At 42.1% G+C, this 144,179-nt stretch overlaps 3 protein-coding genes across 10 annotated transcripts in view; all 3 read right to left on the bottom strand.

Annotated features, from left to right (window-relative positions):
* Nucleotides 1-9,325, bottom strand: part of LOC110494716 (plakophilin-1) — a 12,070-nt gene extending 2,745 nt beyond the window's left edge. The window contains exons 1-9 of the mRNA XM_021570015.2: nucleotides 8,803-9,325; nucleotides 7,391-7,488; nucleotides 5,917-6,422; nucleotides 3,050-3,191; nucleotides 2,757-2,964; nucleotides 1,478-1,643; nucleotides 983-1,100; nucleotides 539-718; nucleotides 170-340 (exon numbers count right to left, since the gene is read on the bottom strand). Of these exons, the coding sequence (XP_021425690.1) occupies nucleotides 170-340; nucleotides 539-718; nucleotides 983-1,100; nucleotides 1,478-1,643; nucleotides 2,757-2,964; nucleotides 3,050-3,191; nucleotides 5,917-6,422; nucleotides 7,391-7,488; nucleotides 8,803-8,995 (1,782 nt within the window). The 5' untranslated portion in view covers nucleotides 8,996-9,325. The remainder of the gene's footprint in view (nucleotides 1-169; nucleotides 341-538; nucleotides 719-982; nucleotides 1,101-1,477; nucleotides 1,644-2,756; nucleotides 2,965-3,049; nucleotides 3,192-5,916; nucleotides 6,423-7,390; nucleotides 7,489-8,802) is intronic.
* Nucleotides 9,326-47,360: 38,035 nt separating this feature from the next.
* On the bottom strand, nucleotides 47,361-123,418 carry LOC110494715 (transcriptional enhancer factor TEF-5). Of its 7 annotated transcripts, none has more exons than XM_021570009.2 (15): nucleotides 123,242-123,417; nucleotides 122,786-122,930; nucleotides 84,118-84,367; nucleotides 66,499-66,563; nucleotides 63,689-63,751; nucleotides 56,558-56,569; nucleotides 54,496-54,624; nucleotides 54,226-54,269; nucleotides 54,011-54,067; nucleotides 53,196-53,260; nucleotides 52,696-52,832; nucleotides 52,343-52,516; nucleotides 50,386-50,529; nucleotides 50,075-50,227; nucleotides 47,361-49,839 (listed from the first exon to the last, which is right to left on the bottom strand). In XM_021570009.2, exons 3-15 carry the CDS (start codon nucleotides 84,239-84,241, stop codon nucleotides 49,726-49,728), a joined length of 1,281 nt encoding a protein of 426 aa, XP_021425684.2. In that variant the 5' UTR covers nucleotides 84,242-84,367; nucleotides 122,786-122,930; nucleotides 123,242-123,417; the 3' UTR covers nucleotides 47,361-49,725. The 7 variants fall into 7 exon arrangements, with proteins under 7 accessions (XP_021425684.2, XP_021425685.2, XP_021425686.2 ...); XM_021570010.2 differs by lacking the exon at nucleotides 63,689-63,751 and adding an exon at nucleotides 63,482-63,544; XM_021570011.2 differs by lacking the exon at nucleotides 56,558-56,569 and having other exon boundaries at nucleotides 123,242-123,418.
* A 1,355-nt stretch (nucleotides 123,419-124,773) lies between these two features.
* LOC110494713 (tubby-related protein 1) lies at nucleotides 124,774-136,708 on the bottom strand. Of its 2 annotated transcripts, none has more exons than XM_021570008.2 (13): nucleotides 135,893-136,708; nucleotides 131,842-131,965; nucleotides 131,440-131,571; nucleotides 131,201-131,332; nucleotides 130,822-130,935; nucleotides 130,405-130,566; nucleotides 130,217-130,296; nucleotides 129,535-129,702; nucleotides 129,267-129,379; nucleotides 129,004-129,112; nucleotides 127,501-127,599; nucleotides 126,272-126,443; nucleotides 124,774-126,065 (listed from the first exon to the last, which is right to left on the bottom strand). In XM_021570008.2, the coding sequence occupies exons 1-13, from the start codon at nucleotides 135,905-135,907 to the stop codon at nucleotides 125,932-125,934; spliced, it is 1,554 nt and encodes a 517-aa protein (XP_021425683.1). In that variant the 5' UTR covers nucleotides 135,908-136,708; the 3' UTR covers nucleotides 124,774-125,931. The 2 variants fall into 2 exon arrangements, with proteins under 2 accessions (XP_021425683.1, XP_021425682.1); XM_021570007.2 differs by having other exon boundaries at nucleotides 124,775-126,065; nucleotides 130,405-130,569; nucleotides 135,893-136,706.
* Between the last annotated feature and the right edge of the window lie 7,471 nt (nucleotides 136,709-144,179).

Below are 144,179 nucleotides of genomic sequence, written 5' to 3'. Positions count from 1 at the left end.
ACACAGAGATGAGGGTCTTATAACGGGGTCTATGAAGCGTTTCTAAAAAGTTTTTGGGAGGACCATGATTTGAATCGTTGTTTTTCTACACACATTTGGTGCATTTAAAATCATTTTTGTGTGAAAATAATTAATTAAATAAAGAGTAAAAATGCTGTGTCGTTCGTACAATGCCTTGGTTAGCGGTGAGGTTCTGCAGGGCTCCACAGCAGGCCTCCAGGGTGTCTTCTCTCTGGCTGGACCTCAGCAGAGACAGGTAACTCTGCATAGTCTTGGAGTGGAAGAGCCAGCCCGCTCCTTTAGGATGCTGTTCCTCCATCACGGGGTAGTCAAAGTGATTCTACAGGAGTGAACGTTAATCATCAGATTTTTTTAGGTGTTCAGATCTATGATGGAAGTTGATGTACACAACATTTGTGTGTTTTAAAACATTCAATACTGTGCAGTACACGATGATGTCATTGTGTATCTATGTACAGTTTCCACCCAACTCTCTCCTCTCTCCCTTGATGTCATTAGACCCATATGCCTGTCTCACCTCCTGCTCCTGGACCTTGCTGCTCTGTTGGCTGAAACAGCCGATGGGGCCGGTCTCAGCTGAGGCGTTGGCCCGGCTGATGGTCCCGGCCAGGGCAGTGATCCGGCTGAACAGGGCCGGGGCCTCACTCTCCAGCTGGAAGCTCAGGTTGTGCAGGACACAGACACAGTTCTCCACAGACTGGCACAAACAGAGGCAAAATAACTGGTTTGGTTAGTTTGCATTAATCTGTACCTACCATACACATATCCATAGTGTTATTCTTCAAACATCAAGTTAAAAAGTAGGTATCAAGTAAACGTAAGCAATGGAGAAAATGTATCCCATGATATTTTCACATGCAGGTAGAACTTATATTATTTGGAATTCTGAAGAATGGCATTCCATAAATGCATCATCACTTGTTTCAACGTTATTTTAAGATATTTAATGTTGCACGCCCACCTTGTCATCTGGCCTCTCTGATGCTACACACTCCTGGACGTAACTGCCCAGAGAGTCGATGAGGCCTCGACAGTTACGCATGGCCTGCCTGTTGCTTTGCGTCGCACAGCTCAGATTTCTGTTGGAAAAGTAGTATTGTCATGCATCAGGTAAAGGCAGGTCAGCATTGTGTAGTCTGACAGTGGAGACATGACAGACTAGAACAAAACCGTACTTTATCGTCCATTTGTGCCATTCACCCAATCCTCTGAGACAGCACCGACAAGTTGTTGGCTGGGAGCAGTCTAGAGTAGGCTACTGGTTCAGTCAGTGCAGTGCCCCTGGAGCAATTTTGGTTAAGTACCTTGCTCAAAGGCGCAACAGCAGTAGATAGTAGATACTCCTCCACTTGCCAGTTCATAAGTTTGTCTTTGTAACCTCTGGGCTAACTGATAGTATACAGTAGATCTGTGCAGTGTGCACCCCTGGTCTACAGTATTGATCGATGTGTCTCACCGTAGACATGCTGTAGCATGGTAGAAGACCTCTGGGTCCAGGTTCTTGTTGGTCTCATCTACTCCTCCTGTGTAAGGTACTACCACAGTCTCAGTCAGAACAGGCAGAGCGCTACGCACAAGCTCTGGCTTCAGACTGTCTGCAGACGACAGGTTCCAAAGGAGACCTGGAGAGACAGGACAAAGTTCAGAACTTCTGAGTTCAGTGGCAGTAGAAACAGCAGTTGTTCAAATATCTGATTACCTCTAATGCTACTACTGTGACATGATCATGGATCTTAGCCAGCTCAACTCAAACACAAAAATTCAACAAAAGCAATACTAGTTAGCCACACAGTGCACTTTGATCAAACTGTCATGACACGGGCATGGCATGTACTTTTTAATGCATAATTAGGAGAGAGAACAAAAACAGGCAATCCCTGTGAGTCTCCAGGACCAGGGTTGACAGGCAATGTGAGGTGTTTCAGTGCAATCTACTACATCTCTGTAATTGTCACTGTACAGCATAGACACTGTAGCTACGTCCTGTTGCTAGTCAAGAAACCAGGGTAAATATTTGATAGCATTAGAGCCAATTTATAGAGCACGGCTTCAGGAAGACAGAACAATAGAGAGCAGGATGCTCTATCCTCCAGAACAGACTACTGTGAGACATCTCACATATCAAGTTTCTCTGGTACAACAGCACACCATAGATCATTTGTGCGACTGACAGCAAGAACTGATTAGGATTAAGGTGACAGGGTTTAGTGAGTGTTTCCCTGTGCTTTATGGCATCAATGCACTTAAAGCAGAAATTAGCAGTTGAAACAATAACAAAGCATACTTCCCACCCCTGTTTCGGTAAAAAGCAGAGGGATGGGCTGGGAAATTACGACCAAAATAATAGACATAATAGAGCTATGGATACAAGGACTGTTTTAACTATGTTTTGAGGCTATATAGTGATTGTTTTACTTTGTTCACAAACACTGGAGTAAAACAAGCATGCATTTTTGGTTATGATAAGGTACGACAGTTGAACTAAGGTCATGACGCATCTATAAGTTATATTCTTCATGAATCAAAGGTATATCATTCATTTAGATGTCCAAAAATGGATGCAGAAAATGCAGATTGCCCCTTCAATTTAAATATGCACATTTTGGCATCAGAAAGCAACACAAGCGTGTTTCATAACCGCTTGCATTTACACACTGGTGCATATGTCTGCCAACTGTCTATGATGTCACTAGACAGAGAAGTGTTGAGTATAGAAAGAGAACAGTCGTCTGTACCTGTGAGTTGTTTCTGTGTCTCGGTAGAGTCTGTGTCTCGGAGCAGGGCCAGGGACTCAGTGATGCCCCCACAGCGCTGGACCTCCTCCTTGTTGCCCGCATCTTTAAAGGCAAGGTTCCGCAGGGCGGCCGAGGCTGTCTGTTGGACCTGGGGACTGGGACTCCTCAGCAAGTTCACCAGAGGAGGGATTCCTTTGAGCCGCAACACCTGAGAGACAGGTAAAGCTGTTAGACGTTCTAACAGGACAGTGTTGTTGAGTCCGGGTCCTGGAGACCCACGTCTGTGTCCTCACCTCCTGCTTGGCCTTGTCCTCTGAGTAGGTAGAGTGTTGGATGAATGAGGCGCCATAGTGCTGGTAGTTCACATCTCCACTGGACAGGTACTGCACCGCCTCCGCCATGGTAATATCAGCAAGCTGGCCATAATCATTCATCCTGTTGGGAAACCCCATATAGGTACACTACATGACCAAAAGTATGTGGACACCTGCTCGAACATCTCATTCCAAAATCATGGGCATTAATATGGAGTTGGTCCCCCCTTACTGCTATAACAGCCTCCACTCTTCCGGGAGGGCTTTCCACTAGATGTTAGAACATTGCTGCAGAGATTGGCTTCCAATCCAACGGACACATCTGGGTTTAGCGGATGCCAGGAGAACGCAACCTGCATTAGTGAGGATCAGACACTGACGTTGGGCAGTTAGGCCTGGCTCGCGGTCAACCTTCTAATTCAACCCAAAGATGTTAGATGGGATTGAGGTCAGGGCTCTGTGCAGGCCAGTCAAGTTATTCCACACCGATCGACAAACCATTTCTGTATGGCCCTCACCTTGTGCACAGGGTTATTGTCATGCTTAAACAGGAACGGGCCTTTCCCAAACGGTTGCCACAAAGTTGGTAGTACAGAATCATCTAGAATGTCAATGTATGCTGTAGCGTTACAATTTCCCTTCACTGGAACTAACGGGCCTCTCCCGAACCATGAAAAACAGCCCCAGACCATGATTCCTCCTCCACCAAACTTGACAGTTGGCACTAACCATTGGGGCAGGTAGAGTTCTCCTGTCATCCGCCAAACCCAGATTAATCCGTTGAACTGCCAGATGGTGAAGCGTGATTCACCCCTCCAGAGAATGCGTTTCCACTTCTCCAGTCAAATGGCAGTGAGCTTTACACAACTCCAGCCGATGCCTGGCATTGCACATGGGATCTTAGGTTTGTGTATGGCTGCTCGGCCATGGAAACCCATTTCATGATGTTCCTGATGGACAGTTCTTGTGCTGACGTTTCTTCCAGAAGCAGTTTGGAACTTGGTAGCGAGTTTTGCAATTTCTACGTGCTACACACTTTAGCTACCGGCGGTCCTGTTCTGTGAACTTGTGTGGCCTACCACTTCGCGACTGAGCCGTAGTTGCTCCTAGACATTTCCACTTCAAAAGAACAGCTCTTACAGTTGAATGGGGCAGCTCTAGCAGGGCAGAAATTTGATGAACTGACTTGTTGGAAAGGTGACATTGAAAGTCAATGAGCTCATTCTACTGCCAATGTTTGTCTATGGAGATTGCATGGCTGTGTGCTTGCTTTTATACACCTGTCAGCAAAGGGTGTGGCTGAAATAGCCAAATTCACTCACTTGAAGGGGTGTCCAGATACGTTTGTCTATACGGTGCATTCAGAAAGTATTTAGACCACTTTCTCCACATTTTGTTACGTTACAGCCTTATCCTAAAAAGTATTTAAAAAATTGTTTTCCTCAACCAATCTACACAGAATACCCCACAATGAAAAAGCGAAACGAGGTTATTAGATTAAAAAAATTAAAAAATGTATATAAAAAAAAATATATATATTTTATTTACATAATTATTCATACCCTTTGCTATGACACTTGAAATAGAGCTCAGGTGCATCCTGTTTCCATTAATCATCCTTGAGATGTTTCTACAACTTGATTGGAGTCCACCTGTGGTAAATTCAATTGATTGGATATATTTTGGAAAGGCACACACCTGTCTATATAAAAGGTCCCTTAGCTGACAGTGCATGTCAGAGCAAAAACCAAGCCATGAGGTTGAAGAAACTGTCCATAGAGCTCCGAGGCAGGATTGTGTCGAGTCACAGACCCGGGAAAGGGTAACAAAACAGTTCTGTAGCATTGAAGGTCCCCAAGAACACAGTGGCCTCCATCATTCTTAAATGAAAGAAGTTTGCAACCACCAAGACACATCCTAAAGCTGTACGCCAGTCCAAACTGAGCAATCGGGGGAGAAGGATCTTGGTCAGGGAGGTAACCAAGAACCCGATGGTCAGTCTGACAGAGCTCCAGAGTTCCTCTGTGGAGATGGTTGTCCTTCTGGAAGATTCTCCCATCTCTGCAGCATTCCACCAATCAGGCATTTATGGTAAACTGGCCAGATGGAAGCCACTCCTCAGTAAAAGGCACATGACAGCCCACTTGGAGTTTTCTAAAGGGATGTTTTTCAGGGACTGAGAGACTAGTCAGGATTGAGGGAAAGATCTATGGAGCAAAGTACAGAGAGATCCATGATGAAAACCTGCTCCAGAGCACTGAGGATCTCAGACTGCGGCGAAGATTCACCTTCCAACAGGACAACGACCCTAAGCACACAGCCAAGACAACGCAGGAGTGGCTTCGGTGACAAGTCTCTGAATGTCCTTGAGTGGTCTAGACAGAACCCGGACTTGAACCCGATCAAACATCACTGGAGAGACCTGAAAATAACTGTGCAGCGTCACTCCCCATCCAACCTGACAAAGCTTGAGCGGATCTGCAGGGAAGAATGGGAGAAACTCCCCAAATACAGGTGTGCCAAGCTTGTAGCATCATACCCAAGAAGACTCAAGGTTGTAATCGCTGCCAAAGGTGAATCAACAAATGTGATATTTCTAAAAACCTGTTATTGCTTTGTCATTATGGGGTCTTGTTTGTAGATTGATGAGGGGGAAAAAACAATTTAATGCATTTTAGAATAAGGCTGTAGCGTAACAAAATGTGGAAAAAGTCAAGGGGTCTGAATACTTTCTGATTGCACTGTATAGTGTTTCAACAGCTGTTCAGAAACATTTGAAAATCAACTCATCATCAAACCCCAAAGCAGCATTTACACAATATCTCACATTCACTCATTCCACTCACCCTGCTTCAATCTTGCTCTTGACCACTGATATCTTGGGCTCGGCCATGGAGGGGTTCGATGGTGCCCTCTCAATACGAGTTTGGCTGCTGGTAATCTGGCCGCTGCTTTTCGTCTGACGGGTGCCAATCAACTGGCTGTGCCTTTTCTGCACATCGTTGCTGTTGACAATGACCTGAGAGGGGCCATTGCCATTGGAGATGAACTGGCTGTTACCCCTCTCAGTAAGGAAGAAGCTGGATCTGTTGGATTGGAGCTGTCGGGCGGGGGCTGAGGACTGAAACTGCTGTAGGGCTGAAGCCGGGGCCTGGGCAGGGCGCTGTGTGGTGGTGGGGAAGGGGAAGGGGTCCGCATCAGGCACACTGCGGCTGCTGTTGCGCTGACCCCTGGCTATGGGGGGACTGAGAGGTAATCGTCTCTCCCACTGGCTGGAGCTGCTCATGTTTCTCTGAACAGTAGATCCCTTGGAGGACAGTACCATTCGCTTGGTGCTCTGCTCATGGCTAAGCTGCAGAATAAAGTCATTTTAGTAAATGCTAGCAGACACTTTGGAATCAGGAACACTTTCACCAGCACCTGGCAGCAAGTAGCGTAGCTGTTAAGAGCGTTGGACCAGTAACCGAAAGGTCACTGGTTTGAATCCACCTCCCTGAGGTGAAAAATAAATAAATCCATTGATGTGCCCTTGAGCAAGGCACTTAACCCTAATTGCTATGGGCATGAGTGTCTGCTAAATGATTACAGTGTAAATGTAGCACTTACAACTTCATTTGAAAATCATAATATACACAAGGTGGCCCACTGTGAGTGAAGATAAATATAATGTACTGCATATAATCAATCTATTGTTATTGATAACTATTGATTTGTCTAATTGGCAGAGGGCAGTGGGAAACCAGAAACTCCAAAGCTGGTTGGAAACTTGGCTTGGACCAGAGTTCAGTTCAGAGTACTCATAATGCCTCATCTATGTGAAAGTACATGATTAAGACAGAGGTGTGTGTTACAACAATGAGTCAGATGCCACTATGAGAGGATGACTCTCTCTGGAGTTGTGCTGGAGGGAGAGCTGCTTGGAAAGAGCAATATTCCCCATTCTTCTGGTGACTGGGCAGAAACTCACATGTTGACTCCCAGTCCTGTGGTTAGTCAGTCATCTGTAACACCTGCTTCTACCTGACTACACTCATGACATAATGTTCACATAAATCTAGTAGCTGGTCACAGTGGATACAGTTCTGGGTTCCGAGATTAGTCTCAGACAGACTACCCCATCACGATGGCATTGCTTTCATATTAAAAGCCATCACTCATTAGGAAATCATTTTATGAGATGAATACTGATGCTCACTATAGTATCCAAACTGTATACTGTTAAATACAACTGATAAACCTAGCACAGTTATCAAATCATGGGGCAATGTATTCTATCTTCGTATGTATGTGATGTGAAAATTAAAAAGAAAAGCTTCATACCGTTCTTGAGAGGCCATTTGTACCATTCGAGAAGACAATTCCATTGGGACTGGTAGGTGACTTAATGGAGTCAGTGAATACGCTGACGTACATAGGACCTGTGGAGAGAAACATGGGAGATCCTAAATGACTCTTAAAAGCTGTGTAAATATGAGTTATCACAGTAAAATATTGGGTGTAACACTCTTAATTAATTTGTTTTTTTTTACGTGACTGAATAGACGCCAAGAAGCAAGTCTCCAAGCCGTAATGATTCATGTTAATGCATGTGAAAACTTAAATTGTCTGTGTGAACTGTTAACCCGCCGTTCAGGGGCGGGTTCTACTAAGCTAACAAATGGAATTGTTTTAAGATAGTCTCATTTAGCTATTTGATTTTTAGGACACATTTAGGTATATATATATATATATACAGTATGTTTGTATTTTTTATTTAATCTTTATTTAACCAGGCAAGTCAGTTAAGAACAAATTATTATTTACAATGACGGCCTACCCCGGCCAAACCTAGACTACACTGGGCCAATTGTGCCTCGCCCTATAAGACTCCCAATCACAGCCAGATGTGATGTTCCAGTCCCTGGATTCAAACCAGGGACTGCAGTGACGCCTCTTGCACTGAGATGCAGTGCCTTAGACTGCTGTCATCAAGGCAAAGGGTGGTTACTTTGAAGAATCTAAAATCTAAAATCTATTTAGATTTGTTAAACACTTTTTTGGTGATTCCATGTGTGTTATTTCATAGTTTTGATGTCTTCACTATTACTCTACAATGTAGAAAATAGTTTAAAAAAATAAGAAAAACCCTTGAATGAGTAGGTGTGTCCAAACTTGTGACTGGTACTGTACATTTTTTTTAAATATAATATTTAATTTGGCCTTTACTACTATATCGCATAGAAACGCAGTAAATAGCACATTAATAAATAGCAAAACAAGAGAGTCAAAATGTTTTATCATAAGGAGGTTTTGAAGTGTCTGTCCTATATCTAGGAGTTATAAGAAAGCTCAATAAATATTTTTTCATTTGTATGAGTCCCGTTACACTAGTGTGACACTCCCCTTTCCATAGTGGGATCATATTTCGATGGCCTAACTGTTCTGATGCTAGAGACATTTTCGCGAGAAGACAGATTTTCGGGATGTGACAGCATAGACTGTCCTTTAGCCTATGTTTACTATATTAAAATGACACATGTTGCACTTTGTTTACTTAACAGAGTTAACAACAGTGGAGTTAATGATATCTAATGTATGGGGGTTATTAATTTACTCATTAATAAATCATTAACAACAATGCAAATCTAATGGGGGTAAGTCAGAACATTAAACCATAACCTGATTAGGCTTTAGGTCAAATAAAATAGCATACAAATAACGTAATACGTTTTTATTCTAATAATGATGCTTACTCGTTGGCGACTTCGTTGGCGACGATAAAGATCCATTTTTACTGTACTTCGACTTGCCCCTCTTAATGGTTTGCACCTGATCCAAGACACGCTGCTGTTTGGACCTAAGTTTGTTATCGGACGGCAAAGCAAGAGATGTCTCCTCCACATTCCCAATGGATATGGCCGATTTCAACGGGTCCATTGTCATCATGAAGGTCTGTTTGAAGTTGTAAATCCAAAGTGTTATGGTTCGTAGCCTACTATACCTTGCTCCATACAGGTGGCGTTTGTACAGGCAATCTAATATATGAAATGCGCACGATTGCCCAGCCCTCAACAATGAACCACGCCCATTATAAGTAATATGTGTCTGGTGTGTCTGATATGAATGTTCATATTACTAGTAATGATTGGTCTTCCTGTGCAGCTACTGTCCAGTGATTCTTTAGAAGACTATAAAATGTAAATGACTCAAACCCGTATGAAGTCAGTGCTCAGACCCATCATTGCCTGCTCTGACAGGTAGCCTACTTCTCCTCAGACATTCCAGCTGAGCTCATGTCACGTAGCCACTGAGGGAGCTGCGGAATCCTTTCAAAACCTCTTTGGGATTGTCTACCTCTCCGGCACATGCTTTTTGACCCAGTGGCCGCATGGGTGTAATTATATTCATATTTTTAAGAATTTCATAATTAATAAACATTTCAAAAAAGCTGCGAGTCAAACGGTTTTGTTATATTTCAGTCTTCTGTGATGTATATAAAGTGTAATATTGGGATGCAAACTCAAAATGTAATGCATTTCAACTCTACATCTGACATTGTACAGATGTCTTATTTTTTAAGCCCATAACCATGTGTGTGAGGAGTATATTTTTGTTCCGGTCAATAATCACTCAGTGTGAACTTGATTTAGCTACTGCAGTAAAATTGACCTCTGATGATCATTGACCTATTGTTTTGTATTTTCTTGTGTGCAAATATTTTTTATATATTTTACCCTACAGCACTGTTTCAAATGTTTAAAAAAAATACAGCTTGAATGACCCTACAGTTGTAGGCCTATAACAATAAAATAATAAAATGTTGAGATTAAAATCACTGTATTGGTGAATTGCATACAAGGTCCAACTGAAGTGTAACTTCCACTTTTAACCCAACCCCCCCGAAAGACATACAATACAGTGTCTTCAAAAGTATTCACATCCCTTGACATTTTCCCCATGTTGTTGTGTCACAGCCTGATTTTAAAATGGATAACATGTTGTTGTGTCACAGCCTGATTTTAAAATGGATAACATGTTGTTGTGTCACAGCCTGATTTTAAAATGGATAACATGTTGTTGTGTCACAGCCTGATTTTAAAATGGATAACATGTTGTTGTGTCACAGCCTGATTTTAAAATGGATAACCTGTTGTTGTGTCACAGCCTGATTTTAAAATGGATAACATGTTGTTGTGTCACAGCCTGATTTTAAAATGGATAACATGTTGTTGTGTCACAGCCTGATTTTAAAATGGATAACATGTTGATTTTGTGTCACAGCCTGATTTTAAAATGGATAACATTTTGTTGTGTCACAGCCTGATTTTAAAATGGATAACATGTTGTTGTGTCACAGCCTGATTTTAAAATGGATAACATGTTGATTTTGTGTCACAGCCTGATTTTAAAATGGATAACATTTTGTTGTGTCACAGCCTGATTTTAAAATGGATAACATGTTGATTTTGTGTCACTGGCCTACACACAATACCCCATGATGTCAAGGTGGAATTATGTTTTTAGAAATGTTTACAAATTAATAAAACATTTAAATCTGAAATGTCTTGAGTCAATAAGTATTCAACCCTTTTGTTATGGGAAGCCTAAATAAGTTCAGGAGTAAAGATGTGCTTAACAAGTCACATAAGTAGTTGCATGGATTCACTGTGTGCAATAATAGTGTTTAATGTGATTTTGGAATGACTACCTCATCTCTGTACCCACATACACATACAATTATCTGTAAGGTCCCTCAGTCGAGCAGTCAATTTCATACACAGATTCAACCACAAAGACCAGGGATGTTTTCCAATGCCTCGCAAAGGGCACCTATTGGTAGATGGGTAAAAAATAAAAAGGCATTGAATATCCCTTTGAGCATGAAGTTATTTATTGCACTTTAATGGTGTATGAATACACCCAGACTAGGCCCTGGGATCTGTTGTTGTGATAATAACAATATGCTCAATAATAACATTTGATAAATACAATTGCTGAATTCACCATGGTGATCACTACATTCATCATAATACCAACATCCATGACTAACTGTGATTTCCACACCAGACCAGAGGCTAGACAGTTGAGTCACCATGGCAGGTAGCCAAGTGGTTAGAGCGTTGGGCCAGTAATTGAAAGGTTGATGGATTGAATCCCTGAGCTGACAAGTTAAAGAAATCTGTCATTTTGCCCCTGAACAAGGCAGTTAACCCACTGTTCCCCGGTAGGCCGTCATTGTAAATAAGAATTTGTTCTTAACTGACTTGCCTAGTTCTTCATTTTGAAGAATAATAGCCGTAAGAATAGCCTGGGAAAATACCAAGACCGTTTAATTAAATTGTCAGATTTGATGGTGTTAACCCGGCCGCTCATCATCATTGTAAAAAATGCACTGGTGTAGACAGAAACAACAAGCACCACACCCATGGGTATTGGCATAGCTTGGCACCACAGTCAAAGTTACAGCTTTTGGTGGCGTCCAACCTACACTTGGCAATCGGAACCAAGCATTCATTTCCCATTTTGGTGAACCCTTAGATGGAATTAGGTGTTGATGTTCAGGCATGTTTAAAGATTCGTTAGAGCAGAGTTTTACTTTTGTATTGAAGTCACAGAACTTCTGTCATTCATCATGCTTTCGATACAGACTAACAGTTTGTAGTTTACAAAAGTCAGCATATTTCATATTTGAAATATGGATCACCTTACATTCCCAATTTGTTTAGATTTGAATGTGATTGCAATCCACAGATGGTCAGTATCTGTTGGCTACTGTACATGTGCAGCATTGCTCTCTAGTGGTGAACAAGTGACACATGTCGAAATGGAGAGATCTTCATACTGCATGATCAATCAATCATTCACATTTATTCAGGGAGCAGATGTCACAAAAGTGCAATACAGAAAACCCAGCCTAAAACCCCAAACAGCAAACAATGCAAATGCATCACTCTGAATTTACATTTAGGTCACAGTCTTGAAGGAGTTCCCACATATGCTGAGCACTTGTTGGCTGCTTTTCCTTCACTCTGCATTCCAAATCATCCCAAACCATCTCAATTGGGTTAAGGTCAGGTGATTGTGGAGGCCAGGTCATCTGATGCAGCACTCCATCACTCTCCTTCTTGATCAAATAGCCCTTACACACCCTTGAAGTGTGTCAAATCAAATCAAATTTTATTTGTCACATACACATGGTTAGCAGATGTTAATGCGAGTGTAGCGAAATGCTTGTGCTTCTAGTTCCGACAATGCAGTAATAACCAATGAGTAATCTAGCTAACAATTCCAAAACTACTACCTTATACACATAAGTGTAAAGGGATAAAGAATATGTACATAAAGATATATGAATGAGTGATGGTACAGAGCGGCATAGGCAAGATGCAGTAGATGGTATCGAGTACAGTATATACATATGAGATGAGTATGTAAACAAAGTGGCATAGTTTAAAGTGGCTAGTGATACATGTATTACATGAAGATGCAGTAGATGATATAGAGTACAGTGTATACATATACATATGAGATGAGTAATGTAGGGTATGTAAACATTATATTAAGTAGCATTGTTTAAGGTGGCTAGTGATATATTTTTACATCAATTCCCATCAATTCCCATTATTAAAGTGGCTGGAGTTGAGTCAGTGTGTTGGCAGCAGCCACTCAATGTTAGTGGTGGCTGTTTAACAGGCTGATGGCCTTGAGATAGAAGCTGTTTTTCAGTCTCTCGGTCCCAGCTTTGATGCACCTGTACTGACCTTGCCTTCTGGACGATAGCGGGGTGAACAGGTAGTGGCTCGGGTGGTTGTTGTCCTTGATGATCTTTATGGCCTGTGACATCGGGTGGTGTAGGTGTCCTGGAGGGCAGGTAGTTTGCCCCTGGTGATGCGTTGTGCAGACCTCACTACCCTCTGGAGAGCCTTGCGGTTGTGGGCGGAGCAGTTGCCGTACCAGGCGGTGACAGGATGCTCTCGATTGTGCATCTGCAGAAGTTTGTGAGTGCTTTTGGTGACAAGGCGAATTTCTTCAGCCTCCTGCCTTCGTCACGATGCTGTCTGTGTGGTTGGACCAATTCAGTTTGTCTGTGATGTGTACACCGAGAAACTTAAAACTTACTACCCTCTCCACTACTGTTCCATCGATGTGGATAGGGGGGTGTTCCCTCTGCTGTTTCCTGAAGTCCACAATCATCTCCTTAGTTTTGTTGACGTTGAGTGTGGGGTTATTTTCCTGACACCACACTCCGAGGGCCCTCACCTCCTCCCTGTAGGCCGCCTCGTCGTTGTTGGTAATCAAGCCTACCACTGTTGTGTCGTCCGCAAACTTGATGATTGAGTTGGAGGCGTGCGTGGCCACTCAGTCGTGGGTGAACAGGGAGTACAGGAGAGGGCTCAGAACGCACCCTTGTGGGGCCCCAGTGTTGAGGATCAGCGGGGTGGAGATGTTGTTACCTACCCTCACCACCTGGGGGCGGCCCGTCAGGAAGTCCAGTACCCAGTTGCACAGGGCGGGGTCGAGACCCAGGGTCTCGAGCTTGATGACGAGTTTGGAGGGTACTATGGTGTTAAATGCTGAGCTGTAGTCGATGAACAGCATTCTCACATAGGTATTCCTCTTGTCCAGATGGGTTAGGGCAGTGTGCAGTGTGGTTGAGATTGCATCGTCTGTGGACCTATTTGGGCGGTAAGCAAATTGGAGTGGGTCTAGGGTGTCAGGTAGGGTGGAGGTGATATGGTCCTTGACTAGTCTCTCAAAGCACTTCATGATGATGGAAGTGAGTGCTACGGTGCGGTAGTCGTTTAGCTCAGTTACCTTAGCTTTCTTGGGAACAGGGACAATGGTGGCCCTCTTGAAGCATGTGGGAACATCAGACTGGGATAGGGATTAATTGAATATGTCCGTAAACACACCAGCCAGCTGGTCCGCGCATGCTCTGAGGGCGCGGCTGGGGATGCCATCTGGGCCTGAAGCCTTGCGAGGGTTAACAGGTTTTACTCACCTCGGCTGCAGTGAAGGAGAGTCCGCATATTTTGGTTGCGGGCGTGTCAGTGGCACTGTATTGTCCTCAAAGCGGGCAAAAAAGTTATTTAGTCTGCCTGGGAGCAAGGCATCCTGGTCCGTGACTGGGCTGGTTTTCTTTTTGTAATCCGTGATTGACTGTAGACCCTGCCACATACCTCTTGTGTCTGAGCCGTTGAATTGCGATTCTACTTTGTCTCTATACTGATGCTTAGCTTGTTTGATTGCCTTGCTGAGGGAATAGCTACACTGTTTGTATTCGGTCATGTTTCCGGTCACCTTGCCCTGATTAAAAGCAGTGGTTCTTGCTTTCAGTTTCACGTGAATGCTGCCATCAATCCACGGTTTCTGGTTTGGGAATGTTTTAGGGTCATTGTCCTGTTGAAAAACAAAATGGTAGTCCTACTAAGCGCAAACCAGATGGGATGGCGTATCGCTGCAGAATCCTGTGGTAGACATGCTGGTTAAGTGTGCTTTGAATTCTAAATAAATCACAGACCGTGTCCCCATCAAATCACCCCCACAGCATCACACCTCATCCTCCATGTTTCACGGTGGGAATTACACATGCAGAGATCATCCTTTCACCTACTCCGCGTCTCAAAAATACGCAAACAAAAATGTCACATTTGGACTCAGACTAAAGTGTTAGACTATTATGTGTATGTAAATAACTCACGTCGGAGAGTTTGGTCAAATCCAAGCATAATCGTTTACATTCATAATGCACCTGTTTATATATCCTAGATAGGTGCCCCACTAGCACCATCTCTGGATTGGCATTATGCCGATTATCTTAATCATCTTCCTTTTCATATATAATTAATTTGTACACCTCATGCCATTTTAATACCACAGTGAAAATTCTTATTTACATTATCAACAGGTTTAAGATAAAAAATGAATTGTCCATCTCTTAAGGGAAATGGTCTTATGTCATCCCTTGAGATCAACATCCGACGAGCTTCTCCTTCACGTCTCTATGGATTAAAATGATTTTTTTTTACAGTGTGTCACACTGGTAGCATATTTAGCACATCTGGGATGTTGGGGACCTCTGGGAGCCTCAAGGCCTCTCCTGGCACCTCTGGGAGCCTCAGGGCCTCTCCTGGCACCTCTGGGATGTTGGTCACCTCTGGGAGACTCAGGGCCTCTCCTGGCACCTCTGGGATGTTGGGCACCTCTGGGAGCCTCAGGGCCTCTCCTTCCTCTTCCACAGCCTCCTGAAATTGTGGAGGCACGGTCTACAGAGATAACATGCCCTGGTGGGGTCTACCCCGTCTATGTTCTCCTGAACTGGGCGTATGTCCTTCGATACTTTCGGCCCTTTACTTCCACTTCGGGGGCGGCAGGGTAGCCTAGTGGTTAGAGCGTTGGCCTAATAACCGAAAGGTTGCAAGTTCAAATCCCTGAGCTGATAAGGTACAAATCTTTCGTTCTGCCCCTGAACAGGCAGTTCAGGCCGTGTTCCTAGGCCGTCATTGAAAAATTTTATTTTATTTTATTTTACCTTTATTTAACCAGGCAAGTCAGTTAAGAACAAATTCTTATTTTCAATGACGGCCTGGGAACAGTGGGTTAACTGCCTGTTCAGGGGCAGAACGACAGATTTGTACCTTGTCAGCTCGGGGGTTTGAACTCGCAACCTTCCGGTTACTAGTCCAACGCTCTAACCACTAGCCTGCCGCCCAAGAATTTGTTCTTAACTGACTTGCCTAGTTAAATAAAGGTTTCAAAAAATGACCTTGAGCTGATATGCCCTATGCATGTGCCAAGACTCCATGTGGAGTTTTTGCTATTTTCATCCCTGGTGTGAGGTGACAGGAGCACTGACAGCCTGGCCTTGTTTTATTACAAGCAGATTTTTTGCATGCTGGTCAAAGTAATGTTTTGACTTGTCCTGACGTGCACGCTTGTGTACCTGAACATCCCTAATGACCTTTAGTGCGAGGAGCTTGGGAGCTGTTGGCAACAGAGAATGGGTGCGTCTTGACATTAAGCTATGTACAGGACTGCTGCCGAAACCCTCTGTGGGAGAATTTATCCACGCCAAAATGGCTTGCCACACATCTGTGCCTTCCTTCATAGCCTGTGATGAGAGTCTTTGCTATTTTCACTGCTGACTCCGCCTTATCATTACTCTGACTGTGGTAGGGTGAGGAGGTCACATGATGGAACTCCCAGGCTTTTGCAAACAAAGCAAAGTCTTGACTCGTGAAATGTGGCCCATTATTCGTAACTCCACCACTGTCAGGTATGCCATATCTGCTAAATTGCTGCGTACAACAGTCGATGATGTAATCGGCAGTTGTGTCAATCACTTTCTCCACCTCCCAAAAATCTGAATTGGAGTCCACTTCAATCAGAAAAGGAACGCTCTTGACTGTGAACAGATCCATTCCCACTTTAGACCAAGGATGTGTTGGTACGTCATGTGGGAGCAGCGTTTCCTTTTGCTGCTTTCGTAGATTTGCATTACATATGTTGCACACAGCCACAAAATGTTTGATTTATTGGGTCATGTTGGGACAGAATACTGAGTCAGTAGCTTTCCTGAGACTGACTTTGGCCCCTGAGTGCCCTGCATGGATATGAGAGAGAACTTTTGTAGACGACCTCTTCCTGCATTGTGAGTTCGTCTCTGTATGTTCAGTAGTCCCTTACCAGGATGGGTGTACTCTTTCTTGTGTCCGGCCAGCCTCTCAGGATGAAAGACTGACGTCTTAAGTCTTGTCCTCTGCTGAATGAGCTTTAATAGTATCCCGTGTCTGCGGGGTGTCTGCGGGGAGATGTTTTGATCAGTAACATGGTTCATATCTTCAAACTCAGCCTGTAGAGCATGTACAGTCTCATTTGACCGATATTGCGGCTGAATAATTGTTGGTAGTGCTGCTGTAGACAAGAAATCTGTAATGTGAAGCTCTACTTTCTTGTATACGACCTGTAGTTGATAACGCTGAAGCTTTAGCGTCATCCCTTGAAGTCGCTTCGGGGCAGACAGAATCGTTTTTTTTTAATATAACCTCAAGTGGCTTGTGATCAGTGTGCACTGTGATAAAGTCCCTACCATGGAGGTATTGATCAAAACGGTCACAGACGAACACCATGGCACTTTAGGCATATCCTTGATCCATGAGTGTCAATGCCCTTGAAGCAAATGCAATGGGCTGCACCTTCTGCAGGAACACTGCCCCTAGGCCTTTGTCACTTGCATCACATTGTAGGGTTACTTCCTCAGAGAGGTCAAAGTTCCTCAGTATTGGTTTGGTTGTTTACCAATTTCTTGATTTTCTCCAATGCATCATCATGTTGAGGAAGCCATGCCCACAGCACATCTTTATTGGTCAGCCGACGCAATGGCTCATGTCGGGGTAGGTTCCTTGTCAATCATTGGCTTATTGGTGAAATCAGCAGTCAGACAATATCTTCTTTACGTAAATCAATCAAACCTTTATTAATGCAATTGTAGACAGAAGTTGACAATGGAAACACAGCATGAATGTTTCAGAGTAAGGTCTGCAACCAACCAAAGGGTGCAGGTGATTATATACCTGTGATCACTTCCCTGATGGTGAGATCATCTACGTCAGTGTATTTGTGCAGCAATAAGCTGAGGCTACCTTATGAGGTAACCTAGTACAGTAGCTTCTCTGAATTCATTAGCATTGTCCACTGTCACACAAGATCAAAATGTCAAAACCAGACAGTGTTTACTTCTCAGCTCTTTACCTAGTTCTGGTCTGACTCATACCTAGCCTGCAGGCACGTTCTTGCAACAGCTAGAGCATAACCACAAAGACTAATATAGATGGCTTGTGCAACATATAGTGGCAGAGTTTTAGACACACAGTATATATCTTTAAGGCCTGCAGCAAAACCTATGAATCTTAAGGTTCCCTTAATCAATAATGGGGAAGGGTTTTGGGACCCTACCCCCCTACACTCACATACGTCAGACGTCAGACAGGTAGGGTAAGAATGTGGCTATGTAATTTACAAAACCAAGCAGTCGCTGCACTGCTTTTGCATTTTTAGGTCGCTGCATTTGCTGTACTCCACCTTCTTGGAGTCTGCCTTCAGGCCTTCAGGTGTCAAAAGATGTCCCATGTACGTGTATGTAATACTTGTGAGCCTGAGCTTAACTTTGTCTTTATTCAGCTTTATATTCATCTCCCTTTCTCTTTGTAAGAGCTGAGTCAGGTTGTGGTCATGGTCCTGCACTGCTTCTTCCATTGTAGCACCGTATACCAGAATGTCATCAGCTATGATGCTTATTCCTGTCAGTCTCTGAAGTGCCTCATGTTGCCTTCGCTGATATTCCTCTGCAACTGGTTTCACTCCAAAGGTAACCTTGTCCACCGGTTTCTACCATTACGTGTCCAAAATGTGGTGAGGTAACTACTCTCTTCATCCAAACGTACCTGCCAGTACCCATTTTTTGCATCCATAACCGAAAAGATTTTAACTTTCTCCAAGCTTGGCAATACCTCTTCAATGGTAGGAATGTGGTAATGTGCCCTACATAAGGCTTTGTTTAGGGCACTTGGATCGAGGCAGACTCTTATTTTGCCAGACTTTTCCACCACAACTATGTTGCTTATCCACTTAGTAGGTTTGGTGACCTTCGTAATGACAACCTGTTCCTCCTTTGAATCAACCTTTAGTATATTTTCCTTGAGTGGAATGGGAATTCTGCAAGGAAACTGTTGAACTGGCCTAACAGACTCATCCCCCACCAGGTGAAGCTCACCTAGCAGAGCACTCATCCCTTCCATCCTCAAACTGTTTCAGTATTGCCTCGGAGGTGTTCAAGTCTGGTGGGATCTTTGGTTTTTCTTTAGTGCTGACATGATGAACAGCATGTTGGTGGTTGAGCCGTAGCAACTTAAACTTTTCACACGTTTCTGCTGAAAGGAGAGGCTTTTGCAAAGTTTTCACCACTTGGAACTTTAGCACATAAGTTTCCCAATCATGATTGGCTTGTAGTCCACACTCCCCTACTGGTGTAATACCCGAGCCATCGTACAGCCTTCGCCTTGCTCCATCCTGTACGATGGCTTTGCATCTCCATTCTGCATTACTTGCATAAAGTCTCTGTTGCTGAGTATATTAACAGTTGAGCCACTGTCTAGCTGGCGTATGATAGTGCTGCTTGGATCATAATCACAGTTACCACATGTCAGTGGGGCAAGCTATAAGTTTGTAAAGCATTTATCTTTGCCACTTCTGTCATGTATAGCATGCCCGCTTCTTCATCATCATTATGATCACTGTATGTATCCTGTTCTAGCATGATTGACAGGCTTACTTTGTCTTTGTCTAAACACTTTAACAAAATTGTTATTTTGGGTATTTGACTCTTGTGTGTGTTGATCCACAGTACATGCACCCATCTTTAGTATTTTTCCGCCTTGCATCACTGTCAGATTAATTATATTTCCATTTTCTATCGACATGGTCTCTGTATTTGTTCTGAGTGGCATAATTGACAGATTCTGCCTGTTCAGGGACAGTGTTCATCTTTTTTAATTGGATCTGCGTCTGTTTGATTTCTCTGCATATATCTGTGGCTTTAGTTAGCATAAATTGTGGTTCGCGCAGCATTCTTACTCTGTTATCTTTACAGCCAATCACAAGTCTGTCTCTGACCATTTCATCTCTCATTTACTTGAAATCACATGAATCAGACAGTTGACGCAGCCTCACAACATATTGACCAGACATCTCTGCTTGCATTTGTTCACATGTTAAAACTGAATCTTTCATAAATAACGTTAGGAGTGGGTTCAAAATGTCTTTGTAAAACGTCAAGGATTTTCTAGGTGACGCTGAAGCATATGGCACTCTCTTTCAATATCACTGAACAGTGTTGCCAATCACATATGCAGGTCTTTTTAATCTAAGCCTGTAGCGATTTCATAATTCTCCCTCTGATGACAGAAACAACCAGCCTTGATACAAATCGCCTTTCATGTCCATGAAGTTCAAGCATAATCCTTTAATCGGGTATTACATGTTACAAGACGCAACATCTTAATCAGACACTCATAACGCACCTGTTTATATATCCTAGATAGGTTCCCCACTAGCGTCATCTCTGGATTGGCATTATGCCCATTATCAGATTTCCGGTCTAATGTCTAATTTCCGGTCTAACGGTCTAATGTCCATTGCTCGTGTTTCTTGGCCCAAGCAAGTCTCTTATTATTATTGGTGTCCTTTAGTAGTCGTTTGATTGTAGCAATTCGACCATGAAGGCCTGATTCAAGCAGTCTCCTCTGAACAGTTGATGTCGAGATGTGTCTGTTACTTGAACTCTGTGAAGCATTTATTTGGGCTGCAATTTCTGAGGCTGGTAACTGTAATGAGCTTATCCTCTGCAGCAGAGGTAACTCTGGATCTTCCTTTCCTTTAGCAGTTCTCATGAGAGCCAGTTTCGTCATCGCGCTTGATAGTTTTTGTAACTGCACTTGAAGTTCGTGACATTTTCCGTATTGAATGAACTTCAAGTCTTAAAATAATGATGAACTGTTATTTCTCTTCGCTGTTCTTGCCATAATATGGGCATGGTCTTTTACCAAATAGGGCTATCGTCTTTATACCACCCCTACTTTGTCACAACAAAACTGATAGACTCAAACCCATTATGAAGGAAAGAAATTCCACATATACATTTTTATGAAGGTACTCCTGTAATCCAGGTGACTAACTCCACATTTTCCATTTGTTTTATCTTCATTGTACACACCTGGTTTCCATTCCCATAATTATATGTTCCTTATTTAACCCTCTGTATCCCCTGTGGTTTTGTGCGTGTTTGTTCATTGTAAGTTGGTCTCATTTGTGAGCTTGGTTATTTTCCTTCTTGGAATATATATTTTTTTTAGTAAAGTTACGTTTATTACTCATCTCTGTGTCCTGCGCCTGACTCCGCCTTACCTGCTGCACTTAGACGCCTTACAATCTCATAAAGCTGGTTGAGAGTTTTCCAAGTGTGCAAAGCTGTCATCAAGGCAAAGGGTGGCTACTTTGAAGAATCTCAAATATAAAATATTTGGATTTGTTTAACACTTTTTTGGCTATTACATGATTCCATATGTGCTATTTCATAGTTTTTTTTGTCTTCAATATTCTACAATGTAGAAAATAGTCAAAATAAAGAAAAACCCTTGAATGAGTAGGTGTGTCTGTGATGAACACGATGAGAACAGAGAGCTGTTTCAAGCCCAAGGCGCAGCAGATGTTTATTTGTAAAGGACCACATGAGGCAGGTAGCTGGGTTCAGGGGCAGGCAGAAGGTCATACACAGGAAGAGGCAGGTAGCTGGGTTCAGGGGCAGGCAGAAGGTCATACACAGGAAGAGGCAGGTAGCTGGGTTCAGGGGCAGGCAGAAGGTCATACACAGGAAGAGGCAGGTAGCTGGGTTCAGGGGCAGGCAGAAGGTCATACACAGGAAGAGGCAGGTAGCTGGGTTCAGGGGCAGGCAGAAGGTCATACACAGGAAGAGGCAGGTAGCTGGGTTCAGGGGCAGGCAGAAGGTCATACACAGGAAGAGGCAGGTAGCTGGGTTCAGGGGCAGGCAGAAGGTCATACACAGGAAGAGGCAGGTAGCTGGGTCTAGGGGCAGGCAGAAGGTCATACACAGGAAGAGGCAGGTAGCTGGGTCTAGGGGCAGGCAGAAGGTCATACACAGGAAGAGGCAGGTAGCTGGGTCTAGGGGCAGGCAGAAGGTCATACACAGGAAGAGGCAGGTAGCTGGGTCTAGGGGCAGGCAGAAGGTCATACACAGGAAGAGGCAGGTAGCTGGGTCTAGGGGCAGGCAGAAGGTCATACACAGGAAGAGGCAGGTAGCTGGGTCTAGGGGCAGGCAGAAGGTCATACACAGGAAGAGGCAGGTAGCTGGGTCTAGGGGCAGGCAGAAGGTCATACACAGGAAGAGGCAGGTAGCTGGGTCCAGGGGCAGGCAGAAGGTCATATACAGGGAGTCCAAAAAGGCAGCATTACCGGCAGGGAAAAGGCTAGTAACGTCTCCCGGGAGATCAGGCAATAGGTTGATAACAGGAAATCCAATAGGCTAAAGTACAGGCAGGGAATAGGCAAAATGCCTCGTTAGTGAGGCAGCCAAAAACTATCATACACGGGAGGATAAAATTAAAGTAAAAACAGAGCTCCAACTAGAAGTGTGTCACAAAACAAACAATACCGCACAATGATGGGGTGCAAAGAACTGAACTAAATAGTGTGTGATAATAACATACAGGTGTGTGAACAGGTGATCAGAATTCAAGTGATTGGGAGTTTGAGAGTGTGAGTTGGAAGTAGACGTCACAGTGTTCAAACTTTTGACTGGTACTGTATATATAAACATATATCACAGTCTTTTTCCATCATTAATGTAGGAATGTAATATACAAAAATATATATACAGTGCCTTGCGAAAGTATTCGGCCCCCTTGAGTTAATACTTTGTAGCGCCACCTTTTACTGCGATTACAGCTGTAAGTCGCTTGGGGTATGTCTCTATCAGTTTTGCACATCGAGAGACTGACATTTTTTCCCATTCCTCCTTGCAAAACAGCTCGAGCTCAGTGAGGTTGGATGGAGAGCATTTGTGAACAGCAGTTTTCAGTTCTTTCCACAGATTCTCGATTGGATTCAGGTCTGGACTTTGACTTGGCCATTCTAACACCTGGATATGTTTATTTTTGAACCATTCCATTGTAGATTTTGCTTTATGATTTGGATCATTGTCTTGTTGGAAGACAAATCTCCGTCCCAGTCTCAGGTCTTTTGCAGACTCCATCAGGTTTTTTTCCAGAATGGTCCTGTATTTGGCTCCATCCATCTTCCCATCAATTTTAACCATCTTCCCTGTCCCTGCTGAAGAAAAGCAGGCCCAAACCATGATGCTGCCACCACCATGTTTGACAGTGGGGATGGTGTGTTCAGCTGTGTTCGCGTTTACGCCAAACATAACGTTTTGCATTGTTGCCAAAAAGTTCAATTTTGGTTTCATCTGACCAGAGCACCTTCTTCCACATGTTTGGTGTGTCTCCCAGGTGGCTTGTGGCAAACTTTAGACTGATTGTTGTCCTATGGATAGAGTCTCCCACCTCAGCTGTAGATCTCAAAAAGTTTGAAATATCCAATAAATGTCGTTCAACTTCATGATTGTGTCCCACTTGTTGTTGATTCTTCACAAAAAAATACAGTTTTATATCTTTATGTTTGAAGCCTGAAATGTGGCAAAAGGTCGCAAAGTTCAAGGGGGCCGAATACTTTCGCAAGGCACTGTATATATTTTTCCATCATTCGTTGCACTAAACTGAACCCCTGACAAAAGCATGACAGGGTTACAGTTCTGTTCTTTTTAAAATTGCATATTATATTTGCATATGCGGCAATGGTTGCACTGGTCTTCATTTTACAGTACATTCAATTACAAGGTAGATACAATAAAAGTGTTATCTTCTTAATGAAGTGCAAGTACCCAAACAACTTGATCTTATCAGAAATGGTGAATCTTTATATAAGTGTGCATTGATTGGTTACCATAAAATGTGTTAATTTCATAAATGATGATTAGAGCAAGTGACTTGATAAATCAATGGTTTCTAAACACTGTATAAAACAAGCAAATGCATCCAAATCTCTCCCTTTGGGACAGTGCACCAGTCAGCGATCTGATCATCTCCTCCAACACGTCTACGTAATAAAAGCCTTCTGTACAGGTTAAGAGGGGAACTGTGCATCTTCCCCAGTTGTTTTGTCCATTTTAAACTGGCCATGTCACAGGATCTCTTGTCCTGCAGGGCACACTAATGCTGAATTACTCACCCTTACGCCATGCCCATACTGGACGGGCGTGTGCATACATTTATTTTGTCCCCCTACACCAAACTTGATCACGACACGCAGGTTAAAATATCAAAACAAACTGAACCAATTACATTAATTTGGGGACAGGACGAAAAGCATGAAACATTTATGGTAATTTAGCTAGTTAGCTTGCACTTGCTAGCTAATTTGTCATATTTAGCTAGCTTGCTGTTGCTAGCTAATTTGTCCTGGGATATAAACATTGAGTTGTTATTTTACCTGAAATGCACAAGGTCCTCTACTCCGACAAACAATCCACACACAGAACGGTCAACCGAATCGTTTCTAGTCATCTCTCCTCCTTCCAGGCTTTTTCTTCTTTGGACTTGATGTGGCAATTGGCATCTAACTTTCATAGTACTACCACGACGACGACCGACCGACCTCAGTTCTTTCAATCACCCATGTGGGTATAACCAAGGAGGAGATGGCACGTGGGTATCTGCTTCTATAAACCAATGAGGAGATGGTAGAGGCGGGACTTGCACCACGTTCAGCGTCAACAAATAGAACTGACTTCCATTTTAGCACTTGGCAAGGCAGACGCTCGTTGGCGAGCATGAGCAGTGTGGGTGTAATGATTGAATAACGTGCGTGTACATTTATTTTGCAACGCGAGCGGTGTTGTCAGCATGTTGACCACACTGCTCGTAGAAGGAAACCTGGAAGAAGGGCTGGTCGGCTCCCAGGACCAGCCAGTGGACAGCAGCGATGGCCAGCTCCATCAGCAGCAGGGCCAGACCCATCATCCCAGTACGGGTTTTCAAGTAGCGCATTCTCTCAGCACAGTGCAGGCCCACCTTCACCTCAGCATGGTCCTCTGTCACTATGTCCACTAGCTCAGCTTACGTGAGGGAAGGAAACTGGAATGGTGTGTTGTCCATAGAGAATTTTAGAAAGTAGTGTGGTGAATATCAATTATCTTGAAGCTGTTAGAATCAAAATGACAATATTAAAAAAAAAAAAAATTCTATATTAAATCGTTATGGACCACATCTGGATTTACAATGAGTACCTGCAGCAAATTCCTGCTCTCCCCTGTGTCGTCCCTCCAGCCTGCAGTGTCTTCGTCAGGGTCTGCAGCTGCAGCTCAGTGCCTCGTGGTCAGAAGAAGGGAGGGGATGGTCAGGGACAGAACCCTTGGTGGTGGAAAGAGACTTCCACTGGATAGACATGCAACTTGACCCCTGGGGATGATACAGCACATATTCTAGTGTATAAGTTTACTATCAACACAATGATCAATGTCTATTTTATTTTGTAAAAAGTAGGCACATTTATTGTTCAGTACACAGGCGTATGTCAAATATGAAAGTTCACATTTAAAAAAAAAAGCTGTATATCCAACTATTTGTCCCACTCTGTCACCTTGTAGAGGGTGTAGTCTATTTGGATGTCATTTCTTAAAGGGACAGAGCTCTTTGGGATTCATGAAAGGGTTGTCTGCTTTTAGAGTGATGCCATCCTCCTAGCCCTACAGAGAAAGGATCATTAACATCTTTTCATTCTAACACAACATTATAATGAGTATTAGAAGCATGTCCACAAATGTTTATTTAACTAGGCAAGTCAGTTAAAACCTCTCTGGGATATGTGGGATGCTAGCGCCCCACCTCGCCAACAGCCAGTGAAATTGCAGGACGCAAAATTCAAACAACAGAAATCTCATAATTAAAATTCCTCAAACATACAAGTATTATACACCATTTTATAATCGCTTATGTTAGGTCAGCGCCTAGCCACAGAAAACCATACAGCCATTTTCCAAAGAAGGAGAGGTGTCACAAAAGACAGAAATAGCATTAAAATGAATCACTAACCTTTGTTGATCTTCATCGGATGGCACTCCCAGGACTGCATGTTAGACAACAAATGTGTGTTTTGTTTGATAAAGTTCATCTTTATGTCCAAAAACCTAATTTGAAATTGGCGCGTTATGTTCAGAAATGCATTGTCTCAAACAAACATCAGGTGAAAGTGCAGAGAGCCACATAAAATCACAGAAATACTCATCATAAACATTGATGAACGATACACAGTATATTGGATAGGCAATCACCTAAAAAAAACTACAAACCTCAGATTTCCCACTTCCTGGTTGGATTTTTCTCAGGTTTTTTCCTGCCATATGAGTTCTGTTATACCCACATACATTATTTTAAGAGTTTTGGAAACTTTAGAGTGTTTTCTATCCAAATCTACTAATTACATGCATATTCTAGCTTCTGGACCTGATTAGCAGGCAGTTTACTCTGGGCACCTCCAAGCTACTCAATACTGTTCCCAAATAAGTTTTAAGAACAAATTCTAATTTACAATGACGGCCTATGGGACTCCAAATCATGGCTGGATGTGACACAGCCTGGATTTGAACCAGGGACTGTAGTGACACCTCTTGCCAATGCCACTTCAACATTGCTCATCCTAATATTTATATATTTCTTAATTCCAGTCTTTTACTTTTAGATGTGTGTATTGCGGTGAATTGTTAGATACTACTGCATTGTTGGAGCTAGGAACACAAGCATTTCACTACACCTGCAATAACATCTGCTAAATATGTGTGTGACCAATAAAATGTGATTTGATTTACAGTACCCTGCATGCAGCTGGACAAAACAGGAAGAGGACACCACATCAGTGATAGATGCATCTCATATACATGTGTCGGCTCCAGGTAGAGGCTGCCCTTAGTCACAGATCTAGGATCAGTAAACTCCCCAAAATCCTAACCATTATTATCCCCACAGCTTTGCCTCTAAACCATTCTGCATGGTGGACCTGGAAACAGAGGACAGGAGACAGTCAGGACTGAAGAGAATGTCTAACTAACAAAATCCAACCATCAAGCTGTATATACAAATGTATAAAATGAATGACCATGTATGGATAGCTGTTTAATGAATAGCGTATTGGGATACATGTGTACGCTACCACATGTGTGTTTTATCACACTTTAGATTAATGCTGCAATATGTAACATTTGGGGGGAGATACGACCAAATTCACATAGAAATGTGAGTTATAAATATATCATTCCCATTGAACCCAAGTCTAAGAAGTGGTAGATATGTTCTATATGTGTATTTCTATGTTTCCCGTTCTTAAGTTTACTTTTGTCGTTTATTTTAGGTTTTGTACACCAGCTTCAAACATCTGAAAATACAGTATTCTTGGTTATGGAAAATATATTTCACAGTGGTTAGATTCAGTGGTCACCAACCTTTTCTGAGTCAAGATCACTTTCGCAGTCAAAAAGCAAGCTGAGATGTACTGCTCAGTATCAAGGCACAAGGCGAGACCCAAATGCAGACATAGGAGGCAGATGGTTGGAGTCTTACAATGTTAATTCATCCACAGGGGTAGTCAAGAAAATGGTTGTGGACAGGCAAAAAGGTCAAAACCAGATCAGGAGGTACAGAGTGGCAGACAGGCTCGTGGTCACGCAGGCAGGTACAAAGTCCAGAAACAGGAAAGGGTCAAATCCGGGAGGACTAGAAAAGGAGAATGGGAAAACGGCTGGTTGACTTGGAAACATACAAGAAAAACTGGCACAGAGAGACAGGAAACACAGGGATAAATACACTGGCCCAGAGACAGGAAACACAGGGATAAATACACTGGCCCAGAGAGACAGGAAACAAATCAAATCAAATCAAATTTATTTTATATAGCCCTTCGTACATCAGCTGATATCTCAAAGTGCTGTACAGAAACCCAGCCTAAAACCCCAAACAGCAAGCAATGCAGGTGAAGAAGCACGGTGGCTAGGAAAAACTCCCTAGAAAGGCCAAAACCTAGGAAGAAACCTAGAGAGGAACCAGGCTATGTGGGGTGGCCAGTCCTCTTCTGGCTGTGCCGGGTGGAGATTATAACAAAACATGGTCAAGATGTTCAAATGTTCATAAATGACCAGCATGGTCGAATAATAATAAGGCAGAATAGTTGAAACTGGAGCAGCAGCACAGTCAGGTGGACTGGGGACAGCAAGGAGTCATCATGTCAGGTATTCCTGGGGCATGGTCCTAGGGCTCAGGTCCTCCGAGAGAGAGAAAGAAAGAGAGAATTAGAGAGAGCATATGTGGGATGGCCAGTCCTCTTCTGGCTGTGCCGGGTGGAGATTATAACAGAACATGGCCAAGATGTTCAAATGTTCATAAATGATCAGCATGGTCGAATAATAATAAGGCAGAACAGTTGAAACTGGAGCAGCAGCACAGCCAGGTGGACTGGGGACAGCAAGGAGTCATCATGTCAGGTAGTCCTGGGGCATGGTCCTAGGGCTCAGGTCCTCCGAGAGAGAGAAAGAGAGAAGGAGAGAATTAGAGAACGCACACTTAGATTCACACAGGACACCGAATAGGACAGGAGAAGTACTCCAGATATAACAAACTGACCCTAGCCCCCCGACACATAAACTACTGCAGCATAAATACTGGAGGCTGAGACACAGGGATAAATACACTGGAGAAAACAAGCTACACCTTTAGGGGGTGGAGATAATAACGAGGACAGGTGAAACTGATCAGGGTGTGACACTCAGATGTTTTTTTTTACATTAACCTCACACAAACAGTTTTGTAGGAATGAGGTTTGGGCAGTAGGCCTAATACATTATCACAGCATATTGGCTATATGATTGGCCTGCCAATATTGTTAACCAGACCATACTATATTTCAAAACTCAAGCTTTGATAACAAAACAGATCAGTTGGTTTAGCACTTGTGAGACACTGTGGAGCATGAATTGAAATATGTTGCTTTTTTATTTTACTGGACTGATGGTACCTGCATCTGATGGTCAACGAGGTCAAATCACGACGTTAGTGATCTTCAGGTCGAAAAGTCGGAGCTCTAGAAAGATGCCCGAGTTTCCGACTTGGATGACCGCTCAAATTGATTTTTCCCAACCGCCTCCCACCTGCTCTCTCCTTCCTCTCCTCCGGTGAGACTGACCAGAGAGGGGACATCGTCTTCCACCTGCTCTCTCCTTCCTTTCCTCCGGTGAGACTGACCAGAGAGAGGGGACATCGTCTTCCACCTGATGGGGAAATTCGAGTCGCACCGCATCTTCCTCATGCACAAATTCATGTTGTTCCTTTGACCAAAGAAATGTAAATATACCTTCATATTAAAATCTACACGACGAGCTGCTAATAATTATAAAATGCAGGTAACAGTAACAGCTTAACACGATTTTATAAAAGGAGCGCAAGCCTTTATAGTTCGTTGGCTTTTCTACAGAAATATTTGGTGGTCGTCTAGGAATGCCTTGAAGATCGACCGGTTGGAGACCACTGGTTTAGATGGAACAATGATTCTCTATACTATACTTGCTTGTTTTGTCAGATAAACTGAAATTAGGTAAACTATTCGAATTTTAGCAACCAGGAAATGTTAGAGCGATTTCTGCATAGTGCACCTTTAAGGGTATGCTTCCTACAGAAGGACTTTATAACACATTCATAACCGATATACCTATGTACTGCTTATGAATGTGGTATGAGTCATAATGTCCTAATGTAGGTATCGTTCAAGTAAAGGGTTGAGGCTAGTCCTATTTGTCTTATGTCTTACAGCTGCAAACCTCTAGTGATAAGACTGCAAACTACACCAGTCCAGACATAGTCAATGTGCTGCAAAGTGTATGTGACTTCTGAATAAACTGTAAGAACAAACTGACTAACATTTGCCCCACTCTTTTAGAGAATTACTGAGTGGATTAGAAATGCAAGGCCTTTGAACTAATCTCCATCTTGTGCCTGGGTACAGAGGTCAAACAAGTTTTAAAAAAAAATAACCTAGCTAATCTTCCTGCTTTGAGGTCATTCTATTACAAACTAATTACCTCACAAATTAATAGTAATGTTTCTTGTGGTTGACATTAGACTGCAGTGTACAATACAGAGCAGAGATCACTGTGTGTATGCTGGGTTCTGATTAACATAAGGCCTTAATATCACGTTGTTCGTAATAATGGTCGGACCAAGGCGCAGCGTGCATAGAGTTCCACATGTTTATTCAAATGAAACTCACCAACAAAACAATAAACAGCAAATGAGATGTAACGACTGGAGTGCTCACAGGCACTACACAAAAACAAGATCCCACAAACTATAAGGTGGAAAAAAGGCTGCCTAAGTATGATCCCCAATCAGAGACAACGATAGACAGCTGCCTCTGATTGGGAACCATACCCGGCCAACAAAGAAATAGAAATAGAAAAACTAGAATGCCCACCCAAATCACACCCCGACCTAACCAAATAGAGAAATAAAAAGACTCTCTAAGGTCAGGGAGTGACACTTAAAGCTGGGATCCGCGAAAGGTTAAACAGTTTTTGTTTTACAATGAGAAGCATCCAGCTACTTAATAATGATTAAAAATATCAAGTGCTGAAAAGCTTGCTCAATAGAAAGGGATTGCTGTGGGGTGAATTTGCGGTATGGATGTGGTACATGTATACAGTACATGGTATGAATGTAAGGGTGATTGTACAGCTTTGGCAGAATGCCCAGACATTGTAGACAGTTGTGAGATTAGTGGAATGGGGCATAACATAGTGGACCTCCCTCACCAAAATATGAATACAACAGACCAGTGTGTGTGCTCAACAGCTCTCCGATCATGGCGTAGCGCTGCAAACAGTGCTTGCTGAGGTAACGAATACCCCTGTGAAAAGGAAGGATAGACATCACAACATTCTAAGCCTAAAAGCCTATGTGTGATATGCAACATGAGATGCATACTCTCAAAACAACACTCCCCAGCAGTTGAGGAAAAAGGCCTGGTGGTGTTGCTGTCAGCCATGCTTATAGGAATGAATGAGCTGATGGCAAACATTAGCAAAGGTCAGTAGCTGCCTGTGTGGTTAGACTAGTCCCAGTGTGGTTAGACTAGTCCCAGTGTGGTTAGACTAGTCCCAGTGTGGCTAGACTAGACCCAGTGTGCTTAGACTAGACCCAGTGTGGTTAGACTAGCCTCTGTGGCAGCGGAGGTTATAGTCCCTGCTGTGTGAGGATGGAGCCACGTCCCTGGTTAGGATCAGCAGTGAGCACTGAAAACTATGACTGGAACTCCTTCAACAAGACATTCACAGAGCAACTGAGTGAAAGCTCACCACTGTCTTTAGCCAGCCTAGGCAACTTTTATGGTCACAGTCTATGCTCAAAGTCCTATGTGAGATAGAGGTGAGAACATTATACAGAGGTTCAATAAAACAGCTATGAAGGCACCGGCCTGTCACCTGGCAGCACTATAAATCATAAATCCACACAGACTAACAATGCAGAGGGCCACCACACTGTCTATCTCCTCTCTTGCAGTGGGCCATAGCAGACTGACCCTACTAACACACTGCTGACATAGGACACACTGACACGGGACAGAGGAATGGGGGCCGGTGGAAAGACCAGGAGTGTCACAGTCAGAATGAGGGTTCTTCCACTGAATACAAAGGGTGAGCCTAAGCTTTACCCAGTGTCAATACTCACTGCCTTAGTCAACAAAAGGGTGAGCCTAAGCTTTACCCAGTGTCAATACTCACTGCCTTAGTCAACAAAAGGGTGAGCCTAAGCTTTACCCAGTGTCAATACTCACTGCCTTAGTCAACAAAAGGGTGAGCCTAAGCTTTACCCAGTGTCAATACTCACTGCCTTAGTCAACAAAAGGGTGAGCCTAAGCTTTACCCAGTGTCAATACTCACTGCCTTAGTCAACAAAAGGGTGAGCCTAAGCTTTAACCAGTGTCAATACTCACTGCCTTAGTCAACAAAAGGGTGAGCCTAAGCTTTAACCAGTGTCAATACTCACTGCTTTAGTCAACAAAAGGGTGAGCCTAAGCTTTACCCAGTGTCAATACTCACTGCTTTAGTCAACAAAAGGGTGAGCCTAAGCTTTACCCAGTGTCAATACTCACTGCTTTAGTCAACAAAAGTAAAACACATTCCTAAAAGAGGCCTTTAGTTTATAAGTAGGCCATACAAACATCAGGTGAATACAACAAACTGTTCTGGCATTGTCAATACCCACATTTGACCTATGGTTTAATACATGTCAATACCCACATTTGACCTATGGTTTAATACATGTCAATACCCACATTTGACCTATGGTTTAATACATGTCGATACCCACATTTGACCTATGGTTTAATACATGTCGATACCCAATTTCGACCTATGGTTTAATACATGTCAATACCCACATTTGACCTATGGTTTAATACATGTCGATACCCACATTTGACCTATGGTTTAATACATGTCAATACCCACATTTGACCTATGGTTTAATACATGTCAATACCCACATTTGACCTATGGTTTAATACATGTCAATACCCACATTTGACCTATGGTTTAATACATGTCAATACCCACATTTAACCTATGGTTTAATACATGTCGATACCCAATTTCGACCTATGGTTTAATATGGAATAATAGGTCTAAGTGAATTGAGAATTTAGAAAATGCTTTTTTTGTTGTTGCTAAAACTGACACACTGAGATTAATATTACATGAAAAAGCTACTGCCATGCAGTAATGTTTGTTAAATGTGTTTCAGTGTTTAGTGTGTGTGTGTCCCATACAAAAAAAGATTGCAGTTAGAGTGCTGTTTAACTACAGTTAGAGTGCAGTATAACTACAGTTAGAGTGCAGTATAACTACAGTTAGAGTGCTGTATAACTACAGTTAGAGTGCAGAATAACTACAGTTAGAGTGCAGTATAACTACAGTTAGAGTGCTGTATAACTAAAGTTAGAGTGCAGTATAACTACAGTTAGAGTGCAGTATAACTACAGTTAGAGTGCAGTATAACTACAGTTAGAGTGCTGTATAACTACAGTTAGAGTGCAGTATAACTACAGTTAGAGTGCAGTATAACTACAGTTAGAGTGCAGTATAACTACAGTTAGAGTGCAGTATAACTACAGTTAGAGTGCTGTATAACTACAGTTAGAGTGCAGTATAACTACAGTTAGAGTGCAGTATAACTACAGTTAGAGTGCAGTATAACTACAGTTAGAGTGCAGTATAACTACAGTTAGAGTGCAGTATAACTACAGTTAGAGTGCTGTATAACTACAGTTAGAGTGCTGTATAACTACAGTTAGAGTGCAGTATAACTACAGTTAGAGTGCTGTATAACTACAGTTAGAGTGCAGTATAACTACAGTTAGAGTGCAGTATAACTACAGTTAGAGTGCAGTATAACTACAGTTAGAGTGCAGTATAACTACAGTTAGAGTGCAGTATAACTACAGTTAGAGTGCAGAATAACTACAGTTAGAGTGCAGTATAACTACAGTTAGAGTGCAGTATAACTACAGTTAGAGTGCAGTATAACTACAGTTAGAGTGCTGTATAACTACAGTTAGAGTGCAGTATAACTACAGTTAGAGTGCAGTATAACTACAGTTAGAGTGCTGTATAACTACAGTTAGAGTGCAGTATAACTACAGTTAGAGTTCTGTATAACTACAGTTAGAGTGCTGTATAACTACAGTTAGAGTGCTGTATAACTACAGTTAGAGTGCAGTATAACTACAGTTAGAGTGCAGTATAACTACAGTTAGAGTGCTGTATAACTACAGTTAGAGTGCTGTATAACTACAGTTAGAGTGCAGTATAACTACAGTTAGAGTGCAGTATAACTACAGTTAGAGTGCTGTATAACTACAGTTAGAGTGCAGTATAACTACAGTTAGAGTGCAGTATAACTACAGTTAGAGTGCTGTATAACTACAGTTAGAGTGCAGTATAACTACAGTTAGAGTGCTGTATAACTACAGTTAGAGTGCTGTATAACTACAGTTAGAGTGCTGTATAACTACAGTTAGAGTGCAGTATAACTACAGTTAGAGTGCAGTATAACTACAGTTAGAGTGCTGTATAACTACAGTTAGAGTGCAGTATAACTACAGTTAGAGTGCTGTATAACTACAGTTAGAGTGCTGTATAACTACAGTTAGAGTGCTGTATAACTACAGTTAGAGTGCAGTATAACTACAGTTAGAGTGCAGTATAACTACAGTTAGAGTGCTGTATAACTACAGTTAGAGTGCTGTATAACTACAGTTAGAGTGCAGTATAACTACAGTTAGAGTGCAGAATAACTACAGTTAGAGTGCAGTATAACTACAGTTAGAGTGCAGTATAACTACAGTTAGAGTGCTGTATAACTACAGTTAGAGTGCAGTATAACTACAGTTAGAGTGCAGTATAACTACAGTTAGAGTGCAGTATAACTACAGTTAGAGTGCAGTATCACTACAGTTAGAGTGCAGTATAACTACAGTTAGAGTGCAGTATAACTACAGTTAGAGTGCAGTATAACTACAGTTAGAGTGCAGTATAACTACAGTTAGAGTGCAGTATAACTACAGTTAGAGTGCAGTATAACTACAGTTAGAGTGCTGTATAACTACAGTTAGAGTGCTGTATAACTACAGTTAGAGTGCTGTATAACTACAGTTAGAGTGCAGTATAACTACAGTTAGAGTGCAGTATAACTACAGTTAGAGTGCAGTATAACTACAGTTAGAGTGCAGTATAACTACAGTTAGAGTGCAGTATAACTACAGTTAGAGTGCAGTATAACTACAGTTAGAGTGCAGTATAACTACAGTTAGAGTGCTGTATAACTACAGTTAGAGTGCAGTATAACTACAGTTAGAGTGCTGTATAACTACAGTTAGAGTGCTGTATAACTACAGTTAGAGTGCAGTATAACTACAGTTAGAGTGCAGTATAACTACAGTTAGAGTGCAGTATAACTACAGTTAGAGTGCAGTATAACTACAGTTAGAGTGCAGTATAACTACAGTTAGAGTGCAGTATAACTACAGTTAGAGTGCTGTATAACTACAGTTAGAGTGCAGTATAACTACAGTTAGAGTGCAGTATAACTACAGTTAGAGTGCTGTATAACTACAGTTAGAGTGCAGTATAACTACAGTTAGAGTGCTGTATAACTACAGTTAGAGTGCTGTATAACTACAGTTAGAGTGCTGTATAACTACAGTTAGAGTGCAGTATAACTACAGTTAGAGTGCAGTATAACTACAGTTAGAGTGCTGTATAACTACAGTTAGAGTGCAGTATAACTACAGTTAGAGTTCTGTATAACTACAGTTAGAGTGCAGTATAACTACAGTTAGAGTGCTGTATAACTACAGTTAGAGTGCAGTATAACTACAGTTAGAGTGCTGTATAACTACAGTTAGAGTGCTGTATAACTACAGTTAGAGTGCAGTATAACTACAGTTAGAGTGCAGTATAACTACAGTTAGAGTGCAGTATAACTACAGTTAGAGTGCAGTATAACTACAGTTAGAGTGCAGTATAACTACAGTTAGAGTGCAGTATAACTACAGTTAGAGTGCTGTATAACTACAGTTAGAGTGCAGTATAACTACAGTTAGAGTGCAGTATAACTACAGTTAGAGTGCTGTATAACTACAGTTAGAGTGCAGTATAACTACAGTTAGAGTGCTGTATAACTACAGTTAGAGTGCTGTATAACTACAGTTAGAGTGCTGTATAACTACAGTTAGAGTGCAGTATAACTACAGTTAGAGTGCAGTATAACTACAGTTAGAGTGCAGTATAACTACAGTTAGAGTGCAGTATAACTACAGTTAGAGTGCTGTATAACTACAGTTAGAGTGCAGTATAACTACAGTTAGAGTGCAGTATAACTACAGTTAGAGTGCTGTATAACTACAGTTAGAGTGCAGTATAACTACAGTTAGAGTGCTGTATAACTACAGTTAGAGTGCTGTATAACTACAGTTAGAGTGCTGTATAACTACAGTTAGAGTGCAGTATAACTACAGTTAGAGTGCAGTATAACTACAGTTAGAGTGCTGTATAACTACAGTTAGAGTGCAGTATAACTACAGTTAGAGTGCTGTATAACTACAGTTAGAGTGCTGTATAACTACAGTTAGAGTGCTGTATAACTACAGTTAGAGTGCAGTATAACTACAGTTAGAGTGCTGTATAACTACAGTTAGAGTGCTGTATAACTACAGTTAGAGTGCTGTATAACTACAGTTAGAGTGCTGTATAACTACAGTTAGAGTGCTGTATAACTACAGTTAGAGTGCAGTATAACTACAGTTAGAGTGCAGTATAACTATAGTTAGAGTGCTGTATAACTACAGTTAGAGTGCAGTATAACTACAGTTAGAGTGCAGTATAACTACAGTTAGAGTGCTGTATAACTACAGTTAGAGTGCAGTATAACTACAGTTAGAGTGCTGTATAACTACAGTTAGAGTGCTGTATAACTACAGTTAGAGTGCAGTATAACTACAGTTAGAGTGCAGTATAACTACAGTTAGAGTGCAGTATAACTACAGTTAGAGTGCAGTATAACTACAGTTAGAGTGCAGTATAACTACAGTTAGAGTGCAGTATAACTACAGTTAGAGTGCTGTATAACTACAGTTAGAGTGCAGTATAACTACAGTTAGAGTGCAGTATAACTACAGTTAGAGTGCTGTATAACTACAGTTAGAGTGCAGTATAACTACAGTTAGAGTGCTGTATAACTACAGTTAGAGTGCTGTATAACTACAGTTAGAGTGCTGTATAACTACAGTTAGAGTGCAGTATAACTACAGTTAGAGTGCAGTATAACTACAGTTAGAGTGCAGTATAACTACAGTTAGAGTGCAGTATAACTACAGTTAGAGTGCTGTATAACTACAGTTAGAGTGCAGTATAACTACAGTTAGAGTGCAGTATAACTACAGTTAGAGTGCTGTATAACTACAGTTAGAGTGCAGTATAACTACAGTTAGAGTGCTGTATAACTACAGTTAGAGTGCTGTATAACTACAGTTAGAGTGCTGTATAACTACAGTTAGAGTGCAGTATAACTACAGTTAGAGTGCAGTATAACTACAGTTAGAGTGCTGTATAACTACAGTTAGAGTGCAGTATAACTACAGTTAGAGTGCTGTATAACTACAGTTAGAGTGCTGTATAACTACAGTTAGAGTGCTGTATAACTACAGTTAGAGTGCAGTATAACTACAGTTAGAGTGCTGTATAACTACAGTTAGAGTGCTGTATAACTACAGTTAGAGTGCTGTATAACTACAGTTAGAGTGCTGTATAACTACAGTTAGAGTGCTGTATAACTACAGTTAGAGTGCAGTATAACTACAGTTAGAGTGCAGTATAACTACAGTTAGAGTGCTGTATAACTACAGTTAGAGTGCAGTATAACTACAGTTAGAGTGCAGTATAACTACAGTTAGAGTGCTGTATAACTACAGTTAGAGTGCAGTATAACTACAGTTAGAGTGCTGTATAACTACAGTTAGAGTGCTGTATAACTACAGTTAGAGTGCAGTATAACTACAGTTAGAGTGCAGTATAACTACAGTTAGAGTGCAGTATAACTACAGTTAGAGTGCAGTATAACTACAGTTAGAGTGCAGTATAACTACAGTTAGAGTGCAGTATAACTACAGTTAGAGTGCTGTATAACTACAGTTAGAGTGCAGTATAACTACAGTTAGAGTGCAGTATAACTACAGTTAGAGTGCTGTATAACTACAGTTAGAGTGCAGTATAACTACAGTTAGAGTGCTGTATAACTACAGTTAGAGTGCTGTATAACTACAGTTAGAGTGCTGTATAACTACAGTTAGAGTGCAGTATAACTACAGTTAGAGTGCAGTATAACTACAGTTAGAGTGCTGAATAACTACAGTTAGAGTGCAGTATAACTACAGTTAGAGTGCAGTATAACTACAGTTAGAGTGCTGTATAACTACAGTTAGAGTGCAGTATAACTACAGTTAGAGTGCAGTATAACTACAGTTAGAGTGCTGTATAACTACAGTTAGAGTGCAGTATAACTACAGTTAGAGTGCTGTATAACTACAGTTAGAGTGCTGTATAACTACAGTTAGAGTGCAGTATAACTACAGTTAGAGTGCAGTATAACTACAGTTAGAGTAACTACAGTTAGAGTGCAGTATAACTACAGTTAGAGTGCAGTATAACTACAGTTAGAGTGCTGTATAACTACAGTTAGAGTGCTGTATAACTACAGTTAGAGTGCAGTATAACTACAGTTAGAGTGCAGTATAACTACAGTTAGAGTGCTGTATAACTACAGTTAGAGTGCAGTATAACTACAGTTAGAGTGCAGTATAACTACAGTTAGAGTGCTGTATAACTACAGTTAGAGTGCAGTATAACTACAGTTAGAGTGCAGTATAACTACAGTTAGAGTGCTGTATAACTACAGTTAGAGTGCTGTATAACTACAGTTAGAGTGCAGTATAACTACAGTTAGAGTGCTGTATAACTACAGTTAGAGTGCTGTATAACTACAGTTAGAGTGCAGTATAACTACAGTTAGAGTGCAGTATAACTACAGTTAGAGTGCTGTATAACTACAGTTAGAGTGCAGTATAACTACAGTTAGAGTGCAGTATAACTACAGTTAGAGTGCTGTATAACTACAGTTAGAGTGCTGTATAACTACAGTTAGAGTGCAGTATAACTACAGTTAGAGTGCTGTATAACTACAATTAGAGTGCTGTATAACTACAGTTAGAGTGCAGTATAACTACAGTTAGAGTGCAGTATAACTACAGTTAGAGTGCAGTATAACTACAGTTAGAGTGCAGTATAACTACAGTTAGAGTGCTGTATAACTACAGTTAGAGTGCTGTATAACTACAGTTAGAGTGCTGTATAACTACAGTTAGAGTGCAGTATAACTACAGTTAGAGTGCTGTTTAACTACAGTTAGAGTGCAGTATAACTACAGTTAGAGTGCAGTATAACTACAGTTAGAGTGCAGTATAACTACAGTTAGAGTGCAGTATAACTACAGTTAGAGTGCAGTATAACTACAGTTAGAGTGCTGTATAACTACAGTTAGAGTGCTGTATAACTACAGTTAGAGTGCTGTATAACTACAGTTAGAGTGCAGTATAACTACAGTTAGAGTGCAGTATAACTACAGTTAGAGTGCAGTATAACTACAGTTAGAGTGCAGTATAACTACAGTTAGAGTGCTGTATAACTACAGTTAGAGTGCAGTATAACTACAGTTAGAGTGCAGTATAACTACAGTTAGAGTGCAGTATAACTACAGTTAGAGTGCAGTATAACTACAGTTAGAGTGCTGTATAACTACAGTTAGAGTGCTGTATAACTACAGTTAGAGTGCTGTATAACTACAGTTAGAGTGCAGTATAACTACAGTTAGAGTGCAGTATAACTACAGTTAGAGTGCAGTATAACTACAGTTAGAGTGCAGTATAACTACAGTTAGAGTGCAGTATAACTACAGTTAGAGTGCAGTATAACTACAGTTAGAGTGCAGTATAACTACAGTTAGAGTGCAGTATAACTACAGTTAGAGTGCAGTATAACTACAGTTAGAGTGCAGTATAACTACAGTTAGAGTGCAGTATAACTACAGTTAGAGTGCAGTATAACTACAGTTAGAGTGCTGTATAACTACCGTTAGAGTGCTGTATAACTACAGTTAGAGTGCTGTATAACTACAGTTAGAGTGCAGTATAACTACAGTTAGAGTGCAGTATAACTACAGTTAGAGTGCAGTATAACTACAGTTAGAGTGCAGTATAACTACAGTTAGAGTGCTGTATAACTACAGTTAGAGTGCAGTATAACTACAGTTAGAGTGCAGTATAACTACAGTTAGAGTGCAGTATAACTACAGTTAGAGTGCAGTATAACTACAGTTAGAGTGCAGTATAACTACAGTTAGAGTGCAGAATAACTGCATTATGCAGCAATTACTACGTCCAAAATACCACATTTGACTGCAGTTACTGCACATTTACAGCAGTTTCAAAAATACAAACTTTTTTGTAAGGGGTGTGTGTGTGTGGTATCTGGTATGTAAACTTGTTCACGCAAGCACGTTAGCGACTACGTATTCAAAACAGAGGACTTTGCTGGCAACATAAGCATAGGATCCTAAAGTTAGACACAGCCAACTGCTTGTCCTCCCTGGGTGGCAGTTAGCCATATTTATGGCTAAAAATAGTACCTTTTTTAACTAGACGTTTTACAATTGGAGTTCAAACATTGGAGTAAAATTCTTAGCTAGGCACCAGGGAGCTCGAGTGAGATTATTCAGGGAGGACTGGCTTGAGACAAGCACGCTAACAGTACCCTTAGCTGGATATTGACCACTACAGAATATATCGATGTCAGTGTACCACAACATAAACAAACTGCACCAAAAAAAGTTTTTGCTAACGTTGACTTTCACGACATCAAAGAAACTGCCCCTATAAATGATAGCTAATAGCTAGCTTCATACATTGAGGTGCTGGGTGTCAATATGGTGCTAGTAAACTTTAACAAATAGCTAGGTAGATAATAATCATACTAGCTGGCTAGCTGGTCATTGGCCAGTGACTTCAATGAATTTGGCCAGTAATTTCAATGAACTTAGCCAGAAAGGAAGAGGGAAAGCGAGAGGGATAACTGGGCCCAAAATCTGTCTTCTCCAGCAGGTGCATTTTTTCCTTTTGTTTTTTGCTCACCAAGCGAAGAGTTTTTGTATGGAGATCTACTCGTGTCGAAAAAATGTAGTGGATTTTCTTCTAGTTGTGGCTTATTTGATCGAATAGAAGTTTTATAGTGATTAGGTGGCTAAACGTGTACTAATATATAGTCCAGAGAGGGCATATGAATAATACAATTATTCCCTCGTAATGTCAAGATCACTATTTATGTATCTCATGATCGCAACATAGCAAAACTTGTTTTGTCACTCTATGAATAGAAGTGGAAGTATTGATGATAGTGTAATGAAACAGCAAGGAGCAGGTCTCGAGCCCAAGGTCCGGCGCGCTATCGATTATGCCGCAAAAACATGCTCCAGCGACATAGTTGATTTCCGCGCTTATAAACCCAGGGTCGTTACCATAGATTGACAGTATGGCCAAGGCGGCAGAGCCCACAGTGGATCAGCGCATACGTTTTTATTGACTGCTACACTAAGGAATAGTACAGTTTATGCTAACATCATGCTTTCATTTGTGTTTGGAGCTCATTATAAGTTAGAATGATAGCAAGCTAAATGTCCCTTACCTTAAGCAAGAGCTCATGGGACAGCTAAACCCTTGGGCGCACCGATTGATATCACCTCGTTAGTAACTATGCTGGCTTCTCCATCTCATTAATCAGGGAGTGTTTCACCTGTGCTAGCCCGGGTGATATTTAAGAGTGGCTGGACCAGTGTTCCATTGGAGCTTGAGAGATGTTGGGAGCGCAAACCTTTACGTCAGCTCAGGTGCAATTTTTAGGTTGAGTTTTAGGTTCCCCTGTTTGTTTTGTTCCATATTCTTTTTGCTCCCTATCCTAAATTGTGGGTTTTTCTTTTAGTTTGTCTTTTTGGAGGCAAACCTAGTGGGCATCCATGGCGATATTTCACAATTTCGTTCTTACATTTTGGGGGATTTATGTGTATTGTTCGGTGTTACGTTCCCAAAAGACAAACTCAAAATGTCTCTCACAGCAAAGGGAACTAAAAAAGAAAATCACTTTCACAACCAAAACAAAGGGGTTCAAAAGGGGTTCTGAAAGGCACCCATTTGTGTACCCACTGAAAGATGGCAAAGCCATTCCGGAGAGTCCGGAATATAAATATACCCTACCGTTCAATAGTTTGGGGCCCCTTAGAAATGTATTTGTTTTTGAAAGAAAGGTACATTTTTTTGTTCATTAAAATAACATCAAATTTATGAGTTTGAGTACAGGCTCAAAATGGCCAGAAACAAACTCATCGGTCCATTCTTGTTCTGAGAAATTAAGGCTATTTCATGGGAGAAATTTCCAAGAAACTGAAAATCTCGTACAACACTGTGTACTACTCCATTCACAGAACAGGGCAAACTGGCTCTAAACAGAATAGAAAGAGGAGTGGGAGGCCCCGGTGCACAACTGAGCAAGAGGACAAGTACATTAGTGTCTAGTTTGAGAAACAGATGCCTCACAAATCCTCAACTGGCCGATTCATTAAATAGTACCCGCAAAACACCAGTCTCAACGTCAACAGTGAAGAGGCGACTCCGGGATGCTGGCCTTCTAGGCAAAGTTCCTCTGTCCAGTGTCTGTGTTCTTTGCCCATCTTCATCTCTTATTTTTATTGGCCAGTCTGAGATAAGGCTTTTTCTTTGTAACTCTGCCTAGAAGGCCAGCATCCCTGAGTCGCCTCTTCACTGTTGACGTTGAGACTGGTGTTTTGCGGGTACTATTTATTTAAGTTGAGGACTTGTGAGGCATCTGTTTCTCAAACTAGACACTCTAATGTACTTGTCCTCTTGCTCAGTTGTACACCGGGGCCTCCCACTCCTCTTTCTATTCTGGTTAGTGCCAGTTTGCCCTGTTCTGTGAAGGGAGTAGTACACAGCGTTCTACGAGATCTTCAGTTTCTTGGAAATTTCTTGCATTTCTAGCATTCATTTCTCAGAATAAGAATAGACTGATGAGTTTCAGAAGAAAGGTCTTAGTTTCTGGCCATTTTGAGCCTGTAATCGAACCCACAATTGCTAATGCTCTAGATACTCAACTAGTCTAAAGGCCAGTTTTATTGCTTCTTTAATCAGAACAACGGGTTTCAGCTGTGCTAACATAATTGCAAAAGGGTTTTCTAATGATCAATTAGTCTTTTAAAATTATAAACATGGATTAGCTAACGCAACGTGCCATTGGAACACAGGAGTGATGGTTGCTGATAATGGGCCTCTGTATGCCTATGTAGATATTCCATAAAAAATCTGCCGTTTCCAGCTACAATAGTCATTAACAACATTAACAATATCTACACTGTATTTCTGAACAAATTTGATGTTATTTTAATTGACTTTTTTTTGTTGCTTTTCATTCACAAAAAACAACAGTTCTAAGGGACCCAAAACTTTTGAACGGTAGTGTATATGACGTGTTTTTAGACAGTATGGACAGTATATGAATAGAAAAGGTGTGTACAGCAGTAGTTCTATAGGAGGAGCCTTGACTAGAATACAATACACACATATGAAGTGGGTAAAACAGTATATATAAACATCATTAAAGTGACCAGTGTTCAATGACTATGTAAGCTGCAGGGTAGAGTACTGGATGGTAGCCGGATTGTAACAGTGGCTAAATTCAGGGCAGGGTACTTGGCGGAGGCGATTAGTGATGACTAACAGTTTAATGGCCAGGAGAAGCTAATTTTCAGTCTCTCTCTCTTGATCCCAGCTTTGATGCACCTCCACCTTCTCTGCCTTCTAGATGGTAGTCGGGTGAACAGGCCGTGGCTCGGTGGCTGAGGTCCTTGATGGTCTTCTCTGCCTTCCTGTGACACCAGGTTCTGTAGATGTCCTGGATGGCAGGCAGTGTGCCCCTGGTGATGTGTTGGGCTGACCGCACCATGGTCCTTGAAACAACCTACAAGGCAGCATCCTAACTTATCAGCCTCTAAGGCTGAAATGTAATATGTTCAGCCTGTAAGGAATGGAGCTCACCCACTGTAAATGTAAATATTATCCACAAAACACGAAGTGTCCCTTATAAGTATGCACGTATCAGTTAGTATACACGCTAACAACAAGCGTAGATCACAAGGTAGCTTGTGAGCCAGCCAACAAGACTACCTAGCAAGCTCGGAAGACTTGCCAAGTTAGCTGCGTTGTTCCTTGCATGTGATTGGCTGTGGCTTTGGGGGCAGAAAAACTGCCCGTCAGGTATTTTCAGCGGTTAAATGCCCCTCATTGCGATCAACGTAGCCACGGGCTCCTTAAGGTGGGTGTCCTGCATTTTGTCAACATATTCAAACACCACTAACTTACAAAAAAAGTTGATTTGTCCAGTGTTTCAGTAAGACATTCTAACCTGTATATTTTGCAGCAGATAGGAAGAGGCAAATCAAGACGTTTCATTCTCGCCAAAATATGTCCAAAATGTGCCCAATGCGTTTCTATGGTCAAGATGATGTCGTTATAATACAGACCTCCATTTGCAGTCACGTTGCTCTTTTGACATGATATATATCATAAGGATGTGGTACTGGTGATGTTAAACACTTCTCCAATCTTTGTTGAAATCTGATATTCTGCACAGCGCAAGGCGAGATGTAAAGGCAAAGTTTGCAATGTAAAATATCGTCAACCAATCACATTTGTCAAATCCTTTCGGTCTAAATTCCAGCGAAACTTGAAGAGGACCGTTAACTAACTGAAAAGATATAAGGTGATTAGACTGAAGGTGATTAGACTGAAAATGTATAAGGTGATTAGACTGAAAAGATATAAGGTGATTAGACTGAAAAGATATAATGTGATTAGACTGAAAATGTATAAGGTGATTAGACTGAAAAGATATAAGGTGATTAGACTGAAAATGTATAAGGTGATTAGACTGAAAAGATATAAGGTGATTAGACTGAAAAGATATAAGGTGATTAGACTGAAAATGTATAAGGTGATTAGACTGAAAATGTATAAGGTGATTAGACTGAAAATGTATAAGGTGATTAGACTGAAAAGATATACGGTGATTTCGTTAAACTTGTGAGGCTCTCCATGCTCATTAGTTGCTGATTCAACATCATTTGCCTCTACTTCACTCAATCTGTTTTTCAAAGTCTCCCTTCCTAACTATTTTATATCCCCTGAGACCAACCAGAACATTTTAATTGGCCAAGAATTCACAGATTTTCATAAAACAGCCACACATTTCGTGTCTTGTTTCTGCATGACCAAATTTTGCGCAACGCAAATGAGTAGCCTATATCTCTTGATACTACCCATCCCGCATCCGGGATCGTAATCATCGACTGACACTAATTAGCATAACGCAACGGACATAAATATTACTAGAAAATATTCCTATTTATGAAAATCACAAGTGAAATATATTGAAACACAGCTTAGTCTTTTGTTAATCACCCTGTCATCTCAGATTTTCAAAATATGCTTTACAGCCAAAGCTAGACAAGCATTTGTGTAAGTTTATCGATAGCCTAGCATAGCATTATGTCCAGCTAGCAGCTGGTAACTTGGTCACAAAAATCAGAAAAGCAATCAAATTAAATCGTTTACAGTCCAACCTGACTGAGCTTGAGAGGATCTGCAGAGAAGGATGGGAAAACTCCCCAAATACAGGTGTGCCAAGCTTGTAATGTCATACTAGAGAAGACTCGAGGCTGTAACCGTTGCCAAAGGTGCTTCAACCAAGTACTGAGTAAAGGGTCTGAATGCTTACAGTACCAGTCAAAAGAAAAACCCCATTCAAGGTTTTTTAATTATTTTTACTATTTTCTACATTGTAGAATAATAGTGAAGACATCAGATCTATGAAGTAACACATATGGAATCATGTAGTAACCAAAAAAGTGTTAAACAAATCAAAATATATTTATATTTGAGATTCTTCAAAGTAGCCACCCTTTGCCTTGATGACAGCTTTGCACACTCTTGGCATTCTCTCAACCAGCTTCATGAGGTAGTCACCTGGAATGCATTTCAATTAAACGGTGTGCCTTGTTAAAAGTTCATTTTTGGAATCTCTTTCCTTCTTTATGCATTTGAGCCAATCAGTTGTGTTGTGACAAGTAGGGGTGGTATACAGAAGATTGCCCTATTTGGTAAATGACTAAGTCCATATTATAGCAAGAACAGCTCAAATAAGCAAAGAGAAATGACAGTCAATTACTTTAAGACATGAAGGTCAGTCAATACGGAAAATTTCAAGAACTTTGAAAGTTTCTTCAAGTGCAGTGGCAAAAACCATCAAGTTTTATTATGAAACTGGGTCTTATGAGGACCACCACAGGAAAGGAAGACCCAGAGTTAACCTGCTGCAGAGGATAAATTCATTTGAGCTACCAACCTCAAAAATTGCAGCCCAAATAAATGTTTCACAGAGTTCAAGTGACAGACACATCCCAACAACTGTTCAGAGGAGACTGGGTGAATCAGGCCTTCGGGGTAGAATTGCTGCAAAGAAACCACTACAAAAGGAAATCAATAATAAGATGAGACTTGCTTGAGCCAAGAAACACGAGCAGTGGACATTAGACCGGTCGAAATCTGTCCTTTGGTCTGATGAGTCCAAATTTGAGATTTTTGTTTCCAACCGCCGTGTCTTTGTGAGACTTGGAGTAGATGAACGGATGATCTCCGCAAGTGTGGTTCCTACCGTGAAGCATGGAGGAGGTGTGATGGTGTGGGGGTGCTTTCTGGTGACACTGTCAGTGATTTATTTAAAATTCAAGGCACACTTAACTAGCATGGCTACTTCAGCATTCTGCAGCAATACGCCATCCCATCTGGTTTGCGCTTAGTGTGACTATCATTTGTTTTTCAACAGGACAATGACCAAACACAGGCTGTGTAAGAGCTATTTGACCAAGAAGAAGAGTGATGGAGTCCTGCATCAGATTATCTTGCCTACAAAATCACCTGACGTCAACCTACTTGAGATGGTTTGGGATGAGTTGGACCGCAGAGCAGCTAACTAGTGCTCAGCATGTGTGGGAACTCCTTCAAGACTGTTGTAAAAGCACTCCAGGTGAAGCTGGTTGAGAAAATTCCAAGAGTGTGGAAAGCTGTCATCAAGGCAAAGGGTGGATACTTTGAAGAATCTGAAATATATTTGGATTTGTTTAACAGGTTTTTGGTTACTACATGATTCCATGTGTCATTTCATAGTTTTTATGTAGGTGTGTCCAAACTTTTGACTGTTATTGTATGTAAATGTAATATTTCATTTTTATTTTATACATTTGCAATCATTTCTGAAAAACTGTTTTTGCTTTGTCATTATGGGGTATTGTGTGCAGATTGATGAGGGGGAAAAAATAATGTAATCCATTTTATAATAAGACTGTAATGTAACAAAATGTGGAACAAGTCAAGGGTTCTGAATACTTTCCGAATGCATTGTATGTGTCTGGGCTTGAAATTCTGAGAATCTGGGGACATTAATAAAAAAAAATATATAGCGTATCTTGACAATATACCTGAATAAAGCCTAAACTCTTAAAAAAGATGCTATTTTGAACCTTAAATGGTTTTTTCGGCTGTCCCCATAGGATAACCTGTTGAAGAACCCTTTTGGGTTCCATGTAGAAACCTTTTTAAAAAGGGTTCTATGGGACAGCCGAAGAACCCTAATGGAACTCTTTTTTTCTAAGAGTGTGCTCATATCATAGGCCTGCTTGGGCCTACTAGACCTACTCTTGTGGTCTCCTGGTCATCAGTAGAAATGTAACAGAGGACCAAGGAAAGTATATAGTACAACATAGGCCTACTGTTTATGCAATACTGTTTGAACAGTATAACACTGCCATCTACAGTAGTGACAATGTATTTCATCTGTGAAGGAAACTGTATTGACCAATCAAATGAACAAACCTGTTTTAATGAGTTTTCAGGGGAAAATGGCCCCAAAGGCACCATGCGTCTTTTATTGTTAGATTATACATTTTGATTTGATTATATAATACAACCCCCTTAGTTTGAAGATAACAGAAAATACTAAAATGCAATGCACAATTGGTAACCAAGGCCACAATAAAGCACCTTTTAACCAAACAAACTTGCCCATACCATTCAGATTATGATACATACGATACAGTATCTCATCATCAATGTCAACAAAAACACACGTTTTCACCGGATGCTGAAAGTCACAAAAACGAACAGAAAACAATTCATTATGATAATGATAATAAAAAACATGGGCCTGTAAAAAAAGATAAAATTGAGAAATCCACTAGTAAAGATTAAGCAGTTGTTTTAAATCTAGCTCTTGAAGTATGACATTCAAAGCCTGGTGTACTAAATCCACCATACAAAGTCTGATGTATGAATTCTTATGACAGAAGTCCAGTGAACCGTCCAAGGCAGAGACCATCCCCTAGCTAGGGGATGAAAGTTATTGTGTCATTAGGATAAAGTTCAGCTCAGCAATACTTGTAACACCACCATTTCAATGGCAAAGGATAAACACATATGGCCCATATCCCAGCCCAGCCCTGCCCTCCCACCATTCTTTTCAATATAAATAACAATCAATGGTCACACACCACAGCACAGAGGATAGCTCTCTTTCAAAACATAAAATTGTTTTTTCATTGGCTGATGGCATTGGCAAATTAAGATTAATTTCTTGAAGGTTCGCTCATAAAATGAGAGAGAGCTTTTGTTTTTATTAATATAATTTAGGAAAGAGAAACTTATCTTACGCCATGCCATGTAGGGTTAGGGAAAAGGCATACGTAGTCAGTTGTACAACTGAATGCATTCAGCCGAAATGTGGCTGCCTTAAGCAACATCATGGGCAGAACAGCAGATTTTCCCACTGTGCCGGCTCAGGAATTCAAACCAACAAACTTTCGGTTACTGGCTCAACGCCCTTAGCCACTAGGCTACCTGCCGCCTTGCCAGATTGAAAGTGATATCCATCAATTGGGATCTCTTGAATGGGGAGATTGGATTAGAATACCATGAGTTCTTACATGAGTTAAAACTCACTGTAAAATTTGGTCAGTTCCAATTTGGCAAATTCTAATCTAGTGAACATTTCACGGTAAGGTTGTATCGGCGCACGTGACAAATAACATTTCATTTGATTTGATTCTCAAGCCATGTTTTTAAGAAAACAGTGTTAATGTTAATCACAAATATAAACACGTCCCCAAAAGAATCCTATGTAACACATATTCCTGTTGCATCCGCTGACTCCCAGTACAGAAACGGTTCATTTCAATAACATAATTAAAGGCTGAAAATAAAAATATTTGTTGCTTCACCCCTTCTTGATCTTTTAAGTGCACCACAGCACATTGATGTGTTGTTGTCTAGAGACCCGTAAAAGCCCAGGGATTGGAAACTGAATGATCTGATCATGCCATGCCCTTGCTGTACACGTGGACTGCAGCTAAACTTGTAACCATTCATTATAACACATCACGAGAAAAATGTATAATAGTTTAATCCATAACATAATATTCCTGGATCAGAAGTGCGCTTCAAGGATCTAGATGAGAAAGGATGAACTGCATAGTCATGTTCAGTTTCCTATTCTCCTATTCAATGATGCATTTACATCTGTCCACTTTATTTCAATTTATTTAAAGACAAGAGGTAGTAAATAAGGCATTCCAGAGTGGCTGGCAACTGATCAATACTTGTCTTTGGAGAAAGGCACTTGGTTGCCATCCTATCTCATTTATAAACACCCCTCGGTAGGGCCCTTCTACGTTTAGATTATTTTGTGTTTGCTCTTCTTCCATGGTTGTTGTACCTGTACCATTCCAATCTATCCACTTCTTCTAATATTGCTTAGAGTGTGTTCCCTTGGAGACAAAGCTCTTAACCTTGTTCACTTTCTCATACCCTCAGTGAATCTCAACCTACTGTACATTTACTGTCATTACCAATTTGACCCACTTGTCTCAGCATATTTAACTATATGGGTTAAAAAGTTGCCTTTAAAACAAAACAATGAATTCTCCTAATTTCCTTTCTTGTCTTTTGAGAGACTTCCTCCTTTTTCCTATTTCACATAAATGTGTGGAAGTTTAAAATGTTTTCTTGTCAGTTCATTCTAACGTCGTTTTGAATGTTACTTGGCAGTTGAGCAGTCTGTACTGTACATATTGTCACGCAGTGCTTCGTCAGCTGATTCCCAAACCTTCCTGCAGAACGGTGGGTGGGTCAGTCTTCGACGAGCCTGTAGACGTGGTAGAGCGGTGGGTGGGTCAGTCTTTTACGAGCCTGTAGACGTGGTACTGTGCCCCGTGTTCACTCGTTGAGACCTCGAACACAAACGCTATACACAGCAAGGTCTCCTGAGTGTCACGGTCTGCCACCACCTGGGGGATGAACAGTAGGTCAACACCAGGTAAAATACATGTCATCCAACTGTAGTTCTATATAGTAGGTGAAACATCAATCAATTCACAAAGCACAACAAAAGGAGGAACAATGAAGCAAAACAATGAGGTCAAAAACATAATCTATTGTTCTAGGTTGAAATACAGTGACAGTCTATTCCCAAATAGTAAATTAGTTACTATCTTATTATCTTGTAATAAAGCATTATGTTACCTGAAGTATAGTGAAGTTTTCCAGAACACTGTTCATCATGTATTTTTCTGGCAGGTGTTTGAGCTTGTGGATGAAGTTGATCATGTACTCGCACATGGGAGAGCGGTGGATCCTGTAGACACTCTTCCCTCCCTCCATCCGGGCGTACTCCGTCTGCAAAACAGCAAAACAACATCTGACTTGAGGTAAACATTGTGATTGCATGAAATGCAATTATAGTGTCTGACAGTAAATTTGATTAGACCTTTATCTAACCTGTTAAGTCAGCTGTTTTGTGACTATAAAGCAGACCCAGTGGATAATGGGCTCACCTCTACTTTCTCGACCACCTGTTTGCCGAAGGAGCAGACTTTGGTGGAGACGGTGATGGTCATGTTCTCAGAGCTGCTGTATTGGCTGCTGACTCCGTAGAAGGAGCCTGGGCCGTCCTGCATGCCACTGCTGTTGAGATCCGCCTGCAGAGAGAGGACACACACAGGACAAGTCAGATTAACGCTAGACTAACAGGCCTAACCCCTTTTCATTCTACTCTAAATGAGAGAATACTCAAACTACCAAAAGGGACAGTGTGATTGTGTGAGAGTGTGACTGGGTGATTGTGTGACAGTGTGACTGACTGTGTGACAGTGTGACTGTGAGAGTGTGACTGACTGTGCGACTGTGTGACTGACTGAGAGTGTGACTGTGTGACAGTGTGACTGACAGTATGACTGACTGTGTGACAGTGAAACTGTGTGACTGATTGAGAGTGTGACAGTATGAGAGCGTGATTGTGTGAAAGTGTGACTGACTGTGTGACTGACTGTGTGACAGTGTGACTGTGTGAGAGTGTGACTGACTCTGTGACAGTGTGACTGACTGTGTGACTGTGTGAGAGTGTGAGTATGACTGCCTGTATGAAAGTGTGACAGTGTGACTGACAGTGTAAGAGTGTGACATTCTGACAGTGTAAGAGTGTGACTGACTGTGACAGTGTGACTTTTAGTGTGAGTTTGACAGTGTGACTGTGTGAGTGTGGGACTGACTGTGTGACAGTTTGATAGTGTTACAGTTTGACTGACTGTGTGACTGACTGTGTGACTGTGTGAGAGTGTCACTGACTGTGTGACAGTGCGACTGTGTGAGAGTGTGACTGACTGTGTGACTGTGACAGACTGTGTGAGAGTGTGACAGTGTGGCCTCCCGGGTGGCACAGTTGTCTAAGGCACTGCATCGCGCACTAGCGACTCCTGTGGCGGGCCGGGCGCAGTCCACGGTGACCAGGTCGCCAGGTGTACGGTGTTTGTTCCGACACATTGGTGCGGCTGGCTTCCGGGTTGGATGTGCATTGTGTCAAGAAGCGGCTTGGTTGGGTTGTGTTTCGGAGGACGCATGGCTCTCGACCTTCGCCTCTCCCTAGTCCATACGGGAGTTGCAGCGATGAGACAATTGGATACCACGACATTGGGGAGAAGAAAAAAAGTGTGACAGTGTGACTGTGTGTCTGACTATGTGACAGTGTGACTTTGTGATTGTGACTGTGTGAGAGTGTGACTGACTGTGTGACATTGTGACTGTGTGACAGTTTGACTGACTGTGTGACATTGTGACTGTGTGACAGTTTGACTGTGTGACAGTGACTGAGAGTGTGACTGACTGGGTGACTGTGTGAGAGTGTGAAAGTTTGGCTGTGTGACTGTGTGAGAGTGACTGACTGTGTGAGAGTGTGACTGACTCTGGGACAGTGTGACAGGTTGACTATGTGACTGTGTGACAGTGTGACTGTGGGAGAGTTTGACTGACTCTGGGACAGTGTGACAGGTTGACTATGTGACTGTGTGAAAGGCTGACAGTGTGACAGGTTGACTATGTGACTGTGTGACAGGCTGACAGTGTGACAGGTTGACTATGTGACTGTGTGACAGGTTGACTATGTGACTGTGTGACAGGCTGACAGTGTGACAGTCTGACTGTGTGAGAGTGTGACTGCCTGTTTGACAGTGTGACTGTGTGAGAGTTTGACTGACTCTGTGACAGTGTGACTGTGTGACAGTGTGACTGACAGTGTGACTGATTGTGCAACTGTGTGAGAGTGTAACTGGCTGTGTGACTGTGTGAGAGTGTGATTGACTGTGTGACAGTGTGATAGTGTGAGAGTCTGATTGTGTGACAGTGTAGGTTTAAATGTGTGAAAGATGCATTTTTCTGCTTTCAACCATGTTTAAAATCCATACACTGTCCAGTGAAAATGTGAGGATTACACAATAATAAAAGTGATTTGTCACCCACCCAAAATTTGACTAGGAAAAAGGCGTTCTGTGGGCCTTTCTCATAAAGCTCTTTGAGTCCGCCCTTCTTCTCTGGGAACTTGTCGTAGATCTGCCTGATGTCCACTGCCTCCAGCAGAGGGTCGCTGTAGGATGGGTTGGTCTGGCCAATGTGGACAAACAGGTGTTTGCTGTACTGCAGGGGATAGAGAGAGGAAGATGGTCAGACCAGCCATCATGACAGAAGTCTAGCTTGGCCATACTGAGTTAGCGCTAGAAATTGGACTCAGTGACTCTGTGGACTATAAAACAAAGGCCTTTATCGACAACTTTGATTAGCACGGGTTGGTTAGTGTGGTTGGTTTGGTGACTCACGTTGTCAGGGTCCCTCTGCACCTCCATGAAGGCAGAGTACTCTAGCATCCGCAGCTTGGAGGACGCGATGGTCCGGTCCTGCCACACGGGCACCGCCGTAGCAGCCGGGGGGAGGGGGGGTGCCAAAGGCTCATAGTCTGACAGAGAGAGAGAGATAGGAGAGAGCAGCAGAACACAGAGAGAGAGAGAGAGAGAAGCAGAACACACAGAGAGAAGAAGAGAGAGAGAGCGAGAGAGAACAGCAGAACACACAGAGAGAAGAAGAAAGAGAGAGCGAGAGAGAACAGCAGAACACACAGAGAGAAGAAGAGAGAGAGAGGCAGTCAGGCTGAGGTCTCCAAAGCTGATGTTTAATTTCTGTATTAATGTTAAGCACCAGATATAGTGCTGATGTGTATGTTATATCACGTGTATCATTACTGTCATCATTGGACAGTTCCCTCTTTTAGGGATCATGAATGAGGATGTACTGTATGAATGCTAACTGACTCCATACTCACTTGATATAGGGGGAGGGGGAGGGCCTGGTAGAGTTGTGTATGGAGACGGTGCAAAAGGTTTGATACTGAAAGAGAATGATTATCACACACAGTTGAGGAGTCAAACTTTTCAGTTTTCATCCAGCTGTGTTTATTCCACATATTTCCAAAAGTGAAATTCCATGTGAAACCTGGTTATGCTAGTGGCATGTGGCTTTGGGCTTCATTGGCATGTCAGACAGACGTGGATCCACAGTATTATGACACGTTTCTCAACATAGGCATGTGTCTGTGGCTGCACCAGCTAGACGTAAGTCCACCTCTGCTTCACTCTGTCACCACTCTACACCATACATTTAGTGATGCTATTTACATACACTGATTGGTTGGTGGATTGAACATTTGATTGATGTTTCTCTGTGTGTGATTGTGGCACATAATTTCAGAGCGATGCTTAAGTGTGACACGTGAACGTACACAATGGGCCAAATCCTAACTTCAGATATGCTTTTTGTGCAAGTCATGCATAGATGTCAATGGAAGATTTACTTTAATATTGGAGTGACAAACATGGATCTCAAGTTAGGTGCTGTCATAGACTAATGTAACATTATGCCCCCAGTTTGTCATGAAATCACCCTACCGTGTAACGTCTTTACATCCCAAATGGCCAGAACGGAACGACTTTAAAAACAACTTCATAGCATGTTTGGTCTTCTCTCTCTCAGACGTGAAGCTGGTTGTGCCCTGGTCGTAAAGTTAGTGCAGGAGCAGGACACATACTGAAGCAGAGTTAGTGCTGCCTTGTGCTACAGCTGGACTAGGAGGAAACTTACGCATAGCTGGTGCGGCCAAACCCAGGAGTCCTTCCCTGGTTGAGCTCTAGAATCAGCCTGATGTGCACAAATGCGATCCGTTAAACGTGCCAAAGAGAACCCGCCATTCCAATTCCAGTCACAAGTGTCAATCAAACAAACAAACAACCAATCAAACGAACAGTCCAAACACCTGAACCTGTCACTCAACAGATAGTAAACACAGTCATACTCACTCCTGAGAGGGGCCGGGTTGTCCTGGGATAGGGCCTGGCCAAAACTGGAAGGCAAAGATAACAGAGTCGGTTTCACAGAGTTTCACAAAAGCTCTGTCCTCAAGTTATATATTCACAGGCTCATTTGGTCAAGCTTTACATGAAGTAGCTCAGGGACTGTACTGTACTCCCATAGCCTACATCAATTACTAGTACAACAATAATGTAAATACTGTCAATGCAGAGAAAAGGCAATCATTGCAACCCCAAACTCAGTGTAGAAGGGCTCACCCTGGCTTGCGGGGGGTAGGGAGAGTGGGGCAGTGGGGGTAGCTGGCTCTTGATCAGGCTCGGAGACACAATCTGAGCAGACGACAACGCTGCCATGTTCTGGAGGGCCTTGTCTTTAGATGCCTGGTCCTGTTGACGAGGAGGGGGAAGTGAGGGAGATGCACCACTAGAGAGCAGTCTAACACCTAGTATACACTGAGCTGGTTGACATAACTATTAGGCTACTCACAGTGCCCGAGAGGAACACAGTTGGTTCAATAGTTTAAAAAACAACAACAGTTACAACAATTACTACTAGCTATCACTATTGTATTTATACTGTAAATATAACATTATCTGATATTCTTATGTACTCCCATTAGGATCTTTAGTAAACAAACAGCCAATCTAATAAATAAATGAAACATCAGTCTTAACTTCAACTACGTTTGGAGTACTAGTAGGCTACAATAATGAAAAAGAAGACGTGAAGAGAACATGTATATGATTAATTCAACGAAGCAGATCAAAAAGATTTTAAGCCACATAATCAAAGAGAACATTCCAGGAGTCACATGATTGTAATTAGTAGAGACCTTGAAGGAAATGCCTCCTGCAGAAAGACAGACTGTCTGTGAGAAACCGTGGTTGACACAACCACTCTTATTATGGAAAAAAGACAGTAAAATAGAACAAAAAGTTCCTCTTGTTTCAAAACAGAGAAACGGGACTCTTGATGAATATATACTGTAGGACTAATGGCCGCATTGGCCAGTATGTGGTCAGATAACAATTGGAATGAATGTGATTTGTCTGGAACGTTCTGCTGATTGTAATGGTCAGAGATAGAAAAGCAAAGTGTAGATGGTTATGGTTAAGCTTGGCATGTTTGTACCTGGACAATCGAGAGCATTCAACTTTACTGTATGTCTACCAGCAACAAAAAAATACTGAAACATCAGAAACAACACTTTGTGTGTGCCTCATCACACTTGAACCAGTATCTTAACCCTCATAGCAATATTGCAATCATATTGTCATTGTACAAAGCAGAGTAAGAGAGAAAAGTGAAGTATCTCCAAAGGCCAACACCTTGGTGTATTCTCATCACTGTGCAACTATGTGACATTTCGTAGAAGGAAACAAGATATCCTACATTTGCCTTGTTGGTAGTATTACTTCACGTCTTGAAATAGGAAAGACATGTACCTGTAGATGCAGCAGAAATCTGACCTAAAGAATCTCCAAATGCCAAATCCTTAGTGTAAACAAAGTCAAATGAAAGTACCAAAACACAGCGAGTGCACTGTGTGAAACTGGTAGCAGTGATTTACTGAGCCACAACTGACTATAGACTCTGACCAGGTAGAGGAACACAGGCAATGTTTATGTTTCTCTACAGTATTACAATGTGACGACTCTAGCACTAAATAGTGTTAGTGCAGCCCTAGGTTAAGTAGTACCGTACATATTGGTAGTGGATGGGGTCATAGAACTGCGAACAGTATAGAAGATCTCTGAACCTATGCGCTACATAAATGCGTTGCCTCATAATTGGACCAAAATATCACAGTGAAAATAATTACAATATTATCTTGGAGATGCTCAATCGGATTGTGATATTGGTCCTTCAAAGTATTGATCAGAAATAGTGTCTGGTTTTGCATCCACATTCTACCATGCCTCAACATCCTCTTGGATCACAATTTGTATCAATAATAGCCTATGGACATGGAAGCATTTTGCTACACCCGCAATAACATCTGCTAAATATGTGTTCATGTTTGCTGTTGCAGACTTATTTTTGTACGTAGCATACACTAAACAAGTGTTACAGAGAAGTGTGTCCTCAGAGAAGCAGAACCACCCTGCAAAAACATGATAATCAATGATTATCATGATCAGGTACGATGCACAGCAATGTGGTTCCAAGCACACACGTTTCCTATGGCTAAGATCTGCTTTATTATAGGATAGCAGTGAGGTTGGGTTGCCATGCCAGCAGAGGGCATTAGCAGAGTGGACAATCCACTGGCACCGCCAAGCAGGAGGGAAGCAAACCGTAGAAGTCAAATCCACTTACCAAATTCATGGCCTAAATCAAAGGAAAGAGAAACCATTAGTATACACATCTAAAGGCATATAATTCTAGGGATATTGTGATAAACTATGGGTTTGCTAATAGGCTGTGTCAGTACAAACTAAAAAACATCAATTATGAACAAGTTCTAGATGTACTGTAGGCCACTAGGATGTTGACATAAAATGAATGTTCTTATCCCTGAAGAAAAGTTAGCTAACACTAACTGAAAGACAGCAGGTATAATTCATTATATAGATAGAGTTAGGTTAGGTAACTAACTGAAAGACAACAGGTATAATTCATTATAGAGATAGAGTTAGGTAACTAACTGAAAGACAGCAGGTATAATTCATTATAGAGATAGAGTTAGGTAACTAACTGAAAGACAACAGGTATAATTCATTATAGAGATAGAGTTAGGTAACTAACTGAAAGACAGCAGGTATAACTCATTATAGAGATAGAGTTAGGTAACTAACTAAAAGACAACAGGTATAATTCATTAAATAGATAGAGTTAGGTAACACTAACTGAAAGACAACAGGTATAATTCACTATAGAGATAGAGTTAGGTAACTAACTGAAAGCCAGCAGGTATAATTCATTATAGAGATAGAGTTAGGTAACACTAACTGAAAGACAACAGGTATAATTCATTATAGAGATAGAGTTAGGTAACTAACTAAAAGACAACAGGTATAATTCATAGAGATAGAGTTAGGTAACACTAACTGAAAGACAAGAGTTATAATTCATTATAGAGATATAGTTAGGTAACTAACTGAAAGACAACAGGTATAATTCAGTATAGAGATAGAGTTAGGTAACTAACTAAAAGACAACAGTTATAATTCATTATAGAGACAGAGTTAGGTAACTAACTAAAAGACAACAGGTATAATTCATTATAGTGATAGAAGGTATTATACATTATGATGCACACATAAATGTATTGCAAGACTTTATAATGACTTAGTATCATCTCATTTTGAGCCTGTTGGAAAAACCGTCACATACAAAGGCAGGACATATAGTGTTTTATTATTTACTCATTCTAAGGATAATGCATTAAATCTGTTTGCTCTAAGCCAGGGGTGTTAAACATATGACCGGTGGGCTGCATATCATCAGCAAAATGAATACTAAAGCAAGAGCAGAATGCTAAACTAACTATAACATCTGTTATGTAGTTATATCTTAATACTCCATAAGGAGCCCTGATGTAAAGAAATGGGAGCTGAATTTATCTGGGACAGGAACTATGCAATGGACAATAATGTAGGGAAGGGTACAGTATTTCCCTGTCATTCAAATAAATGTCCAAACATTGAGGTGGTTACAATAATCAGTCTACTAGATACAGTCTACTAGAAAATAAATAGAGAAGTCTAAATAAAGAAGGTCCAATAAACTTCAATGAAGGTAGAGGGTGACCAACTACAATGAAGGTAGAGGGTGACCAACTACATTTTTGGGAAATTATTTATACAGTATGCTAACTGACGGTAATATACACTTGAACACAATTTAACTGCACACAGGCACACTTTAACTGTACGCTGATTCACTTTGTGTTTGAAATTGTTTTGGGGTTGAGGGATTGAATGAAGGATTAGTGTCTGCCGTCCTCTGATGGAATGAAGACAAGTGGCATATATACAGTGCCTTGCGAAAGTATTCGGACCTCTTGAACTTTGCGACCTTTTGCCACATTTCAGGCTTCAAACATAAAGATATAAAACTGTATTTGTTTGTGAAGAATCAACAACAAGTGGGACACAATCATGAAGTGGAACGACATTTATTGGATATTTCAAACTTTTTTAACAAATCAAAAACTGAAAAATTGGGCGTGCAAAATTATTCAGCCCCCTTAAGTTAATACTTTGTAGCGCCACCTTTTGCTGCGATTACAGCTGTAAGTCGCTTGGGGTATGTCTCTATCAGTTTTGCACATCGAGAGACTGAAATGCTTTCCCATAACTCCTTGCAAAACAGCTCGAGCTCAGTGAGGTTGGATGGAGAGCATTTGTGAACAGCAGTTTTCAGTTCTTTCCACAGATTCTCGATTGGATTCAGGTCTGGACTTTGACTTGGCCATTCTAACACCTGGATATGTTTATTTTTGAACCATTCCATTGTAGATTTTGCTTTATGTTTTGGATCATTATCTTGTTGGAAGACAAATCTCCGTCCCAGTCTCAGGTCTTTTGCAGACTCCATCAGGTTTTCTTCCAAAATGGTCCTGTATTTGGCTCCATCCATCTTCCCATCAATTTTAACCATCTTCCCTGTCCCTGCTGAAGAAAAGCAGGCCCAAACCATGATGCTACCACCACCATGTTTGACAGTGGGGATGGTGTGTTCAGGGTGATGAGCTGTGTTGCTTTTACGCCAAACATAACGTTTTGCATTGTTGCCAAAAAGTTCAATTTTGGTTTCATCTGACCAGAGCACCTTCTTCCACATGTTTGGTGTGTCTCCCAGGTGGCTTGTGGCAAACTTTAAACAACACTTTTTATGGATATCTTTAAGAAATGGCTTTCTTCTTGTCACTCTTCCATAAAGGCCAGATTTGTGCAATATACGACTGATTGTTGTCCTATGGACAGAGTCTCCCACCTCAGCTGTAGATCTCTGCAGAGTGATCATGGGAGTGATCATGGGCCTCTTGGCTGCATCTCTGATCAGTCTTCTCCTTGTATGAGCTGAAAGTTTAGAGGGACGGCCAGGTCTTGGTAGATTTGCAGTGGTCTGATACTCCTTCCATTTCAATATTATCGCTTGCACAGTGCTCCTTGGGATGTTTAAAGCTTGGGAAATCTTTTTGTATCCAAATCCGGCTTTAAACGTCTTCACAACAGTATCTCAGACCTGCCTGGTGTGTTCCTTGTTCTTCATGATGCTCTCTGCGCTTTTAACTGACCTCTGAGACTATCACAGTGCAGGTGCATTTATATGGAGACTTGATTACACACAGGTGGATTGTATTTATCATCATTAGTCATTTAGGTCAACATTGGATCATTCAGAGATCCTCACTGACCTTCTGGAGAGAGTTTGCTGCACTGAAAGTAAAGGGGCTGAATCGTTTTGCACGCCCAATTTTTCAGTTTTTGATTTGTTAAAAAAGTTTGAAATATCCAATAAATGTCGTTCCACTTCAATATTGTGTCCCACTTGTTGTTGATTCTTCACCAAAAAATACAGTTTTATATCTTTATGTTTGAAGCCTGAAATGTGGCAAAAGGTCGTAAAGTTCAAGGGGGCCGAATACTTTCGCAAGGCACTGTACATTATATATTCATATAAATATATATAATATATATAGGACAATGACCCTAAGCAATGACCATATATATATATATATATATATATATATATATATATATTTGGGGCAAAAAAGTATTTAGTCAGCCACCAATTGTGCAAGTTCTCCTGCTTAAAAAGATGAGAGAGGCCTGTAATTTTCATCATCGGTACACTTCAACTATGACAGACAAAGTGAGAAAATCACATTATAGGATTTTTAATGAATTTATTTGCAAATTATGGTGGAAAATAAGTATTTGGTCAATAACAAAAGTTTATCTCAATACTTTGTTATATACCCTTCGTTGGCAATGACAGAGGTCAAATGTTTTCTGTAAGTCTTCACAAGGGTTTCACACACTGTTGCTAGTATTTTGGCCCATTCCTCCATGCAGATCTCCTCTAGAGCAGTGATGTTTTGGGGCTGTTGCTGGGCAACACGGACTTTCAACTCCCTCCAAAGATTTTCTATGGGGTTGAGATCTGGAGACTGGCTAGGCCACTCCAGAACCTTGAAATGCTTCTTACGAAGCCACTCCTTCGTTGCCCGGGCGGTGTTTTTCATTGTCATGCTGAAAGACCCAGCCACGTTTCATCTTCAATGCCCTTGCTGATGGAAGGAGGTTTTCACTCAAAATCTCACGATACATGGCCCCATTCATTCTTTCCTTTACACGGATCAGTCGTCCTGGTCCCTTTGCAGAAAAACAGCCCCAAAGCATGATGTTTCCACCCCATGCTTCACAGTAGGTATGGTATGGTGTTCTTTGGATGCAACTCAGCATTCTTTGTCCTCCAAACACAACGAGTTGAGTTTTTACCAAAAAGTTATATTTTGGTTTCATCTGACCATATGACATTCTCCCAATCTTCTTCTGGATCAGCCAAATGCTCTTAAGCAAACTTCAGATGGGCCTGGACATGTACTGTCTTAAGCAGGGGGAGATGTCTGGCACTGCAGGATTTGAGTCCCTGGCGGCGTAGTGTGTTACTGATGGTAGGCTTTGTTACTTTGGTCCCAGCTCTCTGCAGGTCATTCACTAGGTCCCCCCGTGTGGTTCTGGGATTTTTGCTCACCGTTCTTTTGATCATTTTGACCCCACAGGGTGAGATCTTGCGTGCAGCCCCAGATCGAGGGAGATTATCAGTGGTCATGTATGTCTTCCATTTCCTAATAATTGCTCCCACAGTTGATTTTTTCAAACCAAGCTGCTTACCTATTGCAGATTCAGTCTTCCCAGCCTGGTGCAGGTCTACAATTTTGTTTCTGGTGCCCTTTGACAGCTCTTTGGTCTTGGCCATAGTGGAGTTTGGAGTGTGACTGTTTGAGGTTGTGGACAGGTGTCTTTTATACTGATAACAAGTTCAAACAGGTGCCATTAATACAGGTAACGAGTGGAGGACAGAGGGGCTTGTGAGAGCCAGAAATCTTGCTTGTTTGTAGGTGACCAAATACTTATTTTCCACCATAATTTGCAAATAAATAAATAAAAATCCTACAATGTGATTTTCTGGATTTTTCTTCTCATTTTGTCTGTCATAGTTGAAGTGTACCTATGATGAAAATTACAGGCCTCTCTCATCTTTTTAAGTGGGAGAACTTGCACAATTGGTGGCTGACTAAATACTTTTTTGCCCCACTGTATATATATATATATATATATATATATATATATATATATATATATACATATATATATATATGCATTCAGGAAACTATTCAGACCCCTTGATTTCTTTCGTTACAGTCTTAATTTAAAATGTATTAAATTGTTTTTCCCCCTCATCAATCTACACACAATACCCTATAATGACAAAGCAAAAACAGGTTTATAGAAAATGTTGTCTTGGCTGTGTGCTTATGGTCATTGTCCTGTTGGAAGGAGAACCATCGCCCCAGTCTGAGATCCTGAGCGCTCTGGAGCAGGTTTTCATCAAGGATCTCTCTGCACTTTGCTCTGTTCATCTTTCCCCTCTATCCTGACTAGACTCCCAGTCCCTGCCACTGAAAAACATCCCCACAGCATGATGCTGCCACCCCCATGCTTCACTGTAGGGATGGTGGCAGGTTTCCTCCAGACGTGACGCTTGGCATTCAGGCCAAAGAGTTCAATCTTGGTCTCATCAGACCAGAGGATCTTGTTTCTCATTGTCTGACAGTCCTTTAAGTTTCTCCCATCTCCACAGAGGAACTCTGGAGCTCTGTCAGAGTGACCATCGGGTTCTTGGTCACCTCCCTGACCAAGGCCTTTCTCCCCCGATTGCCCAGTTTGGCCTGGCGGCCAGCTTTAGGAATAGTCTTGGTGATTCCAAACTTCTTCCATTTAAAATTGATGGAGGCCACTCTGTTCTTGGGGACCTTCAATGCTGCAGACATTTTTTGCATTGACACAATCCTGTCTCGGAGCTCTATGGACAATTCCTTCGACCTCATGGCTTGGTTTTTGCTCTGACATGTCAACTGTGGGTCTTTCTATAAACAGGTGTGTCTATATAATTCACGTACAATTAATTGTATTTACCACAGGTGGACTCCAATCAAGTTGTAGAAACTTCTCAAGGATGATCTATACCAGCTAAGGATGATGATCAATGGAAACAGGATGCACCTGAGCTCAATTTCTCGTCTCATAGCAAAGGGTCTGAATACTTAGGTATTTCTGTTTAAAAAAAAATGTTTAACCTGTTTTAGCTTTGTCATTATGGGGTATTGTATGTAGACTGATGCGGAAAATGCTAATTTAATCCATTTTAGAATAAGGCTGTATGTAGCGTGATGTGGAAAAGGTCAAAGGGTCTGAATACTTTCAGAATGCACTGTATATGTATATATATTCTGTAGTATAGTATAGCAGAAGTATACAGGTACTGTAGGACACTTGTTCTAAGCATACTGCTATAGTAGTGTATAGAGTATGATGGTTTAATTCTAACATGTAGGTATTTGCATACGATTGTAGTAGTTAACTCTCATACAGAAGAACATTCAGAGACATCCAATGGAGATTGGGGTCAGAGCGGAGAGAAGGGTTGAAGGCAGAGGAAGATTTGAGGAAAGCCTATAGGCAGAAGCATGGCTGGCATAGGTACAGTAGGGACAGGCGTGCAGCTGTAGCGACAAGGCCATCATGCAGCAACACCGTTCACCACAGACAGATCATACTGCTCACAGCATTCCTCTAGGCTACACCACAGGCTGAGTTACTATATACAGGATAAGCAGTATAATAAAGACAGCTCCTATAATGTAATTTCTTTACAGCTTTGTACAGTACTGTATTAAGCATTGAGATGTATTTCAGTGGTCAACAGATGACCATATTTTTTTGCCTGTTGCGCCCTGTGCCGTGCATGCATGGTAGCTACTAGCTATAACTTGTTGCTCTAGTCTCTCCCAGACACGTTAGCCTACATGATGAGTCACACAGTGACCTCAAGCCAATACACCCCTATGCAGACTGGGGGTCTTCTACAGTACTATTTACCAGGGTTGGTATTTTCTAGTCACGGAGAACCTATCCATCTACGGCTGTAAGAAGAACTAAAGTACTAATTGGTTAGCGCAAAGCCAAGCCTTGACCAGCCCCGCCCAGCCCGCAGAGAAGCGCATACCTTCAGCTTTGACTGGATCTCGCGAGATTTTCTCCGGGCGAGAACCTGCAAATGGCTAGAAACCTGCAGAGAAGAAGAGCCAAGAGGAGAAGAGCCAAGAGAAGAAGAAAAAGGGAGACCGAGAGAGAGACGACAAGAGAGGCCGTAACCAAGGAGGAAAGAGAAGCCCAGTCACAGTTGGCAGGAGGCCTGTTCAGTAGCACCTACCTTGATACCTGCTTGGTATTCTCGAACTTTCTTCCGTGCTAACACCTGTATGTGACTAGATACCTAAAGGGGTGCGAGACAGTTATAAAATCATAGAGTACACACACACACATGGACATACACATGGATACAAACACACACTCACCAAACACACACACGGACATACACATGAATACAAGCACACACACACACACGGACATGGATACAAGCACACACACACACACACACGGACATACACATGGATACAAGCACACACACACACATGGATACAAGCACACACACACACACACACACACGGACATACACATGGATACAAGCACACAAATACCAAACACACACACACACACGGACATACACATGGATACAAGCACACACACACACATGCACGCCCACACCAAACACAAACACAAACACACACAATATTATACAGCTACTCGAACATTAAATGAAGGCGATTCACACACCACTACATTATTTGTATTTTTTTGTATCTTTGATTTGAGTTGGATGGTGTTACTTGTCTTCAGTACAAATAGAAAAGACAGACAAATGTAATTTCTACAAATTAACAGAATACTGACACAATTTGCTGAGCTGTTACTGCAATACACCTACAGTTGAAGTCAGAAGTTTACATACACCTTAGCCAAATACATTTAAACTCAGTTTTTAACAATTCCTGACATTTAATCAGAGTAAAAATTATCTGTCTTAGGTCAGTTAGCATCACCACTTTATTTTAAGAGTGTGAAATGTCAGAATAATAGTAGAGAAAATGATTTATTTCAGCTTTTATTTCTTTCATTACATTCCCAATGGGTCAGAAGTTTACATTCACTCAAAAAGTATTTGGTAGCATGGCCTTTAAATTGTTTAACTTGGGTCAAACGTTTCGGGTAGCCTTCCACAATAAGTTGGGAGAGTTTGCTTTTTTAGTTCTGCCCACAAATTTTCTATAGGATTGAGGTCAGGGCTTTGTGATGGCCACTCCAATACCTGGACTTTGTTGTCCTTAAGCCATTTTGCCACAACTTTGGAAGTATGCTTGGGGTCATTGTCCATTTGGAAGATCCATTTGCGACCAAGCTTTAACTTCCTGACTGATGTCTTGAGATGTTGCTTCTATATATCCACATCATTTTCCATCCTCATGATGCTATCTATGTTGTGAAGTGCACCAGTCCCTCCTGCAGCAAAGCACCCCCACAACATGATGCTGCCACCCCCGTGCTTCATGGTTGGGATAGTGTTCTTCGGCTTGCAAGCATCCCCATTTTCCCTCCAAACATAACAATGGTCATTATGGCCAAACAGGTCTATTTTTCTTTCATCAGACCAGAGGACACTTTACAAAAAGTATGATCTTTTGTCCCCATGTGCAGTTGCAAACCGTAGCCTGGCTTTTTTATGGCGGTTTTGGAGCAGTGGCTTCTTCCTTGTTGAGCGGCCTTTCAGGTTATGCCGATATAGGACTTGTTTTACTGTGGATATAGATACTTTTGTACCTGTTTCCTCCAGCATCTTCACAAGGTCCTTGTGTTGCTGTTGTTCTGGGATTGAATTGCACTTTTTGCACCATAGTACATTCATCTCCAGGAAACAGAACACGTTTCCTTCCTGAGCAGTATGACGGCAGCGTGGTCCCATGGTGTTTATACTTGCGCACTATTGTTTGTACAGATTAATGTGATAACTTCAGGTGTTTGGAAATTGCTCCCATGGATGAACCAGACTTGTGGAGGTCTACAATGTTTTTCTGAGGTCTTGGTCAATCTGAGGTCAATTTATTTTGATTTTCCCATGATGTCAAGCAAAGAGGCACTAAGTTTGAAGGTAAGCCTTGAAATATATCCACAGGTACACCTCCAATTTACTCAAATGATTAGCCTATCAGAAGCTTCTAAAGCCATGACATCATTTTCTGGAATTTTCCAAACTGTTTAAAGGCACAGTCAACTTAGTGTATGTAAACTTCTGACCAGCTGAAATTGTGATACAGTGAATTATAAGTGAAATAATCTGTCTGTAAACAATTGTTGCAAAAATTACTTGTGCCATGCACAAAGTAGATGTCCTAACCGATTTGCCAAAATTATAGTTTGTTAACATGACATTTTTGGAGTGGTTGAAAAACAAGTTTTAATGACTCCAACCTAAGTGTATGTAAACTTCCGACTTCAACTGTAGTTTCCATGTTCCAAATGTTACATATAGGATATCTAATACGTCTTGTAGACTTTTCTATCTCAATGCCATCAGACTGTTAAACAGCCGTCACTAGCACAGAGAGGCTGCAGCCTACATACACAGACTTGAAATAATTTGCCACTTTAATAAATGGAACACTCGCCACTTTAAATAATGTCACTTTAATAATGTTTACATATCTTGCATTACTTATCTCATATGTATATACTGTATTCTATACTATCTACAGTATCTCAGTCTATGCCGCTCTGACATTGTCCGCCCATATGTTAATATATTCTTAATTCCATTCCTTTACTTAGATTTGTGTGTATTAGGTATTTGTTGTGAAATTGGCAGAGATGTTACTTGTTAGATATTACTGCACTGTCGGAACAAGAAGCACAAGCATTTCGCTATAACATCTGCTAAACACGTGTAAGTGACAAAAAACATTTGATTTAATTTGACTTCTAATAATAAATGTAGGTAAAATCGTTCAGGATATGAGTGTCTGCTAAATTACTTCAATGTAAATGTAATGTAAAATCAAGTCATTATAAAGTCTGAGTGGTAAAACATTTTTATCAACCCATTGCTGTAAAATAAAAAAGTATTGTTACCTGTTTTCTGGTGCGGGTTTTGCCTGTCCTCAGCTTGATGTATCTAGCTATCAACTCATTACGACCTGTAACAGAGAGGTGAACAACACCATGAAGAATACAACCTGGAAACAAATCTCATTGACACATTTAGCAACCATACAGCTTTTCTATAGCTGGTACACAGACAGTAAAAGAGTAGGCTCTGAACTATGGTCAGTTAAGCATTTTTCACCCAAAAGATTGTTCATATTTGGAAAGAAAAGGCTGATTCTAGATCTGTGTCTGTGGGCTACTTCTACGTTAACATGATTATCCAAAACAAACACAAGGTGGAGCTAAAGGTCTGCTGGTAAATAGCTACAGGATCTCAACAGAATGCTAGGTGCCGCACACCGTCGACCTCCCAAAAGGTTCTTCTTTGGAACACACACATTACTCAACCTCTCAGTCAGTAGGCGAACATTTCTTTATATCACTGACCCTGGGACACCACTTCCAAAATGTTTTCAACAGGCGTATAAAACAACGACAACTGGCTAGTTCAGGAGCTTTGATTTCATTAGCTAGTCTGACACCTCCTGACTTTTAGCTCATGCGTCACATAATTACAGACACAGTACTTTAAAAAAAATAGAAGGAACATGTTGTTCATTATGTAACATCTACACTTGACATTCTGCACAAACAGGTCGGGCAGAGAAGGGCCTTCTATTCTTGGCTTTAATGGCTTTATCTCAGACAGATGACAGGGGCTTTAAAGGGGTTACTTTTCTCTGAATGCAACTTATCTGAACATTTTTCAAAAGAGAGCAACCGAACAGTGGAATCTATCAATGCTCAAAGTGATTAGTATTTTCCAGGGTTGTTAGGTCAAGTTTGTTGGATTTTTCAGGTACAGTTTGTGTTTCTTTGTACTAGGTAGGGAGGTCTGCATCTCAAAAATCTCATTTTAACATTTGCTGACTAGTAAGAGAAATGATAGGAAGTTCCCCAAAGAGGATCGGTGTGAATGTGCATCAGTATATATCTGTGTTTATGTGAAAGAAGGAGATAAATAAATAGAGGGAGAAAAAGAGAGCGAAAGAAAGGGAGAAAGAGAGAAAACGGTATCATGAATAATGACCTAAACTCCCCCACAAACCAGCCACCCACTCATGGCACTCACTCTAAAACACATACACACACACGTTTGTTTTACTATCCTTGTGGGCACCAAACAATTTGTGACTGACTGCCTTGATTCGATCTCATGTAGCAACATTTGAATTTTTTTTTTTATAATTTAAACTTTCGACAAAAGCAGAGACACAGAGCTACTAAATTGTATATCATACACTGCATTTGAGGAACAATGGGAAAGTAATTCTGCTTTGAAAGTTGATAAACTTGTAACCACACTTTAAAGAAAATGGCCTTTGAATGTTTTGCTAGACCTACTGGAGAGCTTTTATTTGTCTACACACATTCAGCATCGTTCACACACTCTTTTTTATTTATTTTTTATTTATCCATTATTTTACCAGGTAAGTTGACTGAGAACACGTTCTCATTTGCAGCAACGACCTGGGGAATAGTTACAGGGGAGAGGAGGGGGATGAATGAGCCAATTGTAAACTGGGGATTATTAGGTGACCGTGATGGTTCGAGGGCCATATTGGGAATTTAGCCAGGACACCGGGGTTAACACCCCTACTCTTACGATAAGTGCCATGGGATCTTTAATGATCTCAGAGAGTCAGGACACCCATTTAACGTCCCATCCGAAAGACGGAACCCTACACAAGGCAGTGTCCCCAATCACTGCCCTGGGGCATTGTGATATTTTTTTTTAGACCAGAGGAAAGAGTGCCTCCTACTGGCCCTCCAACACCACTTCTAGCAGCATCTATCCAGGGACTGACCAGGACCAACCCTGCTTAGCTTCAGAAGCAAACCAGCAGTGGTATGCAGGGAGGAATGCTGCTAAGCTTTAGCTCCACCAATCTCTTTAAGGGTTGATCCGAGCGTTCTGTCCTAAAAACAGCAGTCAAAAAAATCTGGATAACAGTTGTCGCAGTGACATTCTATTAAAATGGACACTTGCCTAGTGGAGTCTTTTGTTAAGACATGTAGCTAGCTAGCTAAACAATTAACCATAATCACAACTCATGACATTACTACCCTGTATGAATCTGCAGGTAGCTAACCAACCAGGTTCAATGTTAGCTAGCTAACAATAGGCTATAACAAGCAAATGGTTCTGAGATACGAATAATAACTTCATACACGTAACGTTTGCTAGCGAGCCAGCCAGCTAACGTTAGCTAGCTACCTAACAGTACACTTTAACTTGAAATGAAAACCACTTTGTCAAAATTAGAAATGTGTAATACCTAAAAAAAAATATAGCTAGCTAGACTATCTTACTTATTCATGGTTGGACGCTTCTCCCTGTCACGGATGCTATGGTTGCCCTTAGTTTGAAGATGTAATCCGGAGACAGGTGTTTTCTCCATCTCCTTAGCTATCATACTCGAATTCCACTGATTTCAAAACTCGGTCCTCCAGAAAGTGGAGAGCAACACTTATGCAGTTCTACTAAGCAATATATATATTTTTAAAGCAGCGTTAGACAGGATTACCTACACATGCTAACCAGCTCAAATAGACATAATTATATTCGTATTTACAGATGACATACAAGTTTGTTATTCACAATGACGGCCAACCCCAGCCAAACCCTCCCCTAACCCAAACAACACTGGGCCAATTGTGCACCACACTATGAGACTCCTGATTACAGCCAGATGTGATACAGCCCAGGATCAAACCAGGGTCAGTAGCAACACCTCCTGCACTGTGATGCAGTGCCTTAACCGCTGTGCCACTCGGGAGCCTGAAAGGAACATGAAAGTTCACATGTTCTGCCAAAAAAACACATTTTTATCAAAATAAAAAAATATGACTTTCAAACTGCTCTCGTGTGAAGTAGTGACCCGCGGCATACGCCTAGTTTCCTGAAACAGGTCATGCTTATTCCCATTCAAAATCATTTTATCCCTAACCCCTAACCTAAACCCCTAACTCCTAATCCTAATTGTAACCCTAACCCTAAACCTATCCCCTAAGCCTGAAATGGCCTTTTTCCTTGTGAGGACCAGCGAAATGCCCACACTTGTCCGAATGTTCCTTGTTTTGGATTTCTGGTCTCCACAAGGATAGTAAAACAAAACACACACACACACACACACAAACACACACACAGTCCAAGTTACGAACAAAGGATAGCCAAAGCTTTACATTATTGCAAACCCATGTTGAAAAAAGCCCTGTGACAGGCCAAGCCAACTGACTTCAGACAGCACCTCAGACACAATGACAGGAGAAAAGCTGACAATTTGCATTTTTCCTTGGTCCTTGGCCTGCTTTAGGCTCTGCTCTGCTTGGTGTAATTAACATAAAAGTACTACATGTTAGGAGATGAGTGCTGGCAGGACTTGAGCCCTCTCTCTCTCTCTCTCTCTCCTTTTGTTCTCTCACTTCCCCTGTCTATCTCTCTCTCCCTCATCTATCTCTCTCTCTCTCCCCTATCGCTCTGTCTCTTTCTCTCTCTCTACTGAGATGAGCTGCTTGGCCAGCCGATACTGAACTGAAGCAGCCAGTCAGTCAGCCAGCGGCCCCTCCCCCTGGATTAGGAGGGACACACCCGCCCCAGCGCCTCCACATTCCTAGCATTCCTCCCCTTCTGTCACATCTGTGCTAGCCAGTCTGATTGGCCAGGTCCCTACTAGCGCAGCCGGTGCGGACTGCGGACACACACATGCACACAGCGCTAAGCAAGGGTTAACTGGCTGGGGTGGAGGTTGAGGGTGGGGTGAGGGGTTGGGGGTGAGCGGTATGGGGTCAAGGGTCAGGGGTTGAGGAGGGAGGATTAAAAAAATAAACACTGCTCAAAAAAATAAAGGGAACACTTAAACAACACAATGTAACACAAGTCAATCAATCACACTTCTGTGAAATCAAACTGTCCACTTAGGAAGCTACACTGATTGACAATAAATTTCACATGCTGTTGTGCAAATGGAATAGACAACAGGTGGAAATTATAGGCAATTAGCAAGACACCCCCAATAAAGGAGTGGTTCTGCAGGTGGTAACCACAGACCACTTCTCAGTTCCTATGCTTCCTGGCTGATGTTTTGGTCACTTTTGAATGCTGGCGGTGCTTTCACTCTAGTGGTAGCATGAGACGGAGTCTACAACCCACACAAATGGCTCAGGTAGTGCAGCTCATCCAGGATGGAACATCAATGTGGCAAGAAGGTTTGCTGTGTCTGTCAACGTAGTGTCCAGAGCATGGAGACCAGGAGACAGGCCAGTACATCAGGAGACATGGAGGAGGCCGTAGGAGGGCAACAAACCAGCAGCAGGACTGCTACCTCCGCCTTTGTGCAAGGAGGAGCAGGAGGAGCACTGCCAGAGCCCTGCAAAATGACCTCCAGCAGGCCACAAATGTGCATGTGTCTGCTCAAACGGTCAGAAACAGACTCCATGAGGGTGGTATGTGGCATGGTGAGACATGGTGTCCCAGATTTGCCAGAGAACACCAAGATTGGCAAATTCGCCACTGGCGCCCTGTGCTCTTCACAGATGAAAGCAGGTTCACACTAGGCACGTGACAGACGTGATAGAGTCTGGAGAGGCCTTGGAGAACGTTCTGCTGCCTCCAACATCCTCCAGCATGACCGGTTTGGCGGTAGGTCAGTCATGGTGTGGGGTGGCATTTCTTTGGGGGGCCGCACAGCCCTCCATGTGCTCGCTAGAGGTAGCCTGACTGCCATTAGGTACCGAGATGAGATTCTCAGACCCCTTGTGTGACCATATGCTGGTGCGGTTGGCCCTGGGTTCCTCCTAATGCAAGACAATGCTAAACCTCATGTGGCTGGAGTGTGTCAGCAGTTCCTGCAAGAGGAAGGCATTGATGCTATGGACTGGCCCGCCCGTTCCCCAGACCTGAATCCAATTGAGCACATCTGGGACATCATGTCTCGCTCCATCCACCAACACACTGTCCAGGAGTTGGCGGATGCTTTAGTCCAGGTCTGGGAGGAGATCCCTCAGGAGACCATCCACCACCTCATCAGGAGCATGCTCAGGCGATGTAGGGAGGTCATACAGGTATGTGGAGGCCACACACACTACTGAGCCTCATTTTGACTTGTTTTAAGGACATTACATCAAAGATGGATCAGCCTGTAGTGTGGTTTTCCACTTTAATTTTGAGGGACTCCAAATCCAGACCTCCATGGGTTGATAAATTTGATTTCCATTGATACTTTTTGTATGATTTTGTTGTCAGCACATTCAACTATGTAAAGAAAAAAGTATTTAATAAGAATGTTTCATACATTCAGATCTAGGATGTGTTATTTTACTGTTCCCTTTATTTTTTTGAGCAGTGTATATATATTGAACCTTTATTTAACCAGGTAGGCAAGTTGAGAACAAGTTCTCATTTAAAATTGCGACCTGGCCAAGATAAAGCAAAGCAGTTCGACACATTAAACAACACAGAGTTACACATGGAGTAAAACAAACATACAGTCAATAATACAGTAGAAAAATAAGTCTATATACGATGTGAGCAAATGAGGTGAGATAAGGGAGGTAAAGGCAAAAAAAGGCCATGGTGGCAAAGTAAATACAATGGGTTTGGCGACGAGTATGAAGTGAGGGCCAGCCAACGAGAGCGTATAGGTCGCAGTGTTGGGTAGTATATTGGGCTTTGGTGACAAAATGGATGGCACTGTGATAGACTGCATCCAATTTATTGAGAAGGGTATTGGAGGCTATTTTGTAAATGACATCGCCAAAGTCGAGGATCGGTAGGATGGTCAATTTTACGAGGGTATGTTTGGCAGCATGAGTGAAGGATGCTTTGTTGCGAAATATGAAGCCAATTCTAGATTTAACTTTGGATTGGAGATGTTTGATGTGAGTCTGGAAGGAGAGTTTACAGTCTAACCAGACACCTAGGTATTTGTAGTTGTCCACATATTCTAAGACAGAACCGTCCAGAGTAGTGATGCTGGACGGGCGGGCAGGTGCAGGCAGCGATCGGATGAAGAGCATGCATTTAGTTTTACTTGTATTTAAGAGCAGTTGGAGGTCACGGAAGGAGAGTTGTATGGCATTGAAGCTCGTCTGGAGGGTTGTTAACACAGTGTCCAAAGAAGGGCCAGAAGTATACAGAATGGTGTCGTCTGCGTAGAGGTGGATCAGAGACTCACCAGCAGCAAGAGGCTATCTCTGCAGTAGATTGCAACACCGCCCCCTTTGGCCGTTCTATCTTGTCTGAAAATGTTGTAGTTAGGGATGGAGATTTCAGAGTTTTTGGTGGTCTTCCTAAGCCAGAATTCAGACACGGCTAGGACATCCGGGTTGGCAGAGTGTGCTAAAGCAGTGAATAAAACAAACTTAGGGAGGAGGCTTCTGATGTTAACATGCATAAAACCAAGGCTATTACGGTTACAGAAGTCATCAAAAGAGGGCGCCTGGGGAATAGGAGTGGAGCTAGGCACTGCAGGGTCTGGATTCACCTCTACATCACCAGAGGAACAGAGAAGGAGTAGGATAAGGGTACGGCTAAAAGCTATGAGAATTGGTCGTCTAGGACGTCCGGAACAGAGAGTAAAAGGATGTTTCTGGGGGCGATAAAATAGCTTCAAGGTATAATGTACAGACAAAGGTATGGTAGGAAGTGAATACAGTGGAGGTAACCCTAGGCATTGAGTGATGATGAGAGAGATTTTGTCTCTAGAAATATAATTGAAACCAGGTGATGTCATCGCATGTGTGGGTGGTGGAACTGAGAGATTGGATAAGGTATAATGAGCAGGGCTAGAGGCTCTACAGTGAAATAAGCCAATAAAGATTAACCAGAACAGTAATGGACAAGGCATATTGACATTAAGGAGAGGCATGCTTAGCCGAGTGATCATAAGGGTCGAGTGAGTAGTGAGGTTGGTTGGGGCCTTGGCGATTTATACAGCTAGCCGGGCCATGGGTAGCAAGCTGGCAGAGGATAGAGGTCTGTTTTTAGCCATCTCGTGCGTTTCCGTCGGTAGATTAGTGGGGTTTGGTGTGGTAGAGGGGACCAATCCAATTGGCAAAATATATATAGTTATAGTAACCCAAGAAAATTGTACGATAGACCTATTCAGATAGCAGCCGATAAGACAGCTAACGATTAGCGGGCCGCAGATGGGCGTTCAGGTTACGTCGCGACGGAGGGGCCAGTTGGATAACTCCCTCGGGCAGACAACGTTGGTAGTCCAGTCGTGAAGGCCCGATGGGGCTCTGCATCGGCAGTAAAACGGGTCCGGATAGGTGATTGTAGCCCAGGAGTGGCTGATGGAACTCTTCAGCTGGCTAGCTCCGGAATAATTGATGTTTGCTCCGGGACCGGCGTAAGCAATTGTCACTCGGATAGCAGCTAGCTAGCTGCAAGATCCAGGTGTAAATGTCCAGAGCTTGGGGTAGAAATCCGGGGATATGGAGAGAAAATAGGTCCGGTATGCCCTTGTCTGAGTCGTGTTGTACAAAACTGGCAATAGTTTTACGAGCTAAAGGATAGCTGATGACCACCAACCGTGGTTAGCTGAATACTAACCTTAGCCAGTAAACTGGCTAGCTTCCATTGTGGATTTCAGATTTGAGGTGAATAATACTTTTTTTTTTTTTAATTGGTGAGGCGGGTTGCAGGAGAGTCTTTTGAAGTTGAGATTTAAAAAAATAAAAAATAAAAAAGATATGCGAAGAAAAGATATATATATACACGGGACACGACAAGACGAGGACAAAGGACGTCTGACTGCTATGCCATCTTGGGACAATATGATAGGGAGTGAGGGGTAGGGGTGGAGGGTGAGGGGTTGGGGTGGAGGGTTTCGGGGTTGAGGAGGGGGGGTGAGGGCTAGGGTGGGCGGAAGGGTGAGTGGTTGGGGTGGAGGGTGAGGGGTTGGGGGTGGAGGGTGAGGGGTTGGGGGGGAGGTGTTTGGGTGGAGGGTGAGTGGTTGGGGGGAGGGGTTAGGGGGAAATTGGGAGTGGAGGGTGAGTGTTTGGGGTGGAGGGTGAGGGTTTGTGGGGAGGGTGGAGAGTGAGGAGTTGGGGGGTAGGTGGGCAGCTGGGGGGGAGGTTGGGGGTGGAGGGTGAGGGGTTGGGTGTTAGGGTGGAGGGTGAAGAGTTGGGGCGGGGGGTAGGTGGGCAGCTGAGGCTGTAACTCTAGGAGGATACACAAAGCCATAACTGTCTTTACCAACAACTGCCACCTGGCATCAGGGCTGCCCCCCCCCCCCCCCCCCCCACACACACACACACACACACCCCTCCCTTCCCAAAATAACCCTTGTGTGTGACCCCTTACCCAACGGACAGTAACACCTGCCACTGACTGTCGCAGTCAGGAGGTGGGAGAGAACAATCACAACCCCCCACACTCCTGGCCCCCGACCCCTACCCTCTTCAGCCCAACTGCTACTATCAATCTTCTGGACTGAGGGAGCAGTGGAACTAACTATCAAACAAATGGCTTCTAGAATCTGTTCCCTCTGTACCGAATACACATTTTCAACATTTTCACCTACCTCATCCCCATACTGTTTTTATTTATTTATTTTTCTGCTCTTTTGCACACCAATATCTCTATCTCTACCTTTACATAACCATCTGATCATTTATCACTCCAGTGTTAATCTGCATAATTGTAATTATTTGCCTACCTTCTCATGCCTTTTGCACACAATGTATATATAGACTCCCCTTTTTTCTACTGTGTTATTGACTTTGTTAATTGTTAATTGTTTACTCCATGTGTAACTCCATGTGTAACTCTGTGTTGTCTGTTCACACTGCTATGCCTTATCTTGGCCAGGTCGCAGTTGCAAATGAGAACTTGTTCTCAACTAGCCTACCTGGTTAAATAAAGGTGAAATAAAAAAATTAAAAAATAAAAATAAAAATAAAAATAACTGGAAATGAGCTTAATTTACAAAGGCAGTTTTAAGAAAACTGTTCTGTGTGTCTTCATTAAAGGTTGTAAGTAACTGACTGGGGTTGTGAGCCATGGAATTACCAAGTCTTTTACACAAGACTTTTGCAAAGTAGAAGATTGATTTAGAGAGGCAGACTGGCTAGGCCTGTTCAGACTAGACAGAAGGTTCAGCTAGGCGGAAGAGACGGGGTCTCCCTTCAAGGCCTCAAGTCAGGTGGTGGACAGGTTGGCACACACAAACACACACACACACACACGAGTGCACACACACGAGTGCACACACACGAGTGCACACACACACACACACACACACTCACAGTCCAAGTTACGAACAAGGACAACTAACACATACACAAGTGTATGCTCACACAATAACTTTCTGTACATCTCCCTCGCTTGCCATCTTACCTCTATCTCAATCAATCGGCATCTACTTCACCCTGTTTCCATCTCTCTCTCTCTCTCTCTCTCTCTCTCTCCCTCCCTCCCTCCCTCCCTCAGGTTGCTCAACACTCAGTTTGCAGAGCCCCGCAGGCTGACTCTGCCGTGATTAACCTCTTCCCTGTCATGACTATCCTCTTTTACTGCATGTCCACTGGAATTTTCCACTTACACACTGAGATGGGGAGCAGAGTTAACTCCCTCCCTCCCTCTGTCTATCTATTTATCTCCCCTCCCTCCCTCCCTCCCTCCCTCCCTCCCTCCCTCCGTCCGTCCGTCCGTCCGTCCGTCTGTCCGTCTGTCTGTCTGTCTGCATGCTTTATTGGCATGGGAAACATATGTTAACATTGCCAAAGCAAGTGAGGTAGATAATATTCAAAAGTGAAATAAACAATAAAAATGAACAGTAAACATTACACTCACAGAACTTCCAAAATAATAAAGACATTACAAATGTCATATTATGTATACATACAGTGTTGTAACGATATATATCTACTCCCTCCCTCCCTCCCTCCCTCCCTCCCTCCCTCCCTCCCTCCCTCCCTCCCTCCCTCCCTCCCTCCCTCCGGCTATCTATCTATCTCCCACCCTCTTTCTCTCTCTCCCTCGTGTCTTTCTATCGATCTATCTCCCTCTGTCTCCCCCTCTCCCTCCATCTCTATCTCGCTCCCTGTCTATCTCCCTCCCTCTCTCACTCTCTCCAACCTTTCACATTGAGGTAATCCTAAATTGCTAACATACTGTTTGGCCATGACAGACAACATTCCTGACATCTCAGCAAGAGAATGACAGGGAAACACCAGGCCCTCTTAGTCATCACATGCTGCTTTCCTTTCCACTCCTCTCTTGTCTATGAAACTCAAGTTCAGCCTAACTAGCATACTCATCTACCAACTGCTGCATATAATACTCTGTCCTTCTACCGACTTCTACTGCATGCAATGAACCCATCGCTCATTCCTAGCGCAGCGTGCAAAGGTCACTAGGAGACATGTGTTTCCCTCCAGTGCCCTATTTTGCTGTTTTTTCCTTCTTACCCAGAGTGCATTGCAGGAGGAGGAGGTGTGCTCAGGGCTTGGCAGCATGCCTTCCTCCAGCAAGATAACACAGGTGAACAATATTTCAGCCGTGCTCCACCACAAAACAAGACACACCCTCCTCCCTTCATCCTCTCTTCCTCCTGACCCCTGAACTCTGCTGGGTGGTGGCCAAATACACACAGACGAATCATGGCCTCCATGTTCCAACCATTTTGAGGGTGTTCTACTTATTGATTTTTCATTCCAAATTATATTTTTCATCTTAAGGTCATCTGACATTCTGACCATAGGGAGAAACCGAGTGCCACATGATATCTGTGGTCAGTAGTCATCAGGGAACACTACCGATTTCCCACAAGAACATTCCTTGTGGAAAAATCCAGATGGAATTCCCAACAGGAGGGATGATGATGACTTGCCTGGTTTTGGAGGCCACGGCATTGGACTTGCAGCGCTTCCCCAGTCAGAGACTGTGGAGTAGACAGTATTACACACAGTGCAATCGTTAAAATTCCCCCGGCCTCACGTCAGGGCAGAATTTAGATGTCTGAGGTCATCGCCTTGTGAGAATGCTTCTTCTGGGTTGGGGGCATGCCTCGCTGCCAGGAGGGCCTCAGATGACGTAAATGGATAGGGTGTTTACTGGTTTGGAAAAAAGAAAGTGGCCGCTCTTCTTGACCTCTACTGGGGGTCTTGACAGTGTGCTGCTTAGGGAGGGAACACGATTCAGTTTGACCTGCCACTTCTGTTGTGCTCCTTTTCTGAGAAACAACACTGGGATATAGGTTCTGAACACTTCACTGTCCTGCTAAACCAGGAGAGGAGCCACCATCTTGCTTTTCCATTAAAGTCTCTTCTTCAATAGACTCGAGGGAAGGTCAATAGACAGACAGAGGTTAAACCATGGCAATGTTGTCAGAGGAAACTGTGCACTTCTGCAGTGCTATTATCGCGCAATTGGCAATACATGAATAAATTCACAGACAACTGAAAGGTGTTAATCTGGTCCATTCTCATTCATAGTAGGTTACCTGTAACACCCATCCAACCAACTATGAAATAGCATTTAGCAACAGGTCCCTCTGACATATAGAAATGTCAATGAATATGCTATAGCTAGCTAGCTAGCCATCCAGTCAGATCAGATACAGTTAAAAGGATGTAACTGTAACCGGAGGCAGACTCAACACCACATCCCCCAGGAGAGGAGAGCTAGTCAGAGTTTCGGTTTAGACTGCAGCCAGCCTAGCCAGAAACGCAGCTAACACAGCAGCAGCTAGCACAGCGGCAGTTAACACAATGGCAGCTAGCACAGCGGCAGTTAACACAATGGCAGCTAGCACAGCGGCAGTTAGCGCAACGACAGCTAACACAGCGGCAGCTAGCACAGCGGCAGTTAACACAATGGCAGCTAGCACAGCGGCAGTTAGCACAACGACAGCTAGCACAGAGGCAGCTAGCACAGCGGCAGTTAACACAATGGCAACTAGCACAGCGGCAGTTAGCACAACGACAGCTAGCACAGAGGCAGCTAGCCCACGGCAGCTACCAGCAATCAAATCTGTCTCAGAACCCAAAGAATGACATTCCTGGTAGACGCATGCTAAACATTCCATTTTACAGAGGCAAGGACAGAACAACAATGCAGACAGCCATGAAAATAAAACAACAGAAAATCCCTTAAATATATATAGTCTTGAAAAACGTTCTGATAGAAGCCGATGTTGGATTTAAAATGGTTTCAAAAGTGCAGGATTCAATTTAAGTTTATGAGACATGAACAATAATTAAAGGACTTGATGGTTACACAACAGGACTTGAGGAGACTCAGCCTATATCATCTCCTCAGCCTATATCATCTCCTCAGCCTATATCATCTCCTCAGCCAATATCATCTCCTCAGCCAATATCATCTCCTCAGCCTATATCATCACCTCAGCCTATATCATCTCCTCAGCCAATATCATGCTGGTTAACATAACACTGTTCCCCAAAACCAAGAGGTTTTGTGAGGACATTGTGAAGTCAAACCCCCCGAATAAGCCCACATCTCAACCCATGTTCCATGCATTTCCTGACTATTCACATTTCAATCTGTTTTATGTTCTCCAACTTGGCTGTCTTATTCAAAACCAGTGCCCAGCCAGCCATTTCCCTGTTTTGTCACCCATCAGCAGCCCAGCCAGCCAATCCCCTGTTTTCTCACCCATCAGCAGCCCAGCCAGCCAATCCCCTGTTTTCTCACCCATCATAGGGAGAAAGAGTAACTTTAGACAAATGCAGCCAGTTTCTAACACCTGAATGTTTTATGATTCTAATCAGCAACTTGCCAATTTCTCCATCTGGATGCAGTGGATTTCAGCAAGTAACATGCTCTCTCCACCTGCGTTTTAATGAACATGCTGGTGGAGGAAATAGCTTAGATCCCTATAGGACCGTGTGAAGGTTTTATAGCACTCTTTGCAATGTTTTTGTTTCCATGGTTCGATTTATGGCGTTAAACAATTGCAAAGTCGGTACAACTGGTGCAGGAAGCAGGAAAAGCTATTCTGGAGACCAGGTGAGAGACCGTGCATAACTGGTTATGGCAAGAAGCACCTTAGTGTGTTAGACTGACATGAAGTTATAAAGGACACTTGGTTTTGCCACTTTCCTAATTCACAGTCTAAGGACTGCAGATGAGGAAGAGAAGAGCAATAAATGGCAGGTGGCAAATAGCTGGAGACAGCACTGACAGGTGATGACACTGACAGAACCGGTTTGAAGCGTTAAGGAAAGCCAGGTGAAAACCAAGCTAAGGGGAGCTGCCTGTGGTGTCTTCTGGGTAACTAAGCTCCAGCTCTGATGCTATGTTTCTAGTGAGACTGGAACAACCAGCCCCTGGGTCAGGGGACGACAGGCTCAGACCTGTTCGGTTTCTGAGCACTATCAGAAAAAATTGCTGTGACACATCGTATGGGAGAGCATATATGCATTGAGCAAGGACAGCTAGAGCCTCACCATGATGTTGTGATAAGAATGATGAAAAAATATATCAAGTAATATTAAACATAAAAGAAACAGGATGTGTCTTTCTATAGGTTGTTATCAATAACATCCTATTGAAACATTCCATTCCCAGCTGGGGGGCAAGCCGCAGCATGCTCCAATGCATTACAGCAGAACACAGGAATACACACTACATCTCTCAATATATTGGCCCCCATTTAATTGGAAATTTGAGTGACATAATATTACACTGTACTTTACCTGACAATTATGTGTGGTTTAGGTACATTTTCCGTTCGTAGTGGCCTCTGCCTGTAAAGCAGCAGAAGGGCACAGATGCCCAAGTAACGCTAGCTAGACATAATGTTTGCCAGCTAGCAACTTTGTAAAGTCGCCTCAACATTATGGTAAGCTCTATACTTTTTATCTCCAACCAACATACCTTAGCTAGCTAATATTATACCTCTTTCAGGATTGATTTTAAGGCTGTTTATCCACGATTGCTGCTGGAAACCAACTGATATTGAATAATGGACCAGCTATACCTATTGCCTATAGTAGTAATGACAGTAGTCAAGACAGACAACTTTACCAGGACAAGTTTAGACTCAAAATATAAGCTACTTGCCGATGTCAAGCTCTTCACAAAAGCCTTCTCTGATGAAGCAAGCTAAATAACACGAGCTTAGCTATATCCCGAAAGGATATGCTACCCTCACGTAGCCTCTCTTAAACAATTGGTAGTCTTAAACAATCGGTAGTCTTAAACAATCGGCAGTCTTAAACCATTGGTAGTCTTAAACAATTGGTAGTCTTAAACAATTGGTAGTCTTAAACAATTGGTAGTCTTAAACAATTGGTAGTCTTAAACAATTGGTAGTCTTAAACAAATCTACTTTGAAACAAAAGCATACAACTCACACACATGGTTATGGGCTTAAAAAGACACCTGTACCATGTCAGATATAAAGTTGGAATGAATTACATTTTGAGTTAGTATCCCAATATTATCACAAGACTGAGATATAACAAAAACTTTGACTTAGTAACACCAGATTTTCAGTGTTTTATATTATTTTATCATGTTTATTAATTGTGAAATTATAAAATATATTAATTTGATTGCAGGAAAGTACTACATGCTATCCACAAAGTTTAGCATTCACAATGTTGTGCATTCACAATGTTCCTGGCATTGTCTGTTGTGATGTTGGGCCTCTCAAGTTTCCTCTCCGTGTGGGAGGTGGGAATTTACCAGTTGTGAAGTCCTAAATAACAGTTGGATGCATTCATCTGATTTGAACTAGTTGAGAAATGCAGATTGGCTAATGTCCAACAAGCTGCGTTAACCATAAACTAACAGTACAGCTATCATGCTTATAAAGAAATTATAGAGTTAAAAAAAACACATTAATACATTGCTTTTTATAAATAAGGTTTTGTTGTTGCATTTAACTGCTGGAAATAGTGTTATAGAGGCCATTTCCTTAGTAGGTAACGTCAGAGGTCACCATGTGGGAGAAGTGGACGCTCAAAATGATAAACGAGATTTGCACAAGTAAATACCAGTTGCAGTGATGTTCAAGTGTAGTTTTCCCAGTCATATGTGGTAAACTCCATAGAGAATGATAGAGGCCTCTAGTGGGCAAAATGCCGTGTTAAAATGGGAAACTGGGTCCCACTAGGCACACACGTCAATTCAACGTCTATTCAACGTTGGTTCAAAGTAATTTCATTGAAATGATGTGGAAACAACATTGAATCAACCAGTGTGTGTCCGGTGGGTTGGAACTTACAACTTCTTTGGATGGTCCCTCCTGGTGACCCTGTTGGAGTCATGTCCAACTGGGTCATCAGGAGGGATCAGCCAATCGTGAAGAAGAAAACTCACTACTTCAAAATGAAGATTGCCTGAATGGCGCTGCCACTGCTGTCACGGGCGCCACAATGGCACAGATACAAAGATAAGTCCTTTATCTATCTCTATGGGTACATTTCCACTTCCATCTTGGTTATGAACACACCATGACACTGCCTCCTTCACTGCCAGATATGCAAGTGTGACTCATACACGGGGCGTGTCTGTAGTATGGTACATCTCCCACTCCGGGGTAATGTGATGGCTGTCACTGTTAAGTAAGCACAACACAGGGTGCATTGGATAATTCATTGAAATCTTCGGCTTTGGCTTGCTTAAATAGTTTCAAGCTTCAAGTTTTAATGGTACATGCACAAGTAAAGTGAAATGCCTTTCTTGCAAGCTCTGACTGCCTTTCTTGCAAGCTCTATCAGTTTGCAAGAAAGGGTAATACCTGTTTTCTAAAATGGGTGCAAGAGGGAAGTTCGTAACTTAGCATGTTCATCCTATTCTCAACAACCGGGAATAGGCATACTGTATATCCGCAGCTATAAACCAGACTGTAAAAAATCTAAACATAGTCAACCTATTGTTCTTGTAATTTCTTTGGCCAGATCAGAATCAGCTGCCAAGGGCTGCTTGAAGATGTGTTGTGTTGTTGTCTCTTTGCGTTTCCATCTTGCTCCGGTATAGGCTACTGGGGTGATGTCAGTGTAAATATGTCAACATACAGCTGCATAAACTATTCTCATTGAGTGTGGCGACATACTGCTAACATTTTATCCACAACTCTCTGTCCATCGCCATTTTAATATACGGGAAGCCAAAATGTTCCCAAACTGGAGGATCCTCCAATTCTGGTTTATCGACCCCACCACTCACCACAATCGTACAGAACTAGTTCCTAGCTGCGCCTCACACAAGGACTGTTTGAAATGCGGCAATTAAGATTTTAATTTTGATTACAACGTATGCATAGGCTCTAGTTGTTTTAACGGAATAGCCTGAAATGTTTTTTCAGCTCAGATTTACTCAAGAGGCATAGGCCTACAATGCAGCGTAGGCATAGCCTATAGGCCAGCGTTTCCCAAACTCGGGCCTGGGGATCCCAAGGGGGGAACGTTTTTGTTTTTTGCCCTAGCACTACACAGCTTATTCAAATGATGAACTCATTATCAAGATTGTATCATTTGAATCAGTTGTATAGTGCTAAGGCAAAAAACGAAATGTGCAGCCCTTGGGCTCCCCAGGACCATGGTTGGCATACACTGCTATAGGCCTAGTATTTTATTTGAACTATTTTAATGTATTCATTCACAGTGTATACCGAACCGAGGTCCCCATACCGAACCAAGGTCCCCATATCGAACCGAGGTCCCCATACCGAACCGAGGTCCCCATACCGAACCGTTCGGTACAAATATGTGTACCGTTACACCCCGAATGTTGATCAGAAAATCATGCAGTTACTTGCTTTATAACTATGATATAAACCCTAGCAGGGGCTAAGCAACCCTGTCCCTGGAGTGCCACAGGTACTAAACGATTTTGTTTCAACTCAACACCACACCTGACCAACTGATCAGTTCAACTGAATACACCTGGTCTTCCAGGTCGGTTATATCAAAAACATAGGACCAGGGTGTTGCCTACCCCTGACCTAGAGCTTAATGTGCACAATTGTTTTGTAATTGTTTTTTTATTTGAAAATCACACACAGTTCATGTTTTAACAGAGCTTGAGATGCACCTTATTGTGACATTTATTGATAATAACCAATAGACTACAAACTGCTGAGATTTTATTTTCCTTTCTCACTACAGAAGGGAATGGGATCCAAACACATTAAGCCACAGGTGTTTCAATACATGAGCCAGAAAGTGATGGAGGGCAGATTAACACATGGAATGAGTTGGATTTTTGTTTGTGTGTGTGTGTGTGTGTGTGTGTGTGTGTGTGTGTATACGTTCCAGTTTTATATCTAGTTAAATAAGAATTAGAAAAAGTTTGTTAGGTATAACTACACAAATAAACTACTGTCTAGACTGGATTGGTTGATGACAAAGAATGTGTCTTTCAAGGTAAAACATCAATGATGTGGCAATCAAACCATAGCACCCTGTTTTGGCATCAGTACATTGACTGACTGACACATCAAGTAATTTCAAAAATTATACTTGATGTTTTTAAGACCATAAAAGGCCCATGATGAAAAAGGTACCGTAAAAAAATGTATTGTGTGTGAGTGTGGGATTGCTTGCTTGTGTTTTACTCACCATACATCTTGCCTTCATCTGAGAGGATGATCTTCCTCCGTCCACAGGGAGGGTAGATGGCCAGGGCCTCCTGGAAGCTCTGCTCTATGTCTGGGCTCCACACCCCCTCGGCGTCCCCGTCCATGGCCTTGTCCAGCTCATCGTTCCCCTCTTCCAGCCCATCCTCCGGGCTACCGTTGGCACTCCACTCGTTGGAAGCAATGGTGGCGGCTCCCCCTGGGCCCGACGACGAGCCCCACAGTCAGAGGATCTGGGGGAGAGAGAGAGAGAAAGAGAAGAATACACAGTCATTATCATCATCATCATTGTAACTGCTGTCAACAACTTCATCATCATTGTCACCATTAGCGGGCGAGTACATTTACAATTCAGTCGTATAAAGAAGGCTCCTTTGGTTGTCCGTTTTGAAATCTTTAAATGTATGAACAAACAAAACAGCCCTTGATTATTGTTATCATTGACACATTTTTGTGTGTCTAAAACTGCCAAATGAATTCAAGCTATTCTATAAAACCTTGTTTTAATAGCAAACTAATCAGCAGTGGCCTCAAATAATTATTGTGGTTAGGGGAATGCTTCCCAATGTGGTCGCTTTATGGCTAAGAGCAGGCCGAGATCTTAAGTATTTTTCAAGCTGCCTCTTCTTCATTGTGTTGTAGAGTCCCCTAAGTATCCATCATCCCATGATGCTTGCGTTTTTATATTTGAAATATGATGTGATGGCCGATGTTGAAAAAAATACACATATTGGACAAATATGGGGAAGGCCATTTGGGATGGTCCTATGGGTTAACCCAACTCCTCACATTACAAGAACATTTTGAGGTTCCGCTGAAAAACAAATTCATGAGGGCATCATTGGAACATTTTAAAGTTGCGGTGTTGGAAACTTCCATAATGCAACTTAAAAAATATGAAGTGGAGGATTAAAAGAGATGTGAAAAGTAAAGCTATTTAATTGTTTAGTAAAAATCACAACTACCACATGAACATATCTCTTCACTAAAAGACAAAAGATGCACACAAGAGTTGAATAGCGAGAACCGGGTTACCGAGATTTAGCAAGATTTCCTTCCCAAACCCTCTCCCCTTTTCAGGGATAAATAACTGTGAGAAATAAATTATTTATATGAACAGCATGATGTGAAATGTAACTGTTAAATGATATGCAATGTCTAAATTTCAAAGCCGATTCTGCTGTCTCTGTTTGAAGATGGCGCCGAAGAACATGGCTGACGTTTTACATTCTCCCAATCAATTGTGCTATTTGGTTAAAAAAAATTGCGTTTCATGTAACTTGTTTTTTTAAACTTATTGTGTACATAATGTTGCTGCTACCGTCTCTGATGACTGAAAATAACTTCTGGACATCAGAAAAGCAATTACTCACCGCGGACAGGAAGAAGCTTTTTCCTTTAACGAGTCCGACGAGAAGGATATCCTGCTTTCACTGGAACAGGCCCAGATCCCCGCCTTTTGCATGAAGAAAAGACGCCGGAAAAGGGGACGCAGATCGGGGATCCTTCTGAGAAGCCGGGGGCGAGCGAGTAAACTCCCAATGCCTTCCATTCTTCTTGCTAACGTGCAATCATTGGAAAATAAAATTGATGACCTACTATTAAGATTATCCTACCAAAGGGGCATTAAAAACTAACATCTTATGTTTCACCGAGACGTGGCTGAACGAAGATACGGATAATATAGAGTTATCGTGATTTTCCATGCACCGGCAGAACAGAGACGCTACCACTCGTAAGACGAGGGGTGGGTGTGTGTGTTTTTTTGTCAATAACAGCTGGTGCGCGATGTCTAATATTAAAGAAGTCTCGAGGTATTGCTCGCCTGAGGTAGAGTACCTTATGATAAGCTGCAGACCATATTATCTACCAAGAGAGTTCTCATCTGTATTATTCGTAGCCGTCTATTTACCACCAAAAAACAAGGCTGGCACTAAGACCACTCTCAACCAACTCTATAAGGCAATACGCAAAGAAGAAAATGCTCACCCAGAAGCGACCGGGGACTTTAATGCAGGAAAACTTAAATCAGTTTTACCAAATTTTTACCAGCATATCACATGTGCAACCAGGGAAAAAAAATCCTAGACCACCTTTAATCTACACACAGAGATGCATGCAAAGCTCCCCACGTCCCCCATTTGGCAAATCTGACCATAATTCTATCCTCCTGATTCCTGCTTACAAGCAAAAACTAAATCAGGAAGTACCAGTGACTCGCTCAATACGGAAGTGGTCAGATGATGCGGATGCTACACTACAGAACTGTTTTGCTTGCACAGACTAGAATATGGTCCGGGATTCATCCAATGGAAACCCAGATGCGAGCTGCCCAGTGACGCGAGCCTACCAGACGAGCTAAATGCCTTTTATGCTCGCTTCGTGGCAAGCAACACTGAAGCATGCATGAGAGCACCAGCTGTTCTGGATGACTGTGTGATAACGCTCTTGGTAGCCGATGTGAACAAAACCTTTAAGCAGGTCAACATTCACAAAGCCACTGGGCCAGACGGATTACCAGGACGTGTACTCAAAGCATGTGCGGACCAACTGTCAAGTGTCTTCAATGCCGTTTTCAACCTCTCCCTGACCGAGTCTGTAATACCTACATGTTTCAAGCAAACCACCATAGTCCCTGTGCCCAAGGATTGAAGGTAACCTGCTTAAATTATTACCGCCCCGTGGCACTCACGTCGGTTGCCTTGAAGTGCTTTGAAAGGCTGGTCATGGCTCACATCAACTGCATCCTCCCGGACACCCTAGACCCACTCCAATTTGCATACCGGCCCAACAGATCCACAGATGACGCAATCTCAATCACACTCCACACAGCCCTTTCTCACCTGGACAGAAGGAACACCTATGTGAGAATGCTGTTCATTGACTACAGCTCAGCATTCAACACCATGCCCACAAAGCTCATCACTAAGCTAAGGACTCTGGGACTAAACACCTCCATCTGCAACTGGATCTCGGACTTCCTGATGGGCCAACAATGGGGCCCCTCAGGGGTGTGTACTTAGTCCCCTCCTGTATTCCCTGTTCACCCACGACTGCGTGGCCAAACACAACAAACACAACACCATCATTACGTTTGCTGGCGACACAACAGTTTTAGGCCTGATCACCAACAACAATGACACGGCCTATTGGGAGGAGGTCTGAGAACTGGCAGTGTGGTGCCAGGACAACAACCTCTCCCTCAATGTGAGTAAGACAAAGGAGCTGATCGTGGACTATAGGAAAAGGACGGCTGAACAGGCCCCCATTAACATCGACGGGGCTATAGTGGAGCGGGTCAAGAGTTTCAAGTTTCTTGGTGTCCACATCACCAACGAACTACCATGGTCCAAACATACCAAGACAGTCATGAAGCGGGCACAAGGAAACCTGTTCACCCTCAGGAGACTGAAAAGATTTGGCATGGGTCCCCAGATCCTCAAAAGTTATTACAGCTGCATCATCGAGAGCATCCTCACAGGTTGCATCACCGCCTAGTATGGCAACTGCTCAGCATCTGACCGTAAGGCGCTACAGAAGGTAGTGCGAACGGCCCAGTACATCACTGGGGCCAAGCTTCCTGCCATCCAGGACCTATATAATAGGCGGTGTCAGAGGAAAGTCCATAAAATTGTCAGAGACAAGAAGTTATAGACTTCTTTATCTGCTACCGCACAGCAAGCGGTACCGGAGCGCCAAGTCCAGGACCAAAAGGTTCCTTAACAGCTTCTACACCCAAGTCATTAGAACGCTGAACAATTCATAAAAATCTATTTTTGTATACTGCTGCTACTCGCTGTTTGTTTGTTAACTATGCATAGTCACTTCACCCCCCCCCACCTACATGTACAGATTACCTCAACTAGCCTGTACCCCTGCACACTGACTCGGTACCGGTGCCCCCTGTATTAGCCTCGTTATTGTTATTCTTATTGTGTTACTTTTTATTATTACTTTTTATTTTAGCCTACTTGGTAAATATTTTCTTCTTGAACTGCACTGTTGGTTAAGGGCTTGTAAGTAAGAATTTCACGGTAAAGTCTACACTTGTTGTATTCGGCGCATGTTGCAAATAAAGTTTGATTTTGACTTTAGATTTTTTTTTATCTGCATGATCAATCATCAACGACCAGGGTAGGGACAGACAGCACATCTCAGTATTGAGCACAGTTCTCAATGCATGTTTATGGTTACTCATTATGGTAACTTTTTTTCTTGTGAAAGTTAAGACTATAGCCTATTCTAGCCTATGCTACAGTAATATAAGGACTGAATGCTAAGGACTGACTAATTAGCACATCTTCATCTGTTTTATTATATTATTGTAAATATTTTTTTGAATCTGCAGAGTTTTAAAACACCCTATCACTAGGATATCGTTGCTTTTAATCCGTGTGCACTCAAGCACTCTCTCACTGTCACGTTCTGACCTTTATTTCCTTTGTTTTGTATTTATTTAGTATGGTCAGGGCGTGAGTTGGGTGGGCAGTCTATGTTTGTGCCGCCAGTCTGCCAGTGCCGCCAGTCAGCCAGGGGCAGCCAGTGCCGCCAGTCAACCAGTGGCAACCAGTGCCGCCAGTCAGCCAGGGGCCGCCAGTCAGCCAGGGGCCGCCAGTCAGCCAGGGGCCGCCAGTGCCGCCGGTCAGCCAGGGGCCGCCAGTGCCGCCAGTCAGCCAGGGGCCGCCAGAGCCCCTCAGCCCAGTGGCGCCAGAGCCCCTCAGCCCAGAGGCGCCAGAGCCCCTCAGCCCAGAGGCGCCAGAGCCCCTCTGTCCCGAGCTGCCGCCCCTCTGTCCCGAGCTGCCCCTTTGTCCCGAGCTGCCCCTCTGTCTAGTGGGGTCATTGAGAAGGGTTGCCATGGTTAGAGAGCCACGGAGGCGGACAATGAGGCGGACTAAGACAATGGTGAAGTGGGGTCCGCGTCCCGCGCCAGAGCCGCCACCGCGGACAGACGCCCACCCAGACCCTCCCCTATAGGTCAAGGTTTTGCGGCCGGAGTCCGCACCTTTGGGGGGGGGGGGTACTGTCACGTTCTGACCTTTATTTCCTTTGTTATGTATTTATTTAGTATGGTCAGGGCGTGAGTTGGGTGGGCAGTCTATGTTTGTTTTTCTATGATTTGGGTATTTCTATGCTTCGGCCTAGTATGGTTCTCAATCAGAGGCAGGTGTCATTAGTTGTCTCTGATTGAGAATCATACTTAGGTAGCCTGGGTTTCACTGTGTGTTTGTGGGTGATTGTTCCTGTCTCTGTGTTTGCACCAGATAGGACTGTTTTGGGTTTTCACGTTTCTTGTTTTTGTTAGTTTGTTCATGTGAAGTGCTTTATTAAACATGAATCAAAATAACCACGCTGCGCTTTGGTCCGCCTCTCCTTCAAGTCAAGAAAACCGTTACACTCACAGTATTTCTTGCTCTCCATTAATTCCATTAAAATTGCATCCAAAATAAATGGGCCTTATCCTGTTCAATTAATATGCAGTATATATTACTGAACAAAAATATAAAGGCATCATGTAACAATTTCAATGATTTTACTGAGTTACAGTTCATTTAAGGAAATTAATTACGCCCTACTCTATGGATTTCACATGACTGGGCAGGGGCTCAGCCATGGGTGGGCCTGGGAATGAGTTTTTCCCCACAAAAGGGCTTTATTACAGACAGAAATACTCCTCAGTTTCATCAGATTTCTGGGTGGCTGGTCTCAGATGATCCAGCAGGTGAAGATGCCGGATGTGGAGGTCCTGGGCTGGCGTGGTTACACGTAGTGGTGGTGGTTGTGAGGCCGGTTGGACGTACTACTAAATTCTCTAAAATACCGTTGGAGGTGGCTTATGGTAGAGAAATGAAGATAAGATTCTCTGGCAACAGCTCTGGTGAACATTCCATGAGCCAGCATGCTTATTGCACACTCCCTCAAAAATTTAGAATTCTGTGCCATTGTGCACATTTTAGAGTGGCTTTTATTGTCCCCAGCACGAGATGCACCTGTGTAATGATCATGCTGTTTAATCAGCAAGTCTACACTTGTTGTATTCGGCGCATGTTGCAAATAAAGTTTGATTTTGACTTTAGATTTTTTTTTATCTGCATGATCAATCATCAACGACCAGGGTAGGGACAGACAGCACATCTCAGTATTGAGCACAGTTCTCAATGCATGTTTATGGTAACTCATTATGGTAACTTTTTTTCTTGTGAAAGTTAAGACTATAGCCTATTCTAGCCTATGCTACAGTAATATAAGGATGATTGTTCCTGTCTCTGTGTTTGCACCAGATAGGACTGTTTTGGGTTTTCACGTTTCTTGTTTTTGTTAGTTTGTTCATGTGAAGTGCTTTATTAAACATGAATCAAAATAACCACGCTGCGCTTTGGTCCGCCTCTCCTTCAAGTCAAGAAAACCGTTAACTGCACATTTTAGAGTGGCTTTTATTGTCCCCAGCACGAGATGCACCTGTGTAATGATCATGCTGTTTAATCAGCTTCTTGATATCCCACATGTGTCAGGTGGATGGATTATATTGGCAAAGGATAAATGCTCACTAACAGGGATGTAAACACATTTTTGTGCATATGGAACATTTCTGAGATCTTTTATTTCAGCTCATGAAACATGGGGCCAACACTTTACATGTTGAATTTATATTTTTGTTCCATGTATAGATAGATGTCCTAGCCTACCTATTCCAGGTAATAAATTCAATGCAGTATTAGACTTATATTTAGCTAATGAATGATGGGTTACTCATAAGCTTATAATTTATAGCCTCTGTTGCTTTCGCATTACACACCGGCGCTCAACTGGCCTGTCTCCTTAAAAAACGCTCCTTAGCTCTTGGAGTTGGAGTCCCAGGAAAAGCTAGACTAAATGCATTTCTTATACTTCTTATTATTGGAAGAGGGACGCAAGCTCTTGTTTGCAGCAGTCAATAGAAGGCGGGATGTCGGTAGGCGGGATGTCAGTAGGCAATAGCAGTTATTTATTCAGACCCATAACCATTCAGATGGCGCTAGGCTATAGCAGTTACTTATTCAGACCCATAACCATTCAGATGGTGCTAGGCTATAGCAGTTACTTATTCAGACCCATAACCATTCAGATGGCGCTAGGCCATAGCAGTTACTTATTCAGACCCATAACCATTCAGATGGCGCTAGGCTATAGCAGTTACTTATTCAGACCCATAACCATTCAGATGGTGCTAGGCTATAGCAGTTACTTATTCAGACCCATAACCATTCAGATGGCGCTAGGCCATAGCAGTTACTTATTCAGACCCATAACCATTCAGATGGTGCTAGGCTATAGCAGTTATTTATTCAGACCCATAACCATTCAGATGGTGCTAGGCTATAGCAGTTATTTATTCAGACCCATAACCATTCAGATGGTGCTAGGCTATAGCAGTTACTTATTCAGACCCATAACCATTCAGATGGCGCTAGGCTATAGCAGTTATTTATTCAGACCCATAACCATTCAGATGGTGCTAGGCTATAGCAGTTACTTATTCAGACCCATAACCATTCAGATGGTGCTAGGCTATAGCAGTTACTTATTCAGACCCATAACCATTCAGATGGCGCTAGGCTATAGCAGTTACTTATTCAGACCCATAACCATTCAGATGGCGCTAGGCCATAGCAGTTATTTATTCAGACCCATAACCATTCAGATGGCGCTAGGCTATAGCAGTTACTTATTCAGACCCATAACCATTCAGATGGCGCTAGGCTATAGCAGTTACTTATTCAGACCCATAACCATTCAGATGGCGCTAGGCCATAGCAGTTACTTATTCAGACCCATAACCATTCAGATGGCGCTAGGCTATAGCAGTTATTTATTCAGACCCATAACCATTCAGATGGCGCTAGGCTATAGCAGTTACTTATTCAGACCCATAACCATTCAGATGGTGCTAGGCTATAGCAGTTACTTATTCAGACCCATAACCATTCAGATGGCGCTAGGCCATAGCAGTTACTTATTCAGACCCATAACCATTCAGATGGCGCTAGGCTATAGCAGTTACTTATTCAGACCCATAACCATTCAGATGGTGCTAGGCTATAGCAGTTACTTATTCAGACCCATAACCATTCAGATGGCGCTAGGCCATAGCAGTTACTTATTCAGACCCATAACCATTCAGATGGTGCTAGGCTATAGCAGTTATTTATTCAGACCCATAACCATTCAGATGGTGCTAGGCTATAGCAGTTATTTATTCAGACCCATAACCATTCAGATGGTGCTAGGCTATAGCAGTTACTTATTCAGACCCATAACCATTCAGATGGCGCTAGGCTATAGCAGTTATTTATTCAGACCCATAACCATTCAGATGGTGCTAGGCTATAGCAGTTACTTATTCAGACCCATAACCATTCAGATGGTGCTAGGCTATAGCAGTTACTTATTCAGACCCATAACCATTCAGATGGCGCTAGGCTATAGCAGTTACTTATTCAGACCCATAACCATTCAGATGGCGCTAGGCCATAGCAGTTATTTATTCAGACCCATAACCATTCAGATGGCGCTAGGCTATAGCAGTTACTTATTCAGACCCATAACCATTCAGATGGCGCTAGGCTATAGCAGTTACTTATTCAGACCCATAACCATTCAGATGGCGCTAGGCCATAGCAGTTACTTATTCAGACCCATAACCATTCAGATGGCGCTAGGCTATAGCAGTTACTTATTCAGACCCATAACCATTCAGATGGTGCTAGGCTATAGCAGTTACTTATTCAGACCCATAACCATTCAGATGGCGCTAGGCCATAGCAGTTACTTATTCAGACCCATAACCATTCAGATGGCGCTAGGCTATAGCAGTTACTTATTCAGACCCATAACCATTCAGATGGTGCTAGGCTATAGCAGTTACTTATTCAGACCCATAACCATTCAGATGGCGCTAGGCCATAGCAGTTACTTATTCAGACCCATAACCATTCAGATGGTGCTAGGCTATAGCAGTTATTTATTCAGACCCATAACCATTCAGATGGTGCTAGGCTATAGCAGTTATTTATTCAGACCCATAACCATTCAGATGGTGCTAGGCTATAGCAGTTACTTATTCAGACCCATAACCATTCAGATGGCGCTAGGCTATAGCAGTTATTTATTCAGACCCATAACCATTCAGATGGTGCTAGGCTATAGCAGTTACTTATTCAGACCCATAACCATTCAGATGGTGCTAGGCTATAGCAGTTACTTATTCAGACCCATAACCATTCAGATGGCGCTAGGCTATAGCAGTTACTTATTCAGACCCATAACCATTCAGATGGCGCTAGGCCATAGCAGTTATTTATTCAGACCCATAACCATTCAGATGGCGCTAGGCTATAGCAGTTACTTATTCAGACCCATAACCATTCAGATGGCGCTAGGCTATAGCAGTTACTTATTCAGACCCATAACCATTCAGATGGCGCTAGGCCATAGCAGTTACTTATTCAGACCCATAACCATTCAGATGGCGCTAGGCTATAGCAGTTATTTATTCAGACCCATAACCATTCAGATGGCGCTAGGCTATAGCAGTTACTTATTCAGACCCATAACCATTCAGATGGTGCTAGGCTATAGCAGTTACTTATTCAGACCCATAACCATTCAGATGGCGCTAGGCCATAGCAGTTACTTATTCAGACCCATAACCATTCAGATGGCGCTAGGCTATAGCAGTTACTTATTCAGACCCATAACCATTCAGATGGTGCTAGGCTATAGCAGTTACTTATTCAGACCCATAACCATTCAGATGGCGCTAGGCCATAGCAGTTACTTATTCAGACCCATAACCATTCAGATGGTGCTAGGCTATAGCAGTTATTTATTCAGACCCATAACCATTCAGATGGTGCTAGGCTATAGCAGTTATTTATTCAGACCCATAACCATTCAGATGGTGCTAGGCTATAGCAGTTACTTATTCAGACCCATAACCATTCAGATGGCGCTAGGCTATAGCAGTTATTTATTCAGACCCATAACCATTCAGATGGTGCTAGGCTATAGCAGTTACTTATTCAGACCCATAACCATTCAGATGGTGCTAGGCTATAGCAGTTACTTATTCAGACCCATAACCATTCAGATGGCGCTAGGCTATAGCAGTTACTTATTCAGACCCATAACCATTCAGATGGCGCTAGGCCATAGCAGTTATTTATTCAGACCCATAACCATTCAGATGGCGCTAGGCTATAGCAGTTACTTATTCAGACCCATAACCATTCAGATGGCGCTAGGCTATAGCAGTTACTTATTCAGACCCATAACCATTCAGATGGCGCTAGGCCATAGCAGTTACTTATTCAGACCCATAACCATTCAGATGGCGCTAGGCTATAGCAGTTACTTATTCAGACCCATAACCATTCAGATGGCGCTAGGCTATAGCAGTTATTTATTCAGACCCATAACCATTCAGATGGCGCAAGGCTATAGCAGTTATTTATTCAGACCCCTAACCATTCAGATGGCGCTAGGCTATAGCAGTTATTTATTCAGACCCCTAACCATTCAGATGGCGCTAGGCTATAGCAGTTATTTATTCAGACCCCTAACCATTCAGATGGCGCTAGGCTATAGCAGTTATTTATTCAGACCCATAACCATTCAGATGGTGCTAGGCTATAGCAGTTATTTATTCAGACCCCTAACCATTCAGATGGCGCTAGGCTATAGCAGTTATTTATTCAGACCCATAACCATTCAGTCTCCTGAAGAGAAGTCAAAGCCTGCTGTATCTTATTCTTCTATTATTCAGACATGTCATTACAATGTTGAAAATAACAAAACCTTATTTCATTTAACTGTTGAAAGTCGAGGAAGGAATTAAGCAACAGTAGAGAGAGAATGAGGGGGTAGGCTAACACATCCGTCACACAACATTAGGGGAAATATTATGAAAGGTATTAATGTGCCGGCCTACTAATTATGAACATTTTAAATAGGCACTATTACATTTCAAATTCAATAGCCTATAATTGTAATGTTGTAGGCTGCATGTCCTGCACCAGCATTGTATGTTTTCTCCCAGCTTCATGGTTTGAACGTGGTGTGTAATTCCAGTCCATATAATACAGTATAGGCTAATACAATACAGTACACTAATACAGTCTACACTCAAAAAGATTAGCCTACTGGAGCTTGTTTCAGTTATTTACCCAAGAATAGATAGCTACATTTATGGGCTTTGGTGTTTCTCTGTTGTGCGTAATGTACGGTAGTCTATATATCATAGGCTATGTATTGGATAACGGTACAATCATTTGGGCTTTTTTGGGCTTGGCTCATTAAATGTCTTTAATGTATGGCTCATGAGGCTTGAATTTCCATGCCAATCAGAGCTCTAACCCAATCCAGACATATTTTTATGCTTTTTCATCTGGGCATGGACACTACAAGGTGTCGAAAGCGTTCCACAGGGATTCTGGCCCATGTTGACTCCAATGCTTCAGCTGTGTCAAGTTGGCTGTAATGTCCTTTGGGTGGTGGACCATTTGGGTGGTGGACCATTCTTGATACACACGGGAAACTGTTGGTGTGAAAAATACAGGAGCATTGCAGTTCTTGACACAAACCAGTGCACCTGGCACCTACAACCATACCTCGTTCTAAGGCACTTAAATATTTTATTTCGCCCATTCATCTCAATGATCTCAAGGCTTAAAAATATATTTTTTAACCTGTCTCCTCCATTTCATCTACACTGAGTGAAGTGGATTTAACAAGTGACATCAATAAGGGATCCTAGCTTTCACCTGGATCCACCTGGTCAGTCTATGTCATGGAATGTTGCTAATGTTTTGTACACTCAGTGTATATGACAGTCTAGCACTTCAAATGACATCAGATCAAAGGCAGGAAAACCAGTTCTACCTCCTGGTGGAAAACTCTCCAGTCTGACTAGGCCTGAATGTAACGCAGTAGGCTAGAGACAAACTGAGCACCACCACTAAGACTAGTGCCTAAGTCTATTTGAGGGAAAGTCTGGTTGAGGGACAGTATGAGATTTTGAGGTAAAGCTGAGAACTTTGGGCCCCCCAGGACCAGGGTTGGTCTTAAACTAGAAGTCGACCGATTAATCGGAATGGGCGATTAATTGGGGCCTATTTCAAGTTTTCATAACAATCGGAAATCGGGATTTTTTTTTACACCTTTATTTAATCTTTATTTCACTAGGCAAGTCAGTTAAGAACACATTCTTATTTCCAATGACTGCCTAGGAACGGTGGGTTAACTGCCTCGTTCAGGGGCAGAAAGACAGATTTTCACCTTGTCAGCTCGGGGGATCCAATCTTGCAACCTTACAGTTAACTTGTCCAACGCAATAATGACCTGCCTCTCTCTCGTTGCACTCCACAAGGAGACTGCCTGTTACGCAAATGCAGTAAGCCAAGGTAAGTCGCTAGCTAGCATTAAACTTATCTTCTAAAAAACAATAAATCATAATCACTAGTTAACTACACATGGTTGATGATATTACTAGATATCATCTAGCGTGTCCTGTGTTGCATATAATCTGACTGAGCATACAAGCATACAAGTATCTAAGTATCTGACTGAGTGGTGGTAGGCAGAAGCAGGCGCGTAAACATGAATTCAAACAGCACTTTCGTGCGTTTGCCAGCAGCTCTTCGTTGTGCATCAAGCATTGCGCTGTTTATGACTTCAAACCTATCAACTCCCGAGATGAGGCTGGTGTGACCGAAGTGAAATGGCTGGCTAGTTAGCGCATGCTAATAGCATTTCAAACTTCACTCGCTCTGAGCCTTGGGGTGGTTGTTTCCCTTGCTCTGCATGGGTAAAGCTGCTTCGATGTGGTGGCTGTTATCGTTGTGTTGCTGGTTCGAGCCCAGGGAGGCTTGAGGAGAGGGGCGGAAGCTATACTGCTACACTGGCAATTATTATATTATATTATATTAAGTTAAAATAAGTGTTAATTCAGTATTGTTGTAATTGTCATTATTACAAATAAAAAATAAATAAATCGGCCGATTAATCGGTATCGGCTTTTTTGGTCCTCCAATAATCGGTATCGGTATTGAAAAATCCTAATCGGTCAACCTCTATCTTAAACCCAGTGACTGAATGTGGAGATCACGGCAAAATTCGAGATGCTCTCGCCCAGCAGTCAGCAGGTAGGTCAGCAGCTCAAGTATTTAAAGCTAAAAGTCCACAGAGATCAGGCTGCAACTATACATCTACCCCAACACAACTCAAGATGAGCAGATCCAATTACCAGAAACATCCACAATCACTACAGTAAACATCCACTGTGGTAGAAAAGTGTGGGTGCATATAGCATAATTAAAATGCACTGGTCTAGAAGAATCCATCGCATGTCAGGTCTATTAAGACCAGAAATGTTGTGTCAAATGTGTCCAATTGATGTGTTCTTTTTTGGACGCAGTCCCAGTGTTTTTCCTGGTAGTGAAGACACACAAACCCACCCTTCTTTAACACTGTCTGGGTGGTCAGCAAGACCACTGTGTGTTAAGACACGTTTAAAGTCTGTAAAGATATTAGATATTATGATATTAACTAAGCTGTTTCTCTCCAATAAACGCGAGGTGTAGGATCATAGACGTATAGGTATGGAGTAAGAGTCTCCTAGCCAACGGGGACTAACTTGTGGAATAGTGAGAGGGATTTGTCATGGGGATTTGACAATACTGATCAGAATCCCTGGGTAGTGGGCTATAATAGTACATGAGTTTAGTGGGGTGCTGCTGTGCTGTGTGTGAAAGAGCTCTCATGGAGAGCGAGGCTTAAATTCCAGACATGTCCTTATTAAGAAAGGGCTGTGAGCGTTCACTGTTTCTCCTTCTGCCTCCCTTGTGTCAACCCGACGCCCTCCATCCCCTCCCCCACTCCACCCCTCCGCCCAGCGCTCAGAACGTCTCTGCCCAAATAAGGACGGGAGACCAGAGGATACATGTAAGGGGGAGGGAGAGGAGGGGAAAGAGGGGAGGGGGGCGGATTGTCCAATTTAGGCGTCCACTTCGGGGTCTGGAAAACAGTAGGATTGTTTCTGCTGGAATGCAACATCAGCAGAGACAGAGAGAGACACAACCACACTCACAGCCTCTCCATGAAGCTGCCTGATGTTAACGAGCAGAGAGAGAGAGAAGGCATTGTCAACTCTATGCCCATATAGACTGTTTCACTATATTACTGGGTAATTCAATTTGATGCAGTAGTACAGTGAAGAATAGACACAACAAAGGAAACTGAGAGAGCTGCATTTAACGGTTTGATTGTGTATTTAACTATCAACAAAGGTTGTACAAATCAGATCAAATGCTACAATATACCTATTTCCATTAGCCTACTACGATAATTGGGAACTCCTGGGACCAAGGCAATCAACAATTTCAGTTTTAACATTATTAGGCAGTGTTAACATCATTAGACAGTGTTAACATTATGAGACAGTGTTAATTGTATTCAACAGTGTTAACATTATTAGACAGTGTTAACATTATTAGACAGTGTTAACATTATTAGACAGTGTTAACGGTATTCGACAGTGTTAACATTATTAGACAGTGTTAACATTATTAGGCAGTGACATTATTAGGCAGTGTTAACATCATTAGACAGTGTTAACATTAATAGACAGTGTTAACGTTATTAGACAGTGTTAACGTTATTAGACAGTGTTAATGTTATTAGACAGTGTAAACATTATTAGACAGTGTTAACATTATTAGACAGTGACATTATTAGGTGTTAACGGTATTAGACAGTGTTAACATTATTAGACAGTGTTAACATTATTAGACAGTGACATTATTAGGTGTTAAAGGTATTCGACAGTGTTAACTTTATTAGACAATGTTAACGTTATTAGACAGTGTTCATGTTATTTGACAGTGTTAACATTATTAGACAGTGACATTATTAGACAGTGTTAAGTAGAGGTCAACCGATTAATCGGAATGGCCGATTAATTAGGGCCGATTTCAAGTTTTCATAACAATCGGAAATCGGTATTTTGGGCGGAATTTTTTTAAATGTATTGTTATTATTATTCTTATACCTTATTTAAATAGGCAAGTCAGTTAAGAACACATTCTTATTTTCGATGACGGCCTAGGACTATGGGTTAACTGCCTTGTTCAGGGGCAGAACGACAGATTTTCACCTTGTCAGCTCAGGGGATCCAATCTTGCAACCTTACAGTTAACTAGTCCAATGCAATAACGACCTGCCTCTCTCTCATTGCACTCCACAAGGAGACTGCCTGTTACGCGAAAGCAGTAAGCCAAGGTAAGTAACTAGCTAGCATTAAAGTTATCTTATAAAAACAATCAATCATAATCACTAGTTAACTACACATGGTTGATGATATTACTAGATATTATCTAGCGTGTCCTGCGTGGAATATAATCTGACTGAGCATACATGTATCTAAGTATCTGACTGAGCGATGGTAGGCAGAAGCAGGCTCGTAAACATTCATTCAAACAGCACTTTCGTGCGTTTTGCTAGCAGCTCTTCGTTGTGCGTCAAGCATTGCGCTGTTTATGACTTCAAGCCTATCAACTCCCGAGATGAGGATGGTGTAACGAAGTGAAATTGCTAGCTAGTTAGCGCGCGCTAATAGCGTTTCAAACGTCACTCGCTCTGAGCCTTTGAGTAGTTGTTCCCCTTGCTCAGCATGGGTAACGCTGCTTCGATGGTGGCTGTTGCCGTTGTTGCTGGTTCGAGCCCAGGGAGGAGCGAGGAGAGGGACGGAAGCTATACTGTTACACTAGCAATACTAAAGTGCCTATAAGAACATCCAATAGTCAAAGGTTAATGAAATACAAATGGTATAGAGGGAAATAGTCCTATACTTCCTATAATAATTACAACCTAAAACTTCTTACCTGGGAATATTGAAGACTAATGTTAAAAGGAACCACCAGCTTTCATATGTTCTCATGTTCTGAGCAAGGAACTGAAACGTTAGCTTTCTTACATAGCACATATTGCACTTTTACTTTCTTCTCCAACACTTTGTTTTTGCATTATTTAAACCAAATTGAACATGTTTCATTATTTACTTGAGGCTAAATTGATGTTATTGATGTATTATATTAAGTTAAAATAAATGTTCATTCAGTATTGTTGTAATTGTCATTATTACAAATAAATAAAATAAAAAAATCGGCCGATTAATCGGTATCGGCTTTTTTGGTCCTCCAATAATCGGTATCGGCGTTGAAAAATCATAATCGGTCGACCTCTAGTGTTAAGGTTATTTGACAGTGTTAACGTTATTAAGACAGTGTTAACATTATTAGACTGTGTTAATGTTATTTGACAGTGTTAACATTATTGGACAGTGAAATTATTAGACAGTGTTAACGTTATTAAGACAGTGTTAACGTTATTAAGACAGTGTTAACGTTATTAGACAGTGTTAACATTATTAGACAGTGTTAACATTATTAGAAAGTGACATTATTAGGTGTTAACATTATTAGACAGTGTTAGCATTATTAGACAGTGTTAATGTTATTAGACAGGGTTAACATTATTAGACAGTGTTAATGTTATTAGACAGGGTTAACATTATTAGACAGTGTTAATGTTATTAGACAGGGTTAACATTATTAGACAGTGTTAATGTTATTAGACAGTGACATTATTATACAGTGTTACCGTTATTAAAACACCCAACCATTCATATGGATTATAAGGAGTTTAGTAACATAAGGTTGCATTAGGCGGAAGGAGACTACAAAATGACTTTGACCTGGAATGTCCAATATAACAACAGTATTGGGAGAACACTGTAATGTGGGCCTTTGAAAATGTAAAACCCTCAAAACCCTTTAGAAGACACAGGCTGTATATCAAATCGGCTGTTCCTCACACAGATGAAAGGCCCTTTGACTCCTTATGGGTGACACACAACACTCCTGTGATGGGAGGCACACTGATCCGGACAGAAATATGAGCACACACTTACAAACATCACACACAAACTCTTCTAGAATACTTTCCATGAATGGAGTCTTTCGCCTGTTGCCAGATGGGATATTAGGCGTCTTGATTGAATGACATGGTACGCTCAGATTGATCACAAAGTCAGATGAGACACACACAAGCATGCACGCACACACTTCCCCTCCTACAGTCTCTGGGAGTGTGTCCAGCCACAGACCTGACTGAGACCATCATGCTACAGAATTCCAATGTGCAGCAGGAATGTAAATACCAGTGGAAAGCTATGCACCTCGCACATTCATTCAAACTCCACCATTCACAGCCCAGAAATCCTGTTTTCCCAGGCCTCATAGAGCTATCACGTTGCACTTCGTTTTCAGCAATCTGGTATATCTTTGCACAGGCCTCTTCTACAAAGCTTCAGCAATCTGGTATATATTTGCACAGGCCTCTTCTACAAAGCTTCAGCAATCTGGTGTATCTTTGCACAGGCCTCTTCTACAAAGCTTCAGCAATCTGGTATATCTTTGCACAGGCCTCTTCTACAAAGCTTCAGCAATCTGGTATATATTTGCACAGGCCTCTTCTACAAAGCTTCAGCAATCTGGTATATATTTGCACAGGCCTCTTCTACAAAGCTTCAGCAATCTGGTGTATCTTTGCACAGGCCTCTTCTACAAAGCTTCAGCAATCTGGTGTATCTTTGCACAGGCCTCTTCTACAAAGCCTCAGCAATCTGGTATATATTTGCACAGGCCTCTTCTACAAAGCTTCAGCAATCTGGTGTATCTTTGCACAGGCCTCTTCTACAAAGCTTCAGCAATCTGGTGTATCTTTGCACAGGCCTCTTCTACAAAGCCTCAGCAATCTGGTATATCTTTGCACAGGCCTCTTCTACAAAGCCTCTGCAAGTTTGGTATCCTTTTCTTCCTAAACTGCATAATTCCACTCATACATCCCATGTAATGCTTGATATGTTATTGATATGTCTTTCTTATATGGAAAGTTGTAGGTATAAACACAGGAAGTGATTCCATGAGAGTCCTGAGAGTATGTGTGTTATAACATGTGTATTACTGTCCACAGTCAACGTGGGAAAACCCCCACAGTCAGACACAGACACTAAAACAAATAGAGGTAGTGTGTGTTTTGGCTGTGGGTGGAGGATTGTAAATGGATAACCAGTGATTTATTCACTCACACAGTGCATGTAGATGAGATCATGCTGATACATTCAAAATTTGATCCGTTTCTTGTTGGGTTTTTTTGTTGGGAGAAAGGGGGATGAAAAGGAACAGACAACCCCGACCCTAAAGAGACAGTAGGTGGCTGTAACATTATAACATAACATGGGGACTGTCCTTGCTCCATTCCAAAAGTGGTCGAAAAGTCACGTTTCATTCATACGCTGCATTTTGAAACAAACATGATTTATTTCAGAAATAAATCATAGTTTTACAGAGACAAAACATACCCTGAGAGGGAGAAGTCTGCCTTTTGAGCTGGGACAATAGTGTAACTGACGAGGAAACCAGCGTCAGACAGACACCATCCTCACAAGGTAGATTAGGACTGGATAGCCAACCAAAGGTGTCAATCAAATGAAGTCATCTTACCATGAAGTCACTTCAAGTTAATGTGTAAAATGCTCTCGACAAACACACAACGCTCAACTGTGACACTACAAATTGAAATTGAATGGGATAACAATACTGAGGTGATGTGCATTTGCTCAACGTCATGCTCATAAACAATGAAATAATTGTATTTTTAGAGATAGATACAAAGGCCATGAAATTGTATCTCATGTAGTCAACAGTGACATTTAAAACACAGTAACAACACAGCTAACATTGAACGTCCTGAGGACATTTTATGACGTTCCCAATAGGCCCCATAAAGGTTTCGTGATGGTCCCAAGGGAACAGTCTAAGGGGACCTTTGTGAAGTTCCCTGTAAGTTACTAGGACGTCACTGAGGACCATATCAGGATGTACTCAGGACTTTAATTTTACTAGTCCTTAGGACGTTGTGTGATGGTGGACCTTTTTATAGTTCCTGGTTTGACCTGTGGAAGTTCTTGGGACGTTGTGTCATGGTCCCCTGAAGGTCCCTTGAACATTCTTGGGATGTTGTGTCATGGTTCCCTGGAGGTTTTTGTCACGTGATGGTGCCAAGTGTCCCAAACCATTATAAGTAAAGTAATGAAATGGTGTGGGTTTTTTAAGTAAGTGGTACACTTCAGCTAAAATAGTGTACAAATCTTTAATCAATGACAATATTTGAAATGATCACTTAGTACTAACTTCTCAATATGACCCCACCTGGGAATGTGCCCTACACATTCATTGCCTACAATACCTCTCTGCATTTAGCGAAAGATTGCAATCTGCTAGGTTTGGGCAAATATCGTATACCGGGGTGTTTGGAAGAAGCCATTTTAGATATCAGTTAATCTGACTATTCACTCATTGATTTCATTTATTCATTTGAGCAATTTGAGTTTGGGTTTTCAGTGTAGTTGTTAATGTTGGTGGGGTATATTATTATGTTTTAAATGTTACTCCCGAATCACAATGATAAGTCTTTCTTCAGTGTATTTTTAACAAAGGTGAGATTTACTTTGACGTGCAAAGTGTAGGAATAGTCGTACAGCAGGGTTTTACGTCAGCTGGCTTTGAGGTTCACCAATATGGGCCTAGAGGGGGTTTGTAAGAGTAAAACATGTTTTATTAGGCTAGTAGGCTAGTTGAGAACAAGGTAGGCTAGTTGAGAACAAGTTCTCATTTACAGCTGCGACCTATCCAAGATAAAGCAAAACAGTGCGACACAAACATCAACACAGAGTTACAAATGGAATAAACAAACGTACAGTCAATAACACAATAGAAAAAATCTATATACAGTGTGTGAAAATGAGGTAAGATTAGGGAGGTAAGGCAATAAATAGGCCGTAGTGGCGAAGTAATTACAATTTAGCAGTTAACACTGGAGTGATAGATGTGCAGAAGATGAATGTGCAAGTAGAGATACAGGGGTGCAAAATATATATATATTTTTTAAATAAAACAATATGGGGATGAGGTAGTTGAATGGGCTATTTACAGATGGGCTATGTACAAGTGCAGTGATCTGTGAGCTGTAAGCTGCTCTGACAGCTGATGCTTAAAGTTAGTGAGGGAGATATTAGTCTCCAGCTTCAATGATTTTTGCAATTAGTTCCAGTCATTGGTAGCAGAAAACATGAAGGAAAGGCAGCCAAAGTAGGAATAGGCTTTGGGGGTGACTAGTGAAATATACCTGCTGGAGCGCGTGCTACAGGTGGGTGCTGCTCTGGTGACCAGTGAGCTGAGATAAGGCGGGGCTTTACCTAGCAAAGACTTATAGATGACCAGGAGCCAGTTGGTTTGGCGACGAATATGAAGCGAGGGCCAGCCAGCGAGAGCATACAGGTCGCAGTATATGGGGCTTTGCTGACCAAACGGATGGCACTGTGATAGATTGCATCCAATTTGCTGAGTAGGGTGTTGGAGGTTATTCTATAAATGACATAGTTTTACTTGCATTTAAGAGCAGTTGGAGGCCACGGAAGGAGAGTTGTATGGCTTTGAAGCCCATCTGGAGGTTAGTTAATACAGTGTCCAAAGAAGGGCCAGAAGTATACAGAATGGTGTCGTCTGCGCAGAGGTGGATCAGAGAATCACCAGCAGCAAGAGCAACATCATTGATCTATACAGAGAAAATAGTCGGCCCGAGAACTGAACCCTGTGGCACCCCCACCCCCTGTGGCACCCCCATAGAGACTGCCAGAAGTCCGGACAACAGGCCCTCCGATTTGACACCCTGAAGTAGTTGGTGAACCAGGCGAGTCAGTTATTTGAGAAACCAAAGCTGTTGAGTCTGTCGATAAGAATGTGGTGATTGACAGAGTCGAAAACCTTGGCCAGGTCGATGAATACAGCTGCACAGTATTGTCTTTTATTGATGGCGGTTATGATATCGTTTAGGAACTTGAGCGTGGCTGAGGTGCACCCATGACCAGCTCGGACACCAGATTGCATAGCGAAGAAGGTACGGTGGGATTTGAAATGGTCGGTGATCTGTTTTTTAACTTGGCTTTCGAAGACCTTAGAAAGGTAGGGTAGGATATATATAGGTCTGTAACAGTTTGGGTCTAGAGTGTCTGATCGTGGCATCATTCAAATCTTTGGAGATTTCAGACGATACAAAAGAGAGTTTGAACAGGCTAGTAATAGGGTTTGCAACAATTGTGGTGAATTTTAGAAAGAGAGGGTCCAGATTGTCTAGCCTGGCTGATTTGTAGGGGTCCAGATTTTGAAGTCTTTCAGAGCGTCAGCTATCTGGATTTGGGTGAAGGGGAAATGGGGGAGGTTTTGGCAAATTGCTGTGGGGGTGGAGGGCTGTTGACCGGGGTAGGGTTAGCAAGGTCGAAAGCATGGCCAGCCGTAGAAAAATGCTTATTGAAATTCTCAATTATCATGGATTTATCGGTGCTGAAGTGTTTTAGGGAGCATTTGACAGTGATGAGGGGTGGTCATTTTGACCACAGACCCATTACAGACGCAGGCAATGAGGCAGTGATCACTGAGATCCTGGTTGAAGACAGCAGAGGTGTATTTAGAGGGCAGGTTGGTCAGGATGATATCTATGAGGGTGCTCATATTTACAGATTTGGGGTTGTACCTGGTAGGTTCATTGATAATTTGTGTGAGACTGGGGGCATCTAGCTTAGATTGTAGGACGGCCGGGGTGTTAAGCATGTCTCAGTTTAAGTCACCTAACAGTACGAGCTCTGAAGATAGATGGGAGGCATTCAATTCACATATGGTGTACAGGTCACATCTGGGGGCAGAGGTGGTCTATAACTAGCGGCAACGGTGAGAGACTTGTTTCTGGAAAGGTGGATTTTTAGAAGTAGAAGCTCGAATAGTTTGGGCACAAACCTGGATAGTATGACAAAACTCTGCAGGCTCTCTCTGCAGTAGATTGCAACTCCGACCCCTTTGGCAGTTCTTTCTTGCCGGAAAATGTTATAGTTAGGGATGGAAATTTCTGGATTTTTGGTGGACTTCCTAAGCCAGGATTCAGACAGGGCTAGGAAATCTGGGTTGGCAGAGTGTGCTAAAGCAGTGACTAAAACAAACTTACGGGGAGGCTTCTAATATTAACATGCATTAAACCAAGGCTTTTACGGTTACAGTGCGTTCGGAACAGAGAGTAAAAGGAACAGGTTTCTGGGCGTGGAAGAATAGATTCAAGGCATAATGTACAGTACAGACAAGGGTATGGTAGGATGTGAATACAGTGTAGGTAAACCTAGGCATTGAGTGACAATGAGAGAGGTTTTGTCTCTAGAGACACCATTTAAACCAGGTGACGTCACCGCATGTGTGGGAGGTGAAACAAAAGGGCTAGCTAAGGCATATTCAGCAGGACTGGAGTCTCTACAGTGAAGTAAGACAATAATCACTCACCATAACAGCAATGACATATTGACATTAGGGAGAGGCATGCATAGCCGAGTGATTATAGGGACCAGTGGGAAGCTAGGCAAGCTGGAAACACGGCGATTCAAACAGCTAGCAGACCGGGGCTAGCAGGCTAGCAGAAGGGCCTTAGGGGGACGTCGTGACGGAAGAAGTCTGTTGTAGCCCCCTCGAACGGTTACATCGGCAGATCAGTCTAGCAGAAGGGCCTTAGGGGGACGTCGGCAGATCAGTCGTGTTGGATTGGCAGGGCTCCGTGTAGGCAGCAAAAGGCTCCAGGCCAATTGGCAAAATAGGTATTGTAACCCAAGAAATTGGATGAATGTCCTCTTCAGCTAACAGTCCAATATGTTCTAGACAGCTTACGAGCCCCGGTTATCAGGCTAGTGGATGGGCCTTCAGGGGACGTTGCGACAGAGGAGCCTGTTGAAACCCCTCAGGCGGATAACGTCGGTAGCCCAGTCGTGGTGGAATCGGCGGGGCTTCGTGTCGCCAATAAAAGGGGTCCAGGCCAATTGGCAAAAAATGTATTGTAGCCTAAGGATTGGCTGATGGACCTCTTCAGCTAGCCAGGAGATGGGCCTAGCATGAGGCTAGTTCCAGGCTCACTGGTGCTTGCTTTGGGACAGAGACTTTAGCCAGGGGGTAGTCACTTGGATAGCAGCTAGCTAGCTGCGCTGATCCAGGTGAAAAGATTCAGAGCTTGCGGTAGGAAACCGGAGATGTGGAGAAAAAGCAGTCCGGTATGCTCTGGGTTGAATTGCGCAGTGCAGACTGGCAGGAGTTGACCAGGCAAAGGTTAGCTAATGACCACTAGCAGTGGCTAACTGACTATTAGCTGGTAGCTAGTTAGCTGGCTAGCTTCTGTTGGGGGTTCCGGTTCTAAAGTATAGAAAATAGCAGATCCATACCACATTGGGTGAGGCGGGTTGCAGGAGAGTATGTTGAAACGGAGGTTAAAATTATATACGAAGGGGGAAAAAAACATATATACACGGGACACGCACGACAAGACGAAGACGTCTGAACTGCTACGCCATCGTGGATGACAAGCTCTGCATGGTGTGATGTGTAATGAAACTAGGGTGCGCATGCACTGGGTAAAACATGTCTTTTTTGGAGTGTGGGGGGGTGGGGGGGTGTTTCTTTGTGACCATCTGGTGATGTCTCTGGGACAAACCGGGAACTGGACAAAAACCTCCAATGGACCATGACACTTCCTGATGGCTTTAGGTGACCATTTCGTGATGTCCCGGGGTCATCCTAATGACACATTATTGTTTGCAGGGAAAAAGGATGGCAGATAGTCTAGTGGTTTAGAGTGTTGGGCCAGTAACTGTATGGTTGCTGGTTTGAATCTGGAGCTGGCAAAGTGGACTATCTGTGGCTGTGCCCTTGAACAAGGCACTTAACCCTAGTTGCTCTGGATAAGAGTGTCTACTAAACAACTTAAAAATGGTACATGTTGGTGGACTGCATGGTCTTCCCTCCCATTTATTCATAATGCTTTTAGTCAGATTGTTCCTGTGTGTCAGAATGCAGGCATTGTTAGGACTGCTGTTGCAGCTGGGACACTTGCTGGTGAGGGAAAGATGACCCCTGAGGTCAGACCCAAAGCGCTGCACACACCCATCTTTCACCAATACTAGACAGACAGACAGACAGACAGACAGACAGACCATCCAGATTTTTCTCTCTTTCTGCACACAATCCCCTAAAATAAATCCCATTCTCATGGCTGAAGGGCATATTCTCAAACACAATTACACACAGATGCTCATTCTCTCTCTTTCTCGGAGACACCCACACACTACGGGCCTCACAAACACACACTTGACGAAGAGAACAACAGGACTTGGCGATTGAAGGAGCAGCTGCTCTCTTAGGTCAGATTACAGTTACAGTAAACATTTTTGACTCTCTTGACAGGGCTGGAGACACTGCCTTACCCTTGACCAGCCCACACACACAGACACACACAGACACAGATACACACTCTTGCTCTTCCTCTCTCTAATCAAAGGCAGCTTATTTTACCACTGGGTTACAGTACACACACAGGTTTAAATCCATTTAAAAATGTTCCATTTCAACAGTTGAAAAGGAAAGTGAGATGCCTATTGAGTAGCCTAGTCGAGTCTTGCCTCTGAGAGGAAAGAGACGGAGAGAGGGCCAAGACACTGCCAACCCTCCCTCCCTAACTCCCTCCCCTCCTAGACTCCCAAGAGTATGAGAGCCCCATCTCAGAGCACTAGAGGAGCTGTCCCTCCCCCTCCTCTTCCCTCCCCTGTCTGTGTTTTGCCCTAATAAATTCTCTCCAGCTCCTCCAATAACTTCCTCCTACTTCCTCTTTGGCACAGCTCTCAGGAAACAATCAGGGCTGAGGGTGAGAGGAGGGCTGGACGACCAACAGCTCACACAGCAAGAGGCAGAGGGAGGGAAGGGAGATAGAGAGAGGAAAAAGAGAAGGAGAGACAGAGAGAGAGAGAGAGAGAGAGAGAGAGATAGAGAGAGAGAGAGAGAGAGAGTAGGGAAAAGAGAGAGTGAGGCAGAAAGAGAGAGAGAGAGAGAGAGAGATAGAGAGAGAGAGCGAGAGAGAGAGAGAGAGAGAGAGAGAGAGAGAGAGTAGGGAAAAGAGAGAGTGAGGCAGAAAGAGAGAGAGGGTAGAGGGGCTTATATTTATAGTCAGTAAGGCAGTTCACAGCTTGATACCATTTCGAATTCCCCCAAAAAGGCATGCTTGAGATGGAAAAGTCTGAAATCAAACAACAGATTTCCAAGTCTAACAGAAGGAGATATAACATTTCAATCTTTCACAATCTGCCTTGACACATGAAAAAAGTATTCCTTGAAGTACAAAACATCAAGCCAGGGCCTGAATGGGGCAGTAATTGACGAATAGCAGCAGGTAGCCTAGCGGTTAAGAGCATTGAGAACGAAAAGTCACTGGTTTGAATCCCCAGGCCGGCAAGGTATAAAAATCGGCCGTTCTGCCCATGGGCAAGACAGTTAACCCCCAACAACAACTGCTCCCTGGGCACTGATGACGTGGACCTCAATTAAGGCACCTCTCTGATTCAAAGGTTGGTTGAAGGTATTCAGATGTGTAACTGACTAGGTATACCCCTTTCCTAGTACAACACAGACTAGGGTCTACCTCAGTGTCTTTTATTTGATTTTAGTCATTTAGCAAACACACATATCCAGAGCAACTTAAATGTGCAATTAGGGTTTGGTGCCTTGCTCAATCTACAGATTTTTCACCTAGTCGGCACGGGGATTCAAACCAGCGACCTTTCGGTTACTGCCCCCTCTTAACCGCTTGGCTACCTACGGGCCCCATGGAGTAAAGCCTTAATCTGGCCCACAAACAGAGGAAAGACTGACAAAGCAGAGAGCGCCAGGACTGCTTCTTTTACAGCCTGATTCAGCAGTTTAATCTGACATTTTCCAGGGAGCGTTGCAGAGCAGTCATCCTCTCCTCCTCGCCTGAGTTGGTCATTCTGTGGTGAGACCAGCGGTTTGGTGCCCTAATCTGTGAAACTTTTACGACATGCGTAATTTATGCACAAGTATACACGCTAATAAGGCCACTCATCTACCCATATCAATTATGGAGTCTGGCTACATAGCTAAAATGTGGTATTTGCATTGCAAGAACAATAAGGAGGTTGAGAAGAGAGAGGGAGGGGTTTTTAATAAATAAAGGAACAAACTTTCAAACCCAAACCTAGAGGTGATCATCATTTTAAAATGAAATCCTTTAAACAACACTTCTAGACAAGTATGATGCTTAGTATGGTCTAAATTGTTCAGTAAGTGTGTGGTTTGGTTTTAAAGGGTCGTCCTCCAAATCAACACTATGATGGTAGGGACTAAGAGCAAGGCTTCGTATGAGTGAGTGCCCCTTAAAGTCAATGGAGAACCACTCCAACACAATGGCCACACACATCAGGCATAGGACTAGATCCCATATAGCCATGCCCAGATTGTTGCCTCCGTCATTTATAATGAACACCAGCTAGAAACCCAAACTAACAAACAGATGCATGATACATCCTGTTCATTGCTATATGGAGCATGGGTCATTGGGCCCACAGAGTTCTGTTGTCATTTTCTGGATACGTACATTAGAGATTTGGAGCTGGTCACAACAAGAGCAACCGAAATTTTTAGCCATTTGGGACAAACGGACACAAAGGCTTTCCTGTTCTAGGTCACTCCCAAGCGCCTCCATTGAGTAGTCGGGGAGGCCAGAAGTCTTATCTGTTAGATAGGACCTTGCTGAATTTGGAGAATATGTAAACAAGCCCATGCACTCAATGCATTAACTTTAATCAAATGTTGATTAATGGTATTGTAATTAGGCTACTAAGACACAGTAATTGCAGAGGGGTACATTGAATTGGACTCTGGAAAAAAGGATAGCATCAAATACGGTATGTTTATAACCAAATCATAGAGGATTGAACTGGGCTGTAGCCCGTTCCTGCAGGCAAATGACCTCGTGGCCTCATGGGTGGAATGTTATTAATATTTTTCAGAATTTCATAATAAAAAAATAAAAAATGAAACCCAACGAAAATCCTGTGTTTCTATGTCAAACAGTTTTGTTATGCACTATTTATACAAAAGTATGTGGACACCCCTTCAAATGTATGGATTCATCTATTTTAGCCATACCTGTTGCTGACAGGTGTACAAAATGATGTTAAATCAACTAATTTTAAGGGGTGTCCACAAACCTTTGCATATATAGTAGAGGTCGAATCCGATTTCAAGTTTTCATAACAATCGGAAATCGGTATTTTTGGGCGCCGATTTGCCGATTTATTTTATTTTATTTAAAAAAAATAAAAAAATTATACCTTTATTTAACTAGGCAAGTCAGTTAAGAACACATTCTTATTTTCAATGACGGCCTAGGAACGGTGGGTTAACTGCCTCGTTCAGGGGCAGAACGACAGATTTTCACCTTGTCAGCTCAGGGGATCCAATCTTACAACCTTACAGTTAACTAGTCCAACGCAATAACGACCTGCCTCTCTCTCGTTGGAACTCCACAAGGAGACTGCCTGTTACGCGAATGCAGTAAGCCAAGGTAAGTTGCTAGCTAGCATTAAACTTATCTTATAAAAAACAATCAATCATAATCACTAGTTAACTACACATGGTTGATGATATTACTAGATATTATCTAGTGTGTCCTGCGTTGTGTAACGGATGTGAAATAGTTAGCGTGGTGCGCGCTAAATAGCGTTTCAACCGGTGACGTCACTTGCTCTGAGACCTTGAAGTAGTGGTTCCCCTTGCTCTGCAAGGGCCGCGGCTTTTGTGGAGCGATGGGTAACGATCCTTCGTGGGTGACTGTTGTTGATGTGTGCAGAGGAGCCCGGGTATGGGCGAGGGGACGGTTTATACTGTTACATTGATGCTGTTGACCCGGATCACTGGTTGCTGCGGAAAAGGAGGAGGTCAAAAGGGGAGTGAGTGTAACGGATGTGAAATAGTTAGCGGTGGTGCGCGCTAAATAGCGTTTAAATCGGTGACGTCACTTGCCCTGCAAGGGCCGCGGCTTTTGTGGAGCGATGGGTAACGATGCTTCGTGGGTGACTGTTGTTGATGAGTGCAGAGGGTCCCTGGTTCGAGCCCGGGTATGGGCAAGGGGACGATTTAAAGTTATACTGTTACAGTTGCATATAATCTGACTGAGCATACAAGTATCTAAGTCTCTGACTGAGTGGTAGGCAGAAGCAGGCTCGTAAACATTCATTCAAACAGCACTTTTGTGTGTTTTGCCAACAGCTCTTCGTTGTGCGTCAAGCATTGCGCTGTTTATGACTTCAAGCCTATCAACTCCCGAGATGAGGCTGGTGTCACCGAAGTGAAATGGCTAGCTAGTTAGCACGCGCTAATAGCATTTCAAACGTCACTCGCTCTGAGCCTTCTAGTAGTTGTTCCCCTTGCTCTGCATGGGTAACGCTGCTTCGAGGGTGGCTGTTGTTGTTGTGTTGCTGGTTCGAGCCCAGGGAGGAGCGAGGGGAGGGACGGAAGCTATACTGTTACACTGGCAATACTAAAGTGCCTATAAGAACATCTAATAGTCAAAGGTTAATGAAATACAAATGGTATAGAGGGAAATAGTCCTATAATTCCTATAATAACTACAACCTAAAACTTCTTACCTGGGAATATTGAAGACTCATGTTAAAAGGAAACACCAGCTTTCATATGTTCTCATGTTCTGAGCAAGGAACTGAAACGTTAGCTTTCTTACATAGCACATATTGCACTTTTACTTTCTTCTCCAACACTTTGTTTTTACATTATTTGAACCAAATTGAACATGTTTAATTATTTACTTGAGGCTAAATTGATTTTATTGATGTATTATATTAAGTTAAAATAAGTGTTCATTCAATATTGTTGTAATTGTCATTATTACAAATAAAAATATAAAAAAATTGTCTGATTAATCGGTATCAGCTTTTTTCGGCCTCCAATAATTGGTATCGGTATTGAAAAATCATAATCGGTCGACCTCTAATATATAGTATACAGTTGAAGTCAGAAGTTTACATAAACCTTAGCCAAATACATTTAAACTCAGTTTTTCACAATTCCTGACATTTAATCCAAGTAAAAATGCCCTATCTTAGGTCAGTTAGGATCACCACTTTATTTTAAGAATGTGAAATGTCAGAATAATAGTAGAGAGAATGATTTATTTCAGCTTTTATTTATTTCATCACATTCCCATTGGGTCAGAAGTTTACATACACTCAATTAGTATTAGGTAACATTGCCTTTAAATTGTTTAACTTGGGTCAAACATTTCAGGTAGCCTTCCACAAGCTTCCCACAATAAGTTGGGTGAATTTTGGCCCATTCCTCCTGACAGAGCTGGTGTAACTGAGTCAGGTTTGTTGGCCTCCTTGCATGCACAGGCTTTTTCAGTTCTGCCGACACATTTTTCTATAGGATTGAGGTCAGGGCTTTGTGATGGCCACTCCAACACCTTGACTGTGTTGTCCTTGAGCCATTTGCCACAACTTTGAAAGTATGCTTGGGGTCATTTTCCATTTGGAAAACCCATTTGCGACCAAGCTTTAACTTCCTGATTGATGTCTTGAGATGTTGCTTCAATAAATACACATAATTTTCCATCCTCATCATGCCATCTATTTTGTGAAGTGCACCAGTCCCTCCTGCAGCAAAGCACCCCCACAACATGATGCTGCCACCCCCGTGTTTCACGGTTGGGATGGTGATCTTCGGCTTGCAAGCCTCCCCCTTTTTCCTCCAAACATAACAGTGGTCATTATGGTCAAACAGTTCAATTTTTCTTTCATCAGACCAGAGGAGATTTCTCCAAAAAGTATGATCTTTGTCCCCATGTGCAGTTGCAAACCGTAGTCTGACTTTTTTATGGCGGTTATGGAGCAGTGGCTTCTTCCTTGATGAGAGGCCTTTCAGGATTTGTCAATATCAGACTCGTTTTACTGTGGATATAGATACTTTTGTACCGGTTACTTCCAGCGTCTTCACAAGGTCTTTGCTGATGTTCTGGGATTGATTTGCACTTTTCGCACCAAAGTACATTCATCTCTAGGAGACAGAACACGTCTCCTTCCTGAGCGGTATGACGGCAGCGTGGTCCCATGGTGTTTATACTTGCGCACTATTGTTTGTACAGATGAACATGGTACCTTCAGGCATTTGGAAATTGCTCCCAATGATGAACCAGACTTGTGGAGGTCTACAATGTTTTTCTGAGGTCTTGGCTGATTTATTTGGATTTTCCCATGATGTCAAGCAAAGAGGCACTGAGTTTGAAGGTGGTCCTTGAAATACATCCACATGTACACCTCCAATTGACTCAAATGATGTCAATTAGCCTATCAGAAGCTTCTAAAGCCATTACATACTTTTCTGGAATTTTTCCAAGCTGTTTAAAGGCACAGTCAACTTAGTGGATGTAAACTTCTGACCCACTGGAATTGTGATAGAGTGAATTAAATATAAGTGAAATAATCTGCAGGTAAACAATTGTTGGAAAAATTACTTGTGTCATGCACAAAGTAGATGTCCTAACCAACTTGCCAAAACTATAGTTTGTTAACAAGAAATGTGTGGAGTGGTTGAAAAACAAGTTTTAATGACTCCAACCTAAGTGTATGTAAACTTCTGACTTCAACTGTATATATGTTGTAATGTTGGGATGCAAACTTAGAATTGAATACATTTAAACTCTATACCTGACATGGTACAGGTGTCTTCTTTTAAGCCCATAACCATGTGTGAGAGGTGTATACTTTTGTTTCAAAGTAGATTTGACTACCAAGAAACACTGTGTGATCCTGATTTAGCCCATTGCAGTAAAAGGTTAAATTAAGTTTCCCAAATTAATATCCTTAATGATACAACTAATATGCACTCTTGAGGCCTGAGTTAGATGTTATACCATCTTGTAAAGGCCAGTTTGCTCTGAGGCTCTATCTGTGTGTTTGCAACAGTCACAAGTGGTATTTGTTCAGACCTCTGTTGACAGAAAGGTAAGTGCCACCATTTGGAAGACCACTTCTGGGGATGGTGCTAAAAGGCATCCAACGTCTGCACAAATGGGTAGAGCTCATTAGTCATTCTTCTGTGGCTTCAACACAAACCAGTGAAGTAGGGTTGTCCCGACAAAAAAAAAAAACGAAAAAACGAAAATATCCTGATAAAAATAAATAGACTATAAATCACATTGGCTATGCATGATCTGTCTGCAAGGAACTTGAGGAACTATTGTCATTCTCAATGTATGTAAAAAACAGACTTTGTTTTCTTGCTGTTTGAGGTGAAGAAAAGAAGCTCCACAGTGGTGGTGAGTTAAGATAATCAGAAATAGTATCAGATCCTCAAATGGCAGTTGGGTGAAGTATCTATTTTACTGGGTAACATTCACTTTTACTTTTATTTGCTATTAAGGTATCTTTACTTTTACTCATGAATGACAATTGAGTACTTTTTCCACCACTGCCAAACGGGAACATTTATAGGCCTACATTTGCCAGGTAGCCTAGGCCTACTTCTATGTATAAATCAGGTGCGTGTCCTTACTCAATATTGACAGGAGCACTACAAACAAAATACAATGAATAAATTGACAACTCGTAAATGGAATGAAATAAACCAAAACGTGTTCCTCACAAGTGTAGCCTAGGTTGTGCAGTCTGCAAATAACGTGTCCACTCTGACAATGAGAACGGTAAAAGACTGTAATAGTAATATATTGAAAGCATTAACATAAATTACCTTAACCAAACAAACATTGTAGATGAGAAATTATGGTAATTAATGGTAAATGTACTACTGGTGATACTGGTGTGCCATCTCCGTGGCCTCCACAATGGATTAGTCCACTCAGACAGGAATGAATCAGACAGGTGTCTCAGGTGCCATAAAAATATATATATTTGTGACTGCTCGACTAAAAATATCTTGGTCGACCAACAGCCTATCGATCAAACAATCGACCAGTCGACTAAATGGGGTCAGCCCTACAGTGAAGTTGCACTCAAATAGCCAGCAAAGATAGACCTAGAAACAGCCCAGAATCTCTGTAACAAACAACTACCTACTGTATTTTCAAGGAAGGTACATTTCAAAATAGTAGATGAATATAGAAGATGAATAGTAGCACACAAAATATAAAATGTTCAAATGATATGCTGTCTGAGCAAGTTGATTTAAAAAACACAAATATTATAGACTCTGTTTATATTGCAGTACAGAAAATAGCCCATTTTATTCATGACCATTAAAACCACAGTTGTGGCAACATAAAAAAGATTTCCCTGATTACATTGTTAAATTACCCAAGAGAGTGACACATAACGTGTAAAATACATGAAGATCTGAGTGAATGCCTGGACAGTAGCTGTGTTCTAATTTAATATGAAATAGCCACATCATCACCCCCCAAAGGGCTATTTGACCAAGAAGCAGAGTGATGGAGTGCTGCATCAGATGATCTGGCCTCCACAATCACCCCACCCCAACCCAATTGAGATGGTGTGGGATGAGTTGGACCGCAGACTGAAGGAAAAGTAGCCAAAAAGTGCTCAGCATAAGTGGGACCTCCTTCAAGACTGTTGGAAAAGCATTCCAGGTGAAGCTGGTTTAGAGAATGCCAAGAGCGTGCAAAGCTGTCATCAAGGCAAAGGGATGACTACTTTGAAGAATCTCAAATATAACAAATATTTTGATTTGTTTAACACTTTTTGGTTAGTACATGATTCCATGTGTTATTTCACAGTTTTGATCTCTTCACTATTATTCTACAATGTAGAAAATAGTAAAAAATAAAGAAAAACCCTTAAATGAGTAGGTGTGTCCAACCTTGTGACTGGTACTGTATACTATCAGCTTTTGCATTGGAAAATGACATGTTGTAAGTAGGGCTGGGAAATATCAGGGACATCACGATACGATATTATAACAATACTTATGTGCCAATTTGATATGTATTGCGATTCTCACGATTCTTACAATTTGATATGTATTGCGATTCTCACGATTCTTACAATTCTATATGTATTGCAATTCGATTCTGTGGTTTTATTGCGATTCGATGTTCCAAATATGTCTGCTGCATAAGGCCAAGAGGGAGCCATGAGAAAACAAGTTTTGATCAGTCATGGAAATAAAATGCTAAAGACAAATTGGCTCCCTATTTAAAAAAAATAACATGGAGAGCAAGCTATGAAGGAATAATACTGCAGTATGATCTAGGTACAGCCGACTAGAGCAAAAATAATATTGCGATATTGACAAAAAGATACACGATATCTCGTCAAAAATAATAACTTCGAGATCTAACTGTATTTTTAATATCTGCACTTAACAGTCTTACCTCCATTCTGTTCTGAAACAAAAGCCCCTGCTCAGTGCTTGTTCACGAACCTGGGATGGAACAGGTTAATTAAATTATTGCTTCAACCGATGGCCTGAGGAACTACAGCAAGGAAGACCAACAAAGAAACGAGTCACTTTAACAGGATATTGTTCAAATAATCTAATAATTGACCAGGAGCCTTAAAGCAGACAGGCAGCTATGGCCTTTTGCCTTAAAAGTAAAGCTGCAAGATGTAAAAAAAATATACATACTTAGCCCATGGAATAGATTCAGAGTGAGTTGCAGTGTTGCAGTTTGTTTGAGAGGAGCTGATTGGGACTGAGAGCAGATCAAGAGCACTAGCCCACTACTTGCATGTTGCATAAACACACTGAGAACAGAAGATCTGTTACAGCAGCAGATTTACCCTCCTCTTCTCCATCCCCATCTAAAATATCACACCTTCATTCACCAAGGATGCTTCCATTACTTTCTTCTATTTCCACATGTTCAGAGAGAAAGTATTTTGGTCCAGCTTTGTAGATATTAAAGGGTATTAAGTGTGATCAATCTTCAATCTCAACTTTCACCCAAGTGTTCACGTTGGATTACAATCAAATGTTATTGGTCACATACACATATTTAGCAGATGTTATTGCGGGTGTAGCGAAGTGCTTGTGTTCCTAGTTCCAACAGTGCAGTAAACAATTCTACCACAGGAAACTGAAATCAACAACATGTAACTTCAAATTATGGTCTGATGGGTTCTGTTTTATAACGGACCACCCAAAATAGGTAAAGACAATACTTTATTCCCCTGGTTTCATTTCACCATGTTTTGCCAGTAAGTGTATAAATTATTAATAACGGCCAAAAAACTGTATTTTACTTGTTTGTGCATGTAGCTCCAATTACTTCACTGTCAAGCCTAAAAAAAAGGGTTCCAAAAGGGTTATTCGGCTGTCCCCATAGGGTAGCCCTTTTTGGTTGCAGGTATAACCCTTTTTGGTTCTAGGTAGAACCCTTTTGGGTATCCATATAGAACTCTATATTGAAAGGGTTTTACATGGAACCAAAAAGGGTTCTGCCTGGCACCAAAAGGGTTCTACTGGAACTCAAAAGGGTTCTATGGGGACTGCCGAATAACCCTTTTAGGTTCTAGATAGCACCTTTTTTTCTAAGAGTGTAGGGTAAAATATGCCTGATTGTTTTTTTGTTTGGTTGCACTATTGGTTGCACTACTATGATACAAAGCAGGCTGCACTATAATATGTGGGCCAGACAGCTTGCGCCCTGGCGTCTGCCATCCAGCACATGTTGATTTTATCCACGAACACCAGACGCGATCAGGACAACCAGGTTGAAATGCCAACTATTTTAGCTAGCTTGCTGTTGCTCACTAATTTGTCCTGGGATATAAATAAACATTGGTTTGTTATTTTACCTGAAATGCACAAGGTCCTCTACTCTGACAATTAATCCACAGATAAAAGGGTAAACCGAGTTAGTTTCTCGTCATCTCTCCTCCTTCAGGCTTCTTCTTCTTTGGACTTTATATGGCGGTTGGCAACCAACTTTAAGGTGCATTACCACCACCAACTGGACTGGAGTGTGGACCTCAGTTCACCTTTCAATCACCCATGTGGGCATATGCTCCTAAAAAACAATGAGGAGATGGCACGTGGGTATATGCTCCTAAAAATCAATGAGGAGATGGCAGAGGCGTGATTCGCAGCGTGTCAATCCTCACAAATCAAACCAAGTTCTATTTTAGCGACTGGCTACGCAGATGCTCGTTGACGCGCGCAAGCAGTGTGGGTGCAGTGACTGAATAACATGTATGTGTAAATATATATATCACTCGGACACGCGACGCGAGCGGTGTAGTCAGCATGTAAGGCATCACCTCTAATATATGGAAGTATACTGAACAAAAGTATGAACACAACATGTAACAGTTTACATAAGGAAATACAGATATGCATCTGTTAGACACAGATACCGTAAAACAAAAGTAGGGGTGTGGATCAGAAAACCAGTCAGTATCTGGTGTGACCACCATTTTCCTCGTGCAAAGCGACACATCTCCTTCGCATAGAGTTGATCAGGCTGTTTATTGTGGCCTGTTGTCCCACTCCTCTTCAATGGCTGTGAGAAGTTGCTGGATATTGGCGAGAACTGGAACACGCTGTCGTACACGTCGCTCCAGAGCATCCCAATCCCCATGCTCAATGGGTGACATGTCTGGTGAGTCTGCAGGCCATGGAAGAACTGGGACATTTTCAGCATCCAGGAATTGTGTATAGATCATTGCGACATGGGGCCGTGCATTATAATGCTGAAACATGAGGTGATGGCAGTGGATAAATGGCACAACAATGGACCTCAGGATCGCGTCACAGTATCTCTGTGCATTCAAATTGTCATCGATTGTGTTCTTTGTCCATAGCTTATGCCTGCCCATACCATAACCCAACCAATGCCACAGGGCACTCTGTTCACAACATTGACATCAGCAAATGACTCATCCACACGACACCATTCACGTGTTGTTGTTGTGAGGCCGGTTGGACGTACTGCCAAATTCCCTAAAACGACGTTGGGAGGCAGTGTATGGTAGAGAAATTAACATTTAATTATTTGGCAACAGCTCTGGTGGACATTCCTGCAGTCAGCATGCCAATTGCACGATCCATCAAAACTTGAGACATCTGTGGCATTGTGTTGTGTGACAAAACTAGTGTGGCTTTTTATTGTCCCCAGCACAAGGTGCACCTGTGTAATGATAATGCTGTTTAATCAGCTTCTTGATATGCCACATCTCTCAGTTGGATAGATTATCTTGGCAAAGGAGAAATGATCACTAACAGAGACATAAACAAATTTGTGCACAAAATTTGAGAAATACGTTTTTTGCGTGTATGTAAAATTTCTGGTATATTATATTTCAGCTCATGAAACATGAGACCAACACTTTACATGTTGCATTTATATTTTTGTTCAGTGTGATTCACCAGACACACTTCCCTGTTTTAGGGTATAAACTCCAGAGTGGCACAGCGGTCTAAGGCACTGCATCTCAGTGGTGTCACTACAGACACCCTGGTTCGAATCCAGGCTGTATCACAACCGGCTGTGATTGAGAGTCCCATAGGGCGGCGCACAATTGGCACAGCGTCGTCTGGGTTTGGCCAGTGTAGGCTGTCATTAACTGACTTGCCTAGTTAATTATATATATATATATTTTTTTTTATAAAAACAATTCCAAAAATGTCCCTTCAACCTGTTGACTCTATGTCCCTCTGTCAGAATAAATACTGTTTCCCTATACTGAAACTCATATTGCCACAATGCTCCAACAGACATCACGCACTACACTTACTATATTATAGCTGTAGTACTAGTTCTATTAGGCAACACTTTTATCACAATCTCAACCAAATACTGTATGTCAACTTCAATCTGTACTGGAGACTGTATAGGCAAACACTGGTCTATCTCTTCGAGAGTCAGAGAAGGTGCAACTGTGACTGGGAGTGCCTGCAGTGCTTCAACAACTTGGGCTACTCAGTCCATCTGAAAGACTTACAGCTGGGCATCGAGGATGCAGATGACCTGGGACTAGCCTTTGTAACTCTGTATGGATCCATTCTGTCAACTGTGTTCGTATGTCAATTATAAACAAGCCCTAAATTGTGATTTGGTGTGATTGCTTCGTATCGTTTGACCAAATGGTGATTGACTGGCTGTATCTTTCGAGTCGTGTCAAATATTTTGTAATAATCTGTTCTCGTTTCAGAGTGAATGGCTTATTTACCATTTGAATGTAACGTAGGAAAGTTTGACAGTCTGAGATATAACAAAGACACAGAACATGCCTATAATGTCAACCGTAAATGTTAACAGGCTATTAAAATTACGTAGCGAGAAACCTGAAAGACAACATTCTATTTTTTGGCCAAACCTTTTGAATGACACTGAATGTGCTGTAGCATTGTTGTGTACACCTGTTTACACGATTGTTAAGAAAGAACAACAATAATAAATCCTAAGTAAAGCATCGCACAGATTTTTGTATTTCTAATAAGCAAAACTGGAAAAGTCTGTTTACCCAATCTTAACCAACAGTACACCATGAACGTGTGATGCTTGAAGAGGTATTTATACAGTCATACAATTAGAATTAGAATTATAAACAATTTCCATGCATTGAAAATCCTAATATAAGGATTTCCAGTGAAACGTCACTGGTCCCTGTGGAAGAGAAAGATCCACAACTCTAAAATACAAACCCCTTACTTAAACATTATTTACCCATACAACAGAAAGGATGGTTGAAAGAAACTGTTGGAAAGAATACGGTTTTCTTGAAATAGCGTCAGTAGGCTACCGCGAAATGTTTTGATTAGAAATCTGCACTAATTTGGCTGTCCAAACTGTTATTAAAGTGAGATGATGATGCATCTAATTGTCAAGTAGCATACATGTATGAAGCATTGACACAGCGGTAATAGGGGTTTAATCTGAGACTCTAAACTATTGGATGATATAATTTCACAAGTATTAATAAAAATACTACTGTCCATTTGTCAGACTGTTTAGACTGTGGAGTAGTGTCTTGAAACAACATGTAACATTCTAGAATCCTTCTCATCAAAGTCAGTAAGGGATACACATAAATTAATAATGCATCATTCATTAAGGCACATCCAAATACAAATGAATACTAAATAAAAAATTAAAACAGACGTTTAATGTGTTTTGGACAAGAATAGAAAATACTTTCCATGTGTCCTAAGTAAATCTGAAAGTTTGTAGACAACAGTGCGTGTAGAGGGTGTTCTGGTGTGTGTCCTAAAGTTATGATGTGTTATGATATGATTGCTATATTTAGTCTCTGTTGTATATTTAAATATATTATTAACATGCATAAATAACCATGTCAAAATGTAGCAAGATCAGCAGTATATATGTGTTGCGTGAAACTGAGATTCGTTTTGTCAGTGTTTCCATTTTCTGAAGAAAATAAACTGTAAACCTGTATTGAACACATAACATAATAGATAATAATAAGATGAACAATACGATGAAATAAATGTGTATTCTTGACCTAGGCCTTGTAGCGCGTATATGTTTTTGGTTAATTGACACAATATGTTTTTGGTTACTGAAATGTCAACTTCTAAAGATGCAACAGCAGCTAGCAATATGCATTGGTTGGGGTGCTCGTATATGGCCTCTTCTCATCGACACAATGTTACCAAATTGGGTGATTCACTTACCTATGGGGTGCAGTAAAACAGCGCGTAAAATATCGAGTTATGTATTCCTCCAATTTGCCTTTTTCTGTCTGTCAATCCTCGGGTATGTAAAGACTTGATTCTTATGGAGAACAAGTTAGGAGGAAAGTGATCAGGATCCAAGCAGCTGTATGAAAAAGAAAGGAAACATGCTTGTTGTCCCATAGTTATGACAAAGAAAGCATTAGCCTACTAACGTCTTATGATTGTCAATGAGTAGAGTCAATAAAGTTAAATCTTAGCAAAGATGTCCTGCACACAAAAAAAAGTCACACACAATTTATATAGCCGATCAATCCGTTATTTTCTTCCTTCCCAAAGGCAAGGAGTTCCATGGAAAAATGCAAAAAATGACAATGATCTGAAAACTTCACCATGAGAGCATGAAAACTTCACCGAAAGCTCTTAAACAAAGGGAACAAATTCATGCTTACTCACCTTTTTTTGGAAGTCACCCCTTCTCACAAAAGCGAAGATAACTTACTTATTTTTATACTATTTATTTTTTTGGCGCCTTATAGTTTTCAGTAATATTTCTCCTGGTTTGACAGTGTAAGTGGAATGTTAAGTATGACTTTGGTATGAAATCAATGAACGCACTACACTGGAAAACGAAGAAAAAAACGTTCAAGGAGGAGCCATTGGGTACCGTCAATCAAAATACTTGGGGGCAGTGCCTCCACTCAAATCTCCACCCCCATGACTTTTACTGCAGGATATTCCAGAGAAGTCTTTATCAATATATAATTATTCTTTGAAGTTGCCTTTTGTTCTCTGGCCGTGCCACATAAAATTACAACATGAACTATGCAGTAACATGTTTATAGTATCAGTAAATATCACATGACTTGTTTTGCTCAACTTTCTATGTCTATTATTAGACTACTTTGCTACAAAGCCGGTGGAATAGATAATGCATACAAAATGAAGTGTTATATGAGACCTGTAGACTACAATTAATAAAGTAATAATAATTACAACAACAATATTAATAATAACACAACAACAACAATAATAATATCATTGTTAACATTTAGTCTAAACAAACATTAAACTTAATCCGTATTATTGTTATTATATTACTGTATGTTTCCTGCCGAGGAATTTACACATTCCACTGAAGTAAGGTCGAATATAGGTCGAAAATGTCATTATGCATGTCAAGAGTGTCAAACTCCATGATGTAAACCCTTTCAGGTTCGAATTCATGAAATGTTTTAGAAGCTTTCATTTGAACATGTATACCTATTCACATCTGACAATAGAATAGCTCCCTCTGTTGGTAAAAATAATGATTTCGATTGTTGGCATTGGAAGTTGGCCTACGTTGCTAATAGGATGATTGGTTGCTGCTGAAAATATGTTTGTCTTTTTTAAGTAGCGTTCCTCTAGAGAATTACAGACGACAAAAGAAAACGTGTGGGTAAAATAATAGCGTTTTAGTCATAACTCGCTCTGTTAACTATACATGGACACTTCAAGAAGACAACTTTCTGTGAATACAACTCTGAGGAAGTGTGCACATAATTGTCCAAAAACCTTGTCTGTGATTAGCTTCATTGCCTCTGCGAGTTTGGACAACTGCCGGAGCAGGTTCGGGCAGAGAGCACACCTTCCACTTGCTCTCAGGATCCTCAGCTGTCAGCCCAAACAGGTTTTTCCTCCTAAAATCAAGTTTCTTCTCTTACCCCACATTTTGTAAGGCAACAACATCTACAAAACAGTACGACTGTCTCAGAAAACTAGAAAACGAACAACTGATTCATTTGAAACCAGTGTTCTGCTGCTGACTGCTGACATTGTGTCATAAAGCATTGCCATTCAAAAGCAAGATGTCGAATCAATGCAGGTTCCCAGGGAGCATTGAGTTGACAATTATCTATCAAGTTAACACTAATATAGTACTGTGTCAAATGCACAGTAAACTATACAGCATAATGTTGGGTGTTTACTGTATGCAAATACATTTATCCTGTAAGAATTCATTTTAAACATGTCATATTTTATTTGCAGATTAATTCATTATTGAGCATGTTATCTTCAAGCTTGCACTTTGACTTTCATTCAAGAGAAGTTCACAAGAGACTGAAATGCATTGTTTACCTTTGGAACATATATTAACTATCCTTATCAAAACAACAATGGTCCACATCAGTGCCTTATATTTGTCAATATCTGTCAATATAAGGCTCTTGTCCACACGATTCATACAAAGACAGAATCTAGCCGAAGAGAGAACATATAACTTAAAAAGGCAGGTATCAGAACAACATCAAAATTGTCACTTGAGTGGAATGAGAACAGCAAATGAGATGTTTAGAGAAATACTTGTGACTGCCCACAGTCACATGGTACAAGCATATTGCCTTATACCTCTGCCTCATGACTGTTCACAATGAAACCTCTAATTTGTAAAATTAAGTCAATTTCATAATCTGGAAATACCACAAATAATGCATGGAAACAAATGTAACCCTAAAAATAATAAGAAAAAGTAGGCCTAAATAAATATACTTTGACATGTTTTTAAATTCATTTTCTATAAGTCCACGTAGACACAGTTTTGTGTTACCAATATATACATTTTTTTACCAATAGATAGATTTTTTAGCGACACATTACTGGATTTGTATTCCAAATTAAACGCAACAGAATGAACGAATATCGGACATGTACTATGCTATAAAAGCATTGATGTAGGTGGAAAATAGGCTTTCACTCTTCAGATGTCACTTTCATCCCCCAATTGGTCCACATCCCCCTACACTGAAATGGTGTAATGCCAAAGCACCAAAGCTCCAGTGCTCAGACTTGCATGGTGCATCAGCATCCCCTCACGTCCTTCACTGCACTCAAGGATCTCCAATTGGTCAACATAATCTTGTTCCCAGAAAAGCTCATGATTATCATTGCAATGAGACACAAACAAACAAAACAATCCCGAGGCAGTCCATGTGATATGAAATGCACTTGGACCCCCATTCCATCTAGGACTTCCGTCCTTCCATGTACCTTGCACTGATGTTGAGTAATGGTGAAGAAAATTCTTCTTTCTGGTAGTTGGCATCTGTATGCCAATAACGAGTTGCAGCAGCTTGAGGAGGCACCAGAGCCTAAATGATTCCCTCTTATTCACAGGTTATTTTGCCATCGAAGCTTGATAGAGCGATGGCAAAGGCCTGCACTGCGCACATAGGGTAGCTATAGTCCAGAGTGAAGGCATCGTCTGCTACTCGTCCAAACTGCATCACAATATAGTCCACTAGAATAAGAAAATAAATAAAATATTTTAAACACACAAAAAACATTTAACATTTACATTCTTAACAGGGAAATGGCAAATTACATTTTGTGACTTTATTCAACCTTATTCAACTTGACTTTTGTTCACCTGTATTATTTATGATATGTACTAGAAATAAACAATATGTAAATAATGTAATGATTGCGGTTTGAGACTCTTCTCACAATCCTTGCTGTGGACGATCTGAAAGTTCTTGATGGAGGCCTGTGTGACCCTGCCGTTGAAGTTCAGCACATGGGACGCCGTCTCCTCATTCCACGTGGGGGTCTTGTTGTGGAGCTCGATTAGATTGTCCAACTTTCTATTCTGGAACTTCATCAATAAACCATCGTTGTCCTGAAGAAATGGGGGTGGAAGAAACGCAGCAACATTAGCTAGGTCGTTCCATGAAATTAGTGCCTTTTGCCTCCCATTTTCATTTTAAGTAGAAATGTTCCACAAATATAGAATTTTAAAAGCCTGTTATATTCAATGAAGTGTCCTTTATTTTAATATAGACCACAAAATTCAAACATTTTTAAAGCCTGAGTTATTTTGTTGCTTTTGTTGCTTTGTCATTTCTGAAGATTATTTATTTCATGTGATTAGTGATTTATTTAAGTCTGTCCCCCATTTTAAGGTCAACCCTGTTACGTGAACTGAGCTCCCATTTGAATATGGTGAAACTTCCTTTTTAAAATAAACATTTAACATCTAATAGTGAAATCATAGAGTAAAAGCAGGTGAGCTGGTTGTACCCTTTTTGGACATTTTTCTGGTGGAAAACTGAGCGGGTCGAACATAACACGTCAACACGGTTACCCATAGATAGACAGGCTAGAATGTAAAAATAAATCATAATTGTGAAGTTTACATTCAATTACCACTTCCTTTTGTACACAATAAGCTTCCATTCTCCATGGCACAAGGGGATTTATGGATGATTTAAGGTGATATAATCAACCCCTGTTACAGTCAACCAGGTTACGGTCAACCCTGTTTCGATCAAACCTGTTTCGGTCAACCCTGTTACTTTATTTAGCACTTATTACTAAGCACTTGCTATAGTCACATTTTTATTTAACATCTTGAAATAGGAAAATGTCTATTTTATGAAGTTGAACATGTGGTCTTTATGACAGAATGTTAAAATTAGGTGACATCAAGTAATGGTTTTACCGCGTTACACATCTCAAAAGGCACCAAATTGGTGGAACGACCCAGCTGGTCACAATAACAATATGGATAATGACGAATAATGTGATAAAATCATCAGATATACTGTACCATACTGTATGTAGCTTACACAGCATGTAATGTCCTACAAAGATGAAATCATGATGAACAGTACTGCTGTTCCGTCCTCATTCATAACTCTGACAGAGTGGCATCTGTATAACAACGGTTTGCTTACACTGCGAGGTCGGATGGGTACTCGTTCACTGTCCTTGCCCATCCCTGGGATGATAACGGTCAACCTTCTGGGACCCTTCATTCCCAAGACATTTGTTTCCTATACCCAAAAGTCAGAGAGATAAGAAGCGGAATTAGGAATGACATTTTTGGGGAAGTTGGATTCCATCATAGATCAATTTAAACTAAGATTTTGTAATAACAATCTAATAATGAACAGTCTATGAACTACATTGAACAAAAATATAAATGCAACATGTAAAGTGTTGGTCCTATGTTTCATGAGCTGAAATAAAAGATCCCAGAAATGTTCCATATGCACAAAAAGCTTATTTCTCTCAGATTTTGTGAACAAATTTGTTTACACCCCTGTTAGTGAGAATTTTTCATTTACCAAGATAATCCATCCACCTGACAGTTGTGGCATTCCAAGAAGCTGATTAAACAGCATGATCATTACACAGGTGCACCTTGTGATGGGGACAATAAATGGTCACTCTAAAATGTGCTGTTTTGTCACACAACACAGTTTTGAGGGAGCGTGCAATTGGAATGCTGGCTCATGGAATATTCACCAGAGGTGTTGCCAGATAATTTAATGTTCATTACTCTACCATAAGCTGCCTCCAACATCGTTTTAGAGAATTTGGGAGTATGTCCAACCGCCGACCACGTGTATGGCGTTGTGTGGGCGAATAGTTTGCTGACATCAACATTGTGAAGTGTTCCCCATGGTGGGCGGTGGGGTTATGGTATGGGCAGGCATAAGCTACAGACAACAAACACAATTGCATTTTATCGATGGCACAGAGATACCGGGACGAAATCCTGAGGCCCATTGTCGTGCCATTCATCTGCCGCCATCAGCTCATGTTTCAGCATGATAATGCACAGTTCACTTCACAAGGATCTGTACACAATTCCTGGAAGCTGAAAATGTCCCATGTCTTCCATGGCCTGCATACTTACCAGACATGTCACCAATTGAGCATGTTTGGGATGCTCTGGATCAATATGTACAATGGCGTGTTTCAGTTCACGCCAATATCCAGCAACTTCACACAACCCTTGAAGAGGAGTGAGACAACATTCCACAGGCCACAATCCACAGCCTGATCAACTCTATGTGAAGGAGATGAGTCACGCTGCATGAGGCAAATGGGGGTCACACTGGTTTTCTGATGCAGGCCCCTATCTTTTTTTATAAGGTATCTGTGACCAACAGATGCATATCTGTATTCCCAGTCATGTTAAATCCATAGATTAAGGCCTAATGAATGTATTTCAATTGACTGATTTCCTAATATGAACTGTAACTCAGTAAAATCTTTGAAATTGTTGCATATTACATTTATATATTTGCTCAGTATACTTATAGCCCCTTTACAAACCCTTTATAACCCATTTTACTACACCATAATAATTAGCAATTTTTAAAATACTTATGAACCCTTTGGAAAAAACCTTTATAAATGGTTAATTAATGTACACTTCAATGCCTTACGTAAATAATGGCTGCTAATTCTTGGCGAGCGTTGGACATGTCTGGTAGAGCTCTGTCTGGGTGCAGTGCATTATCAAACACTGTGAACTTCGTGCCCAAGTAGTTGGACCTATGGAGTGTAAAGAATCACTCCGTGAATTACACATGCTTAAAGAATCACTTCATGAATTACACAAGTTTATGAAATGCCTGATTACAGCTGCAATAAAACATGTTTTATGGAAATTCTTCAGTTTGAGCTATGAATGTAGGTTACAGCATACCTCAACTTTCCAATGAAATTTTCTCCACCCCGAGACAAGTCTGTGGGGTCTATGGAGATAAGGTAATTGGAGGTTGTGCTTTTCTTTCGTTTTCTCCCAGCAAGTAGAAAGACCTGTAAAAACACATAATTAATCCCCTGGATAATGATTCCTCAAATGCAAATCATACTGTATCACAAGTCCACAACTTGGTTTTATGCGCGTTGGCTCCATCTCGGATTGGTTTCAAAATGTGTGACAGTAAACCTGTCCTCTGAGAGTGCCTCACCTTCTTTTCATTGTCCAGGTGGAGATAGTATGTGGGGTATAGGCCTTTGTCCAAGCCCCTCTGGTCCCGGGTCACCTTACATTTGACAGTCACCCCCTGCTGGGCTGGCTGCAGAACAAACTCCTCCAGGCTGTCAAACTCAATGTCCGGGGACGGAGGCCTCTCCTCCTGGATGTGGGACAGGAAAGAATATGGTTATAAGATTATCAGCATCTTTAACCAATGTTCATTTGGGGACCTTTTAGGTTAATTTATATGTAATACTTTATTACAGGATTGCAGAATTGTATACCCCACCTGCCATCACTGTGGCAAGACTGAGACCTAGCTAACTAAACAGTCTATGACCTAGCTAACTAAACAGTCTATTACCTAGCTAACTAAACAGTCTATGACCTAGCTAACTAAACAGTCTATTACCTAGCTAACTAAACAGTCTATGACCTAGCTAACTAAACAGACTATGACCTAGCTAACTAAACAGACTATGACCTAGCTAACTAAACAGTCTATGACCTAGCTAACTAAACAGACTATGACCTAACTAACTAAACAGACTATGACCTAGCTAAATAAATAGACTATGACCTAGCTAAATAAACAGACTATGACCTAGCTAACTAAACAGACGATGACCTAGCTAACTAAACAGACTATGACCTAGCTAACTAAACAGACAAACCTTTTTCTTCTTCCCTTTTCCCTTTTTCTTTTTTCCTTTTTCTGCTTCGGAGTCAGAATCATCACTGTCTGATGCTTTGGCTGGTAGGAAATAGAACGTTGGGAAATATCAGACAACTTTATTTTACTGACCAGCAGGAATACGGTCAAACACCGGAGCTGTATTTAATTATAACAGAAAACACTTGCCTTTCTTCTTCTTCTTCTTGTCCTTGTCTTTGTCCTTGTCTTTGTCCTTGTCCTTTTCCCCCCCTGCTGAGAACATGGATGCTGGGTTGGCGTTCTCCTTCTTCTTTGATTTTGACTTGCTGGACTTGGTTTCTGGTTCGCTGTCTTCACTATCTGATTTGGCTGCTGGTTTAAGAGAATCCACTTCAGGTTATGATCGTTTCACAGTGTACCTACAGTGCTTTACCAACGGTTCTGTGACACTGCAGTATGTGCTCTTGCAAAAGGGGTGTGAGACTTCCGATGTTGGAGATGTTTAGACACAAATCATACATGACGATGGGTTATTGATTCTCAACTATAAAGTTAATCATTATCCCTACAGTTGCAGCAGTTTAAAATTAGTACTTAAAGCTATAGTGTTGAGGCTTACTGTACCTTTCTTCTTGCTCTTGGAGTCTGACTTATCCTTATCTCCATTTACAGAGAACAGAGAAGCTGGTTCCTTTTTCTTGGTGTCTTTCTTAGATTTTTTGTCAGACTCTTTGTCATCTGAAAAAAGACGTGAGACGAAAATACTTCTATCAGTGATGCTATTTCGTTTATATGTTTTGCACACTGTCTTGTTGTGTAATCTGCAACAGCTTGTTAGGTGATGACAGCATAAGGCTGTGGCCTTCCGCCTCGTGTGCAGGACTAGTGTTTCCTCTCACTCAACATTACAATTCAATCTCCTACCTAATCCTCTTAAAACAGGTCTTATTCTTGTTGTGTACTAACTCCTTTAAGAAAATTGCTTTCCTATACATCTGTCCACCTTTAGCTTTGGATTTCTTCTCTTTGCCATCTTTGCCATCTTTTTCAGAACCTTCCTTCGTGGTCTTTTTCTTTGTCTTCTTTTGTGGAGTCTCTTCCTCATCATCATCGTCGTCATCTTCTGTATCTGAACCTTGGGCAGAAAAGAAGAGTACATTTTATTGGGTTTTACAGAAGTTTTGATGCTATCACATGCAGTTCACCTTGGGCATAATACCAGTTATGTTTCTGACTGCTCACCTTTCTTTTTCTTTGGCACACTTTTTGTTTTCTTCTTTGGCTCGTCTTTCTCTTTTTCTATCCCTTTCCCTTTCTCTTTCTCTTTTTCAGTTTTTTCTTCATCTGCTTTCTTTTTCTTTACCTTTTTTCCATCTATTTGACAAACGTAATGAAAAGAAACAACATCGTTAAGAAGATTGAGAGAGGGATGACCTCCAAAGAAATGTAATGTTTTGATATATTTATTCATTACATGTTTAAGCCGCTCACTCTGTCTCAGATAAAAATGATTTGTTTAAGAAACAACATTTTGGCAGCAAGTTCACTTCGCCTGGGTCTGTTTGCTGGCAAAATACTGGTGATCTTTTACACAATAATTTCCATATATCTCTTTGGAAGATATCTCATCTGAACTGTCCGTACTTTGAACTGCAGGACTCTCCTCTCCAGACAGGTCATCGCTCTTCTTGCTCTTGGTCTTTTTGGGCTTTGCGTCGGCACCATTGGTGGCTGAGCTCGCTGTCTCTGCCTTCTTCTTCTTTGGCTTCTATAAAGCATTATCTATAGGAAGAAGAGTCAGTTATGAGATGAGGAGAGGAAAGAGAGTGTCAGACACCAGAGACAGATGACACAGATATGAAGTAAGGAGAAAATCATAATTACAGATCTACATTGCCTTCAGAAAGTGTTGACTTACCCCTTGACTTATTCCACATTTTGTTGTGTTACAGACTGAATTTAAAATTTCACAACCATCTATACACAATACCCCATAATGAAATAGTGAAAACATGTTTTTAGAAAATGAAGCACATTTATTGAAAAGGAAAAACAGTCATATCTAATTTACATAAATATTCACACCCATTAGTCAATACTTCGTAGGAGAACTTTTGGGACTGATTACAGCTGTGAGTCTTTCTGGGTTAGCCCTTGATTTTCCAACATTTGCACATGATAATTATCAAAGTTCTTCAAGCTCTGTCAAATTGGTTATTGATCATTGCTAAACAGCCATTTTTAGGTCTTGCCATAAATGTTCAAGTTGATTTAAGTCAAAACTGTAACTCGGCCACTCAGGAACATTCCCCGCCTTCTTGGTAAGCAACTCCAGTATAGATTTGGCCTTGTCTTTTAGGTTATTGTCCAACTAAACGGTGAATTAATTTCCCAGTGTCAGGTGGAAAGCAGACTGAACAGGTTTTCCTCTAGGAGTTTTCCTGTGCTTAGCTCCATTCCGGGTTATTTTTTATCCTGAAAACCTCCCTTGTCCTTCACGATTACAAACATACCCATAACATGATGCAGCCACCACTATGCTTGAAAATATGGAGAGTGGTACTCAGTAATGTGCTGTATTGGGTTTGCCCCCAACATAACGCATTGTATTCAGGACAAAAAGTTAATTGCTTTGCCACATTTTTTGCAGTATTTCATTAGTGCCTTGTTGCAAACAGAATGCATGTTTTGGAATATTTGTATTCTGTACAGGCTTCCTTCTTATCACTCTGTCAATTAGGTTAGTATTGTGGAATAACTACAATATTTTTAATCATCCTATCACAACCATTAAACTCTGTAACTACCTTTTGCATGAAGCATGCATTTATGTCAATGGGCACTGGTGTAAAGTATTTAAGTAAAAATAAAGTACTAAAATGCTTAAGTAGTTTTGGAGGTATCTGTACTTTATCTGTACTTTTACTTCACTACATTCCTCAAGAAAATAATGTACTTTTTACTCCATACATTTTCCCTGACATCCAAAAGTTATTGTTACATTTTGAATGCTTAGCAGGACAGAAAAATTGTCCAATTCAAGAGAACATCCCTGGTCATCCCTACTACCGCTCATGTGTCAGACTCACTAAACACACATGCTTTGTTTGTAAATTATGCTGACTGTTGGAGTGTGCCCCTGGCTATCCGTAAAATAAAAAAAATACAAATAAAATAGTGTCCGTGATTTATTTTGAATTCATTGCACACTTAACCAGCATGGCTACCACAGCATTCTGGAGCGATACGCCATCCCATCTGGTTTGCGCTTAGTGGGACAATTATTTGTTTTTCAGCAGGACAATGACCCAACACACCTCCAGGCTGTGTAAGGGCTATTTGACCAAGAAGGAGAGTGATGGAGTGCTGCATCAGATTTCCTGGCCTCCACAATCACCTGACTTCAACCCAATTGAGATGGTCTGGGATGTGTTGTACCGCAGAGTGAAGGAAAAGCAGTCAACAAGTGCTCAGCATGTGTGGTAATTACTTCAAAACTGTTGGAAAAGCATTCCAGGTGAAGCTGGTTTAGAGAATGTCAAGAGTGTGCAAAGCTGTCATCAAGGCAAAGGGTGGCTACTTTGAAGAAACTCAAATTCCATATGTGTTATTTCATAGTTTTGATGTTTTCACTATTATTCTACAATGTAGAAAATAGTAAACATTTTAAAAAAAATAATTGAATGGGTAGGTGGGTCCAAACTTTTGACTGGTACTGTATATTGGTCGATTTCTTTTGTAAAATTAACCAACAACCTATCTACCTTTGATAAGCATCTAGCTGGTGGCTTGCTAGCTAGTTAGCTCCCATGACAATTTCAAGTCTTTCTAAACTAATATCTGACCAACTCAGAAATATGATGAAAGTTAACTGGCAAGCGCATCATGCTTTCTGACATTATGTTAGCTAGCTAGCAGTTAGATTATGTGTTTTCACTTATTGCATATGCATGTACTTTTTTCCCACCACTGGAAATGTGTGCTTAGGAGCATGAGGATTTTAGTGACTTACCATTCAAAAGACAGTGGAATATGCAAGCAGAAAGGTATGGAGACAGAAACAAGTCAAACACTGTACATTTCAAATCACACTACTACAAATACAGTACACTTGATTATCCAAAAATGCATATTTTCAAGACATTCTCTTAAAACTGATTTGCTTTCAAAAAGGAAATAGTAATCAATCCATTAATATCTTCATTTGGAACTGATAATAATCATTAGAATATTCTAGTTAATCTATTTTATGTAACCTGACACAGTGACCTAACAAACTGGTCAGGACTGAGAAAATCACAGTCAGCTGCCTCAGTCACGTGAACATGTTGCGTCACATCCAGTGTTACAGAGATTAAGTAGTTGTATATTAGTTGTAGTAATAGTGTTTTAGAGATTTACATATCAACTGCACAAGGCTGCTCCGGAAAATAAGTATAGAAAGTAATGGCTCTGGACTTTTAAATCAATGCAAATGTAATTAAAATTGGGCAGATGTTTTACTTGCATTCTTAAAAACACTCTTGTACAGTTGGAAGTGCACTGGACAATCCAACTCTATTCAAACACAAGCACATACAGCTTCTCTCCCAATTAGTCCCATTTCCCACAGTAACCAGACAGTTGTCCACTATATGAGCCTTGATCTGGTATTATGTCAACCAACCTCCCAGAAATCCCTTTCAACACAACACACCACACCACAAAACAACACAGCACAACCCAGCATCCCAAGACACAGAGAATAAGGATGTCATCCACTGTGATCCTGCTGGTCATTTGAACACTGTCTGACGGGGTGCAGTGATGGATGTCCACGGTAATCCGATTAAGATGTGGCTCTATTTCTGTCCTCACCTTAGACAAGCTGTCAGTTGAGTAATGGCAGCCTACAGGCAAAGTCGTCAGGCAATTGTGAGGGGGGGAACTGATGACCGAATTCAAAATCATTGCATCAATATGTTTAAGGAAACAATATTTTTCATATTTTTGTATCCTTCAGATAGGTAAATCCTTCCCCCTCAGTTTTAATGGACATGAGGTCTCTGACGGTGGGGCAGAGAAGGAAGAGGCAAATGATCCACTCTCATCTTACCACCTGTGGGTTTTTCACCATGACGTGATAGCCAATGACAACCACAGTCCATTTACAACACTCTTTCTGAAATAAATCTCGGTACTATGTCCATAAAATAGGAGGAGAGACATGATTGGTTTCATGAATGACAGACAACATAGAACCACCTCCCAAGTCTTTCCCACACTACGGCACATTTATCCCAGAACCTCCACACAACTAGGTGGCTAATTCTTCATAACCAGCACTACTATGCACAACAGTCCAGGCTGGGGGAAATCAACTACAACTGTACAACTGTAACAATACCTAGTTAAATAAACTTGCCTGGTTAAATAAAGGTTAAATAAAAAAATAAAAAATAACTGTAACAATACCACAGCAGCATTCTGTTGTAATAATCTGATTACTGGTCAACTGGTCTTCTATCCAGTGAATTGTCTAACGATCTAGAGGGAATAACTTTAAGTCATTCATCTGTATTCATCTAAACACCATGACGGTATATCTGAATCAAAATGCTACGTAAAGAAATGCTCTAAGTTCATCACCATTATTCCCTCTCTCACATCCTTTCAACAACAAAAGCTCTTCAAAACACAGTTTCTATAACGTTACCTTCTCTGCAGACATGGTGTGGCCAGTGACTTCGGCTCTAATAAACTACAAACTCCTCTTTACCAAAAACGTTCTTAGTAAAAAGAAAGACAAAATGAGGCAATTCAACACAATGGAGGTTAAATAAGAGAGTGAGGAGCCTTGAACTGAATGGTTCACCATCAGCAGAAAGTTGCTAATAGGATTTATGTGTAAAGCCATCTGTTCTTCAGAGACAGAGACACGTCAACAGGACGAACCAACATGGAGTGGGACTAGGGGTAAGAAGTATGTTATGAGTACACAGAGGACAAGCACAGGTCCACTATATATATCTTGACACCCCCCTCCTGGATGTAATGGTCGATGTGACTCATAACCACCCAAATTTGTCTCGGACACAACAATTTATTCTCACATGACCAAAAAAAGTGGCGCAAATAGACATGTAGATGAACAGCTAGTGTCTTAACAATGGACAAAAAAGGCACACCCAGCTGCCTAGATGTGGTTTTTGTTATGGTGGACTTTTACCTTCTGTGGAGTGGACTCATCTTGAGACCAGTGGAATACATTTTGAAATAGCATGACACTTTTTAATAGTTAATTTACTCAGACACTCATTCTGGCAAGACAGAAATTACATTGTGTTGAATAGAGCTGACAGTATTTATTATTCTTCATGATAGAGTGTGATGTCTGTTCTACAAAATGTATATCTATAGAATTGCTCTCTCCAGAACACATCCCAGCAGAGGTTGGTTTGTGCCATTATTATTATTGGTGTGCCCAACGCATCACCGGGGGCACACTGCCTGCCCTCCAGGACACCTACAGCACCCGGTGGCCAAAAAGATCATCAAGGACATCAACCACCCAAGCCACGCCCTGTTCAACCCGCTATCATCCAGAAGGCGAGGTCAGTACAGGTGCATCAAAGCTGGAACCGAGAGACTGAAAAACTGCTTCTATCTCAAGGACATCATACTGTTAAATAGCCGTCACTAGCCGGCTACCACCCGGTTACTCAACCCTGCACCTTAGAGGCTGCTGCCCTTTGTACATAGACATGGAATCACTGGCCACTTTAACAATGTAACACTAGTCACTTTAATAATGTTTAAATTTAGCTGTACTAATTTCATATGTATATGCTGTATTATTTTCTACTCTATTTTAGTCCATGTCACTTCGACATTGCTTGTCCTAATATATGTAGTGCATTCGGAAAGTATTCAGATCCCTTTACTTTTTCTACATTTTGTTATGTTACCGCCTTGTTCTAAAACGGAGTAAATCAAATATTGAAAATCCTCATCAATCTACACACAATATCACATAATGACAAAGCGAAAACAGGTCATTTGAATTTTTTGAGTATTAAAAATAAAAAACTGAAATACCTTATTGTAACGTCAGCCACCAGGGGGAGACTCGTCGAGGCCTGGTGACAGACGGAGTATACATCACGAGGCGATTACTCCATCTGCTGGACGTGCCAGGTCTCGACGGGCTCTCCGGCCAGGACTAATTGGGGCTGATTGTGGTTGGTGAGTAAATCAAGGGCTGATTGCTCACCTTCTGGACGGGTCCCATAAAGCTGCCAGAAGGGCAGCACACGGGAGAAGGTACTGGGGGAAGAAAGGTTATTACTGTATAGTTGGGGACGATTCCAGAGGTAAAAGGAGGGAGTTCAGTTTTTGTTCTCCACAGGATACAGCAAGACCTGGATCCCAGAAGACGGTATCCCGAAGAGGGTCTCATCGGGGAGACCTATTCTTTTATTTTGGTTTGTAATTCAAATAAACACCCTTGAAACCAAGCTAATCCTACTCTGTCCGTGTCTGATCTGTGTAAGCGTTTTGACCAAACCCCCTGGTCTGCCACAAGTGGTGGAGAATGCGGGCAATCTGTTAACTTGGTTAGATCAGGGTTGACGTTTACGCAGCATCAGCATGGACGAGTTGATAGCTCAGTTTGTCCGGGCCCAACAAGCAGTTCAGGAAAGAACACGGGAGGAACAGCGACTACAAAATGTCCGCCTCATTGAGTAAATCAGGAAGCTACAAGGAGGGGCGTCTACTGAATCACATCCAAACTAGTTTTTAACCAAGCTAAGGGAAGATGATAACATCGAACCATACCTCTGTACGTTTGAACGGACAGCGCTACGGGAAGGATGGCCAAGGCAGAAGTGAGCAAGTCTGCTGACCCCGTTCCTCTCTGGGAATGCCCAAAAGGCGTATTGGGACCTGAACGATGAACAGGCGGCTAACTACGACGGACTCAAATGGGAGATAGTCAGCTTCTACGGTTACATCGGGCTCAACTATTCCATCGGGCTCAACTATTCCACAACTGGAGGTTCATAACCGACGCAGCCCCCTGACCCCAGATGAGCAACCTACTGTGCTTCACCAGGGCATGGCTCCAACCGATGTATCCACCCTCTCTAATCCTAGACAAAGTGGTCCTGGATCGCTTCTTAAGGGCACTACCCCCCGACATGAAGAGGGCAGTGAGTCTATGTGCGCCCCAGACCTTGGAGGGCCTCCTGGAAGCAGTGGAGATGCATCAGGACACTCAGGCCCTGCTGAGTGGGAGCAGGGCCGAGTCGGCGACCCATTCGAGGGGACGGAAGGACAGCCCCACTGCTGTGTACCCCGAACTAACAGTCGGCAGGGCCAAACGACCTCAAACCCACTGTAGCCCAGCCTACCCCTCGAAATCGAGACACCCGCTGGGGGCCAACTGAGGGGACAATTCGGGACGGCCCAGTGGGAGGATCCGAACTTGAAAGCCTCCGCAGCCCAAGTGATAGCGGTGGATGGACAGTTACTTCCGGGGTGAGTGACTGGCGATACCCCCATTTCCAAATCAAGAATAACCTTTCGTGTCAGGTGTCACGCCAACAGGGGAACTTCGAGAGATATTGTTGCTGCCCCGACGGTGGCTCACACCCACACCCACCTGTTGGGGCGCACCTGGGAATGGAGAAGACCCGGGAACGGATCGCTGCCCGGTACCACTGGCCTGGGATGAGGAGGGCCATGGAAGACTACTGTCTAGTGTCAAATCACTGCCCCAAAAGCACACTTCCGAAACACACTGGTCCCCCTACTGATCATAGTGGGGTTCCCTTTGAACGCTTCGCCATGGATATAGCGGGATCCCTGGTAAAAACAGCATGAGGACATCGGTACATCCTGGTAATACTAGATTATGCCACCCGGTATCCCGAGGCCATTCCCCTATGGGCGACGGTATCCAAGAGAATCGCCCGGGAGCTGTTCCACCTTTCAGCTGGGTGGGCATCCCGAACAAGATCCTGACAGACCAAGGTACTGAGTTTATGTCCCGCCTAATGAAAGATTTGTGTGCTCTCCTGCAGATCCAGACCTCTGTTTTTCACACGCAGACAGATGGGCTCATCGAGCGGTTCAATAAAAAGCTCAAACAAATGCTGCGGAAGGTCATCGAGCAGAATGGGAAGAACTGGGACCAGCTACTACCCCATCTAATGTTCTCAATCCGAGAACTACCCCAGTCCTCCACTTGTTTTTCCCCTTTCAAACTCCTTTAAGGGAGGAGGCCACACGTCCTACTGGACCTCGCCAAGGAGTTGTGGGAAGCCCAGCCGACCCCCTTAGAGTACATGGAGATGATGAGGGAGTGGATGACAGCCATATGGCCCAAGCCTAGGTCTACAATCGAGGAACCCAGCCCCGAGAATTCCAGGTGGGAGACAGGGTGTTGGTCTTAATCCCCACGGCTTAAAGTAAGTTCCTGGCAACATGGCACAGGCCCTATGAGATGATAGAGAAGCTGGGACGTGTCAATATCGCGTACGGCAGCCGGGGAGACGGAAACCTCAACAGATTTACCTCGTGAACCTGTTGAAGAAGTGGCACGAGAGGACAGCCTTGGCCATGTTATGGTACGAACCTAGGATGCCAACGGTATCAGTGGTGGTCCCAAGCAATGAGCACCTTGACCCGGCCCAGAAGCAAGAGCTCAGGGAGCTCGTCGATCGGGAACACAGCGCTGTTCTCCGAGAAGCCGGGCCGCACGACCCTTATTGAACACCACATCCATACCCGGCCCGGGGAAACGGTACGAAAGAGGCCATATTGGATTGCTGAGGCCCAAAGGAAGGCTGTGAAGCAGGAAGTGAAGGTTATACTGAGGATGGGGGTTGTTGAAGAGTCCAACAGTGCATGGTGCAGTCCCATCATGTTGGTGCCCAAACTGGACAGTAGCCTGTGCTTCTGTAATGATTTCCGTGGTGTGAACGACATCAGTTTGTTCGACGCCTACCCCATGCCGAGGGTGGACAAGCTCATTGACCGATTGGGAAAGGCCCGGTTCATCAGCACCCTTGACCTGACCAAAGGATATTGGCAGGTACCATTGGCAGCCTCCTCCCGGGAGAAGACAGCGTTTTTGACACCAGATGGATTATATCAGTACCAGGTACTCCCGCTTGGTCTCCGCGGAGCCCCGCCCACATTCCAGCGCCTGATGGACAAACTACTTCGACCCCACCAGCAGTACGCAGTGACCAACCACAGCCAAGGTTGGGAAGAGCACCTGACGCGCCTGATGCTCTCAGACAAGCCAGGGTTGACAGTGAACCCCCAGGAAATGCAAACTAGTGTTCGAGGTGGTGGAGTACCTGGGATATTTGATCGGACGGGGGAACGTCAAGCCCCAGGAGAGGAAGGTTCATGCGGTAAGTGACTGGCCCGTTCCACTCACCAAGACACAGGTCAAGTCCTTCCGGCCTGGGACTGGCAAGATACTATAGCCGGTTTATCCACAACTTTGCGGCTATAGCTTCCCCCCTCACTGATCTAACCAGGGCCCGCCTCCCGAAAACAGTGAAATGGACAGACCAGACCGAAGCGGCATTTAGGCGGCTGAAGGAAGCGATGTGCTCCCATCCGATTCTCGTAACGCCCGATTTCCAGGTGCCGATGTTGGTCCAGATGGATGCATGTGATGTTAGGCTAAGGGCCGTTCTGTCCTAGATACACAATGGGGAGGAGCACCCCATCATGCACATAAGCCGAAAGCTGATACACAGAGAGAAAAAGTACTCTATTGTTGAGAAAGAGTGTCTAGCGTTGAAGTGGGCGCTAGACACTCTTAAGTATTACCTGTTAGGTACCCACTTCACCCTGTTCACTGACCTTGGGAGGGGGGGGGGGGGGGGGGGGTGGCGCACAGCAGGTCAGCCACCAGGGGGAGACTCGTCGAGGTCTGGTGACAGACGGAGTATACATCATGAGGCGATGGCTCCCTCTGCTAGACGTGCCAGGTCTAATATGCATATATTAGCAATCTAGGACAGAGTAGGATGCAGTTCACTATGGGCACGCAATTCATCCAAAGTGAAAATACTGCCTCCTATCCCCAACAAGTTAAAGCTTGGTCGCAAATGGGTCTTCCAAATGGAAAATGACCCCAAGCATTCTTCCAAAGTTGTGGCAAAATGGCTTAAAGACAACAAAGTCAAGGTATTGGATTGGCCATCACAAAGCTTTGACCTCAATCCTATTGAACATTTGTGGGTAGAACTGAAAAAGCATGTGCGAGCAAGGAGGCCAACAAACCTGATTCAGTTACACTAGCTCTGTCAGGAGGATGGGCCAAAACTCACCCAACTTATTGTGGGAAGCTTGTGGAAGGCTACCCAAAACATTTGACATGAGTAAAATAATTTAAAGGCAATGCTACCAAATTCTAATTCTAAAGAAAAAAAGCTGGAATAAATCATTCTCTCTACTATTATACTGACATTTTACATTCTTAAAATAAAGTGGTGATCCTAACTGACCTAAGACAGGGAATTTCTACAAAGATTTAAATGTATTTGGCTATGGTGTATGTAAAACTTCCAACTTCAACATTTTTTTAACGTAATTTAAAAAATAAATATATTTTTATTTCACCTTTATTTAACCAGGTATGCTAGTTGAGAACAAGTTCTCATTTACAACTGCTCCCTGGCCAAGATAAAGCTAAGCAGTAAGACACAAACAACAACACAGTTACAAATGGAATAAACAAACACACAGTCAACCACATAGTGGTGAAATAATTACAATTTATCAATTAAAGGAGTGGAGTGATAGATGTGCAGAAGATGAATGTGCAGTAGAGATACTAGAGATATAGGTTGCAAAGGAGCAAAAAAAAAAATAACAGTATGGGGATGTGGGAGTTGGATGGGCTATTTACAGATGGGCTATGTACAGCTGTAGTGATCTGTGAGCTGCTCTGACAGCTGGTACTTCAGTTTAGAGAGGGAGATATTAGTCTGCAGCTTCAGTGATTTTTGCAATTCGTTCCAGTCATTGGTAACAGAGAACATGAAGGAAAGGCGGCCAAAAGAGGAATTGTTTTTTGGGGTGACCAGTGAAATATACCTGCTGGAGCGCGTGCTATGGGTGGGTGCTGCTATGGTGACCAGTGAGCTGAGATAAGGCGGGGCTTTACCTAGCAGAGACTTGTAGATGACCTGGAGCCAGTGGGTTTGGCAAAGAATATTAAGCGAGGGCAAGCCAACTAGAGCATACAGGTCGCAATGGTGGGTAGTATATTGGGCTTTAGTGACAAAACGGATGGCACTGGAAGAGACTGCATCCAATTGGCTGAGTAGAGTTTTGGAGGCTATTTTATAAATGACATCGCCATAGTCAAGGATCGGTAGGATAGTCAGTTTTACGAGGGTATGTTTGGCAGCATGAGCGAAGGATGTTTTGTTGCGACATAGGAAGCCGATTCTAGACTTAATTTTGGATTGTAGTTGCTTAATGTGAGTCTGGAAAAATAGTTCACAGTATAACCAGAAACGTAGGTATTTTTAGTTGTCCACATATTCTAAGTCATAACCGTCCAGAGTAGTGATGCTGGATGGGCGGGCAGGTGCGGGCAGCGATCGTTTAAAAACCATGCATTTAGTTTTACTTGTATTTAAGAGCAGTTGGAGGCCAAGGAAGGAGAGTTGTATGGCATTGAAGATCGTCTGGAGATTAGTTACAACAGTGTCCAAAGAAGGGCCAGAAGTATACAGAAGGGTGTCTTCTGTGTAGAGGTGAATAAGAGAATCACCAGCAGCAAGAGCAACATCATTGATGTATACAGAAAAAAGAGTCAGCCCGAGATTAGAACCCTGTGGCACCCCCATAGAGACTGCCAGAGTTCCGGACAACGGGCCCTCCGATTTGTCACACTGAACTCTGTCAGAGAATTAGTTGTTGAACCAGGCGAGGCAGTCGTTTGAGAAAACGAGGCTGTTGAGTCTTCCGATAAGAATGTGGTGATTGACAGAGTCGAAAGCCTTGGCCAGGTCATTGAATACAGCTGCACAGTATTGTCTCTTATCGATTGCGGTTATGATATCGTTTAGGAACTGGAGCGTGGCTGAGGTACACCCATGACCAGCTCTGAAAACAGATTGCATAGCGAAGAAGGTACGGTGGGATTTGAAATGGTCGGTGATCTGTTTGTTAATTTGGCTTTCGAAGACCTTAAAAAGGTAGAGTTGGATAGATATAGATCTTTAACAGTTTGAGTCTAGAATGTCTCAACCTTTGAAGAGGATGATGACCGCGGCAGCTTTCCAATCTTTGGGTATCTCAGACGATACGAAAGAGAGTTTGAACAGGCTTTTAATAGGGGTTTCAAGAATTGCAGTGGATAATTTTAGAAAGAGATGGTCCCGATTGTCTAGCCCGGCTGATTTGTCGGGGTCCATATTTTGCAGCTGTTTCAGAACATCGGCTATCTGGATTTTGGTGAAGAAGAAATGGGCAAGTTGCTGTGGGGGGTGCAGGGCCGTTGACCAGGGCAAGGGTAGCCAGGTGCAAAGCATGGCCAGCCGTAGAAAAATGCTTCTTGAAATTCTCAATTATAGTGGATTCATCGGTGGTGACAGTGTTTCCTAGCCTCAGTGCAATGGGCAACTGAGAGGGGGTGCTCTTATTCTCCATGGACTTTACAGTGTCCAAGAATTTTTGGGAGTTTGTGCTACATGATGCAAATTTCTGTTTGAAAAGATAGCCTTTGCTTTCCTAACTGCCTGTGTATATTGGTTCCTAAGTTCCCTGAAAAGTTGCATATCGCGGGGGCTGTTCGATGCTAATGCAGTATGCCACAGGATGTTTTTGTGCTGGTCAAGGGCAGTCAGGTCTGGAGTGAACCAAGGGCTATATCTGTTCCTGGTTCTAAATGTTTTGAATGGGGCATGATTATTTAAGATGGTGAGGAAAGCATGTTTAAAGAATAAACAGGCATCCTCAAC

Source organism: Oncorhynchus mykiss, chromosome 17, assembly GCF_013265735.2.
Source record: "Oncorhynchus mykiss isolate Arlee chromosome 17, USDA_OmykA_1.1, whole genome shotgun sequence".
NCBI lineage: Eukaryota > Metazoa > Chordata > Actinopteri > Salmoniformes > Salmonidae > Oncorhynchus > Oncorhynchus mykiss.
Note: the sequence above shows the minus strand (reverse complement) of the source record. Positions and strands in the feature narration are given on the sequence as shown.

Bases quoted from the DNA above. Each gene is read 5' to 3' on its own strand.
- LOC110494715 (XM_021570009.2), bottom strand. From the start codon at position 84,241: ATGGACGGGGACGCCGAGGGGGTGTGGAGCCCAGACATAGAGCAGAGC. The intron at 54,068-54,225 runs GTGAGTATGACT...TGTGCACATCAG, and splicing joins CAACCCGGCCCCTCTCAGGA to GCTGATTCTAGAGCTCAACC. The intron at 52,833-53,195 runs GTGAGTATGGAG...TCTCTCTGTCAG, and splicing joins TCCCCCTCCCCCTATATCAA to ACTATGAGCCTTTGGCACCC.
- LOC110494713 (XM_021570007.2), bottom strand. The intron at 130,570-130,821 runs GTACAGTAAGCC...CTCTTAAACCAG, and splicing joins CTCCAAGAGCAAGAAGAAAG to CAGCCAAATCAGATAGTGAA. The intron at 126,066-126,271 runs GTGAGAAGAGTC...TTCTTATTCTAG, and splicing joins GATCGTCCACAGCAAGGATT to TGGACTATATTGTGATGCAG.